General features: G+C 44.2%; 1 protein-coding gene across 1 annotated transcript; it reads left to right on the top strand.

Annotated features, from left to right (window-relative positions):
* The first annotated feature begins 84,712 nt into the window (after positions 1–84,712).
* On the top strand, positions 84,713–85,543 carry LOC148138520 (putative G protein-coupled receptor 139). Its single transcript, XM_087981688.1, has one exon. The coding sequence runs from the start codon at positions 84,713–84,715 to the stop codon at positions 85,541–85,543; it is 831 nt and encodes a 276-aa protein (XP_087837814.1).
* Positions 85,544–144,179: the final 58,636 nt, after the last annotated feature.

The raw sequence follows: 144,179 nt of genomic DNA, 5'->3' as shown, positions 1-144,179 counted from the left end.
ATCATCCCGCATTTATCCAGGTTGAATTCCATCTGCCATTTCTCAAGCCAGCTCGGTAACCTGCCTACGTCGTGCTGCAGCCTGCAGTTGCCCTTTATACTATCGAAGACACCTGCAAACTTTGTGCCTCTTCCCCAAAATCTATTGAATTTATTCAAACCTGTTCAAATCACGAATAAAAGACCTAAACCATTCAAATCCCGACGACAAGCCCCCAAACTGTTACGACACAGTAAAACCCCCACCGCAACCCTGCTCATTCCAACCAGCATCACACCAAAGATTAGTCCAATGCAGTAATCTGTAAAACTTCAAGAGGCCACTAACTATTTAAAGTTAACATTAGCAAGTTCAGTTCTTAAAGTACAACAGAGAATAATTAACAAACAAGTATTTGCAACTCATCCCTCTAAACTATCTTTTCGTTTCCCTTCAATAATATTATTCCAATAAATATCCCAGTAAAATTTCCCAAAAAGTTCAAATTTCAGAATCAGGCACCTGTCGAAATTTCCTTTTTCATTTTCTTCTGTAGATCTTCTTCTTCTTAGCGATATCTGATGCACAGATTATTGATAAATAATAATACTTTTAAGAGAGCTGCATTTCGGGCAATCTATACATGCTGGTGGTTTGGTAGTTCTCCCCAGCTGTTCATTTTTTCTCGGTCTAAACTCCAAAGCATCGACTCGTTCCATTGGTTCTTAATATTATCAACATACAAAACTTAAACTTGATTGGAGATTGGCATTAATTTAAAATTATTGGTCGAATTTGAACGTGCTCTTTTAACTTCGCAAAACAGCCAGTCCCAGATGTTCTGAACCAAGAATTGCACAGTATTCTTTTAAGCACACCGTTTCCTTCTCTAAGTCCTTGCTTTCTTTCAACTTTCTTAAAGTTATAGTATCGCTTACACCTTCACTATTACCACCCTGTTCCCTTGCAACGTTATTTGAAATCATATCCACTCTGCTGCCCGAGAATATCCTATGGAACAAAGCCCATGCTGTTCTCCAACCTCCCAACGTTTTTCTACTAACAACTGCCTGTGAACCAATCCCCGCTCTGTTACTTTTACAACACCCTGGCAACCCATCCAAAATCTGTAGCCCTGACAAAGGCCTGTGACCCCGTCCCCACTCTGTTCCCCAAACAACAGCTCGTCAACCCATCACATACTGTTTTTCCAGCAATTACCGGATAATCCATCATGGCTCTGACAATGGCTGGTAATACGTCCCGCACTGTTTCGCTAACAACTGCCAGTGAGCCAATTCCCAACTCTGCACTTCGTGCAAGAACCCGTGCACCAATCGCTATCCAGTTTCCATGGCAACGCCCTTTGAAACCATCCCCGCGCTGTTCCACTAGCAACGGTTGGTGGTCCTATTACTACCCTGTACTACTCAGAACTAACTGTGGCCACGTCCACACCATATCCTCCGAGCAACTGCTTATGAAGTCTCCTCATTCTATTCACCTCGTAACAATCTGTATCCCCATCCCTGCTATATTTCCCTCAAAACAGTCTGTGAAGTTTATTCTACTCTGTTTCCAAACAACGTCCTGTGACTCCATCCACACTCTGTTTAATGAGCTGATGCGTTTGACCATGACCTCACACAGTTTCCTGAGCAACCGCCTCTGAACCCATAACTGCTCTGCCCTCCTAGCAACAGCTGGTGAACACATAGCCTCTCTGTGCCTCTCGCAACAACATGTGATACCATCACTGGCCAGTTTCTCTATCAACGACCTGTGAAGCCATATCTACGCAGTCTCCGGCACCGGCCAGTTAACCCTTCACCTTAGTGTTGCTCGAAATATCACATTTGATTCCATTCCCATACTTTTCTCCTAGCCATTGCCTTTGAACCCTTCCCTAATCTGTTCGCAAATGAATAGCCAGTGAACACTCTATTCTGTTATCAACAGTTTGTGAAAACATTCTTACTCTGTTCTTTGAGGCTTGAATCCCTCGTCACAAAGGATGGTGATCCCATCCCACTCTTTTCTTATCACAGCTGTTTGTGAACCCATCCCAGATGTGCTGTCCGAGCAAATACATGTGATTCAATCACCATTGCATTCCCCTCACATCAGTTTGTGTCCCCATTACCTGGCAACAGCCTGTAGTGGTCATCCCCAGTTGGTTTTCATCCAATGACCGGTGAAATGATCGCCACCCTGTCACGCTAGCAATGACCTGTGAACTGGCCGGACTCGGTTTTCCGAGCAACAGTATTTGAAACAATTCCCACTGTTTCCATCGGATCGGTCTGCGACTCTATCCCCAGGCTGTCCTTCCAGAAAATGCCTGGAAACCCATTGCAATCTACTCTCCTAGAAACGGACTGGAAACCATTCCCACACTGTTCTAAGTAGGAACTAGCTGTTAACCCATCGTCAAACTCTCTCTTAGCAACAACTTGTGAACCATTCTGAACTCGTTTCCCATGAAACGTCCTTGGAACCAATCCAGACATTCTTTCCATAGCAACGGCAATTGACGTCCCTCCCCACTCATTGCCCTAGGAACGGCGTATGAACCCCATCCCCCATGTTCTCCTAGCACCGGTCGCTGACCTAAACGCATCTCTGTTACTCGAGCTAAAGCCTGTGACGCCAACGCCACTCGTCCATCTCGACCCTGATTCTCTGCCACTGGACTGTGAACCTGATCCCACACGATTCTCCGAGAAACAGTCAATGAAGTTGTCCGCACTCTAGCAACAGCCTGTAATCCATTCACAGGCTGGTCTCCTGACAATGGCCAGTGAACCCATCTCCGCACTGTTCGCCTAATATTAGCCTCTGAACATATCCCTATTCTTTTCTATGGTAACTGCCTGTGAAACCATCCCAACGCTGCTCTCCTCACAATAGCCTGGGTACCCATCCCCACTCTGTTACCTGAGGAACAGCCTGTGCCTCCATTCCCCTCAATCTCCCACCTACAGTCTGTGAAATCATCCTCACCCTGCTCCCGGTGCAATGGTCTTTGAACAAATCCACACTCTGTTTCTTCTGAAACTGTCTGTGAACTCATCTCCTTTCCATTCTCCCCACAATTGTCTGTGAACCTTCCCCACTCTGTTCTAAGTAGTAACAGTTTCTGACCCTTTCCCCTGCTCTGTTCCTTAGCCACAGCTTGAAAAGTCCATCTCTACTCTGTTTTCGTATCAATGCATCATGAGCCTATCTCCAGTCGGTATATTCACCCATCCCCACTCTCGCAACAAACTGGAATACATCCACACTCTGTTCTCCTGGCAACGGCCTGTGAACCCAATCTCCACTCCGTTCCTCTAGGAATCGCCCGTGAAACCATTCCCATTCTGTTCCACTCGGAATTGGCCTGTGAAGTCACCCCGCTCTGTTCCTCTAAGAGTAGCCTGTGACCCCCATCCTCACTCGGTTCTCCTGAAAACTGCCAGTGAACTCATCCACACTCTGTTCCCAGAGGAAAAACCTGTGAACCCATCCCCACTCGGTCATCCCAACAACATCCGGTGAACCCAAACCCGGTCTGTTCCCAGAGTAACATTTCTGATGAAGGGCTCAGCCCCGAAACGTCGATTTGCCTGCTTCTCGGATGCTGCCCGACTCACTTGGCTTTCCAGCAACACACTCTCAACTCTGATCTCCAGCATCTGCAGACCTCACTGGCCCAAGAAGCGTGCTGTGAGCATATCCTCAGTATTTTCTTCAGGCAACAGCCTGTGGACACGCAACTGCTCTGCTGCCCATGCAACAGATGGTGAACCAATGCCCAATCTATTCATGTCGTAACGGCTGTGTTTCCATCACCACTCTGTGTCCGAGCAACACGCTATGATACTGTCCCCTTTCTTTTCTCCGGCAACTGCCTGTGACTCTATCCCCTTTATGCTCTCTTACCTCTGTGCTCTGCACTCAGCTGCACTCTTGTATTCTCAGAAATCGCCTGTGAACTCACACCCGCGCTGATTTGCATACAACAGCCAGTGAGACCATCCTCAATCTGTTCTACGTGCAATGGCCCATCAACGGTCCCACATCTGTTCACCAGGAATGGCCTGGAAACCCATCGTCACACTTTTCTGCGATGCAGCAGCCTGGGAAACCATCTGCACTCTGTTTCCATACGACCTCTGTATCATTCCCTACACTGTGTCTATAATAATGGCCTGTGATCCCATCCTCTCTATGTTCCCATACCAACTGCCTCTTATTCTCACCCTGTAAACTCTTCGCAAGTTGTTCTCCTCACAACCACCTACTAACCTATGCTAACACTGTTTTTCGAGCAACGGCTCATGAATACATTCTCCCTTTCTTCTGCTAGTCGCGTGTTGGGCCGAAGGGCCTGTTTCCACACTGTAAGTAATCGAATCTAATCTAATCTAATCTAATCTAATCTAATCTAATCTAATCAGACTGACTCTTTTCCTTTTGTAATGGCCTGGAAACTCATTCTCACTCTGCTTTCCTCGCAGCGGCTTCTGAAACTTTCCCCACTCTGTTCTGCTATCAACTGCCAATGAACCCACTCAAGTGTGTTCGCCAATCAATGGACTCTGACTCTATCCACACTCTGTTCTTATGGGAAACTACCTGTGGCACCATACCCTCTCTGTTTTCCAAGCAAAAGCTTGCGAAACAATCCATGCTCTGTTCCCCAGGCTTGTGACACCCAACCCCACTGTGTTTCCCGACCAACAGCCTGTGCAGATCATCGCCATTTTCACAGTAACAGCCGGTGAACTCATCATCTCCTCTGTTCACAAAGCAATACCCTATTATCCGGATCTGCGCTGTGCTCTAAGTAGCAACGGCCGGTGGCACCATCCACACTCTGTTCTGCCATCAACGGCCTTTTGCGTACACCCACACCCTAATCTCCTAGCAACTGCCTGTGAACCCCTTCCTATTCAGTTCGCCAAGAAATAGCCTGTGAATACATCCCTATTGTGTCCTCCGAGCAATGGCGTGGGCAACTATTCTCATTCTGTCCTCCATCCAAAAGCATGGGACCGCTCTCAATCTCTGTTCATCTCCCGACTTCCTGTGAATTCCATCAGCACTGTTTTCCGAGCAACTGTCTGTGAACCCCTTTCCACTGTGAGCCCATTCTTACTCTGTTCCCTTACAAAATCCCTTTACCTCCTGACAACGGCAGGTAAACACGTAACCATGGAAGGAAACCGAGTGTGAGGTAATCTGGGAGAGGTAAATTGAGAGTTAGAGAAAGTGCAAGAGGGAGAGGCAGTGAGGTCAACGGTGCGGGATGTATAACACCAGAAGAGAAAGCAAGGACGGGGGGAATTAACCCAACTGCTGAGCTTGGCCCCGGTCGTCAACCCTTCCCTGAGAGCCAGGAAATGGGGCTGTGTCTGTCTTTCTCCTGCTCAGACTTGTCGACACAAACATAAACAACAATAGATTCACTCTACCCCTTGTCATTTTGAATAAACTTTTTATAGTTTTTAAATTTAAGTTGCATATATATTCAGTCGGATGGTGCATTTTCTCACTGGCCATAAGTTGAGAAACATTAATATATGTTCCAGTTAACCCCGTTGCATAAGGTTAGATAAATCATCACTATCCTCAGTCTGTTCTCATAGCGACAGACGACTTCATCGCTGAAAACCTGAATTAAAATGAGAAAATGCCGGACGGATTAATTAAGGAGGAAATTTGATTGATTTATATATTTGGGTAAATGGATATTTCAGAACATTCTTCAGGTGCTGTCTGAACTTAGTCTGAGTCACGGCATAAATCGCGGTGTTTGTGCAGCAGCTGAGAAGCTGCAGCATGAAGCCCAGTTCCCGAACAAAGATTTCTAGATATACATGGGTATCCACAATAAAGTACATCCGATACCATATGGAATACACCATCAACATTGACCACAACAGGATGAAATTGACCGAGATCATAAACAGTAAAATAATGGATTTTTTTCGATTTTGTATTTCAGTGTCAGACTGAGTGTCTCCATTGTTGTGAGCCCGAAGTCTCCTGCGGGCTCTGCTGGTCAGTAAAATGTGTCTGACAGTGAAAACATTCAGAAGCAGAATCAGCAGAAAAGGGACAGCCGGAGTTAGAACGTAGTGGGTGAACTCAACTATGGCCCAGATCAGAGACAAGTAAATATAATATTTTACATAACAAAACCAGGGGCTGTTCACCACGTAATACTCGCTTGTGAGCATAAAATACCAGAAAATATTCTTAAGAATACTCAGCACAGTCACTGTTCCAATAACCACAACCGCCGTTTTCCCACTGCAATATTTCCTTTTCAACTTCTGGCAACAAATAGCCACAAATCGATCGAAGGTGAAAGTGACGGTGAACCAGACAGAACAGTCAGTGGCTGCATAAAGCAGGACTGCGTGGATATTACACATGGGGATGGAATAGCGGAATTCCAAATGTTCCCGAAAAACAATGGGAATGTGTCTCAATATCAGGTCGAGGATAATGACCAGTAGATCCGCCGCTGCCATGGCCCCCAGGTAGCGTCTGACACATGTAGACAATCCACAATCTTTATAAAGCAGGACATGGATCGTTACTGCGTTAACTGTGAGGAAGGGAAACACACAAATTACCCATCAACCTGAACTAAAGTAACCAATTTTCTTTTAAAGACAGAGTTAGTATTTTCAAATGGTTGCTTAATTGAAGGAATTGGAGCTGAAATAACACATAGGAAGCTCTGAATTACTTGCGAAGATGTCAGGAAAAACACAAAGTAGATTCCATCCTAAACACGCAGACACACATCCATAAGTACAGATGGTTTCTTGAACGTTTCCACAGACTCGATCACTCGAGAGCAGACACGGGTTACTTCTTTCCAGTTCCTAATATTGAGGGCAAAAAAGTTGCTGTCCTTAAGCATTCTGTCCCAGTTCCTTAAAGACAAATTGTTATGGACGAGGCCAAGCCACTCACAACATTCTTAAGCAGGGAGGTCAGACTATAACTTTGCAATTTGTTTCGGTAAGTGTACACTAAAGATTACCCAGAGTAAGTTAGCGAGGTTGACTAACAAGTTCTAAAATAGACAAAAATGTGTTCACAAAATTACACAATACAACACAAGCAAAAGAATAAAGAATTCCAACAAAACTCAATCCATCCATCCTGGATTTAATCATGCTGTTCCGAATATACACAACTGTCCCAATTATTAAACCGCTTAATAACCCGCACAAATGGAACACATACTTAGAGCTTGAAGCTAGGAAAGAGTTCGAGTTTGCACACAGCTCACTGTTGAACTCACGAGTAGTTCTGGACTGAACTAAACAGCTCTATTAGAGATCTGACCACTTCCCTTTCATTTTACAGGTCACTTCTAAAACACAACCACTTTGACCTGAAGTCTCCTCCGTTTACATTTCAATAGATAGGCCTATCAATACCCTTTAATCACTGTACCAAACCAGTGATCAGATTGATCAGAGCCCAGCCTGGTTTATTGCATAATTTGAAAAAAAAAATCAAGGGCAGAGTATCCTTGAGCCAAGGAACAGCTTTTAGAGTCAAAAGAGACCAGCTTTGTATCGTCTCCAAACTTTAAAAATGAAACATCAATACGAAAGGATGGCTTCATTGCAAACTTAAAAAAAAATCCGGTTAGTAGTCTGAACACACATATTCACTATACTAACTGGAAACATGCAAACATGCACAACCACATTCAAATTCAGGCCGCAGTACACTCTATACTGAACGCCTCCATATTTCATTCGGGTCAGAATAAGGCATTGGCAGTCACATGTTCACATGCGCACAATTGTCAAATTGAATAGCTGCAACAAGCTTCATCGAAGCTGTCCGGCATTTGTGTCCTTTTATTGGCAAAGACCAGGATTAAATCTCTTTCTCCAATTTTGAATATTGCTGTTGATGAGCGTTCAGCTTCCAAGAACAAATAGACGATGTGTCTTTCTAATCTCTCGTCATCCTCCTACAGGTGCATCATACAGACACCCACATCGCTGGCATCGATAGACACCTTGAAAGGCTTCGTGGAGCTTTGTATGAATAATACTGGGGCAGGGGCTAACAGTTTTGACGGCTTTCAAATGCCTTTTCACAGTCCGCTGTTCACTGAAAGGTCTTGCGCTTTTTTAACAATTCTTTAAGTGGAGCAGACACATGGCTACGTTTTGGCACCAACCTTTGGTAAAATCCAATCAATCGGAGGAACCACAGTACTCCATGGTCTAACTGCGTTAACTGTCTGCTCTCCACATGAGTTCGTACTACTTCAGGCAGTGAATTTTCGAATTCCTCCAAAATAATTACCTCTCCAAGGGCATCATTGGTTTGCACAATCTTTAAAGCTCTTCTCCGTCAATCGAAATGACTGTGTTTGATGCTTTCAAACTCAATATAAGTTAGACTCTTGTCTCTCCTTAGATTCCTAAAACGTTGTCTACCGGCTCCTGGTGCAAGCTCATATGCACTTTAAATGCATTTTTTCACATCCTCAGACTCCGCAGGTATCTGCTGTGAAAGTGATACGAATACTTCACAAGCCCTAAATAGTTGAAAATCACACAACACCAGGTTATAGTCCAACAGGTTTAATTGTAAGCACGCGAGCTTCGGAGCGATGCTCCTTCATCAGGTGACAATCACCTGATGAAGGAGCGTTGCTCCGAAAGCTAGTGTGCTTCCAAATAAACCTGTTGGACTATAATCTGGTGTTGTGTGATTTTTAACTTTGCACACCCCAGTCCAACATCGGCATCTCCGAATCAAGCCCTAAATGCAACGTGCGTTTGGATCAACAAAACACACTTTGCCACTTGCCACTGCATGTGTTTCGCCACCTTTGTAAATTAGATGAATAAGGCTTCCAGATCCTGTTCATGAAACTTTGGAAATGCTTGAATATAATTGAACAGTTTCTCACTGGGCATCTGACTACGAAGGGCTTGATCATCCTGACTCTCTTCCTCAATAAGCCAATCCTTAGCCTTTATGTGGAGACCTTTTGAGTTGACTTTCCTTTTTAAGTGTCATTTTCTGACCTTGAAAAGCTCACTCATTTTTCTTTCTCTGCTCTCTCGTGTTCCTTCTATTCTGTTCCTCATCGTAATTACAGCTGTTTCATTTCTGCAACCCTTTCCTTATCTCCCACGTTGAACTCAAGTTGTTTCATTTGCATTTGATTTTTTTTCCATCGCTGTAGACTCTGATGGTTTCTCCAGCAAGCTTAAATGCTGAACTACTGTTGTAATTATTTATCTTTTCCTCACAGAAGTAGGCAGTTCCAACTTAAACTTTTCGGCAGATCGGTCGGACTCACTTTTCGAAAAAAATCCAATTTCACTGCATCCATATTCAGAATTTGTTTGGTGAGTGAAAGTACTATTGCTATCCCAATCTTAGTCTACACAACGAAGCCAACGCCCACAATAAAGACACTAGCACATACCACTCGCTGCGTACAATAGCGCAAAGAGCCCCCAATCTGTTATGGACTAGACCAGACTACTCAAAATATTCGAAAACAGACAGCCTAGACTATAAGTTTGAAACTTGTTTCGATAAGTGTTCTGTGAAAGTTACCCAGAGTGAATTAGCAAGGTGGATTCCCAGGTTCCAAAACAAACAAACAGTTCTTCAAAAATTAAACAATGAAACACAAAGAACACAATAAAGAATTATGAGAGAACCCTATCTACCCAATATAGACTTAATTGTGCTGTTCCGAATATACACAACAGTCCCAATAAGCAAACCCCCTTAAAAACCCGTACAAATGAAACACATGCTGACAGGTTGAAGTCAGAAGAGAGAGAGAGTTGAACTCCCGACGAATTCTGGACTGAACTGCATTGAATCAGCGAGAGAGCTCACCACTGCCCTTTCATTCTACAGGACAGTTGTGAAACATGACCATTTTAGGCTGAATTGTCATCCGATTACGTATGATCAAAAATGCCTCTCAATACACATAAATCTCTGTACCAAAGCAGAGTTATTGGAGTCCAGCCTGGTGTTTTGCCCCTCCGAAAAAAATTCTTGAGGCAACTAACAGCTTTTAAGAAAGAGAGATGACTAGCATTCTAGCAAAATGGAGTTTGGAAATTCAAATCATTCAGTCTACTTTGTGGTTGTACAGAAACTTAAACGCCGGGAAAATATATTCACCCTTTTAACTGCCTGAGGGGACTCGGAACAAATGTTTCCTTCTCCCTGCAACGAAATTTTGCCCCTTGAGACATTATCTTTTGTTGAATTATCTGACGTCAGACCATTCACAAATCATGTTTTTGTCGAATATTCTGGGTGATGTCGATTATACAATGTACCAAGGAATGTTCTAAACAGTTCGCAGGATGAGTAAACGGACACTTCACACGTTATGTGATACACGAAGATGGGAATAGACTTTTTTTCTTTTCAAAACACAAGAACATACAATTCAGGTGCATTAGGCGTTCACTCTGCACTTTACATATGCTCAACCGTTCACGAAGATCGGGGCTGGCCTGACTATGTTACAGGAATAGTCAATCAAAAACTGAAATCCTGTAACCAATCACTCGAACCTCAGACACGTTTTTGACATCGGTTTTCATCAAGCATGTATTCTGGAGCCATTTCCGCAATGACAGATTCTCTAAATACTCCATCAGGTTGCACCTCACCGTGTACAAAATTACAGATACTGGTCTTCGACAAAATCGACACACTGTCCGTGACAAGAAGAAACAGCTGAACACAGTAGATACGACAAATTCAATGGGTCCTGACATCTTTCTTGCAATAGGACTGAAAATGTCTGAAACGCATCAAAACGTGTCCCTGGCGAAGATGTTCCATTCCAGCTCCAAAGCTGACATTGGCATGGCTATATGGAGAATTATTCAGTTATTTCCAGTCCCCTGACGGGACAATGATTACAATCTGAACAATCTGTTCTCCGCCTTTCCGAAATACGACATAAAGAAGCTTCACAAACAAACTTTGATTTTCTTTGACATCCCTCTGGAAATGTCAAGTTGTTTGTCCTTGATCATATTCTACGTTTGAAAATAGAGAACTAAATTCTTGTTTCATATTTTATGCAATAACTTCCATAACACCGATCTGTTACTCACAGATCTTTCGTTCCATGGTCTCTCTTTTTCACCATCCTTGTAAAGTGGAACCACATTTGCTCTTCTCCAGTATTCTGGCACCTCTCCTGTGGCCAGGTTCTGCGTACAAATTTGAATCAGGGCCTTTCGTCTCTTTCATAGTATCCAGTGATACAACTCTTCTAGACCTGGAGATTTGGCTAATTTTAAAACTGCCAAAATTATCAATCACTGCTGGAATCTTGCATTAATCTGCTCAAGACCTTCACAGTGCATACTTTCAAATTCGATACGTGCATCCTCCTTCTCCCACGCAACAATTGATGCGGAATGTTGACTCATCACAGCATCACAGCTCCAGGGACATGGGTTCAAATACAGAAATGGGAGAGAATTAAGACTTTAAACATTCTCCTTTGTCTACGTGGATTTCAACCCGGTGCTTCAGTTTCCTGCTGCAAACTAAAGATCTGTAGTTGCGTTGAATTATCCATGCTATATTTCCGTAGTGTGCAGCTTATCTGTATTAGCCAATGGAAATGCAAGTTAATTCGGATGAGTTAGGTTTGGGTTGGATGCTCTTCAGAGAGTCGATGCAGAGTCTATGGACCAAATGGCCTGCTGTCACACTGTCGGAATTCTAAGATGAAAGCAAATACAAAAGTGCATGCAACGGGGCTAAATTGTTCACTGTTTATTCTGTTCTGCTTGACAAACTTGTAGGATATTGGGTATCCTTCGGTATTGTGCCTGCCAACACTGCTCCATGCCCAGCGTTCCTGAATCCCCTCAGAGCGAACTGTGTAAGTGTCACTGAATTCACCTCTCATTCTTTGAAACTGTGGGGAACGCATGCTGAGTTTGCTTATCGTGTAATCGTGCCATTTGATGGATTAAACTGGAAAACGTCCTTTGCATTTCCTCTATTGCTTTTTCGGATTGGCAGATCGAAACTGCTCAAGGTATTACAGATGAAGTCCTCCAACACGCCATACAATATGTGCAGGCCGTATTTTCTTCTGTGTTCTGATTAATTTTAAATGACGGTCAGCATTACTTCTACCTTTCTTTTGCGAATTTGATTGACTGACTCACTTTATGAATTCTGAAAGAATTTTCCGGTGTATTCAACTCCATTAATCATCCATTGCCTGTGTCTCCAAGAAATATCGCACAGCAAAATTCAGAAAAGTTTGCCAATTCTATTTTTCATTCTGCATAATCGTTCCTTACCATTTTGCCGTTTTTTCTTGTTGTCCAATGTCTCAGTATTTACAGTAGATTCCAATAGATTCTCTCCTGCGGATGTCAAGCTAATTGGTCTGTCGTTCCCCACTCTCCCTCTTTGTTCCCCTCCACAATTGCTGGATGTAATCATTCATAACCTTTCAGTGATCCAGAGCGAAGTCCTGCCTTTGCAGATTATGCAGGGAAAATGGCACAATGATCACCAATGAAATCAACATGTCTCTTGGTTTCTCCCCCGATATTCTGGACTGATGCACAGTTGACCAGTGAAATTATCAATGTTTAATCCAACTGTATTTTCTAATATTACTTTGTAACTGATATGAATGTTTTCAAACTGTAGTTGCACAAGTCCACTGTTACTTTAAATTTCTGGGAGAATTTTTTGTATGTTTCTCCATAAATAAAAACACAAAGTAACTGTTTAGTGTTCCTGTAAATATTCCTTGTTCTTTAAAGTAAATGATTCCGTCCGTAAATGCACTGTGAACATTTCAACTTGCTTGCATTTTCCTTTCAAATGCTAGAAGGTGTTTGTCGGCAGTCTTTATATGTTTCATTAGTGTTCTGTTGTGCTTGCCTTTCGATTCACTTCCCACTTTCCTGGTCTTCTTTGCTGAGTCCTAAATGTCTTCGAATCTGTGGCTTGCCACATTACCTGACATACTATACACTGCTTTATTTGATCTAATGCAATTTTAACTTACTTTGTTTACATTCATTTAATCATCTTTTGTTTTTATTGTTTGCTTCTTGAAGGGATATTATATATTATACAGCTACAGTGTATCTAACAATAATAGATGTTGCCTCTCTTCAATTTAATTTTTTTTTTCATTTGCTTTTCCAATTCATTGAAGCAAGCTTGCTCTTCATGGGCTGCATGACGAGGGCTATTAGCCGTAAATTAAAATCAAAAGAAAATATGTTTTGCATTTAGACGTCAGAAAAATTCGATATATTATGTTCACTAACTCCAAAAGGGTCCTTCACAGTAAAGTTTGCTATTCGTTAGTCGGATCTCATAACTCTTAATTTCAAAACAGCCTACTCTCCAAGTCAGTGTTCAAGCAATGTGTAAAAACATCACATCTCATACAGGGTCATGAAATCCGTTTCCCCAGCTTTATCATTTACTTTGGTTAGCAAAGTTTAAATGCAATTTGAATTTTTCAGTTGTTGCTGCAGAATACACACACCTGTTCATACAATTTCCGATTTTATAGCATGCCCAACATTTATATGAAATCCCTAAGAACATCGAATGCTGTAAATCAGAGACCAAAACAAAAGTTGCTGGTGAAGGCCACAGGTCTTGCAGCACCCATGAAGAGAACTTAGAGTTAATAAAACGGGTCCTGTAACCCTTCGTCACAACTCTTCCAAGCATTTACACTGCCCATTAGACTTTGATATATAACGTCCTTCATTTTTTTGCAGTTTCTAAGCTCAACCTTAACAGATTCTGTGGAATCTGAGCGACATGGGTTCTAGGGATTTAAACAAGATGGTTAGGTATGCCTTCCTCCATGTTGAGATCATCTCAGCACATCTTATCTGAACTTCACAAACAAATCTGTGACATCTTCAACAGATCTCCTTTTATGTTGGTGGAGTACAAACGGCAATGACCTTTCAGCAATGTTGTGCATTTCCCCAGACAACTGAGATTGCTCTAACCTGGGTGGGAACATTACAGCAGGTTGGCAAAGTGTTGCTGCTGATACCCAGGTTCTTAGTGAGATCACATCTGGAGAAACATGTACAGATTTAGTCTCCTTACTGAAGAAAGGTTAGTGTTACTTTGGAAGCAGCTCAGAAATGGTTCCCTCAAATGGTTCCTGCAATGAAAGCGTTACCTTAAAAGGAAAGTATAATCAGGTTGATCCAATAACTATTGGATTTTCCAATAATGAAAGGTCATTCTTTTTTTGGAGCGAGTCAGCAAGAATAGTCAATTATACCAATAATAGAGGAACCCATTCGTTTTCTCCAGCGTGTTACACAGGAACAAAAGGATATTCAGGCCTTCGACTCTGTTACACCAGAACAGGACCAGTAATTTCTTCTCCTGGCCATTTATAGCCAGTACCAAGATGAGGCCCATCCGTCCCTCTGTCCTGTAACACTGCACCCAGAGTAGGCTAAGCAGCACCAGTAACCTTTTACACAGCAAATGGATCAGTTCACTCAGCCTCCTCAAGTCTGTAACACAGGAAATGGAAGAAGCTACAAAGTGACTATAGATTGGTATAATGGATTCAGAGAAAGCCATTCAGGCCACTGAGCCTCTTTCATTAGAGGTGGAGAGAAAGGAAACTAATTACGACATGTAATGGGAAAAACGGAGGCAGTTTAGGCAGGTGGCTGTTGTTATTTGAACAGGAAAAATCAATAAATCTCTCAATCACATTTCAGGGATGCAGGAGGTAAACATTCAATGTCTGGATCCTTGTTTCGAAAAATGTGAGGAGGCGGCTCAGCCACTCAAACTGTTACACAGCACTAGGAAGATTCCATAAGCCCTGCAATTTCTTACATATCAACAGGAGGACGACAAGATGATATTGAACCCCTTACTGAGGAACAGGAACAGGATATTTAGGCCACTGAGTCTGTAATGTTGGAACATCAGGAAGACATTCAGACCATGGAGTGTGTAAACCAGGATCAGAATGAGTTTATGGAGCCTCTCCTGCCTCTTACGCGGCAAATGGAGCCGATATTTTAAAGTCTTGTGGCCTTTAGACGGGAATAAACTAGGTCTGCAGACGTTATCAAAACTGGAGAACTGAGAATAATCACATTCACTCGGTAATAAAACGTAGTGTGCAAACGACTGATATTTAAGGAAAATTCTTAGATCCTATTATCAAGGAATTAACTATAGGAGATTTGGTAATTCAAAATGCAGAGCCGAAAATGTGTTGCTGGAAAAGCGCAGCAGGTCAGGCAGCATCCAGGGAACAGGAGAACCGACGTTTCGGGCATAAGCCCTACTTCAGGAATTTCCTGAAGAAGGGCTTATGCCCGAAACGTCGATTCTCCTGCTCCCTGGATGCTGCCTGACCTGCTGCGCTTTTCCAGCAACACATTTTCGGCTCTGATCTCCAGCATCTGCAGACCTCACTTTCTCCTAATTCAAAATACAATCCATCGGCGTCAGCATGGTTTCCTGAAGGATAAATCGTTTTTGAATTTTGTATTCGAGTTCTTTAAAGATGTGTCAAACAAAGCAAATAATGTGGATTCTGTAGATGTAAAGTAAGAGCACATGGGTTTTAGAGTCATTCACTCGCTTTGACAGAGGATTGATGAGCCAACAAATGGACAAGATGAAATAATTAAGTTGTCTTCTGATCAGCAAGCGTTGGGGTGCCAAAGCTTTCTGTTCAGAGGCTCGAATGGTTTGCAATAATTATTTAATGGAGCAGAAGATAGCAAACAATATCACCACATTTTCAGCTGTCCCTAAAGTAGTTGGAAAATTAGCTTGTATTGAAAAGTATGCAATTTATAAATGACAAAGGATGGCTTTGTTGATTGCGCTAACATTTAGCAGGTGAAATTATGATTTGATTCTTTATCTTCAGCAGAATAGAGAGAGAACATATTATTCAAATGGAAGGAAACTTCAAAGTGCTTAGGTGCAGAGCAATCGAGTGTCATCATATGCTGTTACACCGGATACTGAGAAAGGCAAGTGAAATTTCACTGATTATTTCGAAAAGAATAGAGTCCATAAGTAGGGAAGAGTTGCTGTAACTAAGCACGGCATTAGCGAGAGCACAACTGGAGTATTGGGCTCGGTTTTGATGCCCTGACTGCCAGAGGGGTGTACCGAACTTTCATTTGAAGCAGTTCAGACGAGATTGACCTGACTGTTTCCAGAGATGAGGAGTCAGTCTTTTGAAAAGTGATTGAGCGGTTCAGTCTGATATTCTTTGGAGAGGGGAAGAATGATAGAAGGGCTCAGTGAGGTATGCAATGTGCTAAAGGTGATTGACAATGTAATTGTGGACATGTCCACATGTGGGGCAATCGAAAACAACAAGCCTTAATACAAGGCAGGTCAGATTTAAACCGGGGTGATGAGAACTTCCTTCTCTCAAATGGTTTTCAATCTGTTTGATTCATGACATCAGATTGCATTGGAATTATTCCGCGAATCAAGGGCAGGAAAATGGAATTGCGGCAGGGTTGACATCAATCATGATTGTTAAAAATGACGGAACAAGGTCCAGGGGCTGAATTCGCTAACGCTGTCCCTGATTCTTTTTCTACCATTCAAATCTGCTGCACAGGAATGGAGGAGGACTGCGTATCAAACAGCAAGAAAACACTGGAATACATTAGTCATAATCATTTTGGCAGCACGTAACCAGGGGAGTGAAATAATGCCCAGTGCTGTGTTCTCAGCTATGGACAGTCGATATCAATGTTTTGGAGGCATGGGACAAATGCACTGTAACTACTTTTGGAGCTCTATCAAGATAAGCAAGAAATTAAATTATCAGTAGAAGGTAGAAAGAGTGCAAATGGGCATAAACCGATAACACTAATGTAATCGTTTCGCAGGTGGGATATAACGCGTTTCATGAGCATCAACGTTTTTTTCAGAAAGAACGATAATTCAATGTACTTCGTGGCAGCGTGTATTGGAGGATTCACTCTGACCCGTTAAAACAACGGGAACGGTGCTCCATGTCCCTGATGATCTGCTCCCTGATGTTCCCAGTAACTCCATTGCTCTCAGGAATCACGGAAGATCTTGATGTTGTTGTTTGGCGGTGGGGAGTAGTGAGGCCGAGGATATTTTTAGCCGAGTATCAAGGAGATGAAGTCAATCCGAGACATCATACTTTATTGCTACGTGGAGACCCGAAGATGCTCCTGAATGATGAGGCTATGGTTGCTGCCAGGACAATAGGTATTCACAATCGTTATGTACTGTGCCTTTTCACACTGCAACATTATTTGCGAGAGATTTCCTCCAATTGCCTCACCTCTCCCCATTGATATAGGGACCTGGTAGAGCCATGTATACCATTGGGAACCCCAACATACCGAGAAAACAAGGATTAAACCGGCAGCTCCCGACTGAGGGAGAAAACAACGTATTCCCCTCATCCATCATATAACCAGTGTCAACAAATTGTGAAATGGATATGTCACCCACTCTAGCCTAGAAAGTTTTATATCCTGGAAGCGGAATGAAACTGTGACCCTAACAGCCATTGGCAGCACTGTCCTACCCCTGAGTGAAACTGAAGGTTGTTTTGAAGGAGGTGACAGCGCGCTGTGACCAGTCCGTTGTTCAATAAGGATCCCCTCACATTCTGTTCCTTCGTTAAATGTTGCTTGGATGGCTGTTCTTGGGAAACTCGGTGTGGATACGGCAGATCCCTTTCCTCAGACACACACACACTCCGTGGGTTCACAGCATGTACTCTCTGCAGCCTCTGCTCCATTTCCTGTGCACGTTGCAGACCCAGATGCAGTAACTACAGTTCCCAAGCTCCATCCAGAATTGGGTCATCAAATGGGAAGAGATTTTGGTGTGCAGGAATGGAGATAGGAGTGTGAGCAGATAATTGCCATCATTTAGGCAGTATTTCACAGTTCACGTTGAAATAGCAGGTGGAATGATCTAGTGAAGTATGTTCTGGAGATATTAGCCGTTAAAATTAGAAATGATCAGGGTATGGTATTAAGAACCAACTCATGGAAAAGCGATCACCACAGTTGTGATTCGTCAGTTTCAGTCTCAGATATTGGCAAGGGATGAGTTGGAATCAGAGGAAGCAAATGGAGTTTGTAACTGGAACAAAAGACAATGACCACTTGATCCAAAAAAGTAAACAAATAGGACAATGATATGTGCATCAAGGTTCCCTATTGCAGCTGCTTTGGTCAACAAAAAGAGACCACTAAGGACAGTGCCAGAAGCAAACAGGGAGAGTGTGGCCCAACAGGTTCACTGATGCATATTAGTAATGGCTTTTGGGGTGGATATCTTTTTTTCAGAATTTCAGCAGGAACAATAAGAATGGCGAGGATAGTAGAGTAAATGAAAAGAACTGTAATCCTCATTCTTTATTTTTAGTAACAAAAACTGAACATTCAGACTTACCAGGGACACCAACGATTGCCAGGAGAGGATAATAAAAGTTTTGAATAATAGAAAGTGCAAATACGATTCTCCGTGATAATGGCATCTCATCGTAATATGTGGAAAGGTACCAAACATACCAGGAAAAACTCCTATCGATTGTTCTAACATCCCTGTCTATTGTTCTCAGATCCTGATACATTGTTGTAACATTCCAGTCTAAGACTCTCCTATTCTGATCCATTGTTGGAACAGTCGAGCATAATGCTATCAGATTCTGATCTCCTCCTTCTCTCTCTGGAACTTCTGCTTCCTGTAAGTGCTGTCGGTGATGCTCCCACTCATACTATGGAATACCACATTGAATGGGAACCATTTATCAGGAAAAGATGAAAACCTTCCACTGGGATAATTAAAGCCCATGGAGACTAACATTAATCACAGTCACCGAATAAACATGTTCAGTTAACGCCTTCCTTATATCACTTTTGATATCACAATAAATGCGAATAATTTCTCGTTCTTAGATCATTGAATATATTTAAGACTAAGATCGATATGTTCTTGAGCATCAAGGGTGTTCAATGGTTACAGGGAGAAAGAGGGAACATGGGAATGATAAACTTATCAGACATGATTGAATGGCGGATCAGACTCGGTGGGCTGAATGGTTTAATCTATGCTCCTATGTATTATGTTCTTGTTATGGTCTTATGGTCTATGGAATGGAGAAGGATAGCTGACAGATAGACCATATCTTCTTCTATTTTTTTTTTGCGGACCTGAATGCATAGATCCCTTCGGAAATTGAAACTATGTCGAGCTCCTCCACTTACGGCATACTTCTCTCTGTAGCAGGCAATTTAAATTGCATCGCCTCGCAATCGCTGAGCTTAAATTAAATATACCTTTTCTGCATCCAAGTCTAGAGCCAACATATAACCTGCTGCATTCTGTGCCAATCAACCTCACGATCTACAAGTTGCCCAATCTATTCACAAATTTCCAGTCACAAAGACACCCTTCCACCAATCCTCTTTCTCCTATGACCAACAGTTCTCCATCCATCTTACTGACTGACCGCTGATTCCACTTGACTTCAACTTCTGAATGACCCTGCTGAAAAGAACCATATCAAAGGCCTTGATAAGTTCCGTATGACCACCATGATGCCCCTTTCCATTATCAATTACCTTTGCCACCTTTGCAAAATATTCAATCAAGATTGCGAGATATAATCTTCCCCACACAAAGCCATGTTGCGTTTCGTTAATAAGTCCATATTTTTCCTGATGTGAGTCATTCCTATCTCTAAGAATCGCCATTAAGTTTCCTATCACTGTCATAAGTATCACTGAGCTGAAATTCCTTGAATTATCTGTGTTGCACTTTTCAACCAAGGAAATAACCATTAGCTACTCTCCACTTCTCTGGGAGCTCTCCTGCGACGGAAGAGCATAAAAAGACTATGCACAAGGGCCCCGCAATTCATTCTCTCGCTTCACTCAGTAATCTGGGATTTATCCCATCATGTTCTGTGGACTTGTCTATCTGATTGCTTTTCAAATCACACAGCAAGTCCTCCGCTTTTAAACATTGAAATGTGTAGAATATCAACATATCCTTCCCAAGACTCACTATCCAGCATATCCTTCTCCTTTCTGAATACCGACACAATGTATTCATTAAGAACGTCACCCACTTCCTCCAGCTCCACGCATTAATTCCATCCTTTCTCCTTGATTGGACCTACTCTTTACCTAGCTATTCTTTTAAATCTGATAAAGCAGTTTGTGATTTCCTTTTTCCCAAAGACATTTATTGGTGCCTTTTAGCTCTCTTAACTCCTTTTTTTACGTTTCTTTCTCCCAGATTTTCATGTTTTTCGAGGCCTCCCACTGTCTTGAGTTAAAAACTGTTAGATGTGCCTCTTTCCTTTTTTGACTGAGTTCGCAATATTTCTTGTACCCACAAGTTCCCATATGCTGTTGTCTCATCCTGTCCCGATGACCAGATATCAAATTCCTAAATGCCTTAACATCGAAAAGGGTCTGATGATCTTCTCTGGCAATTCTCCCAGATTCATCATTATAGCCTACATTACTGAGGTGCCTTTAAGCTTCAATTCAAATTCAGAAACTCTACAAACCTTCTGCATCGACATGTGGTTTCTATTGTTTGCCTTTTATGTTCCTTACTTTATGTATTTTGATTTGCTGCAATGAAAAGTAATCTGCTAAATATCGCTTGATATCTCTGGCCAATATACTTCCACAAATACTGTTTACTTTATAAATTATTTTCGGATCTCACACCTCTGTCTGACGTTAGTGACATTTTGTGCGTGAATGACTGTAGACTTCGAGGAATCCCTGGATTTTGCAACCTGACCCTTTTGCCTTTAGGGAACACGCTTTCTCAGAGCCACATTATTCTCCGATCACAATACCTGCCACAGTTCTGATTCTGATTTATCTACTCGCTATTGTTTCCTGTTCAGCTGAATGACGTTCGTTTTCAGCTTAATAAAATGAGACTGAGTCATATAAAGACTTCATCTCTGAGTCTAACTTTGTCCCTTCCAATATTTAGGTGAGAATAAAATGAAATATGATCTCATTTCCCAGTATGCTGTGCTTTTCTTTCCAGATGGCAGTGACAATGAATTGCAGATGCTGTTGAAAGAGTACCATGGTAATCACAGTAGATTCTGAGTGTTGATGGTGGAGGGAGGGAGTGATTGTGGATTGGCACCGATCTCAGACTGTCAAGCTGTTTGAGTATATCTGGAACTGCACTCATTTAGGTAAGTGGATAGCATTTTATCATATTCCTGACTTGAGACTCAGAGATAGTGGGCAGGCTTTCCTACGACAGGAGAAAAGTTACTCGCTGCAAGTTTCCTAACTTCTGATCTGATGTTCTAACAAGATCACTTGTACGGTCTTGGTTTACCTGAGAATGCTAATGCTAATCGATTCAACAAAGTGAATGTGTTTGGATGTCAAATGGCGATGGTGACATGCTTGAGAATACTTATTATCGAACATTTGTTTTGCTCAAATGTTACTACCTATTTGCCAACCAAACCTGACTTTTGGCCAAGTCTTGTTGCACCTGGAGTGATTTTGTGATCTGAGGAGTTGGACATAGTAACATCATGAGACAACATCATCACATCTGACCCTAAGAAAGAGGGAGCATGCAGATGGGTGATTTTCCCTTGTACGTACTGCCTTTGTCCTTGTAGAAAACCGAGGGTTTATAAGGTGCTGTCTAATAAGCCTTCGAGCAGTTCATCTTGTAGTCAGTATATAATGCCAGGACAGAGCATCAGTGGTGGAGGGAATGATGTTTGAGGAAGTGAAAGCAATCGAATGGACAGATTTTGTTCTGTGTTATTCCTGGGATGCAATCCTTATCGGCTTTTTAGGACAGGCATTCGGGTATCAGCAGGAGAGTTGCACACTGCAGAATTCCGAATCTCTGACACGCTCTTGAAAGAAATGTCAGTGTTAACACCCAGGGTGCTGATAAAGACTATATTGAATATCAAGGAAAAATAGTTTGATTCGTTATTTATGAAGTTGTCTCGCAATTGCATATCCTGAATTCATTTTGTCTATGAGGTTAAAGCTGGACATTTTCAGGTCTTGTGACACATGGGCAATTTCAGTATCAGTGTAATGGTGTCATTAGTAAACGTTCCCCCTTCTGACATTCGGATGGAGAGAGGGTCATTGCAGTAGTTGGAAATGTTTGAGGCTCGAACAGCCTGTTTCCTGAGGAATGGCTCCAAAGCTGTCCTGGAGATTGAATTACTGGCACTGACAACATTATTTTCTTGCTGGTAATAATTCCAAACAGGAGAGCACTTCCCCCAGTTTCCAACTAACTATGATTTTACTCAGACTTATGTTGTCACACACTGGTATATGATATCACGATGTTATGGGTAACTGCGTTCACTGCCCCAACGGAATTTCATCCTTTTGAACTAATCTTTCAATAGTGTCATGGTTTGAGTGAGCCTAACGGAGCACTAACGGAATGCCACTGAGCACGTTATTGCTGATGTATCACATTATTTCTGGCACCTTTCTTCACATTTACATGGTAGACCGTACACCGCTGGCTCAGTGGCTGGCTGCAATGCAAGTGCTCTGCTTTTTGTTTAAAGGACAAACCTAGGCCATTTATCACATTGTTTGGTGATGCCAGCATTCTGCTTGGAATGGAACAGCCTGGTTGAAGATTTGTCAATCTCTGGAGTTAAATCACGGTTTCCAGTGTCTCCAGTCTTTTTTTTTTTGACATTGTGTGGAGTGAATCTCATTGTCCGAAAATTGGGGCTTCCATTGCTGGGGTCGACAGAAGGAAGCCGGAATGAATCATCTGTTTAGCCCTTCTGGCTGAACATTATTACAAATGCAGCAGTTTTGTTTTTATTTCCCCATGATGTGCTCCACTCTCCCATAAGTGTGGATTTCATTGTTGGGGAGGAGCCTCTTCCTCCAATGGTCTCTTTCATTGTCCATTATCCATTATCGTTTATGTCTACATGCAGCAGAACGACAGAGTAAGATCTCAAACATTGATTGTACGACCACTGAGCCCTGTTCATCACTTATTGCTGATGCTGTTTCGCATGCAATTCGTTTTTGTTTTACCTGAAGACAATAAGAGTTCCTCTAAGTTGTCCACTCATATCAAGATCTGGATGGTGCGGCTCCCGAGATGTCCTTCTGTATCCTTCATTGATTCAGGGTGGATCCCTGGCTTGAAAGTTACTGTGGAGTGGGAGGGTAGCCGAGCCGTGAGGTTGCAGACTGTTTGAGTTGTTTAGAGTATGATTCTGCAGCGGGCGATGATCCTTTGCACCACATATACGCCTCTTCATTAGTTACTCCATCTGCTAACAGTCTGTCCCACTCAGCACACGGGTTTCTACATAAGATGGTGGTAGGTCTACAAAATGTGAAGATGGCCCTTCCTCCCCATAAAGACTGTACAGTGACCACCCTTACAAATATATTAAATGGAAAGTTGTAGCTGTAGATAGCAGATAGCTGAAGACGTGGTCAATTATATATTTCCCTTGTATTTATTCCCTGATACCCTGACACAGAGCTATCTCGCAGCCAGAGGATCCAGCATCAATGCTGAGCGCTTTCGTGACTATGTACTATTAGATAGTAGTTGCCTCCCTCTGCCTAGCTTTGCCATGTTAGTGGGACAAAACCTACCAGCGTGGTTTGTGATGTTGCCAGGACAAATACTTGTTCACAGAAGTCTGATTTACAACCAATGTCTGACTGCTGCTTGATTTTTCTGTGGGAATTATACGGCACGTCACTTTTACATTTTGTACAATGACGAGTTAATATCACTTTACTTCTTACATATTTTAAAACAAGCCAAACAGCATTGTTGTCCAGTTGAAGACAATTCAAGTGAACAATAATTCAATTACCAGAGTACACAATTAACGATTGCATAATCCGTGACTGTAATAAATAGCTGATTCATGTTCAGACGATCTTGCAGTCAGCAAAGCCGTTGTAAATGAACTTTGAGAAATAGAACTGAGCTCAGACTCAGTGCTACTTGGCCTCATCACAACCTCCAGAATACTGGCCAGACCCAAAATCTGTCCACAGACCTTCCAAACGGGAACTGACAGGTTATTCACACAATCCTTCAAAACAGACCAGTTACAGATATACCTGAACAAAATGGAATGTATGGGGCAGACTGGTCAATGCCCGAGCACAGAGCTCAGTGTTGATCCCAACGCAGTTCAACATGTGGCAAAATCACTGGACAACAAGAATGTCTTCCAAAATTCTCTCTTCTGATGTGTGTCACCTAAACTTTGTAATTCTGTACCTTGGAACCGATCTCAAATTACGGTGTTTTAAAGGTGATGGACTCCTGCAACACACAGCACCTGTGTGGGCGGCACGGTGGCACAGTGGTTAGTACTGCTGCCACACAGCGCCAGAGACCCGGGTTCAATTCCCGCCTTAGGTGACTGACTGTGTGGAGTTTGCACATTCTCCCCGTTTCTGAGTGGGTTTTCTCCGGGTGCTCCGGTTTCCTCCCACAGTCCAAAGATGTGCAGGTCAGGTGAAATTGTCCATAGTGTTAGGTAAGGGGTAAATGTAGGGGTATGGGTGGTTTGCGCTTCGGCGGGTCGGTGTGCACTTGTTCGGTCGAAGGGCCTGTTTCCACACTGTAAAGTAATCTAATCTAATCTTAAAAAAACCTTACATCGAAAACCTCATCTCCCATATCCAGTTCATGTCAGCTCCACAACGTCAGTATCAAACAAAATTCTGCAGCTACATTGATTGTCAACACGATCCCAGCACAACGTCCTTGTGTGTAAATCCAGCTGGAAATTTCGACGGAAACGTTTTCAGCATTGATCGAGCCAGGAGCAGCAAAGTCTCTTTACTGAAGGTCCGACATCCTTTGATAATACCCCCATTTCGATTGTCCAATATGCACAAAATCCACCCATTTATTCAGGTCACATTTACAAAAACAATACGATACAAATAGGGCTCAAATCACTGTAAGGAGAATTGAAATGATAAGTCTCCTTACCCCATCCAAGGACAAGTTATTATTAAGTGCAAGGTCTTTGAAAATATGTAATTCTTTTTACATGAAGTAATATTGTGTGTTAATAATTGATTCTTCTGCTCGTCAGATTCTGCCTGACCGGCTCTGCTTTTTCAGCACCACCAGTTTTAACTCTGATATCCAGAATTTGCAACCCTCACTTTCTCCCTGCGAATATTCACACCTAATAATTTTCAAGACATTATTGCTGTTACATTCAGTTATGAGTACAATTTCAATTGCTTTTGTCTATCTTCAGCTCAGTGAAGTGGTAATGCGAATATCAGTGTCGGTGTGATGCTAGGTATGTAGTCCATGACTCTGAAAGACTGGGAGATTGTTTCCATCGTCTGTTCACAAGAAACAAGCTACGGACTAGATCCAGCCGGCTTGAGCTCACAAAACCCAAAACTTAGCCTTCTGTATTGGGCATGATCAGACGTTATTTTTCATTCTAATTGATTTACGGAATCTGTCTGACCCAGTTCATATTCTTTACAAAATGTTGCCCTTGAGAAGGTTTTGTTGAGCTGCCTTATTTAACTACTCCAGTCCATGTTGTGCAGGTGGAGTGAAAATGCCATTAGGGAGGAGTTGAAAAGTGTCATTGTAGGAACATCAATATATTTCCAAATCAGGATGACAGGTGGCTTGGAATGGAATGTCAACGTGATGATATTCCCGTGTAATTGCGGCACTTGTCCTTCTTAACGTCCTAGTCTTAGTAGTTCTTTGCTCGTGTCTTCCACTGTGAAGACTGACACAAAGTACTTATTAAATTCTTCAGCTGTTTCCTTATCTCCCATCACTAGCCTTTCTGTATCAATTTACCTCCTCCAGCTGCTATATTTCTCCCGATGTTTGTAGCCTCCTCCAGACCCTACACCCTTTTCTATCTCCGTAACATCCTCCAGCCTCTACACTCCTCTCCATCTCTGTAACCTCCTTCAGCTGCTATACCCCTCGCTGTCTCTGTAACCACCTCGAGCTAAGACACCCCTTCCTATCTCTGTAGGCTCCTCCAGCTGCTACACTGTTCCCTATCTTTATATCCTGCATCTCTCGCTATCGTTGTCGTCTCCTCCGTCGACTACACCCCTCCCTATCTCTTACCTCCTCCAGCTGCTATTACCTTTCCAATCTCTCTAAAGTAATCCAGCGACTACACCCCCATCTCTGTAACCTGCACCAGCTACTACACACATCCCCATTCTTTTCAACCTCCTCAAGCAACTACTCCCCTCTCTATCTCTGTAACTCCCTCCACACCCTTTAACGCTACCGACCTCTGTAACCTCTCAAGCTGCTCCACCTTCCCCATCTCTGCAAACTTCAGCAGCGATTCCAGCCTTCTTCTCCGCTGTGAACTTCCCCGAAACCCACACTCATCCCAGTTTCTGTTATATCTTGCGGATAATATTTCCTTCCAGATCTGTCTCCTCCTCCATCATCGACATACTTTCATATCTCAGTAGCCATATCCAGATACTGCTCCCTTACTCATCTCTGTAATACCCTCCAGCATCTGCAATCCACACTATTCATGAAACCGCTTTCTGCTCCAACAGCCTTCACTAACTTCGTAGCATCCTTCATCCTAGATACACTTCCCTATTTCTGTGACACTCTGAAGCCCTATCCTACTCCTTAACACTGTGAACTCCATCATCTATTACAGCTTATCCTTTCACTGTAACCACCAATAGCATATAAATCCCATACGCTCTCTGTGACCTTCTGCTCCTACCCTACTATCGATCTCCATAACCTCCACGATGCCATACATAACTTCTGATCTCTGTATTCTCCTGCAGCCCCCGGCAAACACTGCCCTCTGTGCAATCTCATCAGACAGGTACATCCCTATATATCCATATAAGCTCCTCCAGCCTCCACACGAGTCTCCATTTCTATACATCTTCCTTTTTCTGTAACCTCTTCCAACACTGGCATCCCTCCCTATCTCTGGAACTTGCTAGTGGCCAGAAAATATTCCTTCTCACCGGAATGTCTGCCTGCTTTGTATTCCTCCCCATCACTATAACCTCGTGCGGAATGTATCGCTCGATAACTCTGCAATGTCCTTGAGCTCCTACGTTCCTCCTTATCTCTGTAAGGAGGAATCACCCTCCCATTCTGTGTACACTTCTCTGGAGGTATACTCCTATCTCTGAAGCATCCTCTAGCTCCTTTACTCCTCTTTATCTTAGCAACTTTCATCAATAATGAGAACCGTTCCTATTTTAATAACCTGCACCAGCAATTACATATTTCCCTATCTCGCAAAACCCACAAGCACCAACTCCCTTCCTTATTTCTGTAACTTCCACCAGCTACTTAGTAGACTCCTTCTTATCACTGTAAGCTCCTCTCGCACATACGGCCCTTCTACCTCTGTAGATTCTTCCAGCATCTTCACGCATCATTTTATTTAGCCTCTCCCAGTGCTTTAATTCCTCCATATCTCTGGAAATAGATCTAATAACTACGTCCCTCCCTATCGTTATAGACCTCTCAAGCTACTACAGCCCTCCTAAAGTCGGTAAATATTTCCTCCCCAAACTCTGAAAAGTCTACCAGCTCTACACCGTTCCATATTTTTGTTCTCGCTACACAACTTGCTATTTATTTATACTTCTCTAGTTTTGACACTGCTCACTACATCAAGCATCACCTCCAGCGTATTTCCATCCCTATCACAGTTATCTCCTCCAGCATCTGTATGACTCCTATTCATGTATTCTTTACCAGCACCTGCACTCCTCCATATTCCTGAGACCTCCTCCAGCATGTATATGCCACCATCCCAACGCACTTACCTGGTGACTCAGCAGATTCTACTTCACCAGCGAGACTGGGGCAGCGTAAGCCGCGGGGCAGCAGGAAAGTAAATTAGAATATAAAATACCGATCTGGTGAGTCAGTGGAGCGAACGCTGAACAAGAACAGACACAGTCACAGTCACAGGGAATGCTGGGAAAGTTAACTCGTATATTAGTGCAGATGAAAAATTCAAAACATGAGATGTGTAATGTCACCCACCCATTATTTTCCTCCTCGAACCCGAAAAAAGGTGTGGTGGTTCATAAGGTAAGGATTTTCGAAAGTTTCTTTTTGCAATTTGGGGCAGAGTGGATAGAGACTCGGGCAGATCCATGCTGCTCTTTCAGGATGTGGATAGCAATGTTCACCACCAGTGTCCCTGTGGACTTCACCTGAGAGACGTTGCCCTAAACCCCAGCTGCTCACAGACTGCGTTAGGGAACTGGAGCTGGATGAACATCACATCATTCGGGAGGCTGAGGGGCTGTTAGACAGTGGTTATCGGGTGACCATCACTCTTACTTTACAGGATAAAGGCAACTGGGTGAATGGGCAAATGGGAGGGAAATGGAAAAGACAGACCGTGCCGGGATCACCTGTGGCCGTTTCATGAATAATAAGTATACTTTGAGTACTGTTAGGCTGGATAACCGACCGGGGAAAGACACAGTGCCCAAGTCTTTGACAGTGGGCCTAGCTCTGCAGCTCAAAAGAGAACGGGGCAGAATAGAAAAACGATAGTGGGAGGATACTCAATGGTTAGAGGAACAGACAGGCGATTCTGTGGTAACAAGCGAGACACTCGGATGTTATGTTTCCTCCCGGGTGCCAGGGTCAGGGATGACTCCGATCGAGTCTCCAGGGGAGGATGGGGAGCAGCCAGAGTTCCGAGCACACCTTGGTAATGACATCAGTAATAACATGATCCACTGCTACTGGCAGCACATTACACATGCGTAACACCTTTCGGGAAAAAAGAGGAAATGACCCTCTCGTTCCCTTTTAATCTGTCCCCTCGAACCTGAAACTGATGCCATCGAGTCGTCGCTCACCAAACCGTGGGAAAAGGACTGAGTGGTTTCACCCTATTCATGCCTCTCCTGATCTTGTACACTTCTACAAGACTCCTCCCTACACACCAGTCTCCTAAATTCTAAAGGAACATATGCTGTCGCTTGTCCAACCTCTCCCTATAACTCAGACCTTTGAGTGGAGGCAACATTCTTGTAAATTTCTTCTGCACTCTTTCCAGTTTAACAACATCGTTTCTAGAGAATGGATGGGAATCAGTTTAGCTCAGTTGGTTGGATCATTGTTTTACAGAATAGTGTGATGCCAACAGTGTGAGTTCTAATTCCCATCACCTGGTTGAGGTTAACATGAAGGACTTTCCTTCTCGTCCTCGTCCCTCGCCTGGCGTTTGCTGGCCCTTAGGTTAAATCGCCACAAGTTCCTTCTCTCTAATGAGAGTAACCCCTATGGTCTTGTACGACTATGGCGACACAACAATAGCCAGGTGATCAGAACTTAACGCAATAGACCAAGTACAGCCTTAAAAACGTCATGTAAAACTGCAAGTTAACTTCTGAACTTCTGAACTCGGTGCCGTGACTGATGAAGGCCAGTGTTCCAAAAGCATTGTCCACTACCCTGTCTACCTGTAAATTGCAACATAGAACTGTGCACCTGAAATCCAAGGTCCTTGTCCTGCTACACCCCGGACGAATTTGGCATTCTCAATGAAACTCCCACCTCGATTTGACTTTCGAAAATGCAACACCTCGCACCTGAAATGTAGGAAACACCATTTGACATGTTTCTGCCCATTTCCCCTGATGAGCAAGATCCTGCTGCAATTTCGGATGACCTTCCTCAATCTCCACCGTACTGCCTATATTTGTGCCATCTGCAAAATTACGAATCATGCTTTGTACATTGTGCATCACTGATATAGACAACAAACTGTACTGGCCCAGCACTGACCCCTGATGCGCTCCACTAGTCACAGGGCTCCAGTCCGACAAGCATCCTTCCACTTTTGCCCTCTGCTTCCTATATTAATCCAATTATGTATGTGATTTGAAAACTCACCCAGCTTCCATGTGATCTAAACTTCAGGAGCAGCCTACCATTTGAAATCCTATCAAAGGCCTTACTGCAATCCATAGAAAGTATGTCTACCGCCCTAGGTGAAAGTGAGGACTGCAGATGCTGGAGATCAGAGTCCAAACAATTGGCGCTGGAAATGCACAGCCCGTCAGGCAGGAATGTCCTACTGAAGGGCATAGGCCAGAAACATCTATTCTCCTGCTCGTCGGATTTTGCCTGACCTGCTGTGCTTTTCCTCCTGCACACTTATTGACGTCTATCGCACTGTCCCCCTGAACTTTTCTGGTCATTTTATCAAAGAACTTTAACATATTTGTCAGGCATAATCTCCTATTCGCAAAGCCATGGTGACTGCTTCTAATCAAACCCCTTGTTTTCTATTCATGTGTATCGTATACATCAGAATATTCTCAAGTAACTAAAATGCCACAGATGCTAAGATTACTGGTCTATAGTTCCAAGATTTTCATTTGCAACAACCTTGAAATAAAGACACAACATTTGCTACTGGGACCTCACCGTGGCTAACGATGATGCAAAAACATCAGCCAGCGCCGCAAAAAATTATTGTGTGGTCTCTTATAGTGTTCTTGGAAATATCTAGTCTATACCAGGAGACTTATCCACCTTCATGCATTCCAATAACTCCAACACCTCCTCTACTGTTATGTGGCCTGTCCCCAAGATCTCACCACTAACTTTACCAACACCGCAATTTTTCATGTCTTTCTTCACGGTAAAAACAGAGGAGAAATATTCATTGAAGATCTCGCCCATCTCCTGCGGTTCCACGCATACATGTCCACTTTATTCCTTGAGGGGTCCTATTCTGACTCTCATTACGCTTTTTTTTCTTTAATATACTGAAGAACCTGTTTGGACTCACCCTATTCTTTTCCTGCCAAGGCTATCCGGTGACTTCTTTTCAACCTCCCGATGTCCTTCTTAAGTAAACTATTGTGCCTCCTATACACATCCAAGGTTTCCGTTGATTCCAGCTTCCTGTACCTGAGCCGTACCTCCTAATTTTTTTCTGTTCAAAGCTGCAATGTCGCTTGGCATCTCGGGTTCACTATTCCTGCCAGCCTTTCCCTTCGTCTTCAGAGGAACATATAGACTTAGAACTCTTGCTGACTTTTTTAAGGTCTCCCACTTGCCAGAGCTCCCTTTGCCTGAAAAAAACTACACTAATCACCCCGTGCAAGCCGCTGTCTAATTCCATCATAATTCACCTCGCCCCAGTTTAGACCTTAAAACTTTGAACGAGTTTTGTCCCTCTCCATAAGTATTTTAAACTTACTAAAACTTTGATCACTGGTTAACAAGAGGAGGTTGAGTTTTTCCCTTTCCTGAGTAAGAAGCTCTACAGGGAGAAAGTGAGGACTGCAGATGCTGGACACCAGAGTTGAAAAGTATGGTGCTGGAAAAGCGGAGCGGGCCAGGCAGCATCCGAGAGGCAGGAGAATCGACATTTCGGGCATAATCTCTGCTTCAGGAATGAGGCTGGTGTGCCAAGCGGGTTGAGATAAAATTTGGGGGGGGGGGGGGGCGGAATTTTGGTGGAGGTGCGCTGGGAATACGATAGTTGGAAGGAGGTGAGGGTGAGGGTGATAGGCCTGAGAGGGAAGGGGGCGGAGAGGTCGGGATGAAGATTGCAGGTCAGGTGGGCGGTGCTGAATCCGAGGGTTGGGACTGAGATAAGGTGGGGAGAGGGGAAATTAGGAATTTTGAGAAATCTACATTCATCCCTTGTGGTGGGAGGGTTCCTAGATGGAAGATGAGGCGCTTTTCCTCCAGGCGTCGTGTGGCCAGGGTCTGGCGATGGAGGAGGCCAAGGACCTGCATGTCCTTCGTGGAGTGGGAGGGGGAGTTAAAGCGCTGCTCTACATACTGTTTGTGGAAACTTTCCTGAACACACTTACCAAATTCTACCCTTAACGTTATGACAGTTGCAGGTTACGTAAGGAAAATGAAAATTCCATAATGACACAACCCTATTGTTCCTGCACGTCTCTTCAGTTCCCCTGTATATTTGATCTTCTAATTGTCGTTGACTATTTAGGGGAAATTATTACAGCCCAAATAACATCAGCATCCCCTTCTTATTTCTTCCCCCCACCCATAAAGCCTCATTAGATGATCCTTCAGTTATTTTTATCTCTGATCTCTGTTGTGATGCTTGGCATAATCAAAGAATGCAAGTCCCCTTCTCTTCCTTCCACCTCTTTCCTGGCTACATCAACTGTAACCTGGCACATTAAACTGCCAGTCCTGTCCTTTGTTGAGCCATATTTTCTGTCATGGCTAACATATCTCAGTCCGATGTACCTATCCGTCCTCTGAGCTCATCAGCCGTATCTGTCAGCCCTCTTGCTTTGAAAGCAATGCAATTTAATCCAATAGGTATTACTTGCTTTCTGTTGTGTTCTAACCTGGCCTGCCTCTCCAATGTAATTTTTCTGATTATTGTATCTCCTTGCTGCCTCAAACGTGCCTCTCTGCTGTTGAGGATCCCACACCCCCTCCCCATCGCAGTCAATTTTGGTTAAACCTTCCCTGTAGCAAGAGCAATCCTGGCCACCAAAGTATTGCGCCTCCTACAATTCAGATGGAACCCGTCCTATTGAACATGTCATCTCTGCCCCAAAAGAGATCCTAATAATCGGAAAATTTGAATCCTTATCCCTTGCCCCAATTCTTTAGCCACGCGTTTATCTGGCATATTTTCCTGTTCTTGCCCTCACAAGCACGTGTCACTGGAAGTAACTTGGAGATTACCATCAAGGTACTGGGTTTTATTTTTTTGTTACCTCTCTATCATCACTCTGCAGGAACTTACTTGTATTTCTAACTATTCCATTTTTGCCACTGTGCACAATGACTTCTGGTTGCACACGCACCCCCTTGAGAATGTCCTTCAGCCGCTCTGACACATCCAGCAATCTGGCACCTGGGAGACAAGAAGAATCCTGAATTTCCTAATGCAGCCACAGATTCTCCGATCTGTCGCCCTCAGTATTGAATAGCCTATCACTCAGGTCCTGCTTATCTTAACCCTTGCCCGCTGTACCCCAGAGCCACCTGTAATGCCCCCAACAGGGCTACTGCTGGTTTCCCAGAATGGACATCCGAAAGAGTCTACAGGTGCATGTTTTCAAGGTGAATATCCAAAAGAGTTTCCCGCACTCTTTGCCTTTCCTGGTCGTGACCCTCTCTACTACACTCTGCCTGCACCTTAGGTGTGATGACCTCACAAAAGTACTTATCTATGATGCGCTCAGCACCTGTATGATTCTGAATTCATTCCGGCTCCAGTTCCCTAAAACGGTCTCACAGTCGCTGCAGCGAAATGCACTTCCCACATGTGTAGCCATCAGGGATAATGGAAGTCTCCCTGAGATTGCACATCCAGCACGATGAACGTGCGACCGCCCTGACTGCCGGCTTAACTGCTGTTAGACGAAAGAACGAAGTTAAAATTACTTTATTTTAGTTTACCTGCATTCTTTCCGAGCTGCTGCTATCTTAAGCCTTTTGAGCCAAAACTTACTACTTCTGCTGCTACTAAAAAAAGTTACAATCGCAGATCAGTCTCCCCTTCCACATTTAGTTTTGGTCAGGGAAAGAAGGAGACACTACATTGATGTTGTGTTTTGGTCTTAAACACTCCTTTACACCAGGCCCATGACGACGTGCTTTACAGTGCAAGCTACTTCTTGGCCTTGGAAGAAGTCTTGCTGAGATCACCCTTCTGGTATCAGTGGATGAGCTGATGCAAATATTTACCTCGACAGCCAATCCGGTTCTTACAGTCCTCTGCTGGTGCTTTCTGTTCTGCATTGATGAATTTCTGTATTCCGTTGATCATTCCAAAACTGTATCTCAGCCTAAAGGAAGAGTTTGATGTCCCAGTGAATACAGGGTTATTGCATAAAATCAGCATAAGACAAAGCCATAGGAGCAAAAACATGCCCAACAGCTCACGGAGTCTGCTTGTCCTTTCAATTCGTTTTTTTTAAATCTGATACTCCTCCATTCCAATTTCCATCATTTTCGCCCATTACCTTGGTTTAATAATCTGTCTCGCTCAAACTTGAAGATATGTAATGATATAGCCGTAACGGCCTTCAGAATTTTCTGCAATGTTTCCCTCCCACTAATGTGAGATTTGGTGGTCTTTAATCTCATGCGCTCTTTTTTGGAACTCTGAGTGAAAGGTGAACCGATATTAGATGTTGCCCTGTCCTTGCACACCTCTCTGTGGCCAGAGGGAAAACAAAAGTAAAAAAAAACATTCAGAGCCTGTCATCTCTTCCCTCATCTCCCACATCAGCCTAACATCCAGTTGCTCCAGATCATTGGGTTTTCCCACTCTTTATCCCGCACAAAATTCCAATTCTTCCTCAGCTTCTGTATCACTCTGCTCAAGGTTCCCTGAATCCATTAACTGCTTCTCCAGACTTTAGGCCGATATAAAGTACGTGTTCAACATATTCTCTGCTGTACTGGCTGCCTCCTTGGTCTCTAATACTGCCCATTCTTTCCAGAGTTATCCTCTTGCCCTTAATAAACCGATAAAATCTCTTTGGATTCTTGTTATGCTGATCTGTTAATGTTTGAACACACCCCTTTTTGCTCTTCTTCTTACTTTCTTAAGTGTCGTCCCGCAATTTCTACACTCTTCCAGCACCTCCACTGACCTGCTCAATTTATACCTGTTTTCAGCTTATCTTGCCCCTTTTATCCCGTTGTGAATATTTGTGGACATCCAAGTGTCTCTGGGCTTGTTTTCCGAAATATCATCTTCGGTGTAATATGTTCGGCCGACAATCTCATCACTTCCATTTTGATCATGTGATAACGTCCCACGCCGTTCTGCTGCAGTTTTACCGAGAAGTGATTATATTTTGGTCAGATCTTGTCTTAATTTTGATAACATCTGCCTCCATAATGCAAAACCTTATAATTTTTAATCTTTTATTTTTGCTGAATAAGCTTAAAATGTTTAGGTCAAGGTCACTGGTCATATAATGCTCTCATAACGTGCCTAGAACTCCTGACTGGTTTCCCTCTCCATAACGAGGCTCCATCATTCCACTGTCCATTGTTGTGTCTTCTACATGCTAATATAAGAAACTCTCTGGTATAAATTTCAGACCCCTCCTCAAAATATATCACTGTTGCAATAAAAGTTGGTAATTGAAATGCCTGAATATAACAATGATAATACTGTTTCTACACACTTTAGTGAATTGATTAAATATTTATTCCTGTATTTTTTTATATCTGGGTTTCACCAGATGTACGTCTGTCATCGTTTTGATCTTCAACAGCAATCACACTGCCTCATTTAAAGATCCTTCCAAGATATCGTCCCACCTTACTGCATTAACTCACTAGATTACTAATAATGCAACACCACCACCTTTTACATCTTCTCCCACCCTGCCTATACCTCATGTACCACTGAATACTGAGTTGCCCATCCTGACCGCCCTGAACTACGTCTCTGAGATGGCAAATGTGTCATACCTGCACATGTCACCTTGTTGCCTTATTACCTCTGCCTGTCCGAGAATCCACCCAGCATTATGTTAAGCACATCCAGCCTGGAATGCAACACCTGGAATAATCGGTTCCTCCGAGTTCTTCCGTCATTTACTGTTTCTTATCAGACTGCCAAAATCACGAACCAAAACTTTTACTCTGGGACTGAAGATTTTTTGAATTTCATTTTCTTTTTTTTTTCAAAAATGTACTTACCAAATGCAACTTCCTCGAACTGAGCAGTCACCTCCACATGCCATGAGTTTGTGATGATTATTTCCTCGCTCAGGTTCCAGAGGGGACAGCCATCATTAATGTAAAAAGGGAGAACTGCAGATGCTGCAGAGTCAGAGTCGGAAAGTGTGGCGCTAGAAAAGCACAGCAGATCAGACAGAAAAGAGCAGGACAGTCGACGTTTTAGGCATAAACTCATAATCAGGATTGCATTGGCGCCTTCCCCATGCTTTCTCTTCCATGATGCAGAGGACATTGGAAATTGTACTCGTTTCGGAAGGCTGCACCGTATATAGTTTCGAATTGGAAAGCAGTCAGTCAGTCAGTTGGAAAGGACATTATATAGTGGACAAATTGATTTGAAAAGCACAGACTGTTTCGCTCAGCTTGTGGATTCTCATCAATTGGTGAATGTGTGAGGGAGTAGCGTGTGTGAGGTCAGTAAGCTGGGGAGGGGCGCTCGGCCACGACTTCCAGTTATGGTGGACATTGTAGTATTCAATTGCGTTTCAGTACAATTTGTGTGTGATGACATACACCAGACAAAATCCACCAAGTTCAGTTTTAAAGTGATTCTTCGCTTGGCATTTGCTGCTGTTTTCTTAAATTCACTCTGTTGGATGATCCATCCATTAATGTCTGGCCACGAACACAGATATAACGTTTTATTTTGATACTGGAGAACGTGAAAGTGACATTTATTAGATATGGTTTCAGAGGGTTCACTGTGAGATGCAAGATGCTACAGAAGACTGTCAAACTGTTAACGTCTTCATAGAGTTTCTGGTCGAGGCAACAGATGGATGGAATCTCTGAGGCAGGCCAGATATCATTAACACAAGTAACTTGTACAGTGTGATTCCAGCACTCCATTTCCATACATCTGGTCCCTCTGACAGAAGACAGTTTCTGGGCTGTCACTGCTATTTAATTTGGACAGCATTAGCACCTACACTGAAAACAGTCATAGCCTGCTCACTATGTCCACCCACCCCGCACGGTCAAGATGGACGCCAAATGATTTCTTGTGAAGGAATAGTTGAGTGCCAGTCCTGACCCAGTTTGGACACTCTCTGCACAGATTCAAGATTCAAGATCGAGGCAGTGTGTAACTCAATTTCACAGGTAGCTGTGCGGTCCAGCAGAACTGTGCCCGAATTCAGGCCTTTTGGAATCTACTTTCCATGTCCGTCATGATCGCAAAGTGATGTATTTACTGGTCAGAACAATAATCTGTTGTTTGCTATGTTTTGTGAAATGGGTAATAATAGGGTATGAGGTATGATTACTCAACTGCACAAAAATTGCATCAACTTCGAAAACAATTGAGTTGTTTCTAAATTTACGGAAATAAAATATAAACACTTTCCAACATTTTACGATAAAAAAGCAAATAATGCACATTTTATTTTATACCGAAAACAGAACGTGTTATCTGTTTAATGTGGTGCTCACATTTCCTATTGAATGTCAGTATTCAATTAAATGCATTGCCGCTGATCATTTGCAAAGTGGTTCGCCTCTGACTGATTAGATAATCAGAGTGATCAAACGATTTAACAAGGAAATACAATTACCTTTCTAATACATTCAAATATAATTATTAAATTTACTTTTGCACTGAAATGTGCGAGCTTCAACTGTTTCTCAACAATTAAGAAATGACAATAATTCGACACGCACTGTGAATATTAACCACAATAAATGGTTTGTGTTATTAAATTGTAGCAATCAATAAGGTGAAAACCTGCGACTTTTTCAATGAGTGATATTTAATGTGAAATGCAGTAAGTGGTAGAAAAGATAAACTTTTTTGATTGCGTGAAAATTCCGTATTTTCGAAGCGTATTGTGCAAAACACTGAAATATTTGTTTTGGTCATTGGGATAAAACTTTTGAAATATTTATGATCTGTGTACAAATTAGACATCATTATTAACTTGACTTGTAATTCTTGCATTTTACATGGTTCTGCTGCACCAAGTGTGTTCAGCTATTTGCTCGCATTTACATTACGAAATAATCGGCTACTGGCTTTTATTAGCATCTGCACAAGATAGCGTCCAGCACTTTAAAATACAGAAGGAGACTTTTTGGCCACTGTGTATGAATCAGCTCCAGAAATGTCCCCGAACTCCTCTCATTTGCCAGCTCTAACTCTGTCCGCCTTTAAATTCGTAACTTCCAAATATTTGTCCAGATTGTTTCTAAATCTTTATCCACAACTCTTCCAGGCAGCCCATGACTCGTTTTTTTTTAAAAAAAGGCTTCATTCCTACTGCCAGAAAACCGTGTTAAAGCAAATATACTATGAATAATGAAGCCATGTGAAACAATGTGGAACAGTTGATCAGTGCAGCCTCTGCTCCATTTGTGTGTGAGCATCTCTGAGACCTTCCTGCTTGTGTATGAGTGACTTGACAAGCTTCATTCGTCGTCCTGTTTCTTTGTAAGTGATTCCAGGTGTGAAATGGTTTCTTTCTGAGCCCTTGTTAGTGACGTGGGAGAGTGAGCAGATTCCGTGCCTCCTTGTGTAATCAGCAGGAGGGTAGAAATGGGCGGTCCCTCTCCTTGTCCAACAGTTTTGTTGGGATTAATGAATTACCGATATTATTGTGAACCCAGGTTAAGTTTCTGAATGAGCTTCACAGTTTATGGTGGAAATGTGGTGTCTGGATGAGCTGTTACGTGAGTATTACTCAAATATGAACAACATGATATTGGATGTTGGCCAGGTCTTGTTGCACAGACTGCTTCAGGAGCTGAGGGGGCGACAAATTGCTCTGAACATTGTAGAAATTTAAATGAGTGCACTCACTTCTGCTCAGTGTGGACTCAACGTGCTGAATGGCCCTCTTCCATACTGTCCAGATTCTATAATGACCATCGGGAGGTGTCTGGGTTGAGGAAGCAACCCTGAAGATGTCCTTCAGAGATGTCCCACGGCAGGTAGATAGGATGGTGAAGAAGGCATTTGGTATGATTTATTTTATTGAACAGAGTATTGAGTGCAGATTTTGGGAGGCTATGTTGCGTCTGTACAGGACATTGGTGAGGCCACTGTTGGAATATTGCATGCAATTCTGGATTTCTTCCTATCGGAAAAATGTTGTGAAACTTGAAAAGGTTCAAAAAAGATTTACAAGGATGTTGCCAGGGTTGCAGGATTTGAGGTACAGGGACAGGCCGAATAGGCTGGGGCTGCTTTCCCTGGAGTGTCCGAGGGTGAGAGATGACCTTATAGAGGATTACAAAATTATGAAGGGAATGGATAAGGTAAATAGGCAAAGTCTTTTCCCTAGAGTGGGGAATTCCAGAACTAGAGGCCAGAAGTTTAGGATGGGAGGGGAAATATATAAAAGAGACCTAATGGGCAACTTTTTAACACAGAGGGTGATATGAGCATGGAATGAGCTGCTAGTGGAAGTGGTGGAGGCTGGTATAATTGAAACATTTAAGAGGCATTTGGTGGGTACATGAATAGGAAGCGTTTGGAGGGATATGGGCCTGGTGCTTGCAGGTGAGACTAGATTGGGTTGGGATAGCTCGTCGGCATGGACGGATAGAACTGAAGGGTCTGTTTACATGCTGTCCGTCTCTCTATGGCTCTATGGCTGAGATGATTGTTGTCACTAATAATAAACATCTTCCCTTGAGCGGTAAATGATATAAATTTATAGAGGAGATATACGGATTTTCACCTGAAACAGAGTTGAGGGCGGTGAAGAATTGAACAGTAAAAATGATTTGAGAACTAGAGAAGATCTGCTATGATCTTATTGAACGTCAAGGCAGGATTGGAGGGTGAAGGAAATGTTCCCGGTTCTGATGAGCTCGCATTCTGTCAATGGAATGTAGTGAATGCAATTTTCCTGGAGGTTCTGTTATTGATTGTTGCAGTCAGTGAACAAGAGGATTTTGTGAGCCATCTCTGGGGAACGTATGGGAGCTGTATTCACAGTGAATCTGGGTCTACAAAATCAAAGCAATTGAAATACATTTTACAGAGAGGAAAACCGATAAAACGAGATGAGGGGGTTCTTTTTTACATTATGTTTTTTAAATTACACAAAGTCTATCCGACAGTATTGAGGGGCTGAATGGGCCTTCTCTTTTTCCAGTCACTAGATTACAGCGGTAAGTGGCCTCCAGCTGCTCCTGATGACGGTAGGATTCTGGATTCCTGATGAAGGACCTTTGCCCGAAACGTCGATTTTCCTGCTCCTTCGATGCTGCCTGACCTGCTGTGATTTTCCAGCACCACTCTATTCCAGACTGCAGCTGCTGCTGTCTAGCAGGTTTGAGGGACTGAATGGAGCACAGGAACATGGGACTGAGGAACAGGAGTGGCACATAAGATGCTTTGAGCCTTCTCCAGCCTTGGCACTAAGATTGTGGCTGATCTGGTCTTTTTCTCAGCCCCACCCTCCTGCCTGTATCAGATTATCCGTGACTGACATAACTGTCAAATATTTAACTCAGTTTTGAAAATAATGTAAACAGAAAGGCAGCACAAACTTCCTGTGAGGATAATTGCTATTTAAAAGGCCATTTTAGAATCTCTCCTCATCCCTGTCACAGATTAAAACGGCAGAGAAAGAGACCATTTAGTCACACTTATCCACACCGACCAGAAATCCTAATCATTTCCAGTCTGATTTGCCAGTTTTTGGCACACATACCTCACACCTTTCCTATTCGTATCCCAATCCAGATGTCTTTTGAATGGATGTAGGTTTGCTCGCTAAGACAGATGGTTCATTTTCAGACGTTTTGTCACCGTACGAGGTAACGACTTCCGTGAGACTGCAGAAAAAGCAGTGCTGATGTTTCATATTTTCTTTTTGCACGTTTGGGTTTCTTTGGGTTGGTGATGTTTTTTTGTGTGGTGATATCATTTCCTATGGTGATGTCATTTCTATTTTTTCTCAGGGGTGGCAAACGGGGCCCAAGTCAATGTGTTTGTTTGTAGATTTCCGGTTGGAATGCCATGCTTCTATAAATTCTCGTGCGTATCTCTTTTTGGCTTGTCCTAGGATGGATGTATGGTCCCAGATGAAGTGGTGTCCTTCCTTATCTGTACGTAAGGATACTAGTGAGAGAGGGTCATGGTCGTTTCATAACTAGTTGATGTTCATGCATTCTGGCGGCAAGTTTTCTGCCGAGTTGTCCAATGTAGTTTTTGTTTTTGAACGTGTCAAAACTCACTAATATCTATGGCGCAATATGCTAAAACCGGCCCTAAAATGGAAAACAAATGCCGTCTGACAGAGTTCAAACCATGAACAGCTGTACTTCCTGCACGAATGCCTAAAAAAAGGTACCACCAAAATGTCTTAAATACAAACCTCCCATTAACACCCCACTAGCCAAACGAATAGCAGAGTTAAACGGCCGCAGAATGCTTAGAGAAATGATGAATGATGCCCACAACAGATCTATAAGAAAAAAAAACGGGAAACTTTGCACCAAAAATCTTTACTCACTCATGCAACAGACCATGAGTGGACAGACACAGTACAATAATCCATAGGTATTAGACTGCTACAAACACAGAAAATGAATAAACTGGAAAAACTTACACAAAATAAAAACACTGACAACACAGAAGCATGGATAATAAAGTCTTATCTGATCGACCCTTAACTGATACTATGAAAGCCGTCTTCGTAAAAGGATTAAGTTACAAATTCCAGGATGTAGACAAGAACGATTTTTTTTAACAGCACTATAATCAACACTGAAACACAACCAACTAGCAGAAGAAACCCACCACACAATCAGACAGGTAGTCACACCAAAATTAAGCAGGAGAAAGGATGAAATCACACTGAATACACAAGAAAGGAAAACGCTAGAAAGACTCGGAAAAGATAAAAATATTTTCATTCTACCAGCAGACAAATGACGCTTCACAGTCATTATAAATCAAAGAGACTACTTTGAAAATGTGAACACACAACTTGCAGATACCATCACTTACCAACAAGTGACGGTAGACCCGACCCCACAAATAGAGAATCCAATCACAGTTCTACTCAATAAATTTCAGAAATCTGGAGAAATAAATCAGGCCGACTTCAAAAAAGTGAGACCAGACGGATTCAACTCACCACGCTTCTATGGATTACACAAAAAGTAGAAACCAGGAGCGCCCCTCAGTCCCATAGTCTCGTCACCTGGAACACCTACTTACACATTGGCCAAGGAGCTACACCAAAGACTAAAATCACTTTATAGAAGACTCAAACCATTCCATCCACTTCACATCGTTCCTGACGACGATCAAAGAAATTCAGATAGAAGAGGTTGAAATAATGATCTCTTTTGATGTATCAGCCCTGTTCACATCAATCAGCATCAACATGGAGAAGGAAACACTGATGACACTATTAGTAGTCCCAAAGACACATGCACCAGACACCACCAACTTCAACAGGAAATACAGTATCGTCAAGCTAGTGGACCTATGCCTTACGACCCACTTCAACTTCAGCAACAAAACCCACAGACAATGGAACAACCATACAATCTCCGATATCAGGGTTCTTAGCAGAGATAATAATACAGAGACTCGAACAAACAGCTCTGCCAATCATCCAACCAAAACTTTTGGTCTGCTACGTGCATGACACCTTTGCCATGACTAAATGAAAAACAAAAGGAGGAAACCTTGAAGACAATCAAAAATATACTTACGGGCGTAAAATCCATCAAATGAAGAGGAAAACAACAACAAACTACCATTCCTAGATATCACAGTAGAGCGAACAGCCAATTTGGAATTTCAAACCAGCGTCTACAGGAAAGCAGTACATATGGATCAAATATTGAACTACAGAAGTAATCACCCCAACATCCACAAACGAATCTGCATCAGAACATCATTTCAACGAACCACCACCCACTGCAGCACAGAGAAACTATGCAGCGCAGAGGAAAATCATTGATCCAGTGTGTTCAAAAAGAACGGGATCCCAATGAAACCAGTTCATCAATTTCTCAGCAAAACAAACTGAACAAGCTGACAAGCACGTCCAGAAACCTTTGCCTCTCTCCACTACATCAAAGAAATCTCAGAAATGACTGCCAGACTACTCAGACAACTTGGAATCACGGTAGCCCACAAAGCACCAACACACTAAAACAGCAGCTAACGAACTTGAAAGACCTTATACAGACAACAAGTAAAACTAATGTCATTTAAAAAATACTGTGCAGGAACTGTAACAAACACTATATTGGACGAACAGGGAGAAAACTAGCCACTAACACACATGAACATCAACTGGCCACAAAACTACAGGACCCTTTCTCACTAGTATCCTTATGTACAGAAAAGGAAGGGCGTCGATTGGATTGGGACAACACGTCCATCCTCGGACGAGCCAAACAGAGACATGCAGTAAAATTCCTCGAAGCATGGCATTCCAACGGAACTCTACCAATAAACATTGATTAGACCACGTTTGCCAACCCTGAGAAAATGAACAAGAAATGACATTACCATAGGAAATGGCATCATTACAGGTAATGTCATCACCAGCCCAAAGAAACCCAAACATATAAATACAAAGCAGGGAACATTAGAAGTTATTCTGCTGGAGGCTGACTGAAGATGTTACCGAGTATGGTGACGAAACGTCTGAAAAGTAACCTTCCCCCTCAGCGAACCTACCTATATACCGAAGCTCATCCTTATCTACAAATCTTCGGAACAAAATCCGATAATGCCTTTGTAACTCAATTGTATCATCCTCCACTAATTCCTCTGGTAGCCAGCTCCATAAACGAACCACCTCCTGCGTGAACAAGTCGTCAGCAGCTGTAAAATCTTTCACCTCTCACCATAACATATTGCCCACTGTTTGTTGACTCCCCTACCCTGAGATAAGGACGTTAAATATTAATACTATGCATGCACCTTTTGATTCTTATCAACCTCTATAATATCATCGCTCAGACTCCGACGGTCCAGGGTAAAAATGCCTCAGTCTGTCCAGCCTCTCCCTTTATTTCAATCCCTCCAGTCTCGGCAACAATCTTGTAAATCTTTATTGTAGCATCTCACGTTTAACAGCATTCTTCCTATTGCAGAGTGAACCGAGTTCAACACAGTATTCTAAATGTGGCCTCACCAAACTGTCCAACTGCAACACGACCCTACCCCCCCCCCCAACTCCAATACTCAATGCTCTGACCAATAAAGGCGAGCACAACAAACGCCTTTTCACCATTCTGTCTACGTGCAATTCGACCTTTAAGGAACGACGAGCCGGCAGCTTTTTTTCAACAATAATTCCCAGGGCTTCACCATTAATTTTATAAGTCTTGCCCTGCTTCATCTCACAAAAAATACAAAACCTCATGTTTATCGAAATCAAACTTCATCTGCAACTACTTGCCCTTTGGCCCACCTTATATATGTGCCATTGAACTCTGAGATAATAGAACTTAGGACAGTACAGCACAGTACAGGCCATCCGGCCCTCCATGTTGTGTTAATCTTTTATCCTACTCTGAGATCAAATTAACCTATTTCCCCTCCAATTTACTATATTCCATGTGTCTATCCAAGAATCGCTTGTGTGCCTCTCATATTTATGACTCCACTACCACTACTGGTAGTGGTTTCGACGCACCCACCACTCTCTGAGTAAAGAATCTGCCTCTGACATCTCCAGTAAATCTTCCACAAATTACAGTGCCGCTCTGTGTTTGACATGTCGCCACGGGCAAAAGTCTCTCTCGACACATTTCTATCTATTCTATCTAAGCTTGTTCACCTTTATCAAGTCACATCTCATTTTTCTTCTCTCCAGTGCGAAAAGTCAGAAATCCCTCCAACCTTCTTCATGAGGCGTGTTCTCCAGTCCAGACAACATCCTGGTAAATCTCCTCTGCTCCCTCTTGAAACCTTCTGCATCCTTCCTCTGATGAGGCAAACAAAACTGAACATTAAATTCCAAGTATGATCTTCTTCACTGTCAACTACATTCTTTATTTTGTTGATAAGCAAACATAATACTCATGGAAATATTCACATTCAAATTATTTTCAGACATGATGAAAATCAGCGGACTTAACACCGATCATTGCAGCACACTGCTGGACACAGGCCTCCTGCAAAAACACAATCCTCGATCCACACACTCTGTCTCCTATCTACAATCCAATTCTGTGATCAATTCGCTAGCTCATCTTGGATCCATGTATGACCTAACCGTACAAACGTATCTGCCGTCCACTATCTCGTTGAATGCCTTGTTGAAGTCAATATGAATAACGTCTACCACACTGATTTGATCAATCTTCCTCATTACCTGTTGGTAAAAAACTGAATCAAGCCCGTAAGGCTCGATTTTCCATGTGCAATGCCAGATCTATAATCAGTCATTGCATTTCGAAGTAAATGTACATCATATTCCTCAGATTCCACTTCAACATCATACCCACCATTGATGTCAGGCTCACCGGTCCATAGTTATCTGGCTTTCAGTCACGATTTCATTTTCTAGTCCGTCTCCACAAGAGGGCACAGCAAATGCTAAATGTAAGCAAGTTCGTTGCATGACAAATAACACAGGGCTCACAATGAATCAGGGTCAGTGTTAGGAATAAATCAAGATATTTTAATCTGCTTAGATTAAGTATTTGGCCAAAACAGGATTACTCGATCACTGATGGAAAGAGAAATGACAAACAGTTTAGATACTATAAATATGGGCAGCAATGCTTCCCTTTCTAAAAATACTGGCAAACGCACATTTAAGATAATAAACTGAGAAATAAAATATCTGTGAATCGTTTATTTAAAAGAACTTCGGCCGAATATGAGGTGAAATCATGACGAAAGCAAAAATGAGGGATATTCGCAAAATATATTCACCTTATGAAGTTATTGTACTCTTACCAGCAGCTAGCAACTTTATTCCTCCCTGGAACAGATGGATGAGGATGAGTTCCCTTTGTTTCAGGCAATGGGAGATTCCAAAGAATCCTCGTCAGGTTGTAAGATGTAAAGATGACAGAGGAGTCTTCAGCTTGTGCACATTGTTGAGGGGGAATACGGAGAGACCGAGGGAGCAATGGGCCGTTCCTTCTCGGGAAGTTAGAATTTCCTACTCTCCGAGTTGAATCACACAATAATGTTATCCGACCTCAAACTGGACCACGAGACGTCACCTTGAACAGTGCCTGAACTGCACTCCATCACATCCCCTGCTCCATGTAGACGCATCATTGCTCTTTCCACACACAGAGTCATTTCTTTCGTAACAAAATACCTCACTTGATTTGAAGAGACGTTTATATGTGCCAATTAAGTGAAAAAACGTTCAATATCTTGACAATATGTATATTGAAATGAATGTGTCTTATACTTAAACTACATCTGCAGTTTAAATCTCCCATTCAAGATGAAATGTCCATTAGGATTCACTAGCTATACTGTTCTCAAGATCTTGTATGTCAGTAAGAACATCTCTCATTCTCAGCACTAAACTTTTAATTATTCATAACATCACGCCTTCATTTCAAGAGCTAGCAAAGAGAAGCATCGTTGAATTGTTTTGAAAGCAATTATCTTTTCTCAGTTTAGGGATACATACCTACACAGTGCATCAGATGTGATCTCAACAATGTCCAGTTGAAAGACAACCCTGAAATCCTACCCAATGCCCAGAGCAAGAAACAACAGAATTCCTTTTTCCTTCCAAATGACTTGCTGCATCTTCAGACCAGTTTCATGTGATTCATATACCAGGACACATAAATCCCGCTGTACCGCTGTGATCTGCATTATTTCTTTATTTAAATAATTTACAGTTGCTTAATCTTTTCCCAAAACACAAAGTTCCCATTGCCCACACTGTAGTTTTTTTTTGCCGATGGCATTGTTAGTCCCCTCTCCTGTCCATACCACACTGCAGCTGTACTGATTCCAATTTAAATCTTATTGTATGGCTATCCTGGTGTATGAGCAAACTGAGCTCCATTCCATTCAACTCCTTCATCCAAACGATGAATCGAGATGGTAAATTGCTTCTGACCTCACAATGATCCCTGAGGAAATCCAGTAGGTAGAGCTTGCCAACCTGAAAATAAGTAATTCTTTCTGCTCTTTATTTTCCACGAGCTAAATTGGGGTCCCCTGTTCCTGCGTAATAGCCTGGACAGGCTGCATGACCTCTGCCTGTGCTGTGTAGCTGGCCGTCACGATTTCTTTGGGCACAGCAATACTCCATCAGGACATTTGTTGACAGATCACCACGTAGAAGTCGTAATGTCAGTGATACTTATCCCTGATAGTTTAAACGATAAGCACATAATATACCGTACCATTTGAGTTGAATGTTGTGCGGTCAAAAACACTGTCTTTCAGATGCAGCAATCAATCTAGTTTGCTTGTTCAGTCAGGTGTTCAATTTTCCCCGGACACATATTGAGGAGCAGGGGAAATATATAATTAACGTCAATAATATGGTGCTGGAAAACGACAGCAGGTCAGGCAGCATCTGAGGAGCAGAAGAATTGAAGTTTCATGCGTAAAGCCTCCATCAAGAATGAGGCTTAATGTCCGGAGTGATGAGAGAAAAATGGGAGGGGTGTAGGTTTAGGGGAAGGTAATTGGGAATCCTCTAGGTAGGTGAAGGTGGGACAGAAGGTGATAGTCGGAGAGGAAGATGGAGCGGATAGACGGAAAAGGTGATGGACAGGTCAAGAGGGCAGTGCCGAGATGGGATATGTCTGGGAGACCTGCAACAATCAGCCCCACAGTTACGTAGCTGAACACTTCAACTGCCCGCACACTCCACCAACGACATGCATGCCCTGGGCCTCCTCCGTCGCCAAACCCTTACAAACCAACGTATGGAGGAAGAACGCCTCATGTGCACTCCTTCTGAAGAGATTTCCCGCTCGCCTGATTAACATGAGTCCCTTTAACAACACAACCAATAAAGATAATTTTCATCATTAATTCCAGTTTTGGCCGTGTGTGCTGTGCGGAAAGCTTCCCGCAGTCACTGAACAATAAAATTTTTTAAAATGTCCCTGAGGGGTGACCTTATAGAGGTGTAGAAAATCATGAGGGACATTGGTAGAGTGAACGGGCAAGGTCGTTTTTTCCATGGGGTCAGGTTGTACAGAACTAAAGAGCATAGGTTTAGGATGAGAGGGCAAGGATTTTGAAAGTTTCTGAGGGGCTACTTTTTCACCCACAGCGCGGAGCATGTATGGAGTCAGCTGCCAGACGAAATATTACAGTCGAATAAAATTACAGTATGTAAAAGGCATTTGAATGGATATATGAAACGGAAGGGTTTTGGATGGATGGGAATCAAATGCTGGCAAATGAGACGAGATTTCTTTAGGATATATGCGTGGCATGGCCGAGTTGGACTGAAGGTGCAGTTTTAGTACTGTATAGTTCCCTGATACTGTGACAGAATATTTCATTCCATTTCTGTGTAACTCCTTACAGAGGCCAATGGTCTCCACCGTCTCATTGTCGCGACCCTGATTGGCAGAATGTGATCATCCTCTCCCTCTGTAACAGCCTCGAGGGGTGCAGTGAGAGCACACCACATGGGGTAGGAGCTGCAGTTTTTTTATTCGGCCCCTCGAGACTGTTGATAGTTTTGGAAAGATCATGGCCGGTCTGTTTGTCAATGAACACCCATTTGCTGTTTATATCCAATTAATATTAACTCTTCTGTCCATAAATGGTCAGTCATGGTCAGACTTGAATATCTTCAATGACCCATTGTTCCCTGTTCCCTGGGATGAAAACACCAGAGACAAAACAACACGAAGGAGAAGGGCACAACGTTGTCTCAATCGTAAATGGGGACCCTCTTAATTTCAAAGTGCATCAACCTAATAGCAAGTCACCTCCTCTTGTGAGAAATAAGTGTACAACAATTAAAAACTGACATCGACCATTTAGGTTCTCAACCCTATCCCACGTTCCCATTGATTGCTCAGTAAACTATTTGTCAAAGTATGTTCAGTGCACTCTTGGGTAGACATTTCCAATACCATAAAACATACAGCGTATGGAATTGGAGGAGAACTAGGCCATTTGCCACATCGAGTCCAATCTAAGAACAAAGAAGAAAGAACAAAGAAAATGCATAGCCCACAAACAGCCCCTTCGGCCCTCCAAGCCCGAGCTGATCCAAATCCATTGACTAAATCAGTCGCCCAATTCAAAAGCATCTGTCTCCCTCTGCTCCCCACCTACTCATTCATCTGTATAGACGCAAATTAAATGAATCTACTGTGCCTGCCTCTACTACCTCTGCTGGCGACGCTTTCCAGGAACCTACCACCCTCTGTGTATACCCCTTAAACATCTCACCTCTCACCTTGAAAGCGTGACCTCTCGTTATTGAATGCATCACAATGGGAAAAAAATATCTCTATATACCTTTCATGATTTTGTAGACCTCAATCAGGTTCTCCCCTCAATCTCCTTCAATCGAATGAAAACAATCCTCACCTACTCAAGGTCTCTTCATTGCTAGCACATTCCATACCAGGCAACACCCTCGTAAACCTTGACTGCACCCTCTCCAAAGCATCAACATCTTTCTGGTAATGTGTCGACCACAACACGACACAGTATTCTAAATGCGGCCGAACGAAATCTTGTACAATTTTATCAAGACCTGCCAGCTCTTTTACTCAATACCCCATCCATAAAGGTAAGCATATACATAGAAGAATACAGCGCCGTACAGGCCCTTTGGCCCTCGATGTTGCGCCGATCCAAGCCCACCTAACCTATACTAACCCACTATCCTCCATATACCTATCCAATGCCCGCTTAAATGCCCATAAAGAGGGAGAGTCCACCACTGCTACTGGCAGGGCATTCCATGAACTTACGACTCGCTGAGTGAAGAACCTACCCCTAACTTCAGTCCTATATCTACCCCCCCTTAATTTAAAGCTATGCCCCCTTGTAATACCCGACTCCATACGCGGGAAAAGGTTCACACTGTCAACCCTATCTAACCGCCTAATCATCTTGTACACCTCAATCAAGTCACCCCTAAACCTTCTTTTCTCGAATGAAAACAGCCCCAAGTGTCTCAGTCTTTCCTCATACGATCTTCCTTCCATACCAGGCAACATCCTGGTAAACGTCCTCTGCACCCGTTCCAGTGCCTCCACATCCTTCCTATAGTATGGCGACCAAACCTGCACACAATATTCCAGATGCGGCCGCACCAGAGTCTTATACAACTGCATCATGACCTCAGGACTCCGGAACTCAATTCCTCTACCAATAAAAGCCAGTACACCATATGCCTTCCTCACCGCACTATTTACCTGGGTGGCAACTTTCAGAGATCTGTGTACATGGACACCAAGATCCCTCTGCTCATCCACACTACCAAGTATCCGACCATTAGCCCAGTACCCCATCTTTTTGTTATTCTTCCCAAAGTGAATCACCTCACACTTAGCTACATTGAATTCCATTTGCCACCATTCTGCCCAGCTCTGCAGCTTCTCTATATCCTGCTGTAACCTGCCACATCCTTCCTCACTGTCAACAACTCCTCCGACTTTCGTATCATCCGCAAACTTGCTCACCCAACCTTCTAACCCCTCTTCCAGGTCATTTATAAAAATGACAAACAGCAATGGTCCCAAAACAGATCCTTGCGGAACACAGCTAGTGACGGCACTCCATGAAGAAACTTTGCCATGAACTACTACCCTCTGTCTTCTTCCATCCAGCCAATTCCTAATCCAAACCTCCAACTCACCCTCAATGCCATATCTCCGTATTTTCTGCAGTAGCCTACCATGGGGAACCTTATCAAACGCCTTACTAAAATCCATATATACCACATCTACCGCTTTCCCCTCATCAACCTCCTTCGTCACCTTTTCAAAGAAGTCAATAAGGTTTGTGAGGCACGACCTGCCCTTCACAAAACCATGCTGACTATCCTTGATCGGATTATCCCTATCCAGATGTGCATAAATCCTATCCCTTACAATTCTCTCTAAGACTTTGCCCACAACAGAAGTGAGACTCACCGGCCTATAGTTACTAGGGTTATCCCTACTCCCATTTTTGAACAAGGGAACCACATTTGCTATCCTCCAGTCTTCTGGCACTACTCCTGTAGACAAAGAGGACATAAAATCAAGGCCAATGGCTCTGCAATCTCCTCCCTTGCTTCCCAGAGAATCCTAGGATAAATGCCATCAGGCCCAGGGGACTTATCTATTTTCACCTTTTCCAGGATTTCCAACACCTCTTCTCTACATACCTCAAAGCCATCCATTCTACTTATTTGTGACTCAGTATTCACATCGACGACAATGCCCTGTTCCTGAGTAAATACTGAAGAAAAGTATTCATTCAGTGTCTCCCCAATCTCTTCCGCCTCCACACGCAACTTCCCACTACTATCCTTGACTGGACCTATTCCTACCCTAGTCATTCTTTTATTCCTAACATACCTATAGAAAGCCTTAGGGTTTTCCCTAATCCTACCGACTAAGGACCTTTCATGTCCCCTCCTTGCTGCTCTTAGCTCTCTCTTCAGGTCCTTCCTGGCTACCCTATAACTCTCAATCGCCCCAATTGAACCTTCACGTCTCATCTTGAGATAGGCCGCCCTCTTCCATTTAACAAGGGATTCCAATTCCTTATTAAACCACGGCTCCCTCGCACGACCCTTTCCTCCCTGCCTGACAGGTACATAATTATCAAGGACACCCAACAGTTGCTCCTTGAACAAGCTCCACATATCATTTACACTCTTGCCTTGGAGTCTACTTTTCCAAGCCACACATCCTAAGTCATGCCTCACCGCATCATAATTTCCCTGACCCCAGCTATAACTCTTGCCCTGTTGTACACACTTATCCCTCTCCATCACGAGAGTAAAAATCACCGAATTATGGTCACTATCCCCAAAGTGCTCACCTACCTCTAATTCTAACACCTGGCCTGGTTCGTTACCCAGAACCAAATCCAGTATGGCCTCACCTCTTGTTGGCCTGTCTACATATTGTGTCAGGAAACTCTCTTGCACACATTGAACAAACACTGACCCATCTAACGAACTTGAGCTATAGCTTTCCCAATCAATATCAGGAAAGTTAAAGTCCCCCATAACAACCACCCTATTACTGTCACTCATCTCCTGAATCACCTTCCCTATCCTTTCTTCAATGATTCTAGGACTATTAGGAGGCCTGTAAAAGACTCCTAACAGGGTGACCTCACCTTTCCTATTCCTAACCTCAGCCCAAACTACCTCAGATGGCAAGTCCTCATCCATCGTCCTTTCCACCACTGTAATACTATCTTTGACAAGCAATGCCACACCTCCCCCTCTGTTACCCCCACCTCTGACCCTACTAAAACATTTAAATCCTGGAACCTGCAACAGCCAATCCTGTCCCTGTTCTAGCCATGTCTCCGTAATAGCCACAACATCGAAGTCCCAGGTACCAACCCACGCTGCAAGTTCACCTATCTTATTTCGTATACTTCTTGCATTGAAGTATACACACTTCAAGCCACTTTCCTGTTTACAGGCACCCTCCTTGGAAATTGATGCCATGTTCATAACCTCCCTACACTCCAGGCCCTGCACCCTGAAGCTACAATCTGGGTTCCCATGCCCCTGCAGAGTTAGTTTAACCCCCCCCTCCCCAAGAGCACTAGCAAACCTCCCCCCAAGGATACTGGTGCCCCTCAGGTTCAGGTGTAGACCATCCTGTTTATAGAGGTCCCACCGTCCCCAGAAAGAACCCCAGTTATCCAAAAACCGGAATCCGTCCCTCCTGCACCATCCCTGTAGCCACGCATTTAAGTGTTCTCTTTCCCTATTCCTCGAATCTCTGTCACGTGGCACGGGTAAAAAAACAGAGACAACAACTCTGTTCGTTCTAACTCTGACCTTCCAACCTAGCTCCCTGAAAGCCTGTCTAACATCCTCGGCACTCCTCCTACCTATGTCGTTGGTGCCAATATGGACCATGACTTCGGGCTGCTCCCCCTCCCCCTCCAGGACCCGGAAAACACGATCACAGACATCACGTACCCTTGCACCTGGGAGGCAACATACCAAACGTGAGTCTCTCTCCTTCCCACAAAACCGCCTATCTGTGCCCCAACTATCGAGTCCCCAATTACTACTGCTCTGCTCTTCTTCACCCTTCCCTTCTGAGTAACGGGGACAGGCTCCGTGCCAGAGACCTGAGCCCCGTTACTTACCCCTGGTAAGTCATCCCCCCCACAAGTATCCAAAACGGTATACTTGTTCTTGAGAGGAACGGCCGCAGGGGGTCCCTGCACTGGCTGCTTCCTCCCAGTCCCCCTCACTGTCACCCATCAATCTGCCATCTTTGGAGTTACTACTTCCCTATAACTCTGATCTATGACCCCCTCTGCCTCCCGAATGATCCGAAGTTCATCCAACTCCAGCTGCAGTTCCCTAACACAGTCTTGGAGGAGCTGGAGATGGGTGCACTTCCTGCAAGTGTAATCGGCAGGGACGTCGATGGCATCCCTCACCTCATACATGTTGCAGGAGGAACATTGCACTGCGTTCACTGCCATCCCTCGAAAGCTAACTTTTATTTTAAAAAAAAACTGGTAGCACATGGCTTCTTGAGTATTCTATCCATCTTTGCAGAAATCTTCAGTTACAATCAACCTGAACTGCCACACCTCCCTGTTCATCACCTTATCTCAAGGCTCTTCCGTTGTCTGCATTAGTCACTCCAGAATTAGACTTCCCAAATGCAAAACCCCACATTTGTCTGGATTGAACTCCATCTGCCCCTTCTCTGCCCAACTCTCCAGTCTATCTATGTTCTCCTGCATTTTTTGACAATCCCATGTCCTGCCTGCTACTTCCAATATCTTCGTGTAATCTGCAAACTTGCTGATCACACCAACAGTGTCCACTTCCGGATCATTTATTTATACCACAAACAAGAGTGGTCCCAGCTCTGATCTCTGTGGAACACCACTGGTCACTTTTCTCCAATTTGAGAAACACCGTTCAACTACTACTCTCTGTCTCCTCTTGCTCAACCAGTTTTTTTATCCACCCAGCTAAAACACCCTACACAACATGTGACTTCATTTACTCCATTAGATAAATCATAGAGAACCCTTATAAAACGTCTTACTGAAGTTCACGTACTTGACAGCTACAGTGTTCCTTCATCGATCAACATGGTCACTAATAGAACATAGAACATAGAAGAATACAGCGCAGAGCCCTTTGGCCCTCGATGTTGCGCCGATCCAAGCCCACCTAACCGACACTAGCCCACTATCCTCCGTATGCCTATCCAATGCCCGCTTAAATGCCCATAAAGAGGTACAGTCCACCACTGCTACTGGCAGGGCATTCCATGAACTCACGATTCGCTGAGTAAAGAACCTACCCCTAACATCTGTCCAATACCTACCACCCCTTAAATTAAAACTATGGCCCCTCGTAATAGCTGACTCCATACGTGGAAAAAGGTTCTCACGGTCAACCCTATCTAAACCCCTAATCATCTTGTACACCTCTATCAAGTCACCGCTAAACCTGCTTTTCTTCAATGAAAACAACGCCAAGTGCCTCAACCTTTCCTCAAACGATCTTCCTACCATACCAGGCAACATCCTGGTAAACGTCCTCTGCACCCGTTCCAGTGCCTCCACATCCTTCCTATAGTATGGAGACCAAAACTGCACACAATATTCCAGATGCGGCCGCACCAGAGTCTTATACAACTGCAACATGATGTCAGGACTCCGGAACTCAATTCCTCTACCAATAAATGCCAGTACGCCATATGCCTTCTTCACCGCACTATTTACCTGGGTGGCAACTTTCAATGATCTGTGCAAATGGACACCAAGATCCCTCTGCTCAACCACACTACCAAGTATCCGACCATTAGCCCAGTACCCCGTTTTTTTGTTACTCTTACCAAAGTGAATCACCTCACACTTAGCTACATTGAACTCCATTTGCCACCTTTCTGCCCTGTTCTGCAGTTTATCTATGTCCCGCTGTAACCTGACACATCCTTCCTCACTGTCAACAACTCCTCCGACTTTCGAATCATCCGCAAACTTGCTCACCCAACCTTCTAGCCCCTCCTGCAGGTCATTTATAAAAATGACAAAAAGCAATGGTCCCAAAGCCCGATCCTTGTGGAACACCGCTAGTAACTGCACTCCAAGATGAAGCTTTACCATCAACTACTACCCTCTGTCTTCTTCCAGCCAGCCAATTCCTAATCCAAACCTCCAACTCACCCTCAATGCCATACCTCCGTATTCTTTGAAGTAGCCTACCATGTGGAAACTTATAAAACGCCTTACTAAAATCCATATACACCACATCTACCGCTTTCCCCTCATCCATCTCCTTAGTCACCTTCTCAAAGAATTCAATAAGGTTTGTGAGGCACAACCTGCCCTTCACAAAACCATGCTGACTATCCTTGATCACATTATTCAGATCCAGATGTTCATAAATCCTATCACTTACAATTCTCTCTAAGAATTTGCCCACAACAGAAGTGAGACTCACCGGCCTATAGTTACTAGGGTTATCCCTACCCCCCTTCTTGAACAAGGGAACCACATTTGCTAGCCTCCAGTCTTCTGGCACTACTCCTGTAGACAGCGAGGACATAAAAGTCAAGGCCAATGGCTCTGCAATCTCCTCCCTTGCATCCCAGAGAATCCTAGGATAAATGCCATCAGGCCCAGGAAACTTATCTATTTTCACCCTTTCTAGAATTTCCAACACCTCTTCCCCACATACCTCAAACCCATTCATTCTACTTAATTGTGACTCTTCTCCTGCGCGCTTTTATAGGGAAGAAACCTACCCGGCTGCCCCTCTGGTCTTCGTCACTTCCCCCTGCTGCTCCCGCTCTTTCTGTGAAGAGAAAAGAAAAAAACACCGCTGCCCGCTACCAGTAAGTAATTTTAAAACAAACTGTCTCACCTTAGCTGTCGCCTTCCGGGTTCCTTTAAACTCTGCTGCTGCTCGCACTCAAAATGCTTCCTCAAAGAACTCTATTAAGTTCCTAAAGTACGATCTCACCCACACAAAACCATTTTGCCTATCATTGATAAGCCCATTATTTTCAAAGTATAAATAGATTTTATCACTCAGTACGTTCTCCAGCAACGTGCCCACCACTGACGTCAGGCTCACTGGTCTGTAGTTGCCAAGAATATATCTACAACATATCTTGTACAGGGGGAAAACGTGAGCAACCCTCCTGTCCTCCGGCCCCTCACCTGTGTTGAAGGATGGTTGCAAAATATCTGGCAGGGCCCCAGCTATTTTTTCTCTCGTCTCCCTCAGCAACCTGGTATAGATCCTAGGTAAAAACAAATAGATAAAAGCAATGACTGCAGATGCTAGTACTCTTTGATACCTTCCACCACCCACCTCTCTGACCTATCACCTCCATCCCCACCCCTATTCACCTATTGTATTCTATGATACTTTCCCAGCACCCCAACCCCTTCTCATTTATCTCTCCACTGCAGGCACTCCGTCTCTATTCCTGATGAAGGGCTTTTGCCCTAAACACCGGTTTTCCTGTTCCTCGGATGCTGCCTGTCGTGCTGTGATTTTCCAGCCCTTCTCTAATCTAGACTCTGGGATAACTCCAAACCGGTCCTGGGGATTTGTCCCTAAGGGGTGACATTATAACCTCTAGCCTACCCAACACATCTTCCTTACGTATGTCAACGTGATCCAGTCTAATCAAACGTCTTTCTCTGATCTCAACATTCATCATGACTCTCTCCTCAGTGAACACTGATGCAAGTGTAATCATAAAGAGTCTGACTCATTTTCTCAGGTTCGACAAACAGCCTTCCTTCATTATCCTTCAGTGGACAAATCCTTTCTCTCGTTACACTCTTACTGCTTATATAATAATAAAAGGCCTTGTGATTTTCCTTAATGCTGCTCGGTAAAGCTACGTCATGGCCCCTTTTCGCCCGCTTGATTCCTCGTTTAAGATTGGTCCTACTCTTCCGATATTCCTTCAGGGCTCATTCTGTTCTTCGCTGTCTGGATGATATGTACGCTTCCCTTTCCCTCTTGTATCGTCATACGATTTCTCCTGTCATCCTTTCCTGTACTTTGCTTTCAACGGGGCATGCCTATACTGCGCTATCTTTAACCTATCTTTCAAAGCCTTTTCGATCATGGTTGACATGTTCCTCAACACAATTCTCCTGCCTTTTCACTTCATCCTTGATCCTGTTATGAATCAAAACTTAACTATCTTAAAGACAGATTTGTCTCTATATCTCTGTATGCCGGCATATGTGTGTGTGTGTGTGTGTGTGTGTGTGTTTCTGCATAATTGAAAGAGACAGAGAGGGGTCGAGGAGACATGTTTTTTCCGACTGGACGCCTGACTCCATCGATGTTCCAGTACGTTTTCTGCTGAATCATCTTTTGTTGTGACTCCAATAAATACTTTTGGCTGTGCTTTTAGACATCCCCGGCCTAACATGTGTAATTCAATACTGAAAAGTCTTCCTGCTCCATTAGTTCGCAATTCTAAAATCATTTTAGTCATCTTGTGCACATATATAATGAATCATCTTTGTGGGATTTGAACCGAAAGTGTTCAGCCCAGAGTTAGGGAGGGATTACCAACACTCGGGAATATACTTAAAACTGCTACATTTTTCTCGTGTATGTTTATTCATCAGCTTGTGCTAACACACTGTAACACACTTGTGTGATAGACAAGACATCAATCGGGCCGTCTGCTCCAAAGCGATGGGTACTCCCAGAAAGGTTCATGGACTGGAATCAAATTCAGAATTCTGCTCAAATGCAGAGGCACTGCCCACAACAGAATATGTAAAACATGTCGAGATGTTGGGTCACATTTTAAATGCTAGTTTTCAGTTCTGTATGGATACATTAAAAGCAGGTAAACATTACAGAATTACACGGTTCAAACAATTACATTGTGTAAAGATGCAATCTGTTTGCCTCAACTGTAGGACATTGAATGTATATGCTCTGTTATCGAGATATATTGTTAACGTCTTTAATTGCTTGCTTATGATGGCCAGCTTTAATCGCTATATTGGGGAAAGAAATCCTGCAGACACACTCTGCACTATGAAGGATCTGGAATAGATATTATTACTGAACAACAGATGCAAATAGAGAGAATAATTTCTGGCTCCAAACACCAATCACTATTTCCCACCACGAACGTGTGACTTCCCTCTTCCTAAAATCATTTAATGATACAAAACGGCTGATGGCTTTCCAGCCTCTCCTCCCTGGTAACATCACTAATTGGGCTGAGGAGTGGCAGATAGAGTTGAATTTCGATAAATTGTAGGTCTTGCAGTTTCGTAAAACAAACAAGGGGAGGACCTATAAACTTACATATCGGATAATGTTTTGAAAAGAGAGACCAAGGGATTCAGGTATAATTCTTTAGAGTTTGCATCACTTGTAGACAGCTTGTTTACGAAGGCGTTTGACTTGCTTCCCTTCATTGCTCATACCTTTCAGTACAGGGGTTGAAACATTATGTTCAGGTTGTACAGAACATTCGCGAGGCCTTTTCTGGAGTACTGTGTGCAGTTCTAGTCGCCCTATGACATTGAGCATATTATTAAGCTGGGAAGATTTCAGATGATATTTAGCCGGGTTTTGCCAGGAATGGAGTGTTTGAGTTATAAGGACATAGTAGATAGGCTGGGACATTTCCGACTCGTGAATAAGAGTTTAGAAGGGCCCTTATCGAGGTTTATGAATCAATGAGGACTATAAACAACGCTAAAGGGTAGAGATCCTTACCCTAGAGTGTGGGAATTCAAATCTAATGAGTTAGTTTTTAATGAAAGGGAAAGGTTATACAAAAGCAATAGAGCTACACAACAGAGAAACAGACCCTTGAGTAAAATTCGTCCATGCTGACCAGATATCGTATATTCCTATCGTCCCATTTGCCAACACTTGGCCCATATCTATCTAAAACCTTATTTTCATTTACCCATCTCGATGTCTTTTAAATGGTGTAATTGCAGCATCCTTTAGGACTTCTCTTGGCAGCTCCTTACAGACGCACCACAGTCTATGTGAAAAGGTCGTACCTTAGATCCCTTCTAAATCTTTCCCCTTTCACCTGAGCAGAATGACCTCCAGACTTGGGCTGCGCTACTCTGGGGAAAAGAGCCTGTGTATTCTGTCTATTAATGCACATCATTATTTTGGAAACATCTATAAGGTCACCTCTTATCCTCCGACACTGCAGGGAAAACAGCCCTCGTCTATTCAGCCTCTCCCTTTAGCTCAATTTCTACAATCCTGACAACATTCAACTTTTAAAATACCGTTCTGAAAGTAGGGACACCAGAATTGCACATAGTATTTCAAAAGTGGCCGAACTAATATCTTATAGCTCCGCAATATGAACTCCCAACTCCGAGATTCAATGCCCTGACTTATAAACTCAAAGACATTCGTCATTATGCCGGCTACCTGGCAATCCACTTTCAAGGGACTTTGAATCTCTACTCCAAGATCTCTTTGAACAGCAACATTCCCCAGTGCCTTACCCTTGCCTAAGTCCTGCACTGATTGTCCTTTCAAAAATGCAGCATCTCACATTTGTGTAAATTAAACTAAATTTGCCACTGTCTGGCCCATTGCCCCATCTGATCAATATGCCGTTGTATTCTGAGATAACCTTCTTCACTGTCCACGAAACCTTCAATTTTGGTACCTTCTGTCAACTTATTATCCATACGTCCCATGTTTACATCAGAATAGTTGTAAGAACAAAAAGCGGTGGACCCAGCACCGTCCCTTGCAGCACACCACTGTTCACAGTTCTCGAGTCTAAAAGGAAACGCTCCACCACCACCCTCTGTCTTCTACCTTCAAAATAGTTCTGAATCCAAATGGCTAGTTGTTTTTGAATTCCATGACATCTAACCTTGCTAACCAGTCTACATGAGGCACCTTCTCGAACACCTTCTAAAGTCCATGTAGATCGCAGCCACTGTCGAGCTGTCATCACTGTTGTGCGTTACGTTTTCAAAAAATGCAATCAGGTTTGTGAGATACTATTTTCAATACACAAAGCAATGCTCACTATCCCTAACCAGTCCTTGCCTTTCCAAATACGTGTAAAACCTGTCATTCCGCATTCATTGCAACAACGTGCACAGCCCTAATTTCAGGCTGACCGGTCCAATGTTCCCTCGCTGTTCCTTGAAACCTTCTTCAATAATGGCACCACATTACCGACCTCATGCCTTCCATTATATGGTAGATTATATGGTAGATGAGAATTAATGCAGAGCAGTGTCCCTCATGCCCCACCATTTTCCATTGATGATGTAAAAAAATTATCTCAGCTCGGGACCCAGCATTATTTTACTCGCTTCCCAGTTATTTTCTCAGGTCCGCATGATCAATACCCAGGAGATGCATTTGTTTTACACTGCATGTGATTCGTATATGGAATGAACATCCTGAGCAAGCAATGGGTGTGGGTAAACTTACAAAGTATAGAAGACATTTGATTAAGTTCAAGAACAAGAAAAGGTTTGGACAAATATGGAGCAAAGGCACGCTGTTCGGGCTGGTTTAGTTTGGGACTATGGTCAGCATTGACTACAAAGGCCGATAGGTCTGTTTCCAAACCCGCTGTATCACTTCTTGACTCAATGTGTGTTTGTGTGCCCAATTACGTAGCTGCACATTTCTCTCCGCATTTGTTTATTTCTATGTGCCTATCATCGTCTTTTTGTGCCCGTCTGTGTATATCTATCTCTGTTCATGTTATGTCTAGTCCTACATTACTGTTTGTATGAATGTTTGTATCTCTGTTTCTGCATCTCTGTGCTATCGGAACTCTTTTGTTTTGGGGCTGAGTCTTTGAAATGGGAGTCAAAGCCTTGAACTCTACATCTGAATCTTCCTGACACTCTTTTGGTTAAAGTGATACAATGTCTGGTTAAGGGCTTTTCAATCGTTTCTCAGATGTAAGATTATTCGCAAGAGTAAGTCATAAAACATTACAATTTCTAAAAAGTACAACCAAATTAATCCTATCTCCATTCAAAATGGTTCACTCAGAGTCGTTTGGATTTAGTTGCAATGGAAATAATCTTTAATTTATACACTGTGTGTCAGGAATACTGCCCAATGACACATCATTCCACGTTGTACAGGGTGCACAGTCATCTCTCGGCACAAATATTTTCCACACTGAGGGCCTCAGTACAATGGCATTCCTCTCCGCGACAATCTCATGGATGTATGTATGTGTGTGTAAGAATGTGTGTGTCTAAGCGTGTGTGCGTTTGTGTTTGCATGCATGTGTGTGTAAGTGTGCGTGTGTGTTTGTGTGTATGTGTGCATGTGTGTGTGTTGATGGTCCCATCAGTTTCAATGTTGCTGTGAACTGTTGTTATCCCTCTTTCCTTCCCAGACTGAATCGCTGATGGTTTTCACCCTACGCTTTACAGTGGTGTTGGAGATACGAGCAGAGATTGACAAAAACAGACATCTCAGCAGGTCTGGCAACATTTGTTCAGAGAAATGAAAGGTAACGTTACCCGTCGAGTGACCCTTCCTTAGAACCCATGTCGGGGGATATTACATCACGTTAAATATCACTGAGACTGCGAGACCAGCCGAAGGCAGATGCACACAGAGACACACAGGTACTCAAATAGGAATACAAACACAGAGGCACACACTAAGACACTGACACAGACATGGAGCCTTTGTCAATGTTTACCTTACTACATGATCAGCTTGTCCATGATTTCACTCAGTCTGTCCGTTATGTGTCATGATTGCAGTCTGTGCTGAACGAGTGTATCAGTGTTGCACTTGCTTACTTCAGTGAGTGTATCAGTATTTAAGTTTGGCGTGTGACTCTGGTACAATTTCAATATGTGCAGATATGAAATCCAGAAGAATTCGAAAGACTGTGGAGGACAATGTAGAACCATAACAAGACAGTGAAAATTGGTGTGGTTCAATTATATGGTAGATGAGAATTAATGCAGAGCAGTGTGAGGTGATGCACTTTGGAAGGAAGAACATTGAAAGAGAATATAACACAGGCTGTACAGTTACAAAGGGAATGTAGAAGCAGAGGTCCAGAGGTGTACATGAGCACAGATAATTGAAGATGTTGGGACAAGCCGGAGGAGCAGAAAGTATCACAGATCAGCTTCAGTGTCTGAGCTGTTTACAGGAGAATATTTCAGAGGGAGTCTCCGTGCGCCCTCCTGGGATGTGGAAAAGACATTGTGTTGTGAGCCCACCCTCTGGCCCACCGAGACCGTGCAGACTCCATTTATACCAGCTCGGCACAAAATGGAGATGGCATCTGGGTAACGGCTTCTAACTTGTGCCGGGGGTAAACGGAACTGAAAATAGGTTTAAAGTTAGAATTGCCCTTTACTGAACATTGCTCCTTACTCGGTTAGTAGGACGTGAAAGTCTCAGAATCTCCACGAGTCGTGCTGGTCCTCTCTGGCTCGAACCAGTTTCCTCCCTGCATGATGCGGGGAGGGACCGTGAGAGAACGAATATCAGGCACTCCAGCGCCCCGCTTGGCCCTTTCTGTCCGATTCCAGGCTGTTCTTCCTGGAGTGGGAGAAAGGGAGGGAGGGCCTGAGGGTGACAGTGGGCGTCCTTGCTGTCCGTGTTGGTGTAGGTTAGGAGAGGGGAATGTGTGTGTGGTGTCCGGAGTGTGTTAGCCCACAGTGTCGTAACCAATGTAGAATTAGTGTGGGGAGTACAGTAAGGAGTGGGGGACGGGAGGTGGGAGAGAGAGAGAGAGTAGGTGCTGCACAAAGTCATGAGAGTTGTGGAGCATGACGCTTTTTAGGGGATCGATGCTATAACAGATACATAGTGAGTGTGAGGGGCAGAGACAGTATGGCTACACTTACCCTGAAAGGCCGGGGAAGGTTATTGATGTTTATACTGTATTGCTGGACATATCACCAGCTGCTGCACTGGTTTTGTTTTATGGCCCCTTCTGGGCAGAGAGTGGTCCTCCTCTGTACTTACCGATTCACCAGGAGCTCCGCGCCCTGGTCTACAAATTGTGGTGTAATTTGCTCCTATCTGCCATGTTTGGGGCACACTGTGTAGACTCAACTCCAAAACTGAGAAAGCTCAACTGTGTTCTGATTAACCATTTAAAGATGGCAACAGTGCCAGGGATCACGAAATATTCAAAGGCATCCAGGCGATGATTAGTTCCTCCTGCCATGATAGGCGGGTGAGTCCTACTGGCCGTGAATGAGAGGGATACCATGGGAATTGTTATTTAATAAGGTGAGTTTGATAGGACTGCAGCAGGAAACTATCGTTCTCATGCAGGCGATCCCTGTCTCACACTCAACGAAAATGTCACTGGGACAAATTATTCATTTATTCAGCCCAATGAGTCAAAGACTCCGCTGATCCCACGTCTAGTTACAAAGCCGCAGAAAACAATACTTACTCAAAATTCTCCAACATCTGAACCTACGCTAATATCCCATTCACACAAAATTCATGGGATTACCGGTTCATGTTGCAGAATGCTATTGAAGTATCTTCATTTAAACATTCTGAAACCTGTCACCAAATCCTTCCATGACACTGTCTCTCAATCTCCCCTCTCTGTCCATGTGCAAAACCCTTCCCATCTGTTGATATTTAAACTCATAGCCCCGGCATTTCTCTCACAGCCACAGCATCTCTTGCCCTGACACAATGAAAATTATGGAGATGTAAATATGTTTAGCTGCACATTCTGTCACTTCCAGCATGGGCAGCAAGTTCCCCCACGCTGGGCAGCGATCTAACACAGTGTTACTGAGCAATGTACAGACCTACGTCGATGCAAGGTGGCGCCGGATATTGTCGACTCCTTGCGAGCTCCTGCGCACAGATCTACGTTTCCTGATCTGTCTGCATTGCTGGCAAGACAAAGCTTTTCACTGTGCTTTGGTACACCTAACAGTAACATCAAGTCAATTCATCATGCTGGTCAGATACTTAGACCGGTGTTTTCGATCAATGCAATGCTGAGATCTGCATAGCTTTCCACTCGAGAGAGAATGCAGGTTGTATGAACAGTTCACGAGCGTGGTCCATGCTGAACACCAATATCATTCTGGGTTTATTGTGTCCTGGCCTGTTCTGTGAGTTGCATTATGACATGTGATGTATCTAATCAGTTCAACTGAACTGGCAATGCTTTTACTTTTTTTTGACATTCTTGTGATTGGACCCTTCAAATTGTGACTCCTCATTCAGTCCCGTTATCCAATCCACCGCTATAGTTCGGCAACTTGTTGATCCATTAAGTAATTGTCCAGTATTGATGTAAATAATGGTCCTATACATTTCCCTGGTGTTTGGCGTTGCTCATCCTGGGGAATCGGAATCGATGCTGATAAACTTTTGTTAGGTTATTCCTTAGCCTCACCACTACAGATAATATAGCCTCAGCCTACTTAAACTCTCCTTGTCGCGTAACCCCACCTCCCGCCACAACCGCCAAAACCAGTAAAATGCTTGTAAACCATTTCTGTCCCCTTTCAAGTTCGACAACATCCGTCCTATAGCAATGAGATCATAATTAAAGGCAGCATTAAAATGTGGCGGAACCAATGTCCTGTCCAGCTGCAACATGCAATCCAAACGTTTCTTCTCAAAGCAGCAACCGAAAAAAGCAAGTGTAAACCTGTTAGATCCGTGATTACTTGTGGCAGCAGTTTCGTGGAACTGTGAACTTGCACCACAAGGTGACATGCTGGCTCAGTGGTTAGCAGTGCTGCCACAGAGCACCAGGAATCTGGGTTCATCCCACCCTTAGAAGACTCTTGGAGTGTAGTTTGCACATTCTCCCTGTGTCCGTCTGGTATTCTGCTGGATGGTCCGTAGAACCTACCACAGTCCAAAGTTGTGCATGTTCGGTGGATTACCATCCTAAATTGCCCATACTTTCTCGGGATATGCAGACTTTCTCAATTAGACATGAGAAATGCAGAATCACAGGGATAGGGTAGGGACGTGTTTGGTGGGATTCTCCTGGAGTGAACTCGATGGGCTGAATGGCCTGTTTCCACACTGTGGTGATTCTATAATTTCGATGAATGCCTGTTTGCTGAGGAACACACCTCAAAACCCTACCATTAAATCTTGCCCACATTTGTCTCCCCAAAATTCAACATTTATCTAAATTAATTCCATCTGCCAATCCTCAGCCCTTCTATTCATGGTCCCGTTGTACACTAAGATAACCTTCTTCCCCGTTGATTTTGAATTTTGAAATTACCTACAAAATTACTAACTATACGTTGAATTTTCAAACCGAAATTATTTATATAAATGACAGAAAACAGTAGACCCAAATCGAACCATTTGGCACACCACGAGTCGCAGTCCTCTACTCCGAATAAATAAACATCCAAAACAACTTTCTAGCACCTACCTTCAAGCTTAATTTGTACCCAAATGCCTAGCTCTCTCTGGATTCCAGGCGATGTAACCTTGGTAAACAGCGTACCATGTAGAAAATTTCCGAGCACCTTCCTGAATTCAATCACTGTTTTGACTTCATCAATCGTCTTCGGGATTTTTTCGAAAAGCTCAATCAGGTTAGTGAGACAGGATTTCCCACGTACCAATCCTTTTCAGTCCTTGCCTTTGCAAATGCATATGACTACTGTCCCTCAGACTCTCCTCCAACAACTGCATCACCATTTCCATCAAGCTCATCAGTTGATAGTTTCCAGGATTTTTTCCTATGTTCTGAAGTAATGGCATTGCATTAGCCACTATCCAGACTTTTAGCATCTCACCACTGGCAATCGATGACACTATCAGCAAACGTTTAGCAATCATTTCTCTTCCTCCCCATTAAGTTCTGGATACAGGGATTTATTCACTTTTAAAATGTTCAGCACTTCTCCTTGTAACATTGAAACGTCTCAAAATATAACTTAATGTTTCTCCAAGTTCTCCTACTTGTGTAGTCGCCTCCACAGTAAATACTGAGGGAAATTATTTGTCTTGTATATCACATATTTCCTACAGTTCCAAACATAGGAAGAAGTGAGGATTGGCGATGCTGGAGATCAGATTCGATGTTGTGTTGCTGGAAAAGCACAGCTGATCAGGCAGCATTCTAGGAGCTGGAAAATCGACTTTTCGGGCATAAGCCCTTCTTCAGAAATAGTCCCTTATTCCTGATGAAGGGTTTATTAACGAAACATCATTCTCTTGCACCTCGGATGTTGCCTGACCTGCTGTGCTCTTGCAGTTCCAGACATATACAGCTTTGCTAATCGTGAAGAGTCTCTGTTCTCTTTCCAGTTAATGTTTTGCCATTAATGTATTGGTACCATTTCTTCAATATCTTGTTAACCTAATTTGAAAAGCCATCTCGTTTCCCATTTATTCCGCCCCGATTTGACATTGACGACACTCCTACTGCCCTTATACTTCTCTTGGGATTCCTTCGATGCCAGCTGTGTTTACCCTGACATATGCCTCCGTCCTTTTGTTGACCAGACCATCAATATTAACAGTCATTCAGCACCTACCAGTTTGACCCGTCTCACTAACAGTAACACATTTTCTCTTTGCTCTCTGAATCCGGTTTTTGAAATCCTTCCATTTTCCAACTACCCATTTACCTGTGAATAATTTTTCCGAATCAGCCTTTCAAATGGTTTGCCTAACTCTTTTAAAGTTGGCCTTACGGCAAATTAGAATTTTAATGTTTACATCAGGTTGATCGTATTCCATAACTATATTAAACCTAATAATTCCTGCGAAACAGACTTGAAACGTTGACTGGCCTCCTCCTGTCCTTCTGTTACAGGGTCAAAAGGCAAAAGGGTTTCCTCTGTCGCTGTGTACTGAGCGCGAAAGGCCGATGGCCTCCTCCTGTATCCCTGTAACAGACCCCAAGACATTAAATAATGTAGCAACCTGTGGATTATGAGCAACAGGTAAACCCTGTCTAATGGAGGTTACTCCCTTTTCAGTTTCAGAAACACAAACAACACATTGTCCTCCACGTAACCTCTGAGTAACGCCTCGTAGAGCTGCAATATCACTTCTCGATGTTTTGAATGAATCCGTTCGCAAACTGTACCAATATTCCAGCTTTGCCTCTCTTCAAGTTGTAATAGTCTAGTGATGGCTGAATGGCCTCCTCCTGACCCACTGCCACAAGGAACATGGGGACAGAATTGGTTCCCCCATTTCTGTGCAAAAGTGTCACTGTTCTGTCTCTAGGCTGTGGAAGGATTTGACAACAAGGCACTTAAAACAGGGGGTAAACTCACACAAAGTCAATGGGCAATACGTATCGTACTTTGGGTTAAGGTAACTGGAAATTTCCCGACCAGACACGTTTCGCAGCTTTTCTGAGATTTTATTCCTGTCTCCTTTTATAAACACCGTGAGGCAGAAAAGTCCTGCAATGTTCTGGCTATACACCCACATACAAGGAATAAAAATTAAGAGGCTTGACAAAATTATGGTCCATCGTTCAATAACCCCCATCCATTCCTTTCAGACTGAGGAAATGTCCCCTTTCATTATGATATCGAAAGTGCAATCAGGAAGGGGTTAACTAAACCTGTTTGTTCAGTGACTGTGATGACTGTTGGCCTCGGCGGATTCTAATTGTCCCAGTGGAGGGTTTACATCGTTTAAAGAAGAATTGGCTTCGTTCAAAGAGAAATCCCATTGTCCGAGCGGGAGCATCACCGACAGCACTAACTGGGATCAGCAGCTCCAGAAAGAGACAGAGGAGAGATTAGAAACTGAGGAAATTAGACTGGAATGTTCCAAGAATGGATCAGTGTCTGAAAAAATTAGACTGGAATTTTCCAACGATTGATCTTATTCTGAGAACAATAGACTGGAATGTTACAACAATTGGTCAGAATCTGAGAACAATAGACTGGAGTTTTCGAATAAGAGACAGGAGTTTATCCTATTATGCTTGGGCTTTTTCTACATATTATGATAAGTTGGCATTATCACTGCGGATATATTATGCTCTTCGCATTATTCAATACTTTTATTATCCTATCTTGGCTATCGTTGGTGTTCCTGGTAAGCTTTACTGTTTTGGTATTAGATCGATAAACCACTTATGACTGCATTACTATTCTCACATATAGTGTACAGTTCTTGCCAAAATTTCTGTTCGTGTTGAGACTCTGAATCCAGATATTCCCTCTTCTGATCACTACCATCTGCATCAGTGAACTTGTTCAATTACTGTCTCCATCTTTTCTTCTGGCAGTGCCCCGCATAAGTCTTCGTATTGACATACTGTGTTTCAGATGTGAACCATTGTCTCCTTGCCCTTGTTACCTTAATGTTGGGAGCTGTTATGGCTTCAAACTCAATTTTCTTCCTCTGTCTCCATCTTATCCTTAGCTAATTTGTTTTTGATTCGTTTACGGGACATGGGCATCGCTGGCTGCACAGCACTGATAGCCCATTCTTATTTGCCCTTGAGAAGTTGGTGGTGAGCTGCCTTCCTGAATCCGCTGCAGTCCATTCGCTGTGGTTTGATCCACACTGCCGGTCGGAAGGTGATTCCATTATTTTGACCGAACGCTTTCAAGGAACAACGGTATATTTCCAAGTCAGTTTGGTGAATTACATTGTGGGGAACTTGCATTTCGTGGTTGAAACAGAAGAATCAGACATTAGTGATTCCTTTGGCCATGAGCTGATTCCTGATACCATGCCCTGACTATTCCCAACTTTAAGTACTCACCCCGAACATAGCAAATTTCACTGACTTATCTCATCTGCTATATGAACCTTCAGCTGTGAAATACAGATTACCGATGCCAGCAATCTGCTCCTGACACGCCTAGTTTCAAAGCTGCTAAAAAAAACATGATTTGAAGTCACGCCAAAATCCCATCCATCTGTCATTCCTGTGAACAGTCATTGTATGGCTATTTGTTCTGGAAGTGCCTTTATTTTGATATTCTCATGCCCTTTATCTGATCTGTCCACTTAACTTCTTCATTATTTATCTGAAAATTCACCAAAACCCTGCCAATTATTCATTTTTAAACCGATTTCGCCATATGTATTCTCTCTCAAACGATGATTTTAACATTCAACCACCCCAATCGCACGCCACACACACGCCCGAGTGGGCGCGCACACACACACCTGCACACACCTTCTCTTAGACTGCTTCAATGGAAACACAGTGAGAAAAAACTGTGGGAGCCCCATTTGCTTTCACTCACAGGAAAAGTTGCATTTTTCCCCGTGATAGACAGGAATCTGATGCACGCACAGTCCCCCAATAGAACATAGAACAATACAGTGCAGAACAGGCCCTTCAGTCCTCGATGTTGTGCCGACCAGTAAACTATTCTCAGCTCCTCCCCCTACACTATCCCAAAATCATCCATGATAGTAAAGGTTTGCAATACATCCCATGCTGGGCAGATGGCTGATCCTTTACAATCATACGAAAGGGGCTTCCCCGTATTACTGAATGCACGATCATCTGAGAGACAAAAACATGAGCGTTCAATGGGCAGGCACAGACCGAGTTTCAAACATGTGTCTCAAAGCTGTTAAAATCAACATGGAGCACTACATAGGACACACGAGGAAGTGGACAACAGCCCAATACAACACCCCCGCCCCCACTCCCGCCCACGGAGCACAACACAGGAGATACCGGTTTTTGAACAACGGTTCAGCACACACTTCCCTTTCCACGGCTCATCACATGGACAGAGCAGTAAGTAATCAACAGCCCTGATACACACACCCCTGTCCTTGGAGCACCACATAGGACATAGCTTACTGAGAAAAACATGAACATAATCTACACAACGGTCCATATTGCCTGTCATATTGGCCCAGTTTATGATGCTCGAGTTGTTTTGTGATGCAGATTCATAATTTGACGAAAAAGTGCATTTCAACTTATCTTGAAATACCGCTCTTCAATGTTCTCATTCGTGTAATTTTTTATCTTGAACGTCTCACTCATTCAGTTAGTCCCACTTCCCTATCTTTTTCTCCAAATTTTCACGACAAGTTTTCAGTAAAATAATTATCTGTTTCTATACTTAATGTGAATATTTCCGTTTCTCTGAATCTTTTGCTGGCCTTGTTTTCCTGGCCTAGTGGAATGAACGCTGGTATTGTGAAGCTCATAAGCGATGAAATGCTGTGTTGGGCTGTTGATTACTTCAGGGGTGAACCATGCGGTGCTCCATGGAAGGAGAGGTGTGTGTCTGGATGTTCTTCACTGCCTGGTCTGGCCCATGCAATGCCCATGCAGATACGGAGAGAATCTGCACGTGGAGATTGTATGGTGCAAAGGCGGGGTGTGATAGTTGTTCATGTCTTTTGTGCCAAGTTTTGAATTCGATTGATTTAAACAGTGCTTTGTTTATCAATGGCTCTTCCAATTGCGAAATTTTCTGGGGTGGATTAACTGACTTTGGGGGTTTTGAAAAACTTAAGCAAGACAAAGTTGTTCGAATTGTCAGACAATGTGTAATTTGCTTGGCATTTGTCAGTGAAAAAAGTTCAAGTAATTACAGCAATAGTTCGATATTTAAATATGGTGGCAATACCATCAGAATCGGGAAATGGTTAGGATTCAATTGCAGATGAGGAAAATGAACATGAAAAGGAAGTAAAACAGTTTGAAATAAGATTAAAAGTAGAGTCAAAACAAAAGGAAGGAGGAAGAAAGAGAGTAAAAGCGAGAATAAGAGCAGTACGAGAGAGAGTTTCAACATCAAAGGTTAATACATTTAGAGGAAAGTCGACTCCGAAGGGTGAAGATGAAGTTAGAAGGTATGCTGAATGAGGAGGATAGTGAGGATGAGCAAATCCATCGTAGCCGGATGGGGGATCTGTTCAAATATTTACAGGCATAATCTAAATTTGATGAGAAGCATGTAGACTCCTTTTTAAATACATTTGAGTCAAAGGTGAAACAAATGCAGTGGACTGTGATCATGTAGATGCAGTTAATCCAAACGAGGCTGGTATGCAGAATGAGTAAAGCATCTGGATCACTCTCAGAGGAGTCACATGGGGTGTATTACGAGTTGAAGAAAGCCACCTGAAGTGCATATGAGCTTGTGCCCAAAGTTGATGGAGAGTGTTTCAGAAATACAAGACGGTCGCTGGTTAAACATGTATTGAGTTTGAAAAGATCTAACAAACTAATTTTGATAGGTGGATAAAGTCATATAAGATCGAGCAAACCTATGAAGCTCTTAGAAAGGTGGTCATTTTGGAGGACTTCAAAAATTCATTTCCTGAGCTCATGAGAACTCATGTGGAAGAGCACAGAGATAAAATGGCAAGACCGGAAGCTGAAATGGCTGATGTCTGTGAGTTTGGCCATCAAAGTTTGACTTCTGTAAAATATAGAGATTGCAGAAAATAGAAATCCTCGGATGGTAAGGGGATAATACATCTTACTGAAGATAATATTGTTATAGATCAGAGTGGTGCTGCAAAAGCACAGCAGGTCAGGCAGCATCCAAGGAGCAGGAAAATTGATGTTTCGGGCAAAAGTCCTTCATTAGGAATAGTGGCAGTAAGCGTCCAGAGTGGAAGATAAATCGGGGAGGGGGCTGAGGCTGGGTAGAAGGTAGCAAAGAGTATAATATTTGAATGGGGGTTGGATCGGAGGTGATAGGTCAGAGGGGAGTGTTGTGCGGGTAGGTGGGAAGGGAGATTGGCAGGTTGAACAGGTCATCAGGACAGTGCTGAGCTGGAAGGTTGAAACTGAGGTAAGGTGGGGGGTGGGGAAATGAGGGAACTGGTGATGTCCATATTGATGCCCTGGGGTTGAAGTGTTCTGAAACGGAAGATAAGTTGTTCTTCCTCCAGGCGTCGGGTGGTGAGGGAGCGGCGGTGGAGGAGCCCCAGGGCCTACATGTCCCCGGTAGAGTGGGAGGGGGAGTTGAAATATTGGGTCACGGGGCGGTGGGCTTGATTGGTGCAGGTGTTCTGGAGATCTTCCCTGAAGTGCTCTGTGAGGAGGCGTCCAGTCTCCCCAATGTAGCGGAGACCACATCTGGCGCAACGGATACAATAAATGACATTGGTGGATGCGCAGATGAAACTTTGATGGATGTGGAAGGCTCCTTTGCGGCCTTGGATGGTGGTAACTGAGGAGGTGTGGGCGCAGATTTTGAAATTCCTGCAGTGGCAGGGGAGGGTGCCAGGACGGGAGGGTGGTTTTTTTGGGGTGTGTGGTCATTACCAGTTAGTCACAAAGGGAACGGTCTTTGTGGAAAGCGGAAAGGGGTAGGGAGGCAAATATATCTCTGGTTGTGGGATCCGTTAGGAGGTGACGGAAATGTCAGCGGATGAAATGGTTAATGCAAAGATTGGTGGGGTGGAAAGTGAGGACCAGAGGGATTCTGTCCGCACCTCTGCCCTCAAACCTCACCCCTTCAACTGTATCTATTTTCACTTTCCAGAATTGCTGTTGAACCTCAATCCAATCTAGTCCAATAGCATGTATCTCAGTATTCTTCTCGACAACTTTGTTTTTTTCCAATGGGAATTCTGACGAAAAATATTAATTTAGCACCTGTTCTGTGTCCTCGGACTCCAAGCACAACTTCCCGCTACAGTTATTGATTAGCACTAATCTTACTCCTGTCGTTCCTTTACTCCTTACACACTGATATAACACTTTCGTGTTTTACTTGACCCGACCGGCCAAAGACTTCTCATGTCCCCTCCTGGCTCTTCTTAGCTCTCTCTTTAGGTTCTTCCTGGATAACATGCATATCCCAAGCGCCCTAAAAAGCGTTCACATCTGATCTTAATATCAGCCTTCTTCATCCAATTTACCCGAACCCTTGCTCCCGAACCACCCCTGTAACCATGTGTTCAATTCCTTTCTCTTCTCCAAATTCGTCCCTTTGCAAGGAGTTGGAATGGGTAACAATCCAGAGAGAACAATTCTGTTTTTTCTAGGTCTAAACCTCTTCCAGAGCTCATTCAATTCCTGCCAAAAGACCACATCCTTTTTCCGACCTGTATCTTTGCAGCGTATGGGGATCACAAATTGGGGCTGCACCCTCTCCCTCTCACGGATCCCGGAAACACATTCCGAGATATCTCAATCTCTGGCACCTGGGAGTCGAGACACCAACAGCGAGTGTCTCTCGCTCGCACAGAACCTTGCATTTGTCCCCGAAAAATGGAGTCCACGATGACGAATGTTCTGCCTCTCCATCCCTCCTTATTATTTGAGCAATGGCAAACGACTCTGTGCCAACGACCTGTACCCGGTGCATTAGCCCTGGATATTCGTTCCCCCACCCAACTTTTGCCAAAAGGAGAAAGGCCACAGGAGTCCCGGCATTACGTGCCTATTCCAATCCCATCGCCAGATTGTCATCCATCCACATGTTCCCTGCACCTTACATGTGACTACCTCCGTTTAACTCCTCTCAGTAACCCACACCTCCTCCCAAATTATATGAATTGCGTCCAGCTCCAGATCCAGTTCGCAAATGCTGTTTTGAATAGGCTACATTTTGATACACATTCCACAGGTCAAGTCAATGGTGACACTCGTGGTGACCCTTAATTCCCAAATCAAACAAGAGGAGTATGCAACTACCTTGACATCAATTCCCACTGTTCTGAATTCCGAAAGGGACTGTTAAAAAAAATTAGCAACCTTCCCAGTCTGACGCAAATAATTTTTTTTTTGGATAGAGGAGGAGAATGGGCGGGAGACATTACCCAAATAGTATTTCGGGTAAAGCATTCGCCCAAATCTATTTCCTCACTCAGTCAGCCGTTCTGTGTCTGCTCCTGCTCAGCGTGTGCTCCGCCTATACGCGACATGAGTTTTAACAGAATTAATTTAACTTCCCGGCAACCGCTGGTCCTCGCTGTCGATGCTCCCACTGCTGCTGCAAAAATGGAGTCTGCTGAATTCACGAGGTAAGTTTCTGTAGGATTATGTTAACATCGCAGCAGCCCTCGGTCCTTCCTCGTACTGCTCTCGAGAGTGCTGCAAAAATTGAGTTCCGTTTGGATAAACACATAGATAATAATGGAATAGTTTAGGTTAAATTGGCTTTATATTGGATTCAGAGATTGGCACAACAACGAGAGCTGAAGGGCCTGCACAACTAAGTAATGTTTTTAGATTAGATTAGATTAGATTAGATTACTTACAGTGTGGAAACAGGCCCTTCGGCCCAACAAGTCCACACCGCCCCGCCGAAGCGCAACCCACCCATACCCCTCCATTTACCCCTTACCTAACACTACGGGCAATTTAGCGTGGCCAACTCACCTGACCTGCACATCTTTGGACTGTGGGAGGAAACCGGAGCACCCGGAGGAAACCCACGCAGACACGGGGAGAACGTGCAAACTCCACACAGTCAGTCGCCTGAGGGGGGAATTGAACCCGGGTCTCTGGCGCTGTGAGGCAGCAGTGCTAACTACTGTGCCACCGTGCCGCCCACGACTGTGCCACCGTGCCGCCCACGGTGCGCCAGTCTACAATGCAGCCGCTCGAACCTGCTCCGTGGTTTCATATGGTCATAACTGATGCTATCTCGTTCTCAGTTCCACTTTCCTGCCTGATCTCCGTACCCCTTCATTCATTCACTGTCGCAGCATGTACTGCACTCTGGAGCAGTAAATTACACAGAGTCACAGCACTTCGGGAGAAGTAAGTTTTGTGTTCTATGTCCTGTAATTTCTCTCATGCTATAATACATCTGCCAAACGATTACCTGTTCGTATCTATTTGCAGATTCTCCATTTTCTCTTAATAATGTAATTCCCTGATTATCCGAGTGTCATCGCTAAGTCTTGTTATAGTCCATTTGATCCAATCCACTTGATCATTGACATGGATTGTAAATAGCTGAGGACCCAGCACCGGTCATTGTGTTTCTCCACTGGTTACACTCTGTCATACAGATTAAGGCTGATTTTTTCCAGAAGGCCCACTTCCTGTTTAAGAACCCGTCCTCCCTCATTCCTGTGCAGCAAATTCATAGGGCCGAATCAGAACGGGAGCGCCAGTCTACAATGCAGCCGCTCGAACCTGCTCCGTGGTTTCATATGGTCATAACTGATGCTATCTCGTTCTCAGTTCCACTTTCCTGCCTGATCTCCGTACCCCTTCATTCATTCACTGACGCAGCATGTACTGCACTCTGGAGCAGTAAATTACACAGAGTCACAGCACTTCGGGAGAAGTAAGTTTCCTCACTCCTGTTTTAAAACAACCCCCCGCAGTACCATAAAACTCCAGTGTCTTGTTGAAGATTAGCGCAAATGAGTAAATATCGACTCCACATCTACATTTTCAAACACCAGCATCTTACAGACATCAGTGAGTTCTCCCCTCATTCTTCCTAAACCCCAGAGAGTATAAACTTAAACTGGTCAATCTAATTTCTTAAGACAAACTCCCTATCTTCGCAGTCAATCTCGTGAACATCTATTGAACTGACTCCAACGCAACTACATGCCTCCTGCATTCAGGGCACTAAAACTGTACACAATACTCCGGTTACAGTCTCACTAATTCATTGCTGTTTTGCAGTTATTCCCCGCTCCCACCCTTTACACTCGGTCCATTTCCAGGTAAATGCTGAAATCGCACTTGCCTTTCTCATTACATGCTGTAACTGAATATGAGTTTTCTGTGATATGCACAAGGACATCCATATCCCTCTGTTCGAAAGCACGGTGAAATTAATCTCAATTTATCCAGCAAGTTGCCTTTTGGTTCCTCTGAAATACGTTAAATTTTATCTGCGAGATGTTGGCACATTCATCTAAGCAATTTATGTCCATATGTAAAATCTTTTATAATTACATTGATTCAACCCACTTTTCCACTTGTTTTAGTATCAGCTCAAAGAGTGGCTGAAGTGTTTTCTATCCCGTCATCCAAGTAATACAATACACGGCAAATAATCAGTGACTGTAATCTGAAATCTACGGCACCCGAAAAGCTGCCAACCATAAACGACCCATCGAATGCATTTCTCTACACTTTGTTGGTTCACCAATCCTCTATACAAACGAATAGTTTCTTCCTAAAACCTTTTGTGCGTATTTTATAAATCCCATGTTCATTGTTAATTAATCATGGATTCTCACAGTTTTCCTTAAATCTCAACAGTTTGCTCATTAAATTTTATTTCCTAGTGAAGAGATTATCCTAAGTCCAACCCTTTCTCGTGTTCCTGTGTAACAGATGCAAGACGTTAAAAGATCTGCTCCAATTGTTGGGTAAGAGGCATGTGTGACTGAATGGATTCTTCGTGTTGCTGGTTTACACACTTGATGGGCTGTGTGTCCAAACTGTGTTGCTGAGTAACAGGATACCGGTGATTCATGAACTACTCAGGGTCCATATTATTGGCTCGAGGGGCTGATTGGACTCCTCCTGTAGCTATATTAGATTCCAGGGGTTGGATTGTCTTGTCCTGTTCTGGTGTAACAGGGCCGAAGACCTGAATGTTGCTGTTCCTGTGTGACAGGCTGGTGAAGTGGAATGGATTTCACCATTTGCTGTGTAATTCACTTCTGTTGCCGACTCCTTCCGGTGTTCGATGTAAAAAGTAACGTCACATTTTATTCATGTGAACTCAAAAGGGTGTTGGATCAACTTGATCATCCTTTCATGAAACGTTGACACCTTCATTGTAGGAATCAGTTGAGGAAACCATCTCTGAGCTGTTTCCAACGAAACAGTATCCTTTCTTCAGTGCGATGAATAAATCTGTGCACACTATTTCAGATGTTATCTCACTAATATCCTGTACAGGAACAACACTTTACCAGCCTGTTGTAATTTTGCCACCCAGGTCAAAGCAGTCTCAGTTGTCTGGGCAATGCAAAGTATTGCTGAAATTTCATTGCCCTACACTACTCCAACAACATAAGTGGAGATCTGTAAAAATGTCACAATGGCGCATGAGAAGTACACATGTTGTGATGAGATGATATCAGCGTCCAGATAATCCTCGACAAACATCTCACCTCAATCAGACAGTCATCTCCTCAGAGGCCACATGGCTCAGATTCCTCAGGATCTGCTAATGTTATAAACTGCAAGTGGAAGGAATCATTAAATGGACTGATATGCCGAACTCAAAAAATGTAATATAAATGTTGGCATCGTTTTAAAACAGAAAATTTGGCATACACAATTGAAGTTACTATGGTAATAATGGACATCTTCAAGTTATAACTACACCACGTTAACCCAAGTGAATGCTATTGCTTGGAAAATTGATTTTATGAGCGTATATGAGATTGTTTGCAATAACTGTATGTTGACCATCGAGATAGAGATGAGGCTGTTCGTGAATTGATGTTATGTGATCAGAAGAGATAATTGAAAACATTGCAGCAGACGAGTTTTGAGGATAGTGATCATAATATATTGAGTTTGAGATGACATATGTAAACAAACCATAGTTTATTTGAAACTGTGATTATAAGCCTGAGTCACGCCAGTCATGAAGCTTTGATGGACAACTTGACTTCAGTGAATTGGAAAAGTATATGAAAATGATTAATTCGAAGACAAGCAATAGCTGTTGTTTAAATAATCAATGTAAAATGTATAGTAAACAAGTACCCAATACAGTGCAAACAGCAAAAGGGTATGGTGACTCAACGATGGTAAACAAAATAAGTTATAGATTGCATTAGATCAAAGGAAGCGGCTCAGAAAAATTCTGGATATAATGGTTGGCTATGGATTCAGAGACATTTAGCACCCAGCAAAGGAGGATCAGTGGAAATCAAAAAGAACAATGATGCAAACTAACACGAAACATAAGGATGGCCAAACGCTGCCATCGAATACTTGAAAAGGATATTATTTGCATGTAACTAGGAAATTACAGAGAAACTGAACAGTTCCTTTCATGTCTGTCTTCTGAGAGGCAAGCTTATTTGATGGGGAAAAAGAGTTCGTGTTCTTAATAATTCAGTAACTGATAGAAGATCACAGTGAAACTTTGAAAATTCACGCAGTGCGACTCACTAACACAGGGCCATGGGGAAGTGCTGCCAGGCATGATGACGGAGAATCCCAAGATATTCGACAGGTATATAAATAGGAACAGAATAACCAGGGAATAATTACGGCCTTTTAGAAAGAAAAGGGGCAATCTGTGTTTAAGGCCTGTGTACATTGATGGATTGTTGCATGAGAGGTTCACATCTGCTTTATTTGGTGAAGGAGGATGTAGGCACAGAAGATGGACTTAGTTGCTCTTGAGAAGATTAATATAAAATGTGAGCAAGAACTAGGAGCATTGTCTTGTATAAAATTGGACAAGTCCCCAGGTTTGGGTGAGTTGTATCACAGGCTGCTGTTGAATGTGAGGAAATGCTCTAACCCAAAAGTTTAAGTCGACTCTACACACAGGAGAGTTGATAAAGGACCTGAGAAGAAGCTAATGTGCTTCTACGTTACATGAAGGATGGCTGAAATAGAATAGGAAGTATCGACGGATAAGCATTCGATCAGTGTTCGGGAAACCATTGGAGAAAATATGGAAGGAGAAAGTCGATAGACATTTCGAGAGGAAGCATCTGATCATAAATTGTCAGCATTGCTTTAATCGAGGGAAATTATGCAGAATGAATTTTATTGTAAGTTTTCAAGGATTATAACTTGCTCAGTTCCATTCAACATGGTCTTAGCGTTCGAAGACAGAGGGTGCTGGTAGAAGACTGCTAATGTCACTGGTGACCAACGTTCCCTAGTGTACCACATAGATTAATGTTGCGTCCCTTATGATTTGCGGTCTTCATAAATGATGTAGATGTGACTGCGGGTGGGAGATCGAGGAGTGTGTTCAAAAAGTCTTTGTTTGGAACAAAGATTTCGCGGGTGGTTGGCAAAGAGGAGGAAGGTCTTGTGTTGAAGGGAGATATGGATGGAATGGTCAAATTAGCAGATTAATGGCAGATTGAATGTAATCCTGATGAATATGAAGTGATGAGCTTTGCAAAAAGGAACCGGACAGGGAAGTATGCATGACTTGCCCGAAACTAGTAATCTCAGAGTGTGCTTCTCCACAGATCCCTGAATGTGACTGGACAGGTTAATACGAGACTTAAGAAGGTATAGAGGTCTGTGGGTGCAGCCGTTATTCATCGAGACATGAGTATATAAGCTATACATGGCATTGGCTGTGCCATATTTGGAATAATGTGTGCTGTTCTGGATGCCACATTATAGGAAGAATGCGATTGCTCTGGAGGCGGTGCAGAGAAGATACACCAAGATATTCGCCTGGATAGGGCATGTCAGCTATTAAGAGAGACAGCATAAGCTCCATTTGTTTATGAAGGAGCACAGAAACCTGGGCGTGGTGAAGACGTGTTTCAGAAGGATAGAGAGCTGCTGTACCTTTAAGTCAAAAGGTCAAAAACAAGGGAACACACTTTGAAAGCAAAGGGATGAAGGGTCAGAGATGATTTAAGGTTTGCTTCTCACCCAGAAGGGTGTTAGGGTCGAGAATGTAATTCCTGAGAGGAGTGTGTCATGGTTGTCCTCACAGCCTTTAAGAAGTACTTGGACGAGCAGTTGAAGTGTCATAGCATTCACAGTTACGGATCTTGTGCAGGAAAGGTGGGCTCAGTTTGGTCGAACTGCATTTTTGACATTACATGGTCTATGTTTCTGTGTTTGCATAATTGTAGAAGGTCAATCATTGAGTAGCTTAAGACATGAATTTATGCGTCTCTGAAAAGTGTATTCACAAATGTATACGAGTGAGCTCTAATTGCTTCTTATCGTATTTCAATGGGAAAAGTAAGCGAAAATAAATGCTGATTCCTACCCGTCTGAAACCAGAGAATGGAGATCGAAGAAGAACAAGTAGTTCAGTTCTGTCTTCACAAAAAAATAGTTTTCCAGCATGACTTGGAAATCTAAGTCTTTTGAGAAAAAGGGAATAGAGTGATATTAGTAAGTGCATGATTTTGCAGAAATAATTGGAATTGAAATGAATTGGCATCAACGACGTCAATATAGATTGTTGAAATGTGATACATTACAAAAAACAATTGCAGGCAGTACGTTTGAATTTTTGAAAGATTTTAGATGAATACACAAGCCTTGTGCGCAAAATCAAATGTTATGGAATTGGGGTAACATATAGACAAGGTTTTAGAATGGTCGAGCTGGCAGGAAACAGTGAGGAGAATTGTTTGATTTTGATTTTGATTTCTTTATTTCATACTGCGGCCCCTTACTTTAGCCATACCAGTCAGCACCCTCATCTCTCTACAACAGTTTTATCACGGCTACCCTACCAATATGGACGTTACTGGTCCTCCAGCGCCACCTTTGCAACTCGGCCAAACTTCTATATCATCGCCTTGTTGCCCCCGTGCCAAACCCTCCAATGTCAGAGACATGTCACTTACTGCTGGGCCCACAGCATGATGGCCTTCCAATATTTGCTTCATCACCGCCAGCACATGGCACAACCAACAATGAAGTCTCCGCATCCTCAGCTACCATCTTTTCCTGCTGGGCCCGATGTCGTCCACGTCGCCTATGTCAATGTAACAGCCGCCGAATCTCGATCGTGTGCTTGCTCAGGAAAGTAAGGCGGGATTCCCTCCCTTCCGGACTGGGCCCAGCTCGAGGCCCATGTGTTGATCCTGGCTTGAGACATCACGATTGCCACGCCCTGAGTTCACTCTAAGCCATTGCGTAGGGCTCTTGCCACTGTCGATGCTGTCCAAGCAACAAGTTCAGTAATTTACAGAAAGAGGAGAAGGGGAGAATATCAGAAAAAGAAGAGAGCAGATTGGACAAGCTCCAGCACAGGAGCGCTTTGGCCAGAACAACCGGAATAAAAGGATCCATTTATTGTAGGTGAAGGCTCTTGGAATATGACAGGAACCTGGGCTTGGGTCCCACCTATACCCGATACACAGCAAACATTTTGTTGAGGGAGTCAAATGCATTATTTCGCGATGTTGGATTGTGAGGATGTAAAAAGGTTCCAACGGGACTGAGGCAAATGGAGTGAATGGGCAAATACGTGGCAGATGGAAAGCAATGGTGGTAGACATGACGTTGTGCACTTTGTTGGAAAATATAGAACAGAAGTTTACAATTGTCAAAGGTGTTGGTTAAAAATATTACTCAATAAAGGGACTTCTGTTCCCTTTATGTTTCCTTCTGTGCTGAACGCCAAGATCCATGCATTGCAGTGAGTTCTGAAGTTCTGGAATCAATACTGGGAATGGCATTGTCGCAATGACCAGTGTATATAGACCCACCAAGTATGTATCTGTGACTTAGAAAAAGATCCGCTTCACATGTACACAAATCAACGAAAGCAATATTGCAGGTTCAGAAAGCGGTTAGGAAGATAAATGGTATGTTGACATTCATTTCCAGGGATTTGAGCACAGGAGTAAAGGTGTCTTACTGCAGATGCACAGATCTTTGGTGAGACGCCATCTCGAACATTGTGCAGTACTGTGTACAGGTTTGGTCTTCATACCAAATAAAGGCCGAACCTGACATTGAGAGAGGGCAGCGAAAGATGACCAGACGGATCTAAGGTATGACAGCCTTATTGTGGTAGCAGAGCTTGGGTGGACTGGGCCTCTATTCCATAGGGATTAGGAAAGTGAGTGGCTCTCCTCATTGAAATATCTAAAACAATGAGAAGGCGAGACAGATTGGATACAGGCTTGCTAATTCTCCTGAGTGGTATGGCTCATGCAAGGGGCCACAGTATGAGGTACAAACCACGCTGCATTTTGATGCAAATAAATATCTGACGTTGGTCTCAGAGACTGGGGAACCTGGGAAATTCTACACCTCATAAAGCTGTGGAAGCTAAAGCTCTGAATATAAATGAGCATTTTTAGACACTGAAGGCTTGGGAAGTGAGCAGACATATGCTATAGAGATATAGAATCGACCATATTTGCATATATTTCTCCGATAATCAGAAAGTGCGTTCCTGTACAACATTTTGTTTGGGCAAATTTCGCAATATCAATAATGGAACCAACATTTAAATCAGGGTAAAGGGCGAATTGCCAAAAAATCTGCCAAAATCAAAACAAAAGTAGCAAGTCGCCGAACACATACGATAATGCAGTAAAGGTAAATCTTTAAACCATATATTATAATGAAATGGTAGAGGAAATGTAACACTTAACATTACAATCATGGACTACCGCCCTGTACCTTTCAAGAAACTCTTCAGCAGAAAGTGCATGAGCCAACAACCCATATAATACCCACATAGCTTTCCAGTTTCCCGAAGATACACCCCCTGCATTGAAATACAATTACTTGCAAAAGTAGACTGCAATTCCCTATTCCAATTTTTTTTTTCAAGGCTTGCAGAGATGATTGCATTCCTGTTTTAGCTGAACACACCGAGAGTGCATTTTGTAGTCAGATGATCCTGAGGCTGGTTTTGCTGTTCAGCTGGTGTCGGGTATGGAATGGAGTGAACGGGAGTCAGCTATATAAAAATAATATCCCCAAATTTTTAATCGCTTTACAGCCAAATCGTGTGAAAGAAACGCGCTTCACAGGGGACCTGCCCCTCTATACACTTAATGCTAAGTTCCTAGAGCGTGTTTCTGAACAAAGAAACCTTGGAGTGCAGGTTCATAGCTCTCTGAATGTGGAGTCGCAGGTAGATAGGATAGTGAAGAATGCATTTGATATACTTTCCTTTATTGGTCAGAGTATTGCGTACAGAAGTTGGCAGATCATGTTGCGGCTGGACAGGACATTAGTTCGGCCACTGTTGGAATATTGCGTGCAATTCTAGTCTTCTTCCTATAGGAAACTTGATAGGGTTCAGAAAAGATCTACAAGAAAGTCGCCAGAGTGAAGTATTTGAGCTTTCGGGAGAGGCTGAACAGGCTGGGGCTCTTTTCCCTGCGACGTCGGAGGCTGAGGGGTGACCTTATCAAGGTTTACAAAACTTTGAAGGGCTTGGATATGGTGCATAGGCAAAGTCTTTTCCCTGGGGTCGGGGAGTCCAGAACCAGAGGGCATAGGTTTCGGGTGAGAGGGGAAAGATATAAAAGAGTCCTAAGGGGAAACCTTTTCACACAGAGGGTGGCACGTGCATGGAATGAGCTGCCAGAGGAAGTCGTGGAGTCTGGTACATTTGCAACAATTAAAAGGCATTTGGATGTGTATATGAGTAGGAAGGGTTTGGAAGAATATGGGTCGGGTGCTGGCAGGTGGGATTAGATTGGGTTGGCATATCTGGTCGGCATGGACAGGTTGGATCGAAGGGTCTGTTTCCCTGCTGTACATCTCTATAACTATGACTCTATTGAAAGCTGGTGCAAAATCAAAGGACTGGTGTATCGACTGCAGTTCCTATATTATATTTCCCGATGGTTAATCACTTTTCGGGATATTCACAGTGTGGGAGATGTGTGATTTGAAGAGAGGTTCAGCCAAGAATCAGAATGGGGGAGATTTAATGTCTTGCATGGCCTCCTCTTTCCGGATGTTTCTGTGCAGTCTGTGGAAAATCATTGTAAACGTTGTCACAAGCTCTCACATATTGGCACAGAGGACTCTGCAGTGTCGACAGGACTGTGTTTCCCGTTCCCTTTTTCGAGACTGAGTCTGGTGCCAGGAGTTCTTAAGACCGCGGAGCAGTTTGAAGCAATTGAGTGCCTTGCTTGGCTGATTCTGTCTGTGTGTCTGTAGTCATTTTTAAATGAAACCAGGAAAGCATGGAGATTTGCTTCCAGAAAGTACATGGGGGGAGCAATTTGGAAGCAAATTTACAAACGACATCGGCTTCAACGTCACTATTAATGACACCAGAATTTGATCTCGATATTTTATTAATTATCCTTTAATTTCCATCAGCTGCGAGAGGATTAGCCTGGTCTAGATTAGAAATCCAGTGACATTTCCGCAACAGCACTGCCTCCACATGGGGACATATTGATCACCATACTGGACAAGTGTTTCTGTTCTACTTGATAGTTCTGTCAAAAACAACTTCCTTTTTTGGGGATGGAGCTGAGGGAGTGGTAGTTGTTCAGATTGTAATTATTCTTCTGTTGGGGGACTGGACATAGTTGAGTAACTTTCCACATTGCCAGTCGAGTTGGAGCTAGAATAATGCAGCCTCCTCAGAGGCATAGCTTATTACACAGCACACGTCTTCAGTCCTACTGCAGGAATTGTGTCAGGGCCCATTGCCTTTGTCTCATTTACCGTACACAGCTGTTTCTTCATGTCGCGTGGAGCGAATCGAAATGATGAAAGAATGGTATCTGTGATTCTGTGTGCATCATGACGACAGCGAGGTGGATCATCGACTCAAAATTTCTGTCTGAGGATGGTACAGAGACTGCGTCATTGTCTTTTGCACTGTTGCCCAGGGCTTTTCCATTATTTAGGATGGGAATATTTATGGAAACCTCTCTTTTAAAGTTTTGTTAAATCGTCCATCGCCACTTCTGACTGGATGTGATAGGACTGCAGAATTTCCGTCAGATCTGTTGATCTTGGAATCATTTTGCTCTCTCCATCAGGTGTTAGTTCTGCTGTTTTGAATATAAGCAGTCAAGTGCGGTGGCTTAACTGTTATTTTCGATGCGTCTCTGCGTGTTTAGGGAAGGGAGGTTTTTTGTGTTTTATGACACATTTTTGTTTGTTATTCTCATGTATAATATGTTTGTTTTCCTTCATCACAGTTAACGTATTGACGATCTACATCCTGCTGTATAAAGATTGTGGATTGTCTTCATGTGTCAGACGTTACCTGGCCGCCATGGCACTAGCGGATTTACTGGTCATTATCCTCGATCTGGTATTGAGACACATTCCCATTGTTTATCGGCAACACTTTTATTTCCTGCTGTCCATCCCCGTGTGTAATATCAATGCTGTCCTACTTTATGCAGCCACTGACTGTTCTGTTTGGTTCACTGTCACTTTCACCTTTGATCGGTTTGTGGCCATATGCTGCCAGAAGCTGAAAAGTAAATATTGCAGTAAGAAAACGGCGGCTGTGGTTCTGAGTACAGTGACTATACTGAGCTGTTTAAAGAACATTTTCTGGTATTTTATGCTCAGAGCTCGGTATTGGCTAGGGAACAATCCCTGGTTTTGTGAGCTAACACTCGCTGTTTATACCTCACGTGTCTGGGTTACAGTCGAGTTCCTCCACCACATTCTAACCCCGTGTGTCCCATTTCTCCTGATTCTGCTGTTAAATGTTTTCACCGTCAGACACATTTTGTTGACCAGCAGAGCCCGCAGGAGACTCCGCGCTCACACCAATGGGGACGCTCAGTCTGATACAGAAATGAGAAACCGGAAAAAATCCATCATTTTACTGTTTGTGATCTCGGCCAATTTCATCCTGTTATGGTCAATCTTAATGGTATATTCTATATGGAGACGGATGCATGAGTTTGGGTATCAGTCTGTGTATCTCGATCCGTTTGTGCAGGAACTGGGCTTCATGCTGCAGCTCCTCAGTTGCTGCACAAACACTGCGATTTATGCCGTCACCCAGAGTAAGTTCAGACAGCAACTGAAGAATGTGCTGAAATATCACTTTATCGAAATTAATCAATTAATGACATTTACTCATTAATCAATCCATCTGGAATTTTCTTATTTAAGTTCAATGTTTCAGCATTCAAGCAGCCAGTTGCTGTGGTAACAGAAAGGGGGTAGTGCTTCCTTGTCGAATATTATCCGACAGGGGTTTACAGAGACACATTACAATGTTTCTCTGAACTCATGGGTCAGTGAGACCAGGCACATCACATTGAGTTAATCGATCACGTCAGTTTGAAATTATTAAAAGATTTTCATTAAAAATTGCCAAGTAGCAGAGTGACCGATCTTCTTGTTTGTCTTCGTGTTGAAGAAGCTGAGCTGGAGAGAGACAGACTCAGTTCCATATCCGGGTCCACAGCGAAGGAGAGTGGACCCGGCCCTGAGCTCAGGAATTGGGTTTAATCATTCTGTCCTTGCTTTCACGTCTGGCTTCGCCGAAATGGCCGTTGGCAGAATTCATCTTCCAACCCCGTTTTCCCATCTCCATCCAGCGGAATCCATCTCTCTCCTTCACAATCATTCGCTCACCATCTTGCCCCCTCACACCCTCCTTTTCACTCAATTCCAGTTTCACCTCCCACTTTCTTTCTCCTCACTTCTTTCCCGCTCTTTCTGCACACTCCCTCATTCTCTCCCGCTCTCACTTTTACTCTCTCTTCACCCCGTCTATTTTTCCGCTACATTCCTCCCAAGCCATCTCTCAAACGCCCCATCCCGGTTTCTCCCGCCCGCCTCTACGCTTTTCTCTGTCCGCCATCTTGTCTCTCTACTCTCCTAATGTCTCTGTCTACTTTCCACCTCTCTAACTGTCACTCATTTTCGCCTTCCTCCCAGTTCCCAAGTTCTCTCTGTCTTATCGTCGCCTCCAGCCTCTTCAAACACCATCCCTCTCTGGGTTAGTGGGAGAGAGAACGATCAGCGAGACAGTATGTATCAGATTGAGAGGAATTCAGTCAGAGAGCAATGCGGGGAGACGGGTAGTGAAAATCAGACGGAGAGGGACGGAATGAAAGAGTCGGTAAAAGAAAGGTTTAGAAAGAGTGAGAGACAGCTGGAGAGCGAGAGAGACAAAGAGAGAGAGAGACCGAGAGAGTCAGATAGAAGGTTAGGTAGAGGGAAAGAGGCAGTGGGAAAGGGAGCTAGAGAGTCAGACAGAGATAAAGGGGGAGAGAGAGGGAAAATGAGGAGGACAGACAGAGGCGGAGACAGACAGAGAGGGATGGGAGATATAGAGTGAGAGAGGGGGCGAGAGAGTAAGGGAACACAGAGAAATAGAGGGGGATGGAGAGGAGAGAAAGAGAGGTGGGAGAGAGCGAACAGAAAGGGGAGAGAGCGGGACGGGAGAGAGAGAGGGATTGGAGAGAGAGAGAGGGTCGGGGAGTGTGAGGGAGGAAGGGGAAGATAGATAAAAGGAGGGAGAGAGAATAAGGGGGCAGAGAGACGGGGAGATAAGGAGAGAGTGACTGGGAGAGAGTGAGATCTGAGGAAGGAGAGAGGGGAGAAAGACGGAGGAGACCGAGAAAGAAACGGTGGGACGATAGAGAAAGTATTGAGAGTGGAAAGGGATGAGGAGGAGAGATTGCGGATGTAGGGGGAGACAGTGCAGAGGTCGGGGAGTCAGATAGTCGGAAGGAAGGGATGAGAGTGGGAGATAGGAGGTAGAAAGAGGGGGAGGGAGAGATCAAAGAAGGAGGGAGGGAGAGTGACAGGGAGTGAGAGACAGAGAGGTGATAGAGAGTGGATAGAGAGAGAGTGGGGGGGAAAGAGAGGGAAGAGAGAATTGGGAAGGCTGGGGAAAGAGAGACAGTGGGAGGAGAGGGTGATGCGAGTGGGGGGAGAATGGAAACGGGTCGGGAGATAGTGGGAATCGAGTGGGTGGGAGTCAGAGAGCCAGAGAGAAGGAGCAGGGAGTGAAGGAGAGGGAGGCGTAGGGAGAGAGAGGAGAGAACGTGGTGAGAGAGGGAGGGAGTGGTAAGGTAGAGTGAGGGGGAGTGAGTGTTGGGGACAAGGAGAGCGGAGAGGGAGATTTGGGGATTGCGAGATTTGGGATAGAGTATGGGGGAGGGACAGGAGGGAAGAATGCGGGAAGACAGAGGTGTAGAGGGAGGGTGAGAAAGAGGGAGGTAAGATCGAGTGGGGGAGAGGGAGTTGAGGGGAAGGTGAGTCAGCGAAGACTGAGACTGTGGCAAAGAAAGCAGATAGAGCGAGAGGACGGAAAGAGTTGCAGGGTGGAGCTGAGGCTACAGGAGGACACAAAGACTTGTTAGTGAGGGGGTAGAGAGAGGGAGAGGACAGGCAGAGAAGACGGGGCAATAGTGAGATGGAATGAGTTTGAACTAGTTGGAGAGGGAAAGAGAGGCAGGGACAGGCAGTGGAAAGTAGCGGTGATAGCGTGAGGAGAGAGGGAGAGGGATAGCAGCGAGGGAGAGAGGAGCGGGAAGAGAGAGAGAAAAAGGATGGAAAGAGCGGGAGAGAGGGGGAGAGAGTGAGAGGGAAGGGTTTGACAAAGTATGAAAGAAGGGGTAGGAGAGACAGCGGGAAGAGAGGGGCGAGAGAAATATTGGAAAGCGAGGGATCAGAGAGAGTGGTAAGGGCGGCCGAGAGTGAGGCAGAGGGCGTCAAGAGAGGGGCGGAGAAAGTGGGAAGGAAGTGGGCGACACATTGCGGAGGGAGAGAGGGAAGGGATAAGACAGGGTCAGAGAGGAGGGATCGGGATAGAGGGTGTGAGAGAAAGTGTTGGAGGTGAGAGAATGAGAGAGAGGGTGTGAGAGAGATTGGGGAGACAGAGTGAGGGGAAGGGGAGGGAGGAACTGGAAAGTGAGGGGCGAGAGAGGGTGACGTTGAGGCTGTAAGAGTTGGAAGGTAGGGGCGTGAGAGATAGTGGGAAGGGAGTGGAAAGACAGAGAGTGGTAAGGGAAGGGAGTGTGATATTGCAAAGAGAGTGGATGGTGGGATAGAGAGAGGGTGAGAGGGAAGGAAGGAGAGAGAAAGGGAGGCAAGGGGAGAGTGCGACTGAAGGGAGAGAGGGTGTGGTGTGAAAGAGAAAGAGAGAGCGGGAGAGGGAGAGCGCGAAGAGCGAAAGAGAAAGGGGATGGAGAGAAAGAGAGGTAGTGGGAAGTGAGAGAGATAAGGAGAGGATGGGAAGGGAGAGAGAGAGAGTAGTGGGAGGAGGGTGGAGCAAAGACTGGGTGCAGTTAGAGAGAAGAAGGGAGCGGAAATGGAGGGGAGAGACAGGAGACAGGGTGGGGAGAGTGAGATAGATGCAGAGACGGAGAGCGAGAGAGAGAACGAGAGAGTGATAGTGGGGTATAGAGAGAAAAGCAGGAGAGCGCGATTGGGAGTGAGAGAGAATTGGTAGTGAGATAGGTGAAGAAAGAGAGGGCTAGATAGAGTGGGGAGAGAAAGTGAACGATGGAGGGGGAGAGAAACAGTGAAGGATAGGTTAGAGTGACGGTGATGGTGAGGGGAGGGTTTAAGAGAGAGTGAGAGGGAGACAGAGAGAGATGTTGGTGAGAGTGAGCGAAGTGGAGAGGCAAGATAAGGACGGGAAACAGGCAATGAAGGAGAGTGGAGAGAGGGAGAGAGTGGATGGTTATGGGGCATGGAGAGTGGGAACAGAGAGAGGGAGGGCGGAGAGAGTGGATGCAGAGAAAGTGTGGTGAGATAGTTGACAGGCGTGAGAGAGAATGCCGGTGAGAAAGATTCAAGGGAGAAAAGGGAGAGATGGAGTGAGGGAAAAAAAGCGAGATTGGAGAGGGACAGTGCGAGGAAGGCGTTAGAGGGAGGAGAGAGAGACATTGTGGTAAAGAGAGAAGGGGATGGAGATAGAGAGGGAGACTGGGGAGAGAGGCGGGGTGAAGAGAAATTGGAGGCGAAGGAAGAGAAATAGCAGGGAGGAATAGAGAGAGAAGAGGGGAGGGAGACACATTACGTGGAGGAGACAAAGGTTAAAAGAGAGGGAAGAGAGAGAGGGAGGATGTTAGAGAGTTAGGTGAATCAGGGAGTTCGGGAAAGTGGGAGAAGAAAGAGATGGAAGGAGGGTCGGGGGTGCAAGAGAGTGTAGGATGGTGTTAGAGAAGGAGGGAAGGGTTGGGAGAAAGAGAGGGGGAGAGAGGGGACGGCGAGAGACAGGGAGTCTGAAAGAAGGAAGAGTTAGAGAGGGGGAGCATGGGAGAAAATGTGGAGTGAGAGGGAGGGCGAGTAGGCAGAGAAAGGCGCGAGGGAGAGGGAGAGGGGAATACGTGCGCGTGGGGCTAGATGGAGTGCAGAGAGAGAGGGAGGGCGGGCAGAGAGATTTGGACGAAGAAAGCGAGGGAAAAGCAGGGCTGGCGAGAGAGAGGGAGGGTGGAGATAGAGTGTAGGAGGTGGGATATAAAGGGAAAGGGGCGGGGAGGAGAGAGGAAGAGAGCGCGGGAGAGTGGAAGAGAGAAAATGAGGGGAGACAGGGGAGGGAGGACTACCAGAGAAGGAGGGGAGCAGAAGAGGGAGGGTGAGAGACAGAGATAGGGATGGGAATATACAAAGTTGGTAGAAAGAGAGGCGAGGGAAGTGAAAGGGAGAGAAGGGAGAATGTTTATGGAGTGTGAGAGTCAGGTCTAGAGAGGAAGTGAGACAAGGGAGAGATTGAGTGAGGGAGCAGGAGGGAGACAGAGAGGAAGGAGGGGAGAACGAGTGTGGGAAGGGTAAGAGAGATTGAGTGATTGTGAGAGATATAGGGTGCGAGAGAGGGTAAGGAGGGTGAGAGAAAGTTCTAAAGGGTAGAGAGAGGAATGGAGGGTGAGAAAGTGAGGGATGAGAGAGACAGAGAGACAGCGAGACAGAGGGAGGAGAGAGTGAGTGAGGGAGGGGAGAGAGCAAAGGGGAGAGAGAAAGGGTGGAAGTTGGGGGCGAGAGAGGGGGTGAGCGAGAGAGACGGAGGATGTTGACGGTGTTGTGGACAGATGTAGAGTGGGATGGGTGAGAGAGAGGTGGACGGAAAGAGAGAAAGAAGGAGCAGGGAGAGACTGTGAAGCAGCAGTGAAGGGTGATAGAGAGACGGCAGGGAAAAGAAATGAGGAGCGAGAGTTGGAGGTTCACAGTGGCCGAGAGTAGGGAGAGCAGGAGAGGGAAGAATGGGGTGAGACAGAGGTAAGAAGTAGGCAAGACAGAGATGCTAGGAAGAGAGAGGGGAGAAAAGGGAGAGAGAAAGAGAAAGAGAGAGTGGAGTGAGAATAGAAGGAGGAGAGAAGGAAGGGACAGCGCAGATGAGCGACTAAAGGGGGCATAGAGTGATGGAGGGGGAGGGACAAAGAAAGAGAGCGGAGAGAGCTAGAGAGGATGAAGTGGGAGAGGGCCCAGGAGAGGACTCGAAGAGAGACGGAAGGGGAGAGAATGTTTTGGGGGAGAATGAGTCTCGGGGAGAGTGGGATTGAGGTCAGGCAGAGCGTGGGAGAGAGAGAGTCAGGGAAGAGAGAGCGAGACAAAAAGAGGGAGACAGGAAGACGTGGACGGAGTTGGGGAAATAGAGAGTAGGGAGGGGTGAGATAAATTGAAGGAGGTGGGAGGGGGAACGGTGAGAGAAAGTGTATTGGATGGGGAAAATGTGATTGAGGGAGAGGAAGAGAGGCATGTGATGAAAGGGGCAGAGAAGGAGGGGGTGGGGAGAGACCGAAGGCGAGGGAGGAGTGAATGAATGAGGGATGGCATAAATAGAGAATGCAGAAGGCGTAGAGAGAGAATGGGGAGGGGGAAAGGAATTTGAGGTATGGCTGATAGAGAGAGCGAGATGGACGTGGATAGAGAGACAAGGAGCGGGTGAGAAATGGGATGAGGCAGATTTTGCGAATTGGAGGGGGAGAGAGAGCAGACAGCGAAGTAAAGGAATGGAGAAGGAGAGAGAGATGTGTTGAAGAGAGAGAATGGAGGAGGTAGAGAAACAGTCGGCTGAGAGAGTGTAGGGGCACAGTGGGCCAGAGCGAGAGGAGAAGAGCGAGAGGCAGAGCGAGAGGAAAAGAGTTGGAGAGAAAGAGAGAGGATGATGGTGAGAGAGGGAGGAAATGGAGAGAGACATTGACGTAGGGGGAGAGAGTGAGGAGGGCTGGTTAGCGTGAGAAAGAGGAGAGAGAGATTATGGGAGAGACTGAGGAGAAACGGATGGAGAGAGGGAGAGAGAGGGTGGAAAGAGCAGGGGAGAGAGGAAGGGGGATAGATGGAAGGGAGAGAGACAGGGAGACCCATGTAGAGAGCGCGGGGAGGTAGGCAGGTGGACAGGTAGGTTAGGAGAGAGGAGAGGAGAGGGACACAGTGTTGGAGGGGGAGATAAAGGTATTTAGGGATTGGGAGAGAGCGGACAAAAGTTTCGAGAGTGTGAGAGCGGGAGAGGGGAGAAGATTGAGAAATGGGTAGGAAGAAACAGAGAGCATAAGTTGGCAGAAGGGAGAGAATGGATCATGAGAGTGAACGAGAGCAAAGGAGATATGGGGATAGAAATAGAGACAGAGAGGGAGCAGGATGGAAGAGATGGGGAATGAGACAGAGGGGTAGAGAGAGAGTAGGAAGGGAGGGATTGAATGTGTGGGATGAGAGAGAGGGAAAGAGAAACGGGATTGAAAAGAGAAAAAGCTGCAGAAAGAGGAGAGAGGTGCGGAAGAGAGAGAGGAGAGAGACTGACTGGAGCACAGAGAGGGCGGGAGGGGCAGAGAGAGACGGGTGTGGGATAGAGATGGTGAGGCGGAGTAATAGAGGGTCAGACAGAGGGAGGGAGGGGGACAAATATAGATGAAGTTTGAGAGTGAGAGACAGTGGTGGTGCAGGGAAAGAAGGAATTCGGGGAGTTGGAGAGAGTTGTGGGTGAGAAAGAGCGAGAGAAAGAGATCCGATTCTACTTTGAGTGACCTGTCCACTACATCTCCGATTATTGTGTCATCTGCAAACTTGCTACCTATACCGCCGATGTTCACATTCAAATCATTCATGTAAATAACGAAAGGTTGTGGACCCAGCACCGATCCTTGTGGAACTTCACTGGTCATAGACCTCCAGTCTGAATAGCAACACTCTACCACCACCCTCAGTCTTCGACCTTCGAGCCAGTTCTATATCCAAATGGCTAGTTCTGCCTTTATTCAATGAGATCTAACCTTGCGAAGCATTGTCCAAAGGGGAACCTTCTCGACTGCCTTACTGAATTCCATATAGATCACGTCCATGTTCGCCAACCTCTGGTCTTTTGTTTCCTCACCTCTGACTGATGATGATACATATATTTTTGCAAGTGTTCCAGCAATCCCTTCTCCAACGTCTCAGAGTTCACGGATACACCTGATCAGTTCCTGGTGATTTTTCCAAATGTATGCATTTCAAGGCATCCTGCACCATCAACTGTGTAATATGGACATTTTTCAAGATGTAATTTATTTCCCCATATTCAATATCTTACATGTCTTTCTCCACAGTAAACACTGATGCAAATTATTCGTTTAGTCTCTCCCCATCTCCTGCAGCTCCACACATCAGCGGTGTTGCTGACAAATGAAGGGCCCTACACACTCCCTACTTATCATTTTGTACTTATTTATATCAGCCAATTGGATTCTCCTTAACACTCCTAACCAAAGCAATCTCATGTCGTCTTTTTGCCCTCCTGATTCCTTCTTTAGTATATTCTTCTGTGGTTATACTCTGAGGATGCACTCGATCTATACTATCCATACCTTACATGTTCATCTCTCTTCATTAAGCCAAACGTGAATGACTCCAGTCATCCAGCATTCCCTACACTAACCAGCTTTTCTAGATTAGATTAGATTACTTACAGTGTGGAAACAGGCCCTTCGGCCCAATAAGCCCACACCGACCCGCCGAAGCGCAACCCACCCATACCCCTACATTTACCTTTAACCTAACACTACGGGCACTTTAGCATGGCCAATTCACCTGACCCGCACATCTTTGTGACTGTGGGAGGAAACCGGAGCACCCGGAGGAAGCCCACGCAGACACGGGGAGAATGTGCAAACTCCACACAGTCAGTCGCCTGAGTCGGGAATTGAACCCGGGTCTCTGGCGCTGTGAGACAGCAGTGCTAACCACAGTGCCACTGTGCCACCGTGCCGCCCACCAACATAGCAGGTATTTTAAGATCGTTCTATTTAATCAAAGTTTCGTTCATCCGTGAAGCACCAAAAGGTCCATACAAAGCTCGTAGTTGTTATTCTCTGACATAAGGAGAAACAGAATGAACCCTTAGTCTTGGAACTGACCAAAGCATCAAAGGCAGGAAGCACTGCGTATGTTTCAGCCCATAATTGGCCCAGATGATGTGATGTTTTTGACGTTCTTGTACTGCTCCGACAACACAGGTCAGTAGCAAGTTGCAGATTATTCGCTCAGTGATAGTGTAGATTTGATGGCATGGGTCCAAATCAACAACAGTTTGTACTTTCTGTTATCATGATTACAATTTCAGAAAAGTATTATGGAGAAGTTTTGACGTCAGGTCACAAATTACGTCAGCTGACCAAAAGCATTGCCAAGTAAGCAGGTTTTCAGGAAAGCCTTAAAGGTGGAAGGCAGATCTAACAAGGCTGAAACTTTATTGCTGGAACAGCACAGCAGGTCAGGCAGCATCTAGGGAACAGAAGATTCGACGTTTCGGGCACATGCCCTTCTTCAGGAATGAGCAGAGAGTGTTCAGCAGGAGAAGATAAAAGGTAGGGAGGAGGGACTTGGAGGAGGGGCGTTGGAAATGTGATAGGTGGAAAGAGGTCAAGGTGAAGGTGATAGGTCGGAGTAGGGTGGAGGCGGAGAGGTCAAGAAGAAGACTGCAGGTCAGGAAGGCGGTGCCGGGCTGGAGGGATTCGGCTGAGACAAGGTGGGGGGAGGGGGGATCTAACAAGGGTTTGGATGGAAATTCCAGACCGTATTACTTTGGAAAATATGGAAACAGCCACGCAGCTGAAGCAATGAACAATAGCTTTGTTGGAGCCTGAAACAAAATGAGTTGTCGAAGTCTCAAAGTTTGTGTGGTGCAGGGAGACAGGGATGATCACAGACAGGAATAAGTCAAGCGCGAGAATGTTCGATTGTTGTTGTTTACAAATAGGGGCTTTTGATGGATGAACAGATTTTGGTGCAAGTGAGCACTTAGGCAGCAGAGTTTTAGTTATTCTTGCGATTACAGGGAGGTTGAATGTTGGAGTCTGGCCAGGGGTGTGTTGGATTAGTAAGTCTAGAAAAAAGACAAGGATAGATGAGAGTTTCAGCAAATGAGCTGAGACCAGAGACGAGTTGGATGTTGTCACTGAAGTAGAAATAGTTGCCTTGTAGTGGGACAGCGCTGTCCCTCTCACCTCACTTGTGGGATTCAGCTGTTTGTCAGTTTGTCAATCAAGTCTGTAACGAAGTGAGGAACTGAGTGGCCCTGCGAGAACCCAAACTGCGTGTCACCTCGTGGGCAATTACAGACAAGCTGCTGTTTGACAGCACTGTTGATGACTCCTTTCATCACTTTACTGCTAAACCCGTGAGGACTCATGGAGGGAAATTGCCGGGTTTGGATTTGCCCTGTGTTTTTATGCTGACCATCCCTGAGCATTGCTCCACATTGTTGGTTAATGCCACTGCTGGAGCAGACCTTAGCTTGGTGCGCAGCAATTTCTTGAACACAAGCCATCAATATAATTGTCAAGATGTGTACAGTGCTCTAGCATTTACACTATTCGTCCATTTTTGATATTACGTGAAGTGAATGTAGTTGGTTCAAAACTCATATGTTTGTTGCCGGGACCACTGGAGAAGGCTGAGATGGACCATCCAATTGGCACTTCTCGCTGAAGTTGCTGCAGATGCCTTGTTCTAATATTTTAGGATGGGGATGTCTGTGATGCTTCCACCAGCGAGTTGTGGCAGAACTGCAGAGCTTAGTACGTTCGATTGTTTCTGGGATCAATTAGTTCTATTTCTTTTTGCTTCTTCTGTTGGCATGCAGGTTTGAGAGCTTCGTCCAGATGGCAGCACATCTTTATGTATGATTTGGAGATGCTGCTGTTGGACTGGGGTGTGCAAAGTTAAAAATCACACAACACCATGTTATAGTCCAACAGGTTTAATTGGAAGCACACTAGCTATCGGAGTGACGCTCCTTCATCAGGTGTTAGTCTTTCATCTTTATGTATGCCTGTTTCTGTTCTGGGCATTCTCTCCTGCACTCTGCATTGAACAAAGATTGATCCCCTAGCTTGATGGTAATGACTGAGTGTGGAACATGCCAGGCCATGAGATGTGAGATTGTGCTGGAATACAATTCTGCTGATGTTGCTTGTCCATAACACCTCATAGATACCGAGTTTTGTGTTGCCAGAACTGCTCAAAGTCTGTCTCATTTAGTACATTCATAGTGCGACTCATGACAATGGAGGGTACTTTAAGGCGAGGCTTATTTTTACAAAAGGACAGTGTGATGGTCGGTCTTACTGATACTGTACTAGACAGATGCGTCAACGGCTGTCAAATATTTAACAATGGTATCAAGTATGTTTTACCCCCTTGTTGGTTCCCTTACCGCTTGCTGTCAACCCAGTTGAACAGCGATGTATTTTAGGACACGACCAGCTCGATCAGTAATCCTGCTGCTGAGCTGCTCTTGATGGTGGACATTGAAATCCTGTACTCAGAGTACGTTTGACACCTTTACACACTCAGTGCTTCCTCCATGTTTTGATCAACGTCGAGGAGTACTGATACATCAACTGAGGGAGGTCAGTACGAGTTTATCAGCAGAAGTCTTGAGACTTGCTGGGTCTGGAAGCTAATGTAGATTACTCCCATGGCAAATCCTTCCTGTCTGTTCACCTCTGTGCCGCCACCTCTGCCTGTTCTGTCCTGCTGATAGGACAGGACATATCTAGGAATGGTGATGCTCGGGTCTGTATCATTGTCTGAAATGCATGATCCCGTGAGTATGATTATGCCAAACTGCTCCTTGATTTGTCTGTGGGACAACTCTCCACATTTTGGCACTACTCCTGGATGTTCGTGCGGACATGTTGCTTTCCTCCTACCCACGAGCCTACCAAGGCATACTGCTTCACCTGGGGTACCTAGTTTTCGTCTTAAATTTAGATCTTTCTCCAGTCTCTTGTCAAACCTTATCAGGTTTCATTTTGACCCTTTACCCTGGTCTCGTTGAATAACAGGCAGTCCAATTCTGTCTCCTCGTCCAACTTGTCACATCGCCCTCGCTAATTCACAGGTATTGTTCCCTGTTCTGTCCGACGGTCGTTACCAATTATATCCTTCTCACCCAGTCTGTTGAAGACTAACATTTGACGTCACTGTCATTGGATAATCCTGCTCGATCCCCACTCTCTGTTTCCCTTCTGAAATCCTTATATTTGTGCCCACAAAATCTATCCTTGGCCACTTATGTTTCTCACCTACATACTGCCAGGAGATGACATCCACAAAAAGCACCATGTTACTTCTCATATGGACACTGACAATGCCCAATTCTATCTCACCGTCATCACTATCCATTATTCCACTGTTACTCAGTTATCAAATTGCTTATCACGCTTCCACTACTCGATAGCTGCAAGTTCATTCAATGAAACTTTGCAATGGTTAAATCCGTTGGCTTCAGTTGATATTGCAAATTACTTGCCCTTTCTTCTGAGCCCCTCCCTGCCACTGGGAACTGCCTGAGTCACAACTACACTCTTCAAAACGTCGGTCGCATGTCTGACACCAAGGTCACCTTCTGATCAGACATCGAGACAATCACTAACACCTGGAATTCAAATCTCTAAAATGTTACTTGTCTCCACGTCACCCCAGTTCAATTGCTACTGAAACCTCTTACACGTGCCTGATTGTCTTAACTTGACAAATCTGATACCGAATATTTGATTCTGTGACTGACCCAGAATCTGCTTCCAGACTATCCCGTGATGGGACACATCCTCTCAGCATTTACCCTGTCAAACCCAATATGAATCCTATATATTTCAATGGGATCACTTTTGATTCTTCCAAACTTCAGTGAGTGTTTTCACAACTTGCTCAGCCTTTGCTTAAAAGATAATGCTTCCAAACCATGGATAATCACAATGAATCTTGTCGGAAATGATCTACCACTCCAATAAAGTGTTCTATTTCCTTAAATAAAGGCCCCAAAACTGCTCATATTAGTCCACATGTCGTCTCAGCACTTTGTGCCTATTCTCTATTAACTTCCTTGTACTGGATTCCGACTTAAAAAAAGCTGTCTTGATTCTCAGCTCGGGAAAGAGAGTTTCATCTAACTGGGCAGATTGCTGTTTCTGCTTAGTGATTCTCTCTTCCACGATATCGCTGTGTTAGTAAACGGTTTGTTAATTTCTCTTCAATTTATGTTTCATGATCTCTAGTTTAATGCGCTAATTTCTAGACAGTTATGTTTACCACAAAGCTTGCCTTCCGAAGTCAATCGAACTAGTGCGATAAATGCTGTGAATGCTCCTTCCATGAGTGACCAAAAATCACCCGGTCATCAATATACACCACTGTTAGAAATGGGTGCAGATATAGAAAAAGCATATCGAAAAGGGGTACAGCAAGAGAACTATTAACTCTGCAAGTACTTAGGGAAGAGTATCTGTACTTTTCAGTGCATAATTATGGATAAATAAGCACTAACTTTAAAGTAGATTTATTAAGGAAAATAATTCCTTTTACCATAATGTTTAAAACAACAGTTTCAGCAGAAAGCTAAGATTACTGAAACATATAATCGAAGCATGAAAAAGATACATTGTGAAGATGTATATACAAGAATAGAATGTACCTATGAATAACGAAAGAAGTTACAAAGGGGAACACCGGGATAAGAGTTTAGCCTTATGACAGCACATGCAAGGGGGAAATTGCCAACTTGGAAAGAAAGGGGCAATGGGCGTAGAGCATAGATGAGTAGAGGCGAAATAGCAAGAGAGATTGGGTAATTAGGAGTCTGGAGAGATGACCTCACGCAGCTCAAAGGGTATAACTGTACATCAACCTAAGTTCTAATTTGCTTTCATTTGCTTTTGCAATTGAAGCCCTTATGCAATTGAAGCCCTTACTTGCAAGTTTGTAACATGCTGTCTTGTTTCCAGCTTTGGTGGCCTCGTCTAAATTTTAATGAGTTTGTTTCTAATAGATTTGGGGGTTCGTCCGGGATCCCAAGCTCCGGTCGCTCAGCATTCTTGGAGAAACGGAGAAGGTGCACCTCGCTGATTTCGGCGATCTCTAGTTTCCCCTTGTTGCTGAGGCGGGTTTGGGCGAGCGAGATCCGGACTGAGAGACTCTGGAATCAAGACGGGTTGAGACGTGGCAGGTTCGGTCGGGTAACTCTTGTGCACAAACCCGGGTAAGAAAAAGGTCTTGAATAAGTATTATCGGGGTGACTGGGGTAGACAACGGTATTTGCTGCTATCACCGCGGGGCAGGGACCACTGACACACGGCGGGTCGGTAACTCTTTTATACACAAAACCCGGGTAAGATATATTTGTATATCTCCGGGCGACCAGGGCAAGCAACGGTTGTTGCTGCCATTGCCGTGGACTGGCGTGCGGCGGGTTTCATTGGGTAACTTTTGTGTACAGAAGACCTGGGTAAGATATATCTGTATATCTCCGGGCGAGCGGGGCCGTGGGACAGGGCACGCTGACACGTGGTGGGTTTGGTCAGGACAACTCTTGTGTATAGTGTATACAAGACCCGGGCAACGAGGCGAACCGGGGTGAGCAGTGATAGTTGTCTGGATAAGCAACAGTGGTTCCTGGATAAGCAACAGTGGTTGCTGCCGCGTATTGCCGCGGGACACAGTGCATTCGACCAGGTAACTGTTATGAAAAGGGATCTTTAAGTATTACCTTGGTAGTCGGGACGACCTTGGTGGTCGGGGCGACCTTAGGTGGTCGGGGACGTACGGGAAGTATGGGAAATTGGCAACTTTTAAAATAAAGTGTTTAATTGGCTAGATTAATCTGATGAGTAAGGTATCTACCTGATTCGATCACTCAGCATTTAGACTGGTTTTGAAGATGGGAAATCCCCCACGCCAAGGTCAGGACGCTGAAGTGGGTGTGGAAGAAGTTGACACTGGACCTCAGTAAGGCTAATTAAATTACATAAAGAAACGGTCGAGTATTAAAATGGGAAATAAGAATAGTTGTTTCAGTGTCAAAGGGGACATGAGAGGGACGTCCGAGGACCACATCCCAATGGACAATCCTTTAGGAAAAATGTTGAGAGATTGGAAGTACAATCCTCGGACGCGAGGAAAGGATAAAAACTAAATGATAAAATGTCAATGAAAAACAGCCTTACAGTCAGGAGGAATCAGATTATGCTTTGTGCCAGAAGGGCTAGTAGCTGATGGGCTACTGAGGGTGCACTTCGTAACTAACTTATGGCCAGACGTCCAGAATAATATTCTAAAGCAAGAGGAGTCATTGTGGGAAACTCAAAGTGTCTGTGAGACATGGTGTCTGTGTGTGTGTGTGTGAGAGAGAGAGAGAGAGAGAGAAAAAAGAGCTGTACAGCGAGTAGAAAGTTTAACACTTTGTGATTCAGTCTGAATGTACATTCGTTTGTTGGTGATTGAATGTCCCCTGGAGCTTGAATCCGGGATTGTTTTGAATCTAATTTCTATTATGGAAATTTTATCGTGATTTATTTTAAGTTAAGGATTTTGCAAGATTATGAAACAAAATGTTCTTTTTACAGGTCATCACTGCCTTACTATCAGTTTCTAACTAATCTCTTTTATCCTTACATAAAAGCGACTTATGGAGGACAGTTGAAGTTTTAACTTGAATAGATAAATCCTTTTAAGGCAGCTCTGGTTATTTCACGACCTATAGCATTTTAATTGAGCAATGACTGGTCAGGACTACTTGGGAGGACTGGTTTTGGATTTGAATCAGGGGAATGGAAACGGGTGATTGTGGTGGAATTCAGAGTTGGGAACTGTGTGCATTTTGCATTTTCGATATTAAAAACTGAATAAATGAATTTATAAAATATAAATATATATTTACAAGTAAGATTCCACAATGTATATTCAGGAACATGCTTTAAAGAAAAGCAAGCATAAATTGATAAATTGTATTTGAGATTACAGGGAGCAAGAAATATTGAAATATTTCTTTTAAAAATCAAGGTCTAAACGAAACATAGGGTGATGAGGAATGGCCAGGAGGTTGCCCTAAAGCTGTTCAGTTGCTTAAATCGGCTCAGCAATTGATCTGGCAACGTAAGAGAAGGCAAAACTAATGATAAGCCACGGTTGTTCAGGTAATTAAGAAAAAGGACAAAACTAAAAGGAGAAGAAAACCGAAATGGTGGCGGGCAGCACGTTGAAAATAAAGTGAGGAGAAAGCATCGGGGAGGAGATATTAAGGAGTCTGGTAGACAGGAACAAGAATCAAAGTGGAAATCCCCACAGGCGGGATGTTATTACTGTGGAAAGACTTTAAGAGAGAGTGTCTAGACCCGAAAAAGGAAGTAAAGGCAGTGCCATTTATGAATCTTGATGAAAAATAGGGGTGTCAGGAGTTCCTGCCCCCGGGGACCCACCAGGAACCCTTGATAAATTTAAAGGTGGGACCTTCCAAAGAGGACGTAGTTTTCCTCGTCGACAGGGAGCAGCAAGGTCATCCTTAAATTTTAAGCCCAAAGGCATGGGAACAAAAAGAAAAGTTAATCGGATTATGGCGACTGTTTTGTGATGAGAGGCACGAAGAATCGGTTTTGCGTTCATGACGAGATATTGCCACCACATTGGGGATTGAATTAACTGCAAAAGGTGCTAAATATTAGTTATTTATTATATACGTTATATAATTCAATTGAGTTAGCCTGAATCAATATTAGTTGGCAGGATTCCTTCATGCATTCTCAGTGAGCTGTCATATTGATTCATGGTTAATTTATAACATGGCTGCATTAACTCATTGTTACTTAAAGAATGGAAAGCTACATTACTGGCCAGAGTGTGTACAGACAGTGGTAACAATACCCTTATTGGTAGAGGAGTGTCGGAAACTTACTATTAGGGGAGCCTTAGTAGTCAGCACCCCACATTAGGTTCGGTCAGGAGAAGAAAGGGGCATGATTAGAAGAGCTGCTCGGAGGGAATAAAAAAGACATCCGGTGGGTGAGGAGTGATACCCGCCAAAAACAAATTCCCCAATGTGCACCCACGTTGGAAGGGTATGGATGAACACGACGATAAATGAGGGACTTTCGAGAAATGGCCATTTTGCGTATTAAAGAAGCAGCACCTAAATCTCTGAATTTTTTTAAAGCCTTTGAAGTAAGACAGGAAAAGAAGGAAGCCCCGTCAGCCTTTTTACAGAGATTAAAAGAAGCCACTAGAAAGTATTCGGGAAAGAATCCCGATTATCGGGTAGCGCAGGGACTTTTAAAGGTCCAATTTGTGACTAAATCATGGCCGGACATACAAAAGAAATTACAGAAAATAGAAGGCTGGAGTGAAAAACAGATAGAAGATCTGTTATATGAGGCAAAGAAAGTATATGTGAAAAAGGGAAGGGGAGAAACAAAAACAAAAAAATACTAAAATAATGGTTGCAGTGGTTGAGGAAATTACGACGAGAAAGTTAGAATCAGAGACAGAGCAGGGCAAGAGAGACAGAGAGCAGATGGTAGGGGAAGGAAGCAACTGGCAGGATGTTATTATTTTGCGGGAAAAAAGAAACAGGACATTTTAAATGACAATGTCCAAGTTTAGGACGACAAAGAGAAGCGGTATCATTGATGATTTTTGATAAATTTAAAGGTGGGAACTCAAGGAGAGGAAACAGTGTTTTTAGTGGATATGGGAGCAGCACGATCATCCCTAAGCTTTAGACCTAGCGGTGTTAAATTAACTAACAAATGTCTCAAGGTTCTGGAGTAAAAGGCAAAGAATTCTTCAATCAGAATGCAGGACAATGGCTCACAAACTCTAAGATCTTGAAATATGAGACAATCGTAATAGAACAGGATGACCTTGTGTTAGTCACAGACAATTGCTTGAATCCAGCGGCATTTCTGTGGCAGAGAGAGGGGGGTGGCCCCTGGCAACACAGAACATGACTGTATTGATATTACGGAATATCAGACTAAAGTGTGAATGAACTTCAGAGATGTACTGTTGCATGCAAGAGCTCGGTTGTTCATCGACGGGTCCTCCCGGATGATTGAGGGTAAAAAGCACAATGAATATACTGTAGTAGACGGGATAGAGGGAAGCATTATCGATGCTGAAAGACTGCCTAACGGCTGGTCAGAATTCAATGATAAGTTTTTAAAGAACTATATTGTGGCGCTCGGCTCTTCTTTGTCTATTCTTAGGAATAAAGGCCTGTTGGTACAGACACCGCCACTCGAGTTTGCAGTACATCGAATACAACCGGGTGATTGGGTCCTGATCAAGACCTGGAAAGATACCAAGCTGCACCCGAGCTGGGAGGGACCATTCCTAACCCTCCGAACAAGTGAAACAGCTATTCGGACTGCTGAGAAAGGGTGGAGTCACCGCACTCGCTTAAAGGTCCTGTGAACGTCCCAAAGGCGGAGTGGTACGCTCATCTACAGACAACCCTCTGAAAGTTAAGCTGAGAAAGAATGAACTGAGACAAAGACTCTTTTAACGTTTGCTGATATACATATATTGTTATTGATTGTAAGGGCTGTGTGCACTCACCTCTCCCTGACATCTAAAAGGTTAAGACAGGACGGTAAGCAGGGTTCAGAGATTGGTAGATACTGGTATAGTATTGTAATGTTAGTAGTACTAACTATTCAAGGAAGCGGGAAAAATCACTTCACTACGCTGTGCCAGAATTATGCTAAACAAGAGGGACTTGCCGACTGTTGGTTCTGTGCAGAGGTCCCAAACCATGGGGATTCTGGAACCCCCACCTCAGTAATGCTGCTCACGAAAAAAAAGAAGTATACGATGTACAATAATTTGATGTGGGTTCAAATAATACAAAGTGGAGATCTGAAAGGAGCAAATATAACTTTGCGGGTTGGTTCCCAGGGCCAGCCCCGAAAAATCAGGGCACTATTGATAGTCTCAGAATTTCCCCACCGAAAGGAGCAGTGAATACCACCTGTTTCTGTAATCAGAATGATGCTGTACCTTTCCAACTAGGAAAATCATCTTGTGTCCACCCAGTCCTGCCACTGTCACGACCACCCCCCGCTAATTAAATGGAATATATTGGGTATACTGTCTGAAGGCCTATCCATTTATTCCAGGGAAAAATATGTTCGTGTGACCAGAAAGGTTGGAGTAGCTGCTGTTACCTCGCTTATATAGTCCCTCAGCTCCGAATAGAAAACATGAGCACAACCTGCGAAAGGAGGGGGGGGGGATAAGATGTAAGACACGAGAACTGAAGGAGAGGAAACAGTGTTATGAGACAATCTTAATAGAACAGGATGACCGTCGACTGTGGACACTACTCCCAAACTACGGCACTACAAGGGCAGGGGTGGAAATACAGGGACTGGAGGCCGCCCTTGAAAATGTAATGAATGATACCACCAGTGCAATGGGAGAAACTGAATCCCAAATATCGGCCATAACCACTGAAATGATTGCTACGGTACTAACAGCTTTACAAAATCAAATGGCTTTAGACTATCTTTTGGCCAAAAAAGGGGGAACCTGTGTTCTGATTGGTAAAGAATGTTGCACCTTCATCCCAGACACCTCTTCCATAGTGGAAGATAAGGCAGAAATAGTAAAGAAAAGAATAAGCAAAATAAGAGAAATTGGGGATAAACTCCGAAAAGATGAAGGATGGGGATGGGGCAACTGGGGACTGACTGCTTTGGGAAAATGGTTAGTGAATTTAGGCATTTATGTGCTACTAATAATTGTACGTTGACTGATAGGGTTAAATGTGTTAAAATGGATAATGACTAAGCTGGAAATGTCTTTGGGAGGATGACGAAGCTGGAAATATCTTTGGGAGGACAACAACCAATAATGGTCATGACAATAGCACAAGCGCAAGAAAGAGAGAGTAACAGATTACTCCTGGAATTTTTTTAAAAGACAAATTTAAATGGACAGAAATGACTACATTGTGGACCTCGACACCATTGGGTGAAAAGAGAACAGAAAATAAGTTTGCAAAAAAAAATTAAATGGTTAAGAAAAGAAATGGGGTAATTGTTAAAAATGGGAAAAAGTGTTGTTTTTGCAGATATAGAAAAAACACAGAGAAAAGGGGTACAACAAGAGAACTATTAAATCTGCAGGCATTTAGGGAAGCGTACGTCTACGTTTCAGTGCAGTATTATGGATAATTAAGTACTAACTTTCATGCAGATTTATTAAAGAAAATAATTCCTTTTCTCATAATGTTTAAAACAACAGTTTCAGCAAAAAGCTAAGATTGCTGAAACAAATAAGCGAAGCATGAAAAAGATGCGTTGCTAAGATGCATGTACAAGAATGGAATGTACCTATGGATGATGAAACAAGTTACAAAGGGGAACACCGAGATAAGAGTTAAGCCTTATGCCAGCACGTACAAGGGGGAAATTGCCAAATTGGAAAGAAATGGGCAATGGGCGTGGAGCATAGATGGGTGGAGGCGAAATAGTAAGAGAGATTGGGTAATTAGGAGTCTGGAGAGATGACCTCACTCAGCTCAAAGTGTATAACTGTACTAACCTAAGTTCTAATTTGCTTTCATTTGCTTATGTAATTGAAGCCCTCACTTGCAAGTTCGTAATAAACTGTCTTGTTTCCAGCTTTGGTGGTCTCGTCTAAATTTTAGTGAGTTTGTTTCTAACACCACACAGTTGGGTAATCCGGCAATCACCTTATTAGTCAGTCTCTCAAATGTGGCTGGAGCGTTTTACTAACCAGACGGCATGACTTTGAACTGGTATAGTTCATTTGGCGTTGCGAAAGTCGGAATTGCGTTTGAACTCTCTGGCAGTGATATCCTCTGAGCAAGTCCAAATTAGAAATATACGTTGTTTGTCAAAGTTTTTCGATACAGTACAACAACCGTGGAATTAGATATGCATCAGTCTTTGTAACAGCGTTTACACAGCGATAGCCAATGCATGACCATTGGGTAACATCTGGCTTTGGAACAATCACTATAGGTGGGATACAGACACCGGAATTCACTTCGATTATGACACCTTGGAGTTCTATCTCCTTCTGAACATGTGCCACCTTTAGAGGGTTATGCTAATAAGGTTGTTGCTTAATCGGAAATGCATCTCCTATATCTACAACGTGAACAATTGGGTTAGTACTTCCCTGTTTGTTTCTCCATATCTACTATGGTGTAGGATAACTCTTCCAGGTAATTTCGATCTCCCTGTGGAAGTTAACTTAACATTTTATCCCAATTTCTGACAACTTCCTCATTGTCCGTTTTGATTTGAGGAATGCACACTTCAACATCCTATGAACTTGTTTTTCCTTCAATGCTGTCGCCATTAGCACCTTCTCTTCTTGCTTGTCTTCCCTGTCAAAATACTGTTTGAGCATACTTAGAGAACACACTCTGTGAGATTTATTCCTACCTGAAGTCCTTATCAAGTAGTTCACCTCACTCAACTTCTTCTATGTTTTAAAACGTCCATGCTTTTTAAGGTTCACCTATCAGTGAAATTACCACCAATACTTTAACCTGAGTTGCAAAATTGCCAATGTGTGGTTTCATATTTGCTTCTTGTTTCATTATATGCTGTGATACTTTTAAATATAGTCTAGCCAGCTCTGCAGCTCTATTTAGTCGTTCTCTAAAATTTGACGTATTCCAAATGGGCAGTCTCCGAATTCTGACTAATCAATTTCTCCTTAATCAATTTTAATCGCCTTCTCACTTAATGTCCAAAAGCTAACAAAAATAAAATAAATTTATTCCATTCATTCGGTGCATTTCTGATCGCAAAATGTACAAACGGATCTCTCGTATTCCCAATCATCTGTATAATCCTGACCATAACTGGTTAACACGGTCTGCAGTGTTTTATGCCATCTCTCTTGCGCTCCCTTCGACTTTGACTGGTATGCAAAGATGTTGATTGCTTTATTTCCAAGTTATACACAAAGTCCTTGAATAGTTTGGTCGTCAAGTATGATACGTGAGCTACTGGGTCACTTTTGTTAGCCTAGGTCTAGTTAAAAAAAGTAATTCTTCTACACCCCTTTTTGTTGTGATGTTACCTTTGTAAATCTGGACGAAACATCCATTATTGTCAATAAATGTATGTCCTCGGTTTTTGTTCGAGGTTTGGACCCTAGGCAATCAAAAAATACTCTTGTGAAATGTTCCTCAAATGTTGTAATAGGTATTAATGGTGCAGGTTTTATTCTGTCTGTGGTTTTCCGATTAGCTGACATGTATGACACGTCTGGCAAATTTCAACGAAATCCTTGGGTAGTCCAGGCCAGTAAAAATGTCTTTGCATTTGAACCAATACTTTACACACCCCTTAATGACCTCCAAGTGGTAGCTCATGCACCACTCGCTGCACCTCCTTTCTACACGTAATGACAAAACTATTTGATGAATATGTGCCCATTTCTCATCTGCTTGAATGTGTGATGGTTTCCATTTCCTCATTAAGACATTATTTGTTATGCAGTAACACACATTAATGCATTCACTCTCCTTCTCTGTATATACCTTGCTAATATAACTGGTTAAACTCCTCATCTTTCTGCTGTAATTCAATCAGATTAGCAGAGCTAAAGATACTTGCATTTTTACTTATTTGCTCATTCTCTGCACCACTTACCTGATCAAAAAAACTCTGCTAAATCTATGTCAGCTTCCTTATTTGTGCCTTTTGATTCCCCCCCCCCCCCCCCCCCCGATTCAGCTTGTCCGTCTGTGACTGTGTGACCACACAATCTGAAAATAATCCTTGATAAACATTCTCCAGACCTACAGTTTCCAACGCATCCACTGGCTTTTCAACTAGAGTAGGCAGCACGCCTACCAGTGAATCAGCTGTATAGTTTGCAAGGAAAAACTGTATTCCTTTATCTGGGAGTTTGTCCAGTACTCTTACCACCTATACTCCACACTCGTGTGCGCTCTCTAGCCTCACTTTACACAACTAAACACTTGTTGTCTCACAATGAATTAATATTACCAGTATCTTTTCTGGCAACACTCACTCAGGAGAACATATCTCCTCACCCTTCAGCATAACAGACTAAGAGCATCCTCTGTACCTTAATATTGTATCCTCCTTTCCTATTACTCCGGGCCTATGTGAATAAACTTCATCTTTGCATGTATATTTTAAGTGGATCCAGCACTTCCTCCTAAATCGACCTCTGATAATCTTGCACACTCTGAGACAGTTGTGTATCCTCCCTTATGCCTTTTGTTACTAGTCCAATTCCAGGCTATTCCAGGCTAATCTGGTTTTCCGAAGTATGGCTTTCTCCTCTAACACCAATGCTGTGATTTCGTGTGGTCCACTTTATTACAATGACAACATCGAAGGTTTTTAACGTTTCATTCTCCCTCAAGGGTTTATTCTTTACCCTGTGTTAAGTTATCCTACGGTCTTCGCTGAGAAATATCTTCCCCTTTCCCTTTCCATCTCTTTGTCCCAATTTATATCTCTCACCGACTGAAGTGGATTCTGTAAGCCAAACCAAGTTTTATGGACCAGCTTAGAATCATCATCCACATCAGCTACTAATCTTGCTGTTTTAACTCTCTGCTCTGCCACATACGTTCGCACTACTTCAGTCAGTAACGTTTTTGAATTCCTCCAAAATAACTACCTCTCTCAGGACATCATAGTTTGCTCGATTTTTATAGATCTTATCCGTCTATCGAAGTTACTCTGTTTCATCATTTCAAAACCAATATAGGTGAGTCCTGGTCCCTTGTCAGATTACTGAAACGCTGTGTATAGGCTTTGGTTACAAGCTCAAATTTACTTAAGATGGCTTTTGTAACCTCCTCATACTCCCCAGATACCTCCTCTGAAGTTCTGCGAACACCTCACTTTTAGAACGGGCCCCTCCTTAGATTTCTGAAATGCTGTCTATAGGCTTCTGGTAGAGCTCATATTCAATTAAGATAGTTTATTTCATCTCCCCATAATCCTAAGATACATCCTCTGAAGTTCTGTGTATATATCACTAGCCCGACATACCAGGTTGTTTTGGATGAACAAAACCCACATTGCCACTGGACACTGCATTTGCTTAGCCAACTATACAATTAAGATGAAAAAGTCTTCCACTTAATTCTCGTCAATTCTAACAAACCTTGATTATACTTAAACAGTTTCTCACTGGGCTTCAGACTACCAGGGCTTTGTTCATTCTCACTCTCTTCCACAGTGAGCCTACCCTTTGCATTTATCTACAGCCTTTTTAAGCTGACTTTCCTTCTAAAGTGTCGATTTTCGGAGTTCAAAAGCTCTCTTTTTTCTCTTCTCTCTCTTCCCCCCGTTCTCCTCCTCTCTCTTTTTCAATCTGTTCTGCTGCTCTACCAGGTTACCCTCCCTTCTGCTTTAAATCATAACTCTAGCTTTTTTCTTTCCGCTCCCCTTTCCTTATCGCTCACCTCTAACTCAAGCTGTTTCATTTATAATTGAATTCTTGCCAATGTTGTGGATTCTGATGGTTTCTCCAACAAGTGTAAATGCAGTGCTACTGCTGTAATTATCTCAAGTTTTCGCACAGACGCAGGCAGTTCCAAATCCATCTTCTCCTTTAGTTCTTGCTACTGGGTCAAATTCACCGCGTCCTCATCTATGAAACATTTCGCGACTGAAAGGGCCATTCATATCCCAAGCTTTGTCTACTCAACCAGACCAACACCCTAAATAAAGATGCTAACACCTACCAAGCGTTGTTTAAAATCCCGGAGGAGCCCCCAGTATGTTATAGACCAGACCAGACCATTCAAAACATTCTTTAGCCAGCTGCCCACATCATAACTTTGCAAGTTATGTCAGCATATGTACAGAGAAACTTACCTAGAGTAAGTTAGCGAGGTTGACTACTTGGTTTTAAAACAGACAAAATTTTATTCCCAAAATTACACAACGAAACATAAAGAACGAGATAAAGAAACACAACAGATTAATTATGCTGGGCCAACAGCAGTCTCAATAGTAAAATTCCCTCTCGAAATAAGTATAAAAGCAGCACGTGTTTAAAGATTCAAATTTAAGAGCAAGAAGAGAGATGGTGATTTTCCACGCAGCTCAGTTTTGAATTTGTCACCAGTGCTGATCATTTGCCTATCATTATACAGGAGGAGAGAGTGAGGTCTGCAGATGCTGGAGATCAGAGCTGGAAATGTGTTGTTGGAAAAGCGCAGCAGGTCAGGCAGCATCCAGGGAACAGGAGAATTGACGTTTCGGGCATAAGCCATTCTTCAGGAATGAGGAAAGTTTGTCCAGCAGGCCAAGACAAAAGGTAGGGAGGAGGGACTTGGGGGAGGGGCGTCGGAAATGTGATAGGTGGAAAGAGGTCAAGGTGAGGGTGATAGGTCAGACTGGGGTGGGGGCGGAGAGGTCAGGAAGAAGATTGCAGGTTAGGAAGGCGGTGGTGAGTTCGGTGGATTTGACTGAGACAAGGTGTGGAGGGGAAATGAGGAAACTGGTGAAATCCGATTTCATCCCTTGTGGTTGGAGGGTTCCTAGGCGGAAGGTGAGACACTCTTCCTCCAACCGTCGTGTTGTTGTGGTCTGGCGATGGAGGAGTCCAAAGACCTGCATATCCTTGGCGGAGTGGGAGGGGGAAATGAAGTGTTGAGCCACAGGGTGGTTGGGTTGGTTGGTGTGGGTGTCCCAGAGGTGTTCTCTGAAACGCTCCCCAAGTAGGCGGCCTGTCTCCCCAATATAGAGGAGGCCACATCGGGTGCAGAGGATGCAATAGATGATGTGTGTAGAGGTGCAGTGAATCTGTGGCGGATATGGAAGTTTCCTTTGGGGCCTTGGAGGGAGGTGAGGGGGGAGATGCAGGCGCAAGTCTTGCACCTCCTGCAGTTACAGTGGAAGGTGCCGGGAGTGGAGGGTGGGTTAGTGGGGGGTGTGGATCTGACGAGGGAGTCACCGAGGGAGTGGTCTTTACGGAATGCTGATAGGGGAGGGGAGGGAAATATATCCTTGGTGGTGGGGTCCGTTTGGAGGTGGCGGAAATGACGGCGGATGATGCGCTGTACATGGAGATTGGTGGGGTGGTAGGTGAGTAACAGTGGGGTTCTGTCCTGGTGGCGGTTGGAGGGGCGGGGCTCAAGGGCGGAGGAGCGGGAAGTGGAAGAGATGCGGTGGAGGGGCATCGTCGACCACGTCAGGGGGGATATTGCGGTCGTCGAAGAAGGAAGCCATCTGGTTTGTACGTTTTTGGAACTGGTCCTCCTGGGAGCAGATGCGGAGGAGATGAAGGAATTGGGAGAATGGGATGGCTTTTTTACAGGGGGCAGGGTGAGAGGAGGTGTAGTCCAGGTAGCTGTGGGAGTCGGTCGGTTTGTAGTAGATGTCCGTGTTGATTCCGTCGCCTGAGATAGAAATAGAAAGGTCGAGGAAGGGGAGGGAGGAGTCTGAGATTGTCCAGGTGAATTTGAGGTCGGGGTGGAAGGTGTTGATGAAGTGGATGAACTGTTCAACCTCCTCGTGGGAGCACGAGGCAGCGCCGATACAGTCATCGATGTAGCGGTGGAAAAGGTGGGGGGTGGGGCCAGTGTAGTTGCGGAAGATGGACTGTTCCACATATCCTACGAAGATGCTGGCATAGCTGGGGCCCATGCGGGTGCCCATGGCTACTCCTTTCGTTTGGAGGAAGTGGGAGGATTGGAAAGAGAAGTTGTTTAGGTTGAGGACCAGTTCAGTCAGTCGAAGGAGGGTGTCATTGGAAGGGTACATGTCAGTCTGGCGGGAAAGGAAGAAGCGGAGGGCTTTGAGTCCTTCGTGATGGAGGATGGAGGTGTACAGGGACTGGATGTTCATGGTGAAGATAAGGCGTTGGGGACCGGGGAAGAAAATCCGCTTCTTCCTTTCCCGCCCTACCGACCAGTACCCTTCCACTGACACCCTCCTTCGACTGACTGAACTGGTCCTCACCCTGAACATCTTCTCTTTCCAATCCTCCCAATTCCTCCAAACGAAAGGAGTAGCCATGGGCACCCGCATGGGCCCAGCTATGCCTGCCTCTTCGTAGGATATGTGGAACAGTCCATCTTCCGCAACTACATTGGCCCCACCCCCCACCTTTTCGTCCGCTACATCGATGACTGTATCGGCGCCGCCTCGTGCTCCCACGAGGAGGTTGAACAGTTCATCCACTTCACCAACACCTTCCACCCCGACCTCAAATTCACCTGGACAATCTCAGATTCCTCCCTCCCCTTCCTCGACCTTTCTATTTATATCTCAGGCGACCGAATCAACACGGACATTTACTACAAACCGACGACTCCCATAGCTACCTAGACTACACCTTCTCCCACCCTGCCCCCTCTAAAAACGCCACCCCATTCTCCCAATACATTTGTCTCTGCCGCATCTGCTCCCAGGAGGACCAGTTTCAAAAACGTACAACCCAGATGGCTTCCTTCTTCGAGGACCGCAATTTTCCCCCTCCCCGACGTGGTCGACGATGCCCCTCCACCGCATCTCTTCCACTTCCCGCTCCTCCGCCCTTGAGCCACGCCCCTCCAACCGCCACCAGGACAGAACCCCACTGGTCCTCACTTATCACCACACCAATCTCCATGTACAGCGCATCATCCGCCGTCATTTCCGCCACCTCCAAACGGACCCCACCACCAAGGATATATTTCCCTCCCCTCCCCTATCAGCATTCCGTAAAGACCACTCCTTCCGTGACTCCCTCGTCAGATCCACACCCCCCACCAACCCACCCTCCACTCCCGGCACATTCCCCTGCAACCGCAGGAGGTGCAAGAGTTGCGCCTACATCTCCCCCCTCACCTCCCACCAAGGCCCCAATGGAAACTTCCATAACCCCCACCGATTCACCTGCACCTCCACACTCATCATCTATTGCATCCTCTGCACCAGATGTGGGCTCCTCTATATTGGGGAGACAGGCCGCCTGCTTGGGGAGCGTTTCAGAGAACACCTCTGGATCACCCGGACCAACGAACCCAACCACCCTGTGGCTCAACACTTCAACTCCCCCACCCACTCCACCAAGGATATGCAGGTCTTTGGACTCCTCCATCGCCAGACCACAACAACACGACGGTTGGAGGAAGAGCGCCTCATCTTCCGCCGAGGAACCCTCCAACCACAAGGGATGAACTCGGATTTCACCAGTTTCCTCATTTCCCCTCCCCACCTTGTCTCAGTCAAATCCACCGAACTCACCACCGCCTTCCTAACCTGCAATCTTCTTCCTGACCTCTCCGCCCCCACCCCAGTCTGATCTATCACCCTCACCTTGACCTCTTTCCACCTATCACATTTCCGACGCCCCTCCCCCAAGTCCCTCCTCCCTACCTTTTATCTTAGCCGGCTGGACAAACTTTCCTCATTCCTGAAGAAGGGCTTATGCCCGAAACGTCGATTCTCCTGTTCCCTGGATGCTGCCTGACCTACTGCGCTTTTCCAGCAACACATTTTCAGCTATCATTTTCCAGGTCACGTCTGAAATATGAACACTTTTGCCTGAAGTCCCATCTGTTTTCATGTGAACCAAAGAACACTCAAAATCATTTTAATCTCTCAACAAAACAAGACCGATTGGAGCCCGACTTGGTTTATTAACCCTTTGAAAAATAATGAAGGACAGATTATCCTTGAGCCAAGTTAATGCTTTTCTAAAATAGGGACATGATTTCAGACAACATCGATTGTGTCAATCTCCTTTAGCATCCTTTGGACCTTAGTGAAATCTCCTCTCATTCTTCTAACGTGCAGAGAGTACAGGCCTGAACTGCTCAATCTCTCTTCAGAGGAAGTACTACTCATTACATGAATCAATCTTGTAAACATCTTCTGAATTGCCTCCAATTCAACTACATCCCTCCTGCAATCAGGACATCCAAACTGTACAGAGTATTCAATTGCGATCTCAGAACGACCTTGCATTTTTGCAGCAACACCGCCCTCCCTTTATATTCAATAGTGTTAGAAATAAATGACCAAATTTCACCTGCCGTTCTCATTAACTGCTGTGCCCGCGTCTGAGTTATCTGTGATATGGCCGAGTCCACCCAGATTCTTATGCACTGAAGAACCCTGAAGTTTCTCTCTATGTCTATAATAAGTTGACTTTCTGATGCACTGACCAAAACGGATACTCTCATACATTTCGTTGTTCAGTTTGAACTGCCAAATGTTGGCTCACCTATCCATATCCATTTTCAAATCTCTGACATGTTCCTTGCAATTTCTCGCCAGAGTTAGTGTCAATTGAAAAAATGGTTATAACATGTTCTATCTCCTCAGATAAGTAGTAATACGGATTGCAAATAGTTGTGGCCCGCCGACTGAGCCCTATGGGTTCAAAAAGGTTGTATCACCCAAACAGAAAGTGACCGATTTATTCGACCTCACTGCATTTTGTTGGTTCGCCAATCCTGTATCCACTCTAACAAATTATATCGAACCTTATGCGGGCTTATCTGCACATTAACCTTTTGTGCACAACTTATTCAATGCCCCTGGAAATCCAAATATTAAATCTCCAGGGTCGCCATTACCAAACTTGCTTGTCACATCTTTGGAGAGCTCTAGATAATAATTGAAACGCGATTCAGTCTTTCTAAACTCATACTGATTCAGAAAGATTGTGGATTGACTTGCACATGTCCTTTCATTAATTTCTGAATTTCTGAATCACTTCGTTCCCTCCAATCCTTTATAATTGGCATGTAAAGCAACCTGCTCTGAATGCTGTTTGAGAAGCATGAGTGGCTGAATGGACTCATCCACTTGCTTTTGGAAAAGACTGATGCGCTGATATATTTCTGGTGTTCCCACGTTATCATCTAGATGGCCTGAATGTCCTCTTTCTGTTGAAGTGTAGGAGGCTGAAGGGCTCATGGATACTTCCTGTTGCAATGTAACAATTTGAATTACTGAAGAGCCTCACACGACTTCATAACAGGCAGGAGATACTGAAAAGTCTCCTCCTGCATCTCTGAAATTGGACCGAGGGAGTGATTGGTCTTCTCGAGATCCATACAGTAGGCACTTGAGGTGAAGTTTTCCTCAAATCCCATAATGGTAATAATATAGTTTGCATCCTTCTCAAATTCCCGTGGGACTGAATGCCCTCCTGTTATCCTAATTCCTGAAGAAGGGCTCATGCCCGAAACGTCGATTCTCCTGCTGCTTGGATACTGCCTGACCGGCTGCGCTTTTCCAGAAACACATTTTCAGCTGTTATCCTTGTGTACCAATCTCCAGTCACTATGTGACTTCTTCCAGTTCCTGAATTACACATTTCAGAAGGCTTCTTGGATTGATCCTGTTGCGGTGAATCAGGGTACTGGTGCAACAGGGCCTACTGTGGGCCCAGTTTTGCCGGCACGAGAGGCTGATTGGCCTCCTTCTGTAACTTTTTATCAGGCTGCAGGGACTGACTAGCATCGTCCTGTTATGGTGTAACAGGGTCGAAGGCCTGAATATACCTTTGCTGTTCCTGGGTAACAGGTGGGAGAAGAGTAATGGATTACTCCATTTGCTGTGTATTTGGCTTCTGTTGCTGCTGACTCCTTCCAGTTTTCGATGTAATACGAATATCATCTGTCCTTCCTGTAAACTCAAGTGGATATTGGATTCAACCTGATAATCATTTCCTTATGAACTAATACCTTCATTTCTGAAATCAGCTGAGGGAGCTATCAATGAGCTGCATCCAGTGTCAGAAGATCCTGTCATCAATCATGACACTAAATCTATTCACAAGACTCCAGATGTGATCTCACTAAGTGACTGTACAGCAGCAGCTACACTTTGGCACCCTGATATAAGGTTCCAACCCAGGTTGGAGCAGTAACAGCTGTCTGGAGGAACGTCCATCATTGTTGACAGATCATTGTCCTTCCGTACACAACCAGCATAACGGGAGATCTGGTGAAAAATCATATTGACACTTGGGAAGGACAGATTAGATACAGAGGGATGATCTCAAAACAGATCAAAATAGGTCTGGTTGAATATCTCAGCTCAATCCACCATTCATCTCCATACAGTCCATGTTGCTCAAATTCTACTGAATCTTCAAACATCAAGAACAGACTAACTTTGTTTGGAGTTATATGTCAAAGTGAAAACTATAATACAAATGCAGGGCCTGTCAAATAAAAACAGGAAATTGGATACGCAAGTCTCTGGGTATAGCAGGAATAATTCAAAACAGAAGACAAATTCTAGTTGTTTCTAAACGCAAATAAATGCTAATACTGTCTAAAATAGATTGCGTGAGTGCATACTGAATGGTTTGGTTTAATAGTATGCTCACCACCAAGCTAGAGATCAGGCTCTTTTGGTACTGGTGTTGAGCGATCAAAAGAGTTAATTGAAAAACATGCGGTAAATGAGCTTTTGCTAATAGTGATCTCAATGTATCAGTTTTCTTTTCATGATGTTTACATACACGGCTGTTTTTGTTTTTGCTTTTGACATTATATTTATAATCCTGAATCGTACAAGCCATAAAGTCGTGTCGGCAAGCTGGCTTCAATGACTTGGAAATTTACATGAATAGGTATTTTTAAATACAGACAATGTCTGATATTTACGGAAACACCCTAAGGTTTACTATGTACATTTATCCCTCCAAGGCGAAAACAGCAAAACGGAAAGGTGACCAATCATAGTTTAAACAAGTTAATGTGACATTAGATCGAAGGAAGCAGATTTGATAAACTGGAGATATTAAAATGAAGCCATGGATTCAGATAAATGTAGGTCTCTGTAAAGGAGGAACAAGAAACTAATACGCAAGTTATAAAGAAGCAAGATTGCAAAGTAACTAAAAACATAAATACTGCAAAAAAGCTTCTTACCTGTATTTGAAAGGAAAATGTAACCGGGTTAATTGTGGAATGGCGAGTGTGCGGACAGGATAATCTACTGCTGAGAATATGGAAATTAACATGACAGTTGTGCAACTAAATTAATGGAGCAATACATAGAATCATGTGACAGATAAGCAACAAAGGAGCACAGGCTCAGAATAATAGTAGCACAATTTGATAGGTTAAGAGTAAGTTAGCAGACCAGTGTAGCAGAAGATGATTAGTTTAGAAAGACACTGCAAGTTAATATAATTGGTTATGCTAACGGCGCCAGATAAGTGTGTCAACGAGGAATGTAGAAACAGTAGCGATCCCCAAGAATAGGGTAGCAGTTGGGAAGGTATTTTCTGATTATCGCTTCTTTTGATTGCAAATAAAACTTTAACTTCAAGAGGAACTGTCTTTGTAACCTAGAGTTTCTCACAGAGCATCGAGTAAAAGTCTCCACAAGAAATCTGGCGCTGCGAGCAGGGGCGGAAAGAAACCTATACAAAAGAGGTGGCAACCCGACGGAACAACCCGGTCCATTGGGGACCATCCTGAGCCTAACAGAATCAGGGCTGGCCACACACAAAGAGATATAAGCGTGTTGCTGATAATTCAGATTAATTCTGTTAAGTGGGGGAGGTCCTTGGGGACACAAAAGTGCAGGAAATCTGGCGAAAAACTCTCTGATCCAAAGAACCAAGAAATTCAGTAACAAATTGAAATTTGAGGAGACCCAGAGGATTAGTCAAGAAAACTGCGCAGTGACGTAACGAGGAATAGAAATTAAATATCGTTTGAAATAAAATGTCACGTGTGTTAGTAAGTCTCTCTGGATATCGTCTCGCTGGTCATGATGGTGCGCATGGGAGGGCCGATTTAGTCACTGCGGATACCACCTCAGCGGTTTGCATTAGCAGGGCAGAGTAAGACCATGTTGATACTGCCTCTACCGTTACGAGGGTCTGTACAGGCAAGGCAAACTAAGTCCCTGTGAACGCTAACTCGCAAATTGTGGGGGTCTGCTGGGAAGGGCAGAGTAAATCCCTGTGGATGCCGCCCCACCAGTCAGGAGCGTCTGCACGGGCAGGGCTGATTAGTCTCTGTGGACACCGCTTCGCTAGTCCAGAGTCTTCACGGGCAGGGCAGATTATGTGCCTGTGAATACCTCCTCACCTGTTGCACAGGTCTGCGCGGTCAGGTCAGAGTAAATCCCTATGGATACCACCTCGCTAATCGCGAAAGGCTGCATGCGCAGAGCAGAGAAATTCCCTTTTGATACCGACCCGGGCGTTTTAGGAAAAAGTCCTCGTACATCCTGCGGATATTGCCTGATTACAGTAGGTGTCTGCACAGATGGAACGAACAAGGATAGATTGTCTTTATTAATTAGTTGAAACCAAGCTGCCATAGAACAATAAAAGACAAACTTCCTTTTTATCTAAATTGGACAGGTCCCCAACCTCCTCAAACACAGAATACATGAAGCAATATCCTTTGATAAAGGGAACGGTGGAAATAGAAGGATAAATTTTATCGTTGCTGATAAAGTTAAACTGAAAATGAGAAGGGAAGAAGTGAAGGGGTTAATCAAGGGAAGGCAGAACGAAAGGACAATATCACGAGAGGCAGTGGAGAAAATAAAAACAAAAACACGAACGAGAATTTGGAAGAGGAACTCGGGCTACTGCGGACAGTACGAGAACAAAAGCAGTATGAGGAGATTCTAAACAATAAACAGAGAGTTGACCGGGTTCAGAGAAAAGGTGAACCATGGTAGGGGCTAAAGGAAGTAGAACAGCGTGTTCAGAGGAGGCTCCTAATGCGGCCAGCAGGAGACCAATGGGATGCATTGGAGATGGAATCAGGGTTAGGATCGGTTGGGGACTCCCTGGAGGAGGATGACAGCAGGGACACAGAGCTACCACATGTAAAAAAACGATGCTTTTGCTCGTAAGAAAAGGGGGTGTCGGACAGTCACAATATGTTCACTGGGGGACCCAGGATCTGGAGGGGTTAGAAATGAATTGCCCCAGTATGCAAGAGGGTACAGGAAACTGGCTTAGAGCCTTTGAAGATAAGAAGAATGTTGGAAAATGTTCATCTGTGTGTGCGATGCGGAGGGAGAGAGAGAAAGAGAGAGAGAGAGAGCTGACTCAGCACTGATTCCCTGAAGCTTGAAGAAAGTATAACATTTAGTGCTCTGGATTGCATGAACACTTGTTTGTTGGTGATTGAATGTTTATTATTTGTTCCTGGATCCAGGAGTGTTTTGTATTTAATTTGCACTTTGGAAATTTGGGATATCTTTTAAGAGATGTTTAAGTAACCATCGGTGAATATGAAAATAAAACATTGCAAAATAATGCAATATTAATGAAATATTAACCCGCCAGTTCTTCTTATAGACCCATGACTGCTGGACTGTTAATTTAGAACTGGTCATATTTTAAGTTTGCATGAAACCAATCTTATTTAAACTCGAATCAGTTTAATATGGAGAAAGGCGCCATTACAATTTGACATTAGTATAAACCTGCTCTCAAATCCTCATTATTTACTGCAACAATCAAAGTTCAAGTTCAACCCTTTCGACCTCACTGGACTAATCAATGATTTGATTAAGGGCGGTTATCGCTATAGCACTGTAAATCCTGTCCTTAGCTCATTTTTTTTTAAATTAATAACTCTGAAGTAACATAGGGGAAAATCATCTCAGGCTTTAACATTTGAACATTGAGTGGAGGTACTACATGAACTTTATAGAGAATAATTTTTGAAAAATTTCGAACTGAAAGAATAGCCATGGATCCCAAATATCTCAAACTAATCAAAGCAGATTTGTTTATACTTTTTTTGTTTCGGACTCGTATGTCTCCACCCAATTTTAAGACGGTTTTGGCTCATTTGTGTTTATGAAGCGCCAGTTGTTGTTTTATTCTACATCAATTTTCCTCCCTCACTGAGAATTGATGTTTTGGTTGATCGTTGTGTTTTGAAATTCATGTACAAATCTTAATATCTGTGTCTTTAAATTCGGCCATTATTTGTGCATGATAAATATTTTATTACCATGTGAGTAGACAAGACCTTTTAATGCAGCCACAGTCATTTCACAGCCGATGCCACTGCAAATGTGAAATGACTGGTCAAAACTGCCAAAAGGTACCTAATTTGAGATTAAAATTAAGGGACTAGAACCAGGTAATTATCATGGTTTTCAGAGTTGGAAATTATGTACTTTTTTAATCAATAATTTTACACTTTATATTCATGACTTCTAAAATGTATTATTCACTTTTTCAGTTTCCACCTCCGAATTAAAGGTATTTTTTTTAGTATATAATTATATTAACCCCTGAATCACAATATCAGAATTCTATGGCAAGACTGATTGGTTTTATATCTTTTCACACTGCCGTTGATCTGCGTCATTGCCTCGTGGTTACTTTGAAGCATTGCTGCATTGATTGATTATTAATAAATAAAGGAAGGATAAAGCCGCCCGTAGACTACATGATACTTTCCTGGCCAGTTAAAGGAGTTATGCATGTGGTAGGGGAATAGTGGTATGTACAGCAGATGGAACTCATAAAATCTGGGAGATGTTAAAAGCTGAGCATGAATGGCAAGATGAAAACAAAGGGACAGTAGGAACAGTGTAAGACCACTATTTTTGAGGAATATGAAAAAGGGTTAAAGCAGCAACGCTTGAAAAAAAGAATTTGCATTCTACTCGAAATCCCGAGTCTATGTCTGGCATACCAACCCTAACTGAGGATATGGATGAGAGATTTGGATTTTATGTCCGGATACCCAATGAGCCCCGAACAATTTCGGATTCTCCCCAGCATGCCACCCTCGTTATAAACCTTTCCTTATTTTGAAAGTGAAACGTTCAGACTTCATAGCCGATATCACTGGGGTGAGTCGCCTGAGTCATCCTAAACAGGGGCCATCCCAGGTATCAGAGTAAGGTGCGTGAGCCCAATTTGCTCAATATTTTCAAAGGATGATACAGATGTACAGGCAACAAAATTCTTGGAGTGGCCTGAATGCAAGTGGCTTGTGTTATGAGATTGAAATAAGTGACCATCTCTCTCACAGAAGTGGTATACAGCCCACGAGTGAAAAATAATCGTAAAGCTGACACACCTTTGTTTAACCCTACGCTTTTGCTGTGGCTTCCTTCTTGTGTTGCCGACATGATCCAGAAAACAACATTAACTAGTTGAGGACATTACAGTCACAAATTAGGTGAACGCTGGTTTCCTTTTGGATTGTCCAGAACCAGACTGAAACACGATCCAAATGGCAGTTGAAACTGAATATGTCCATCCCCCTTGCGATCCCACAAGCCATGTGCCAGCCCTGGTAGGGTAAATTGGAACCAAGATATCCATGGTGAGGAACAAATATAAAATTCACGCCCAGCGATCATTGCTGAGCAACCTTTTCCTGAGGAGACCTTGCATGTGTGGGCAGGTAGTCCCCAGTGCTACACTTTTGGGACTGGAAAGAAGACATAGGTTTCTTCCTGTCACAATGCGATGTGTGCTCTCAGAATAATGTTAGAAAGGGAATATCAAGCTTTATAGTTCACAGACCAGTGCCCGAAGGACCGTTCAAACAGTTGCTGATCGACTATGTGAACATGATAAAGACAGTGAGAGGGAAAATATATATGCTGGTGTGTGATTGATAGATTCAATGGATAGGTAGAGGCAACACCCTCTGAAGACTCAGATGCTGGAAGGGTTGGGACATTTTTAACAAATGAACAGAGGTCAATGGAATGGGAACGGCCCAATGTAACTAAATCTTGCAGAATAAAACGCTGCCTCGTAAATGAATAATTTTACCTCACCTCTACTACCAATACACACGATTGCCCAGTTTGGTGTACGCTGTACCAGATATCTTCCCAGTATGATCAAAGTTAACCCATCTGAAAATGTATTTACAGTATTCATTGCTCAACCTTCAAAGTCAAATGTACATTACCAATACAGGCTCTTGCCCTCGGTCACCATTTGGATTTGGTTTGTTTCATGCGGCGTGGTAACGTCCTGATTGGCCAATGTGTGGGAAAGTGCACCTGGACATGGGACATCACACGTGATGTAGTGCCTGTTGCAGGCGTCTGACACCCAGATCCTACTTTCGATGCCCAGCTTATCTCGTTGCCAGATACTTGGTTGTTGTGTGGCAATGAAGAGAGATTGAGGCTAACACTTCCCCTGCAATGGGGAGGTACCTGGACCTGAGTTATGCTACTACAGGAAATTGTCATCTCCCTGAAGGTTCGGTTTGATACAACACTTCGACAGATACTGCATCGCCATAGAAGACAATATGCCCCTGTCCCGACGATTCGCATTGTCAGTATAGGGCAGCCACGAAGCATCCCTAATGAATTCAAGGCCAGAAACCAGATGGCTGCGACCAGGGAAGCACTTATCCCTGTCACTGGTGTTACCAAAAATGCTGAATGGAATAATTATAGTTATTATAGCCAGAAGAAATTTACTAATTACACCGATGATGCCCTCTCAGCATTAGTTGCGCAGTTGGATGCAACCAGCAGAATGGAGTGGAAAAAATGGGCAGGCCTTGGATTGGCTGTTGGCTGAGAAAGGTGGTGCCTGTGCAATGTTTGGGGAACATCGCTGAAACTTCATATCTAATAATACTAGTCCTGAAGGGTTGTTTTCTAAGGCAATGGGTAAGCGGAGAAGTCTGAGACGAGAGCTTAAGGAAAATTCAGGGATCTCCTCATCAATTCTCAGACTGATTAGCTAGCGTCTTAAATGTTGGGGCTGACTTGCTTCGCCAACATTGAATCGTTGCTGCTATAGTGTTACTTGTACATGCCATTGCGCTGTGCTGTGCTGTGCTTTAGCTCTCATTGAGTCTTCTTGAGGGTGTATCACTGCAGAGCAACTCCTGGTCTGTTCTCAGTTGTATCCCATCGCAGAAAGAGTTTCAACGCTCGATTGTGATGATCCGATCTCCACTGAAGTGCACACGTCATCTGACCGTTTTAAATTTTATTTTGTTATTTTTTTCCTTAAATTATGTCTGTAAGGGTTTCTGGGTATTTTCCAGTTCGAGACAATGGGAGACGGGTGTTTGGCCCGAATATTCCATGGATCGAGGAAGAACCATTTGAGAACTGAATCCATATTTTTTCTGCCAACTTTCGAGCCAGCACCTACGTGCATTGCGTTCTGAAGGTGGAGCCTGATTGCATTCTTTCTTTGTGTGAGACCAATAAATCTCAAAGGAGAAACGTATGGTAAATATGAATATATGACTAAAAAGTCGTGCATGTTCGGAGGTTGCGTATATAAAATATCTGGGTTGCAGGATCGAGTCGGCCCCCTATGACTACGGCCGGTTAGGTGACAAAAAATGAAGAAAGATGGCCATGTCAGAACGTAATGTTCTGCAGCAATCCAGAACACAATTGAGGCAGTGTCTGATTGGTGAAGGAAATGTAATGTCGGTTAGCGTGATTGGTTATGCTCACATAACGCCTGGCTTTTACTGTATTCTCACTGTTCGGAGGCTTTCGGGTTTGACTGCTCTACTGAGCACAGCATTTTTCGCAAACAAAGGCTTATCATCCTCTCTGCGTCTCCTGGTCAATCCACATAGCTGCTTTCAACAGCAACACCTCTCTCCTGGTCTGACACGTTCACTCATTCTCTCACAGCCAGGTTCGCTATCTCCATCCCAGTCTTATTCGTTGGATCATTCCCTCCCACCCAAGCTTGTTAACTCTCTCCTTCCTGGTACCTCTCGTTAGATCCCTCCCTCCTGGCCTCAATTGATTACTCGCTCTTTCCCACCCATGCACACTCGGTCCCTCTTTCATGGTCTCCCTAGTTCAATCACTCTCTTCCACTCAGGCTTGCTGGCTCTCTCCCTCTTGCTTGCGCTCGTTCGCTCGCACACTCCTACACAGGTTTGCTCCCTCCCTTCCTCAACATCTCACTCATTCACTCACACTCTCCCAAACAGACTCGCTCTCTCCCTCCCTGTTGGTCTATCTTTTCGGCTTACTCTCTCCCAGTCAGGTTTTCTCCCGCCATCCTGGTCTCAGTCGCTCGCTCATTCTCACCTACCCAGGCTCTTTCATTCTCTCCCTCCTGGTCTCTCTCATTCGCTCGTTCTGTGCCTCCAGGTGTCATTCATTCTTTCGCTCTCTCCAACCCAGGTACAATCGATGTCTTCCTCACGATCTCACATCGTTCATAGGCTCTCTTCCATTCGGGCTCACTCGCGCCCTCCCTCCCCATCTCACCCTTTCGCTCACAGTCTCAAACAGGTTCACTTGCTCCTTATCTCCAAATCGGATTTGTTCAGTCGCTCATTCCAAAGCAGTCACACTTCATCACTCATTCTCTCTTACACAGGCTTTTTAGCTCTCTCCCTCCCAGAATCTCTCATTTCACTTGCCCCCTCCCTCCTGGTCTCACTGATTCGCTTCCTCTCTCCTACCAAATGTCATTCACTCCCTCCGGTCTCACTTGTTCAGTCGTTCTTTCCCACTCAGGATTGCTCGCGCTCTCCCTCCTGGTCTCTTTCATTCACTCGCTCCCTCACTCCCCGTCTCAATCATTCACCTGCTCCCACCCAAGCAACGTCTCTTGCTTTCTCTCTCCTCGTCTGACTCGTTTGCACAGTCCATCCCACAAGGCTCACACGTTCCCTCTCTCCCATTCTCACTTGTCTGCTCGTTCTCTTACACCCAGTCTCATTTGCACTCTCCCAGCAAGTCTCTCTCATTCGCACACTCGCACCCACCCAGTCTCACTCGTTCGCTCGTTCTATCCCACGCAGGTTCACTCGCTTTCTCCTTCCCATGTGCCTCTTTTGATCGCTCTCTACGATCCAGGCTCGTTCGTTCTCTCTCTCCTGAGCTCATTCGTTTTCTCACTCCCATTCACACAGCCTCGTGTGCTCCCATCTGGTGTTACTAGTTTGCTCATTCTCTCCCACCCAGTCTCACAGCCTGCATCCCTCCCAGTCTAACTCGTTCGCTCTTGGTCTCCAACCCAGGCTCGCTCACTCTTTCCATCTTGGGTTCTCCCGTTGGCTCGTTCCCTCCCTCTCTGTCTCACTCGTTTGCTCTTGCTCTTCAAACAAGGATCGCTTGCTCTCTCTCTCTGTCTCTCTTTCTCTCTCTCCCAGTCTCTCTCGTTCACTCAATCCTTCCTTCCTGGTCTCACATCTTCACTCGCACTCTCTAACCTAGGCTCGTTGTCTCTCTCCCTTCCAGTCTGTCACGTTCACTCGCCTTTGCACAACATAGGCTTGCTCACTCCCGCCTGGTCTCAATCTGTCTCCTTGACCCTCCCTCCTGGTATGAGTCGTCTGCTTGCTCTTTCCCACTTTGGTTCTTTCCCTCCCTCTCCTCAGTCGGTCGCTCGTTCTCTCCAACCCAAGCCAGTTTTCGCTCTCCCTCCTGGTCACTCCTGTTCACGCAGTCACTCCCACCCAGTCTCACTCGTTGGCTTGTTGTCTCCCACGCAGGCTCATTCACACTCTCCCACCAGACCTCCCTCATTCTCACACTCGCTCCCACCCAGTCTCAATCATTCGCTCCCTCTCTCCTACCCAGGCTCATTCCCTCCCGACCTCCTGGTCTCACTTGATTGTTCGGTCTCTCTCACCTAGGTTCATTCGCTTCCTCCCTCCCCATCTCACTCTTTCACTCGCTCTCTCACATACAGGCTCCCTCCTTCCATCCGTCACGATCTCACTTGTTTGCTGTCTCTCTCCCACTGAGGCTCACTTACTCTCTCCCTCCCAGTCTTGATGTTCGTTTGTTCTATCACCCAGTTTCGCTCGCTCCTTCTGTCCTGATCTCGTACATTCGCTCACTCTCTCCTACACTGCCTAGCTTGCTCTCTCCCACCGTTCAAATCCATTCCCTCGCTTCCTCCCTTCCTCCATTCCCTCGCTTCCTCCCTTCCTGCATTCCTTCCATTCTCACCTGTTCGCTCGCTCTGTTCCACCCATGCTCGCTCCATCCCCCTTGTGTCGCTCACCCTCTCGCTATCTCCCACATCGTTTTGCTCTGTTCCTGGTTTCGCTCGATTACTCCAACCCACGACCTCTCCCTCCCACCATTCTAATCTCGTTCGTTTGCTCGCTTGCTCTCACCCACACAGGCTCGATCACTCCCTGCCAAGCTCGCTCGTTCTCTCCCTCTCTGCCTCCCTTTCTCAGTGGTTCACTCACTTTCTCGAACCCAGACTCGCGACATTCCTTCCTTCCGGTCTGGATGTTCGCTTGTTCTCCCCGCAGCTTAGTTCGCTCCCTCCAACCTGATCTCATTTGCTTGCTCACTCTGTTCCACCCAGGCACTTTCGCTCCCTTCGTCCTGGTCTCGCTCGTTCTCTTGCCATCTCCCACCGACTTTTGCTGGGAACCTCCCTCCCGGTCAAACGTATTTGATCGATTAATCTCACCAAGGGTATCTCCCTCCCTCCCTCCTGATCTCGTTTGTTCGCTCGCTCTCCTAGCCCCAGTCTCACTGACTCTCACCCACCAATGCTCGCTCGCTCCCTGCCAAACTCACTCGTTCTCTCTCGCCCTCCCAATTTCAGTTGTACGCTCACTCTCTCTCACCCAGGGTCGCTGCCTCTCTTTCTCCCAGTCTCAAGTGTTTTCATTAGCTCTCACCCGCCAGGCTCGCTCCACCCTCCCTCCTCATTTCACCCGTTTCCTCGCTCTCACCCATCCAGGCTCGATCACTGTTTCCTTCCTGGTCTCACTCATTCACTCGCTCCCTCCCACATAGGCTGACTTGCTCCATCACGCCAGCCTCACTCTTTCCCAAACGCTCAGTCTCACTCATTTGGTCGGTCTCTTCCACTCAGGCTCTCTCCCTCTCTCTCTGCCTGTCTCGCTCGCAGTTTCACTCTGTTCCACTCAGGCTTATTCACTCCCTCCTTTCCCATCTCACTTGTTTGTTAGCGCTCTCCGACATTGTCTTTCGCGCTCTGTCCCTCCCGGCTTCACTTGCTTGTTCACACTTTCACATCCAAGCTCGCTACCTCCACCCCTCTCGGTCACGTTGATTCTCTCGCATTCTCCTCCACCAGGCTCACCCAGTCTCTGCCACCCACACTACTCGCTCCCTGCAGATCTCTTTGTTAACTCCCACCCTCCTGGTACCACTGCTTCGCTCGCTCTTTGTTTTCCAGCTCGCTCATTCCCACCCTGCCAGTGTCACTTGTTCGCTCACTTTTCCCTACCAAAGCTCACTCGCTCCATACTACCTGGTCTCACGAATTTGCTAGATCTCTGCCACCAAGGCTCGCTCGCTCCGTCCCTCCCAGTCTCAATCATTCACTCACTCTCTCCAACCAATCTCACCTGCTTCCTCCATCCTAGTTTCATCCATTTGTTCGCGCTCTCCCACCCAGTTTCGTTGGGTCCCTCTTTCCCGGTCTCACTCATTCGCTGTCTCACTCCCAGTCAAGTTCACTGGCTCCCTCCCTCGCGGTTCTGCTGATTCTCTCGATTCATTGTCACTCTCACACTGCTTGTACACACCTCCACCGTCATGCTCACTCCCCTGCACATTTGCTCGCTGTCTCGCTCAATTCCTTGCACACTCCATACCATAACGCTCACACTCACCACACACTCCCGCAATACCATGCTCACACCCCATCACCCTCCCTTACCATCACGCTTCCTGTCCAACACACTCGGTCACCGTCACACTCACTGTTCTGCACACTCCCCCACAGTCACGCTCACTGTCATGCACAATCTCTACCATGAGCACTATCCTGTGAAGTCCTCCCCAGCTAATCCCCTCGAAATTGCCTTGGACTACATCCCTACTCTGTTCCCTGAATATTAGACAATGAGTCCCAAACAATTTGTCCCATGTGTTACAGTCGATTGTCCGTCTCCAAGTCTTTAGCCGCAGCCACAGCTATTACACCCTCGTAACGGCGAGTGCTCCACTAGCAATGGTTTGGCTCAAGCCCAATGCTTTTAAAATAACAATGGACTGAATCGCCGCACCAATCTCTATTCATCTAGTATCAGCCCAGAAGATCCGCACCCGTCCTCTGTTCCACCAGCAGTGGCAAGTGAGACAGGATTCGAGGAAGAGAGGTGATTGGGAGGGAGGGAGTGCAGGGCAGAGAGAGAGTGAAATAGAATGTGGAAATTGGAGTAGGAGAGAGACAGACAGAGGGACATGGTGAGAGTGAGAGGGAGTTACGCCGGGAGAAAGACAAGGGAGACAGATGAACTGTTCGAAGGCCAGATCGGATTGGGGAACTAAGAGATGAAAGCAAAGAGAGAGTGATTTAAGCCCAACTCCTGAGCTCACGCCCGGTACCTTCACCTCCCCTGAGGACCAGGACGTGCAGCTGAGTCAATATCTCTGCAGCTCAGCTTCCTCAACGCAAAGACAGATAATCAATCTGCTGCTCAGAAGTTCGTAATGAGCATTTTTATTGTTTACAAATTAAAGTAATCAATATAGTCACTGGATAGTACCTTTTCTCATTGGCCGCTGAATTGCGAGAAACATTGAAACGTGTCCCTGAATCCTCTTCTGGTGTAAGCATGGACAAACCAGCACCACCCTCAGTCTGCTACCATAGCGACAGGCTGCTTTATCGCTGAAACATTGAACGGATGTAAGAAAATCCCAGATGCATTGATTAATGATAGAATTTGATTGTTGATGGATTTGAGTAAGGGGGTATTTCAGCACATCCTTCAGCTGCTGTCTGAACTTAATCTGGGTCACGGCATAAATCTCGGTCTTCGTGCAGCAACCGAGGAGCTGCAGCATGAAGCCCGATTCCCGCACAAGACCATGTGGATAAGCAGAGTGGTACCCAGTATCCCACATACTATTCCATGTGGAAAACTCCATTCACGTTGACCATAACAGGATGAAATTAGTTGAGATCACAAATAGTAAAACAATGCTTTTTTTTCCATTTCTGATTTCATTGTCAGTGTGAGTGTCCCGATTGGTGTGAGCCTGGAGTCTCAAGCGGGCTCTGTTGGTCACTAAAATTTGTCGGACGCTAAACACATTTAGCCGCAGAATCATGAGAAACGGGAGAAGCCGGGGTTAGAATGTGGTGGAGGAAATCGATTATTGTTAGTCATGGGAGAAATAAACAGCAAGTGTCACATCACAGAAGAAGGGGGCGTTAGTCAGTCGATACTATTCTGTTAGCATAAAATACCAGAAAATGTTCTCAGCACAATCAATGTTACCAGAACCACAGCCGCCATTTTCTCAATATTTACTTTGCAGCTTCTGGCAACAAATGGCCACAAACCAATCAAACGTGAAAGTGACGGTGAAACAGACAGAACAGTCGGCGGCTGCATAAATACAACTGCGTGTATATTACACACGGGGATGTCCTTCAGAAGAGAAAACTGTTGCAGATAAAAAACGGGAATGTGTCTCAGAATTATTTCGAGGAAAAGGACCAGTAGATCTACCAGGCTACCAGGTAACATCTGACACATGGATACAATCCACAATCTTTACAGAGCAGGACGCAGATTGTCACATCGTTCACTGTGAAGAAGGAAAACAAATGCGTTATACATCAGCCTGGAGGCAAAATGACCAGTTTGCTGAGGGACCTGTGAAACTTTCAAATGTATCATTGTATTCATGAATTTATTATAATAATTGGAGTCGAAATAATAAATGGCAAGTTCCGAATTAATGAAAATTTGTGAAATAAAATACAAGAAACCGTCCCTCCCCAAACACAACCATCAGATCAGATATTTTTTTAGAACATTGCCACATATTCGATCAGTCGATAGCCAACACAGATCACTTCTTTCCAGTTCCTAACACCGAGGATGCAGGATGCAAACGTTTCTCTCAAGAAGGATTCTTTCCCAGTTCCTTGAAAATAAACGGAATTTGAGAATTTCTGTCTTTTTGTCTAAATTGGGGTCGATCTTGCATCATGAAGAAATGTTAAAGCAGGGAAAATGTATACATCAGTTTAACTGCTTGAGGGAACTTCGGAACAGTGTCCCTCTGTCCCTGGAACCGGATCTCTTCCATCTTGATCTTTTGTTTAATTCACTGACGTCCGGCCGTTGACAAAATAAAAATCAGGGAAATAATGCTTTGGATAATTTCGATTATAGAAGGTTCGAGGGAATGTTGGGTAAATTATGTTCCAGGGAATGTCGGATACAGAATGTTCCGGGAAATGTTGGTTTATAATATTCTGAGGACTGTCGAGTATAGATTGTTCTAGGGAATGTAGGGTACAGAATTTGATAGAGTCATAAAAACCTACATCACAAACACACTTCTGCCCATTAAGTTTGGTGAGAATTGCTCCACAAACTCAACTCAACTGGCACTTTGTTCACAAAATGAATAAGGCAAAGATAATAGCTCAAAAACTTGATGTAAGATCCTCTTTAATGTCCATGCAGTTGTCAACCCTAATTCTGCTATTTCCTCCCACCTCCTTCTCAGTTCTGTCTAACACTCCCAGCTGTAAAATGTTCTGGTATTCGGTTCTCAATATTGTTGACTCTGGAGCCTGTCTATTTAATGCCATTAAATCAGACCCATTTCTTTCAATGTATACAATGATTTCCTCAGTCTGTTTTGAGAATATGAAACACATTCAAATAGAGTGCCTTTCAGTCAGCTTTTTAACCCATTGCTCCCTGACGCATTGTTACCTTTTTTTCTCACATTGACATGGTTAGGAAAAAGTCAGATACCTTCATACTCAAAGAATTAGACTTGATGGTTAATGTTTCGTGAAGCCTCAGCACCGTCTCTGGGTATGCCCTGTCCCAACGGCAGGGCAGACTCACAAGTAATGGTGGCACCGTAGAATGCAGTTAAGAAAGCGGTTACCCTGGAATTCCCAAAATGTGATTGCAGAAACCGGAAAAATCACATGGTAACAGATCAGAGATGGTCAAGGACATCTCCTGATGGTGGGCATCTACTGCCCTCCACATCACCCCTCGCTTATAATACCCCTCGATGTTGAAAACCAATCAGTGGAAGTACTCAGGGTAACAAAGACACAGGACGTATTCTGGGTGTTGTTCTTCAATGTCCATTATCAAGAGTGTCTCCATCGGCCCACCACTGACTGTGCAGGGCGAAGTCTCAGTACAGAGCAGACAGACTGTAGGAAGTGACGGAGGAACCAAGAAGACGGAAACACACTCACTAAACCACGTGTCACAGATGGATCTGTCCCGGATATCATCTGTTGGAGCGCCCAGCACACAATCCTGATAGAAGGAAAGTCTCAGCCTTATATTGAAGATACTGCCCACGGTGTGATGTGTCACTACCTCCTTTGAAGTAGGACACACTTCCAAAGGACCGAGCAAATGGAAACTGCCCAGCTATAAAGCACAGTGTTCTATCAGCTGCTGCAGTATCAATGGCTTTCCCTCCACGGTAAAATCAGAAGTGGGCTGTTCATTTATGTTTCCAAAATAGTTCTGCACCATTCACAACTACTATTCAGCCCATCAAGATTTTTAACCAGTAACAGAATGTCATTCGAGGCTGTTACTCAGCAACTGGAGCAGATAATTTCCTGTCCCAAACCTGTTACAGAGGAAATGGAAGGGAACAATGATTTTTTCAAAGCTGCTACACAGGGATACGGGGAGGACTGGTTACTAGACGGAAGCAGGGATAAATTAGGAAAAAATAATCTTTATCAGTTTAACACAAATTAACAACTGCAGTGGCACAGTGTCCAGTACTGCAGCCTCAAACATTTGCAAAAAAATCACCGCTTTAGATTAATGGAACAAACGTATTCTAAATAAGATTGGCAGGATGAAGTTATGAAGAGGAGCTGTAGAGCCTCTAATTGAATAAGCAATGGACAACAACTGGGCAACTGGCATACAATGTTGGTAAACGTGAACATGTGTTATTTTCCAGGAAGAATAACAGATTGTATGTTATTGAAAGTGAGAGGGAATACAGAACATGGTGAAACCGTGTGTACTGGAAGGTTTACTCTGTCCCGGTCAGACATGGGAAGTGTTACTGCATCTCATTGATGGTCTGCAACCTGATGTTATCAGTGTCTCCATTGCTCACAGTACCCACAGGATGCGATTGCATGGCCATCGGGAGTTGTGTTGGGGACGGTGTATCAGGGGAACGCCCTTTATCCGAGGTGCTATCCTGTGTTTCTACGTGGAGATATGTAGACGATTAGAAAGGTTGACTGCTTCTGAATGCAGAGTCTGTGGCTGCTGCCAGGACAATGGTTTGCACCAGCATTATGTCATGTGCATGAGCACACTGTAAAATTTATGGAGTGAGAGACGGAGGGTACAATCACAAGAAAGAGAACTAACGGCAATGCCAGATCAGCTGAAATGGTTAGTTACATCATATTCTTAATTCCACACAGAGAACCATGAACCTTGAGGACATATCTGTTCAGCACTGGTATCTACCCAGGAATACTGGATAGATCATTGTGTGCCCGGTACAACCCAGCAATTTGTCAAGTGTGGAACAATGTGCAGACGACAGCAATGCGTTGATCTATAAACCCGAATAAGACATCTACAGTACTGGGAGCTGTGCCGACAACAGCAGTGCATTTATCTATACATCTGGACGAGATATCTGCTCAGCACGGGGAACTCTGCAGTCCACAGCAGTGCATTGATCGATAAACTCGGCCGAGATATCTGTCCGGCACGGGGTGCTAAGCAGTCCACAGCAGTGCATTGATGTATAAACCAGGATGAGATATCTATCCAGCACAGGAAGCTATGAAGACCACACTAGTGCACTGATATATAAAGATGAACTAGATGTTTGTCGAGCACAGGGAGCTTTGCAGACGACAATAGTGCACTCATCGATAATCCCAGAGTAGGTATTGGTCTGGCACCGTGACCTATGAAGACCCCAACAGTACCACTGTATTCAGGCCAGTCTCAGTGAAGGTCTTCGGAAGAGGCTACTTCTACACTTGTAAGAAACGTGTAAAGCTGCAGCTCTTGCTTGACTGCATGACGGCTCTGGAGCTGCGGATGGACTCACTGTGGAGCATCCGCGTTGCTGAGGTGGTCATGAATAGCGCGTTTAGTGAACTGGTCACATCGCAGGTTACAATTGCTGTGGGAGATAGTGACTGGGTGACTAAAAGAAAGAAAAAAGTAGGAAGACAGTGTAGGTGTCCCCAGTGGCCATCTCCCTCCAACACAGACATACCGTGTTGTATACTGTTGGGGGAGAATGCTCACAAGGAGAGCGCAACAGTTGACAAGATCATGGCACCGTGGCAGGCACTGCTGTTCAGAAGAGCGGGAAAAAGACTCGTAGGGGCAAAGTCACGGGGATTCTATTGTGAAGGGCGTAGATAGGCAGTTCTATGGCCGAAAGCGGGACACACGAATTGTATGTTGCCTCCCAGATGCTCGTGTCAGGAATGTCACCGATCGGCTGCAGAGCATTCGAAGAGGGGAGGGTGAACACCAAGTTTTCTTGGTGCCCAGAGGCACCAACTATATAAAGTAGAAAACGAGATGCGGTCCTAAAAGAACAATTCAGGGCGCTAGCAGAGAAGTTAAAGAGGAGGACCTCAATGGTAGTGATCTCAGGATGATCACCAGTGTCACTTACCAGCCAAAGTAGAAATGATAAAATAGGCAGGATGAACACGTGGCTTGAGAGATGGTATCGGAGGGAAGGTTTCAGGTTTGTTGGACGTTGGGACCCGTTCTGGGGAATGTGGGACTATTACAAATTGGACGGTCTCCATCTGAACCAGACAGGAACCAATGCCCTTGGGGGAGATTTTACTACTGCTGTTGGGGAGGCTTTAAACTAATGAGGCAGGGGAGTGGAAACTAGAAGAGAAAGCAAGTAGGCAGCGAGGTGGAGAGTAGAGACTGTAAGAATCATGAAGATAGCATTAATGAAGGGAAGAGTAGGCAGAGAGCAGATGAGTGGAAAAGAACTGGTGGCCGGAAATGCATCTACTTTAATGCAAGAAGTATTGAGTGGAAGGCAGATGAATGAAGGCTTGGATTGGTGCCTGGGAGTATATTGTTATTGCAGTCACAGAGACTTGGTTGAAGAAAGGGTATAATGATTGGCAACTAAATGTTCACGGATATAGACATGTCACACAGTACAGGGAGGGAAGTAAAAAGGTGTGTGGAGTTGCATTGCATGTTAGTGACGATATCACGGCTGTGCTGTAGGACGATGCTATGGAGATCTTTGGTTGTGAGGCATTATGGGTGGAGCTGAGAAATAAGAAGTTACATTGAGTGTGAGGTAGAAGAACAAATACGTCAACAGACTATGGAAATTTGTAGATGCAACACGGTAGTGGTGAAGGGAGATTTTTATTTTCACAACTTCGACTGGGATACACTTCGTGTCAGAGGTCTGGATGGGGCAGAATTTGTAAGAAGCGTCAAGAAGAGCCTTCTAGAGCAGTATGTCAATAGTCCAACGAGGGACAGTGCCATATTGGACATGGCACTGGGGAACGAGTCAGGATAGTTGATAAACATTGCGGTGGGGGATTTCTTTGCGAACAGTGAACACAATTCTGTAAGTTTTGGAATATGCGCAGATAAAGAAGAGAATGGTCCGAAGAGCAGAGTACTAAATTGGGCAAAGGTCAATTATATCAAAATTAGACAGGAGCTCGGAAATGTGGATTGGACGCAGAAGGAAAGTCCACATTTGAGATGTGGGAGACTTTCAAAGATATGTTAAGGATAATGCAGGATAGGCAGGTCCCGTTGAAGGCAAAGGATAGGAAGGGAAAGACTCGTGAACCATGGATGACAGGAGAAATTGTACGACTAGCCAAGAGGGGAAGGAAGCGTACATAAGGTCGAGGCAGCTAAGAACAGAAAGGGCACTGGAAGAATATCAAAAGAATAGGACAAGTCTTAAATGAGGAATAAAGCGGACTAAAAGGGGTCATGAAATAACTTTAGCAACTAGAATTAAGGATAATCCCAGAACATTTTATTCTTATATAAGAAGCAAGAGGGTATTTAGAGAAATGATTGATCCACTAATGGATAAAGAAGGAAGGCTGTGTGTCGAACCTGACAGAATTGGTGAAATTCTGAATGACTACTTTGCGTTAGTGTTCGCTGAGAAGAGGAACATTATGTATCTTGAGATTAGAGTTGGAAATTTGTTTTGTCTGGATCACGTTGACGTAACTAGGGAAGATGCGTTGGACAGGCTAGAGACTATTAAGGTGGACAAATCCCAGTTTCTATCTCACGTTGCTGAGGGAAGAGAGAGAGGAAATAGCTGGGGCCCTGACAGATATCTTTGGGGCATCCTTCAACACAGGTGAGGTGCCGGAGGACTGGAGGGTTGCTCATGTTGTCCCCCTGTGGAAGAAGGGCAGTAGGGATTTTCCGGGTAACTACAAACCAGTGAGCCTGACGTCGCTGGTGGGGACGTTGCTGGAGAGGGTACTGAGGGATGGGATCTATTTATATTCAGGAAAAAATTGGGCTCATCAGCGATCGGCAACATGGTTTTGTGAGGGGGAGTTCGTGCCTTACCAACTTAACAGATTTCTTCGAGGAAGTGACCAAGTTGATAGATGAAGGAAGGGCTGTTGATGTCATATACGTGGACTTTAATAAGGCGTTTGATATGGTTCGCCATGGTAGACTAATGGAGAAGGTGAAGTCAAATGGTGTGCAGGGTGTTCTTTGTACGTGGATAAAGAACTTATTGAGTAACAGGAGACAGAGAGTAGCAGTTAAAGGGAGTTTCTCGAAATGAAAAATGGTGACCAGTGGTGTTGCATAACGGTCAGTGTTGGAGCCACTGTTGTTTGTAATCTACATAAGTGATCTGGAAGAGGCACTGTTGGTATGATCAGGAAGTTTGTACATGAGACGAAGATTGGCGGATTAGCAGAAAGCATAAGGGAATGTGAGAGAATGCAGGAGGATATAGATAGACTGGAGAGTTGGGCAAAAAAGTGGCACATGGATTTCAATCCAGCCAAATGTGAGGTGGTGCATTTAGGCAAGACTAATTCTAGAGCGCATTATGCAATGAACGGAAGAGCCTTGGGAAAAGTTGCTGGACAGAGAGCTCTGGGACTGCATGTCCATTGTATCCTGAAGGTTGTTGCACAAGTAAAAAGAAGGCATATAGTATGCTTGCCTTCATTGGGCGGTTTATTGACTCTAAGAGCTGGCAAGTCATGTTAAAATTGTACGAGACATTCGGCCGCATTTAGAATATTGCGTACAGTTCTGCTTCCCACATTACCAAAAGGATGTGGACGCTTTGGGGAGGGTGAAGAGAATGTTTACGAGGATGTGTACTTGTACGGAAGGTTCCTGCTGTGAAGGGAGGTTGAGTAGGTTAGATTTATTTTCATTAGGAAAAAGGAGATTGAAGGGCGATCTGATTGACGTTTACAAAATCATGAAGGGTGTCGACAGGGTGGATAGAGAAAATCTTTTCCCAGGGTGAAGGATTCAATAACGAGAGGTCACGCTTTCAAGGGGAGAGGTGGAAAGTTTATGGGGGATACACTTGGCAAGTAATTCACAGAGAGGACGGTGTGCGTCTGGAACGCGTTGCAGCAGAGATGCTTGAGGCAGGCGCAGTAGATTCATTTAAGATCCATGTGGACAGATGCATGAGTAGGTGGGGAGCAGAGAGTTACAGGTTCTTAGGAATTGACGGACAGGTTTACACAGCACGTTGGGATCGGTTCAGGCGGCAGGGCCCGTTTCTGGCATGTAAATTTTCTTTGTTCTTTGTTTTATAGATTTTAATGTACTTCCTAAAAGTGTCAATACTCTTTGATCTACGCTTCCGAATTACAGTGAGAATTGATTGCAAAGTCCTAAAACAAACGGACTGAGGGTATACAGGCCAGCTTTGGTCATGTTCAACTGCTTCTGCTATTATCTCAGGAACAGCATTGCAATGAATCCGACAAAACTGCTCCGAATGTCCACCGAAATACTTTGAAGAAGGAAACAGCATGCAATGTCTTCAACTTGGCGGCAGGACTGGAAAATTCCAGGCAGAACTCCTCTTTAACTCTGTTTACTGAAGTGTTTTCCCTGTCCGAAACACTTAACATTAGAAAGTGACTCCGTCGGTTATTAAGGAGGTGATAGCCCGCTGCAGTCTGGGGTCCGGTGCCATCTGGAGACTGGTCCCTGTGTGGTCTACAGATGGAGACTGGCGCAGCCTGGAGACTGGGCCCTGTGTAGTCTGGAGACTTGGTCTGGTGATGGGTCGCTGTACGGTCTTCAGACAGGGAACGTTGCATATGGAGACTGGGCCCAGTGCCGTCGAGAGACTGGGCCCAGCGCGGTCTGGAGACTGGCCCCGGTTTGGTCTATAGACAGGGCTTGGTGTGATCTCAGATTCGGTGCTACACGGACAGTAACGTACAGATTGTAAACCGAATCATTTTTTTGTCATTTTTTGTTCTCTGCTGAACTTTGATTTGTTACCCTTCCCATTTTGTATCTCATACTTAAGGATCTCTACCTCTGTATCTTGTTTCAACGATCGTGCCATAAGCGAAGACATTGCAGACTTTTTACTTCATTTGTTTGAGTACACTTGACAATACAGGCAATTCAATTCAAATGTGAGAGTGTCACTCACTTTGATGCCTTTTTGAAACAAAGCTGCTGCTTGTGCTGTGGTGTGAGCTGGCCAGCATGCATGGTATTACATCACTTTAAGCAGAAGACGAAGAGACAGACGGAGAGAGTGTGTGTGAGAGAGGAGGGACGTTGAAATGGATTCACTTCCAAAAGAACAGAAACTCAAATGCTCAGTGATGAAGATGTAGAGGAATACGCATTCATACACTGAAGCATACCCACAAGTACACAGGCAAACGCATACTCTCTCTCTCTCTCACATACACACACACACATACGCACACACAAACACACACAGAGATACACACACACGTAGACGTTCGGCCCCTCATGTTTGCCTTGCCATTCAATATGACAATGGCTGAACTGATCCTGGCCTCAACTTTATTACCTCGTGTGAAATAACACAGGGAAAGTGACTGAGCTGTTACACTGAGAGCATGTTGTCAACAGTGACTGCAATTGGCTGAGTTTGAAAATATTTCTGGCAAAGAATAGTCCTGGTCTACAAGTTAACGGTATAAATTAAGGCAAGTCCCGCTTTGATGGAATACAGCAGGGACTTTCAAAATACGATTTATGGGAAGTTGTTAGCAGATCAAGGGAGATCAGACAAGTGGGAGTCTTTCAAAAGCGAGGAAATTAGAGTTCAGGGAGAGCATGTTCCTGTTAGTGTGAATGGTAATGCGAGCAGGAGTAGGGAACAGTGTGTGACAGGGGACATTGAGGCTCAGGTCAAGAAAGGAGGATGTTTATTTCAGGTATAGGCAGCTGGGATCAAGTGAATCCCTTGAATGTACGGTATGTAGGAATACACTTCTGATGGAAATTAGGAGGGTAAAAGGCACATGCTGTAGCTTTGAGCAGCATCTAAGGAGCAGGAGAATCGACGTTTCGGGCATACGCCCTTCTTCAGGAATTCCTGAAACATCGATTCTCCTGCTCCTTTGATGCTGCCTGACCTGCTGCACTTTTCCAGCAACACATTTTTCAGCTCTGATCTCCAACATCTGCAGTCCTCACTTTCTCCTACATGCTGTAGCTTTGTCTGGTAAGGTTAAGAAACATTGAAAGACAATTTACAGCTTGTTAAGGGTAAAAGGGAAACTAGGGAGAGAATAGCGACTCTTAAAAATCGAAGAGCCATCTATGTGTGGAACCTGAAGAGATGAACTCGGTTTATGACGTTCATTGTCACGTGTAATCACACAACAGTGAAAAGTTAACAAGTCGCCACATGTGACACGATCGTACGTACAAAGGTAAGGACAGAAACGCAGATATGTGATAAACACTTCAATGTTCCCTGAAACAGCCAAGCAATAATTTTATCAAACTGCTCCAAAGTCTTAAAGGATAAAACCGGCCAGAAAACACAACATCAACATCGGTATCAGAAAAGGGAATAGGAAACACAGTCCTTTCGACCCTGAAGAGACATCCTTCCTCACATCTGAGAGCTTGTGACAACATTTACCAAGCTTCCCCAGGGACTGCACAGAAACATCAGGAAAGGAGTAGGCAATTAAACACATGAAGCCTCTCCCATTCTAGCCCATGGCTGAGCATCTCTCTAATGCACTTCTTCCGCACAATGGCCATACCCACAAATACCCTAAACAACTATTGGGAAAAAAAATACTTTAAATTCAGCTGTCCCTTCGATCCATCATTTTCTTCCCTCGTTCAATATGATGTCTGATCCTGTATGTTCACGCCAGAGTCCTACGCTATCTTTATCTCTTTAGTATCGAGAAATCCTTATTTATATTCAGTACCTTGGCTTCCACGGTCTTACGTTGCATTGAATCCCACAGGGTCACCAATCTCTGAGTGCAGAAATTTATTCTCATCTCAATGCTGAATGGCCTGAATGTTCCTGACTGCCTGTTCGAGATTGGGTGTCAACATGGCTCTGTACAGCTATAGTCAGCCACGCTTACTTCTGTACTCAAATGCCACTCAAATGAACTCAAAACACTATTTATCTGCCTAACCGCTTTCTGTTCCTGCAACATTGCTTTCAGTGACTGGTGTACAAGGAGATCAAGACGTTTTCCATTTTGCAGCTCCCCAATTGTTGGGTATTTGTAAACTGGTCGGTGTACCAATGCCATTCCTAAATTAACTTCTGGTGGAACTGCATGAACATCGGAGATCTGCAAAGAAGCAAACAAAAGATGCTTTTGGGTTTTTTTTTGTTTTTGTTCTTTGTTTTGTTTTGTTTTTGCTTTTCAAATATGTCAGGATAAAAGAATGACTAGGGTAGGAATAGGTCCAGTCAAGGATAGTCGTGGAAAGTTGCGTGTGGAGGCTGAAGAGATTGGGGAGACACTGAATGAATACTTTTCGTCAGTATTCACTCAGGAACAGGACATTGTTGCCGATGTGAATAGTGAGTCACAATTAATTAGAATCGATGGCTTTGAGGTATGTCGGGAAGACGTGTTGGAAATTCTGGAAACGGTGAAAATAGATAAGTCCCCTGGGCCTGATGGCATTTATCCTAGGATTCTCTGGGAAGCAAGGGAGGAGATTGTAGAGCCAGTGGCCTTAATTTTTATGTCATCGTTGTCTACAGGAATAGTGCCAGAAGACTGGAGGATAGCAAATGTGGTTCCCTTGTTCAAGAAGAGGAGTAGGGATAACCATAGTAACCATAGACCGGTGAGTCCCAGTTCTGTTGTGGGCAAAGTCTTAGAGAGAATTGTAAGGGATAAGATTTATGAACATCTGGATAGGAAAAATGTGATCAAGGATAGTCAGCATGGTTTTGTCAAGGGCATGTCGTGCCTCACAAACCTTATTGAATTCTTTGAGAAGGTGACTAAGGAGGTGGGCGAGGGCAAAGCGGTAGATGTGGTTTATATGGATTTTAGTAAGGCGTTTGATAAGATTCCCATGGTAGGCTACTGCAAAAAGTACGGAGGTATGGCATTGAGGGTGAGTTGGGGGTTTGGATTAGGAATTGGCTGGCTGGAAGAAGACAGAGGGTAGTAGTTGATGGTAAAGGTTCATCTTGGAGTGCAGTTACTAGCGGTGTTCCGCAAGGATCTGTTTTGGGACCTTTGCTGTTTGTCATTTTTATAAATGACCTGGAGGAGGGGTTAGAAGGTTGGGTGAGCAAGTTTGCGGATGATACGAAAGTCGGGGGAGTTGTTGACAGTGAGGAAGGATGTGGCAGGTTACAGCGGGATATAGATAAGCTGCAGAGCTGGGCAGAAAGGTGGCAAATGGAATTCAATGTAGGTAAGTGTGAAGTGATTCACTTTGGTAAAGTAACAAGAAGCTGACGTACTGGGCTAATGGTCGGATACTTGGTAGTGTGGATGAGCAGGGGGATCTTGGTGTCCATGTACACAGATCTCTGAAAGTTGCCACCCAGATAAATAGTGCTGTGAAGAAGGCATATGGCGGACTGGCTGTTATTGGCGAGGAATTGAGTTCCGGAGTCCTGAGGACATGTTGCAGTTGTGTAATACTCTGATGCGGCCGCATCTGGAGAATTGTGTGCAGTTTTGGTCGCCATACTATAGGAAGGATGTGGAGGCACTGGAACGGGTGCAGAGGAGGTTTACCAGGACGTTGCCTGGTATGGTAGGAAGATCGTATGAGGAAAGGCTGAGGCACTGGGGGCTGTTTTCATTGGAGAAAAGAAGGTTTAGGGGTGACTTGATAGAGGTGTACAAGATGATTAGAGGTTGACCATAAGAACCGTTTTCCACGTATGGAGTCAGCTATTACGATGGGGCATAGCTTTAAATTAAGGGGTGGTAGGTATAGGACAGATGTTAGGGGTAGATTCTTTACTCAGCGAGTCGTGAGTTCATGGAATGCCCTGCCAGTAGCAGTGGTGGACTTTTCCTTTTTATGGGCGTTTAAACGGGCATTTGATATTCATATGGAGGATACCGGGCTAGTGTTGGTTAGGTGGGCTTGGATCGGCGCAACATCGATTGTTCTCTGTTCTATTTTCTATACCTTTTTGTACAACTTGTGATGGAGCCTTTCAGGGATCAGGCTATACTGGAATTAGTTCTGTGTAATAAGTTAGACTTCATAAATGATCTTAAAGTAAGGGAACACCTAGGAGGCAGCGTTCAGCATATGATAGAGATCATTCTGCAGTTTGAAGGAGAGATGGCAAAATCGGATGCAATGGTGTTACAGTTAAATAACTGTAATTACAAGGGCATGAGCGATAAACTGACGAAAATAGACTGTAAGCAGATCCTCGTGTGCAAGGGAGTAGAGCAAAAATGGCATGAATGTCTGGGTGTAATTTAGGACATTGTACAGAGTTCCATCCCACAGCAAGGAAAGATGATTCTGGAGGCACTAGACAGCCAACGCAAGTCAGGAAATGTATCAAAGAAAAAGACAGTGCCTATGAAATGGCCAAAAGCCGGGAAAATCAGAAGATTATGAATACTACAAAAAGTAACAAAGGATAACAAAGAGAAAAATAAGGATAGGGAGAATCAAATAAGCAAGCCAGCAATTTTCGAAATGGTATTAAAATATTCTTTCAATTCATAAGAAACAAACGAGAGTCAAAAGTAGAAATTGGGCCACTCCAAATTGATAGTGGAATGCTATTGCTGGGAAATAAGGAAATGGCTGAAGATCTTAACGAGTACTTTGCGTCAGTCTTCACATTAGAAGACATGAGTAATATACCAACAATTAGGGAGAGTCGGGGGCAGAGTTGAGTGTGGTAGTCATTGAAAAAGAGTAAGTGCTGGAATAGCTGAAAGGTCCAAAGATTAAAAGATCTCCTGAGCGTGAGTTCTGAGCGAAGTGGCTGAGATTGTAGCAGATGCACTCACTGCGATCTTTCAAAAATCACTGTAGTAAGGGAAGTCCCAGATGATTGTAAAATTGCTTTTGTAACCCCTTGTTCAAGAAAGGATCAAGAAAAAAATCGAAAATTATTCACGGATTCACCGAACATCAGTAGTCGGTATCTAGAATCCATTATTAAGGATGCGATTTCTAAATTCTTGGAAATGCAGGGTCGGATTAGAACAAGTCAGCATGGATTATGTAAGGGGAGGTTGTGTCTGACATTCTTTGAAGAAGTAACAAGTAAGTTAGACCAGGGAAAAAACAGTAGATGTTATCTATCTAGATTTCCAAAAGGCCTTTGATAAGGTGCCTCAAGGGAGGATGCTGAGTAAGAAAAGGGACCATGGTGTTCGAGGTGAATCTACTGGCATGAATTGGGGATTATTTTTCTGACAAAGAGCAGAGATTTGGAATCAAAGGTTCTTTTTCCAGAATGACAGCTGGCGACAAGTGGTGAACCGCAGTTTTTTAATGTTGTGCAAAAGTTTACTTTATATTTTAGTGAACAGGATAAAGGGACTGGGGGGAATTCTGGCGTAGTTTGCGGAAGACATGAAGTTAGGCGCACAGGCAGGTCGTTATAAGGAGGTGTGGAGTCTGCAGAAAAATTCAGACAGATTAGGAGAGATATCAAGGAAATGGCTGAAGGAATTCAACATCAGCAACTGCGAAGTCTTTAACGTTGAAAAAAGCGTACAGGCATGGAGTAATTTTAATGGTCAAAGTTTGGGAGAAGATTTGTAGCTCGAGTGGTCGTTATTGTGGTTTTGTTCGCCGAGCTGGGAATTTGTGTTGCAGACGTTTCATCCCCTGTCTACGTGACATCCTCAGTGCTTGGGAGCCTCCTGTATTTTTAATGGGTTAGAAAATTCATAAAGCCAAAGTACAAGGAGATCTGGGAGTTCGAGTCCAGGATTCTCCAAACGTTGATTTGCAGGTTGAGTCCGTGATTGAGAAAGCAGATATAATGTTGTGATATATCTCAAGTGGGTTGGAATATGAAAGCAGCGACGTGCTTTTGAGAGTTTATAAAGCTCCAGTTAAGCCCCATTTCGAATAGTGCGTCCAGTTGTGGGCCCCAAACCTCAGGAAGGGTATACTGGCACTGAAGCGTGTGCATCGGATATTCACAAGCCCGATCCCTGGATTGGCAGTCCCAGCATACGATGAAAGGCTGAGGATCCTTGGAATTGTATTTATTTGAGTTTTGAATGTTGAGGGGAGATTTAATAGAAATTTACACGATAATACACGGCTTTGAACGCGTGGACGTTGGGAAGTTGTTTCCATTAGGCGGGGAGACGAGGACCCGTAGACACTGCTTTAAAATTAGATCGAGTCAATTTAGAATGGAATTTAGAATCTTCTTCAGCCAGAGAGTAGTGGGCCTGTGGAACTCACTGCCATGGAACACAGTGGAGGAATGATGTTGGGTGTCTTCAGGGCCGAAATTGATGAATTCTTGGTCTGGCAAGCAATTAGGGGCTATGGGGAGACTGCGGGTAAGTGGAATAGAAAAGCCCATCAGCTATGATTAAATGGCAAAGTGGACTCGATGGGCTGAATGGCTTTGTTTCCACTCCTATGTCTTCTGGTTTTATGGCGCTAGACTCTCAAATATAGAACAACAATCTCTCTGAGTCTATCCTGTGAATCTCCTGCGAATTTGCATCTTTCCATAAGGTTTTCTTACATCTTTTGAGAAAATTCTCCTATGCCAGGGATCAACCTCTTGAACATTCTCTAGACTGCCATTGCTATAATAGGTATATGGGACAGTCAACAAGGTACAATAACGCTTCTTCCTGAGGCGGCTGAGGAAATGCGGCGTGTCCAACATGACCCTCGCCAACTTTAAAAGATGCATCACTGAAAGCATACAGTCCAGTGCATCATGGCTCGGAATGGCAACTACTCTGCCAATGGCCGTTAAAAAAAACACCACAGTCGGTGAGCACAGCCCAGACCATCGAATAATCCAACCTCCCCTCTCTGGACTCCATTTACAAGGCTGGCATGGTAAGGCAGCCAACCTCATCAAATACCCCTTCCACCCGGTAATAGTTTTCAACATCCTCCTCCATCAGGAAGAAGTTACAGAAAT

The sequence above is a fragment of the Chiloscyllium plagiosum genome, unplaced genomic scaffold, assembly GCF_037043375.1.
Source record: "Chiloscyllium plagiosum isolate Xiang-an unplaced genomic scaffold, Cpla_swu_hap1 HiC_scaffold_40, whole genome shotgun sequence".
NCBI classification, from domain to species: Eukaryota; Metazoa; Chordata; class Chondrichthyes; order Orectolobiformes; family Hemiscylliidae; genus Chiloscyllium; species Chiloscyllium plagiosum.
The sequence above is the reverse complement of the archived record's forward strand: the minus strand, read 5'-3'. Positions and strand labels throughout refer to the sequence as shown.

Bases quoted from the DNA above. Each gene is read 5' to 3' on its own strand.
- LOC148138520 (XM_087981688.1), top strand. From the start codon at position 84,713: ATGGCACTAGCGGATTTACTGGTCATTATCCTCGATCTGGTATTGAGA.